At 33.3% G+C, this 144,179-nt stretch overlaps 8 protein-coding genes and 1 long non-coding RNA gene across 11 annotated transcripts; 3 read left to right on the top strand and 6 right to left on the bottom strand.

The window, feature by feature from the left end:
* Nucleotides 1–11,405: 11,405 nt before the first annotated feature.
* LOC11423887 (FT-interacting protein 1) lies at nt 11,406–14,866 on the top strand. The gene is made up of 2 exons (XM_003599005.4): nt 11,406–12,762; nt 13,072–14,866. The coding sequence occupies exons 1-2, from the start codon at nt 11,929–11,931 to the stop codon at nt 14,704–14,706; spliced, it is 2,469 nt and encodes an 822-aa protein (XP_003599053.1). The 5' UTR covers nt 11,406–11,928; the 3' UTR covers nt 14,707–14,866.
* Nucleotides 14,867–16,211: 1,345 nt separating this feature from the next.
* LOC11440749 (30S ribosomal protein 2, chloroplastic) lies at nt 16,212–25,939 on the top strand. The gene is made up of 4 exons (XM_003599004.4): nt 16,212–16,576; nt 24,139–24,240; nt 24,351–24,647; nt 25,656–25,939. The coding sequence occupies exons 1-4, from the start codon at nt 16,307–16,309 to the stop codon at nt 25,692–25,694; spliced, it is 708 nt and encodes a 235-aa protein (XP_003599052.1). The 5' UTR covers nt 16,212–16,306; the 3' UTR covers nt 25,695–25,939.
* On the bottom strand, nt 20,237–23,902 carry LOC112419855 (putative nuclease HARBI1). 3 transcript variants are annotated; one of them, XM_039832256.1, is made up of 5 exons: nt 23,475–23,901; nt 22,446–22,988; nt 21,649–22,362; nt 21,248–21,566; nt 20,237–21,142 (listed from the first exon to the last, which is right to left on the bottom strand). In XM_039832256.1, the coding sequence occupies exons 4-5, from the start codon at nt 21,560–21,562 to the stop codon at nt 20,546–20,548; spliced, it is 912 nt and encodes a 303-aa protein (XP_039688190.1). In that variant the 5' UTR covers nt 21,563–21,566; nt 21,649–22,362; nt 22,446–22,988; nt 23,475–23,901; the 3' UTR covers nt 20,237–20,545. The 3 variants fall into 3 exon arrangements, with proteins under 3 accessions (XP_039688190.1, XP_039688189.1, XP_039688188.1); XM_039832255.1 differs by having other exon boundaries at nt 21,248–22,362; nt 23,475–23,902; XM_039832254.1 differs by lacking the exons at nt 20,237–21,142; nt 21,248–21,566 and having other exon boundaries at nt 21,728–22,362; nt 23,475–23,895.
* A 19,353-nt stretch (nt 25,940–45,292) lies between the features above and the next one.
* On the bottom strand, nt 45,293–47,367 carry LOC11419588 (thioredoxin-like protein Clot). The gene is made up of 2 exons (XM_003598999.4): nt 47,144–47,367; nt 45,293–45,777 (listed from the first exon to the last, which is right to left on the bottom strand). The coding sequence occupies exons 1-2, from the start codon at nt 47,286–47,288 to the stop codon at nt 45,524–45,526; spliced, it is 399 nt and encodes a 132-aa protein (XP_003599047.1). The 5' UTR covers nt 47,289–47,367; the 3' UTR covers nt 45,293–45,523.
* Nucleotides 47,368–53,190: 5,823 nt separating this feature from the next.
* Nucleotides 53,191–53,496, bottom strand: LOC112420059 (cellular nucleic acid-binding protein-like). The gene has a single exon (XM_039831875.1). It carries the CDS (start codon nt 53,494–53,496, stop codon nt 53,191–53,193), a length of 306 nt encoding a protein of 101 aa, XP_039687809.1.
* Nucleotides 53,497–53,555: 59 nt separating this feature from the next.
* Nucleotides 53,556–99,659, bottom strand: LOC11438238 (receptor-like protein EIX2). Its single transcript, XM_024778668.1, has 4 exons — nt 99,355–99,659; nt 97,345–99,312; nt 54,735–54,837; nt 53,556–54,182 (listed from the first exon to the last, which is right to left on the bottom strand). The coding sequence occupies exons 1-4, from the start codon at nt 99,657–99,659 to the stop codon at nt 53,556–53,558; spliced, it is 3,003 nt and encodes a 1,000-aa protein (XP_024634436.1).
* Nucleotides 99,660–102,938: 3,279 nt separating this feature from the next.
* Nucleotides 102,939–106,641, bottom strand: LOC112419858 (uncharacterized). Its single transcript, XR_003009925.2, has 3 exons — nt 106,276–106,641; nt 103,955–104,081; nt 102,939–103,188 (listed from the first exon to the last, which is right to left on the bottom strand). It is a non-coding gene; the product is annotated as an uncharacterized lncRNA (long non-coding RNA).
* Nucleotides 106,642–116,814: 10,173 nt separating this feature from the next.
* LOC11446012 (spermidine hydroxycinnamoyl transferase) lies at nt 116,815–118,665 on the top strand. Its single transcript, XM_003598989.4, has one exon. The coding sequence runs from the start codon at nt 116,868–116,870 to the stop codon at nt 118,221–118,223; it is 1,356 nt and encodes a 451-aa protein (XP_003599037.1). The 5' UTR covers nt 116,815–116,867; the 3' UTR covers nt 118,224–118,665.
* Nucleotides 118,666–123,844: 5,179 nt separating this feature from the next.
* LOC11424687 (putative F-box/FBD/LRR-repeat protein At1g78760) lies at nt 123,845–125,735 on the bottom strand. The gene is made up of 4 exons (XM_024778667.1): nt 125,214–125,735; nt 124,637–124,774; nt 124,440–124,550; nt 123,845–123,958 (listed from the first exon to the last, which is right to left on the bottom strand). The coding sequence occupies exons 1-4, from the start codon at nt 125,733–125,735 to the stop codon at nt 123,845–123,847; spliced, it is 885 nt and encodes a 294-aa protein (XP_024634435.1).
* Between the last annotated feature and the right edge of the window lie 18,444 nt (nt 125,736–144,179).

Below are 144,179 nucleotides of genomic sequence, written 5' to 3'. Positions count from 1 at the left end.
GGTAATCAACTTCTATAATTAGTCAGAACATGCTTTGGCATGTAATGAGAAATGAGGTATATCTCACATCTCTCTATCTTGTTCTAATATGTTTTGTCATGCGATTTATCTAACTTGACTATCTCTACATGTTTGGTTAGAGGTTTGAATTTTCTTTTAATGCCTTAACTGCGGTTTTTAACACGATGTTTGTTTTCATAGTTATTTTTGTGCTACATGCATATTTACATTCTTTTGTAGCCATTTTTCATGAATAAAAGTAATTTAAGTGTTCATGAAACTAAGAATTCTGCTTCACTTTAAAAATCTAATTGTTACATGGTTCAATGGTTAAGTAATGTTTCAAATTATAGTATTGTACGGTTAAAAAAAATTAAAAGAAAATTTCCGGAATCAAGGGAATCTACAACAATGGCAAAGTAAATTATATCTTTGGAAGTATTATTCTAATAGCAATGTAATAATAGTTTTGCTACAATGGGTTTCGAAGTATACTAATTCTGGTGTACGTAATAACATGTGAAGATGCAATATAACCTAATCATCCCCATCTATACCAAAAAACTTCAAATTTTTATGCCCTTAGAGTTTCTTTGTCATTTCTACTAACAAATATTTGTCTTGTCTTTCCAAACCAACGTAAATCTTTATTAGTCAACTAAGTTTTCTATTTCTTGATAATACTAACCAGTGTTTATGTGAAATGAGACTCAAATTTGTTTCTCTACTAAAGATAACTTCTCTAGGAAGTTGACCGTTTTGACACACAAAGAGAAGAATGTTAAGGGAGTGACATGAGGGTCTGCTTAATTTATATTTTTGTCCCAGCTTTAAGCATCCAATTGATTTATAGTAATCCACAATAATAGTAAAAAAGAACCCTAGAGAGACAAATCTTGTCCATTGAGGATCCTATTTTGCTATAATTGTAGACTCATATATCATTTGAACTATTAAAGTGTGAACGAACATATAAGACATAGCACCAAGTCTCTCTTTGCGCCATCTTTTTTTCTCTGTCAAAATTATGAGATTGCTAGTCAATAGTGTTTTAATAAGAGAAATGAATATGTGTGTTAATAGATGTCAATAGATGATTTGATTTAGATCAATTCATGTGTGTTATTGTTATGTTATTTAAATGTTTAAGAGAAATTTGAGTTACACTATGAACTTTGTGAGATGATATTTGAGTGCTATAAAAATGAACAATTAGGTATAAAAATGATTAAACTTTAAGATTAGAAGGATAAAAAGGTAAATAAGTTCTTAAACCTTTCCCCTCCCATTATGAATCAAACAATGTTTAATTAAAGTTCGTTAAGTTTACTATCCTTATTTCTTATCCCGATTTTCCCCTTCATTAAAATCTCTCTCATTCCTTCATTACATCAAAACAAACCCTTAACAAAGGAAAGTAACCCGGTAGTAGAAATGCGAAAAGTATGTGAGTAAGAGAGAGAATGAGAGAGACGTGATGGTGAGACACTGAGAGAATATATGGAAGGAGACTTACATAGAACCGGTGAGCTATGCTCATTGTTGTCACAGGTTTGTAATGGACAAAGGGGAGACCTCTTGCTCTTTCCTCTTTTTTTATCTTTTGTTATCACTACTAGAAAAAATAAAATTAGCGAGGGAAATTAGTGACGGAAAAAATGAAATTCCTCACAAATTCCTTGGTCGTAAAATTTAGTGACGGAATTAGAGAGAGATTTCATGTTTTCCCTCACTAAATATCCCTCACTAATTTTTGTTTTTTTAGTAATGTATAATACAACGCATATTGGTAATTAAGACCATTGTCGGTCGAGAAAAACGCCATATTATGTAAAGTAGGAGAAACAAGGAGTGGGGTTAATTAACAAGAACAAGAATACATTTTTTTTACAAAATCTTTCGTATAATTTATCTTTCTTTAAAAAAAAATAAAGGGTCTAGGACACATTTTTTAACAAGAACGAGAACAAATAGAAAAGGAAAAGGATAGGCACTTTATTTTATACAAACTTTGTGGAAAGAAAAAATGCATGTGTGAGAGGGTCATTGCTTTGACACTTTTTGCAATTGTTTTAGTAGATTTATGGGGTATGTGTTCACATGGGGAAGGTTAATCCTTTCCCACCATGGGAAAGTTAGATTTAATGATTAGATTAAGTGAAGAACATATTCTTAACATGCTCTCTCAACACTAGATTTTTCTTCACACTATCTTCCAATAATTTAAAAATTATGAAAATTAATATTCAAAAATTAAAAAAACGAAAAAAAATATAAAAAAATTTAGATAATTTTTTTTTTAAATTCTGTAATTCATTTATTGAATGTTAGAATTATTTTTTTTGAAAAATAAAATTTGTTTCGATAAAAATAAAATTTTGGAAACTAAGATAAATTTTTATTTTTTTAAAAAGAATATATTTTTTAATTTCATAATAAAATAAGATATTCTGAAAAATAAAATAAAAATCCTAAAAAATATTTTGAAATTAAAGTTTTTTATTTTTCTAAGAAAATAAAATTCTGAAAAATAAGGTTTTTGAAATAAAATTCTGAACAATTTTTTTTGTTGGAAGATAGTGTGAAGAAAAATCTAGTGTTGAGAGAGCATGATAAGAATATGTTCTTCATTTAATCTAATCATTGAAGGATTAACCTTTCCCATGTGAAATGTCACCTTAAATCTAAGTGTCATTTAAGATGGGAAAGGTGAATCCTTTCCCATGATGGGAAAGGTGAATCCTTTCCCATCATGGGAAAGGTGTTGTTTTAACCATAGATATATTAATAAATATATTCAATGGTTGAGATGGGTTACCTATAACCTTTTGTTAACTTTTTAGTTTTGAACAATCTACAAAAATTGGGACCCCACATTATATAGGTTAATGTTGTTTTATTTAATGGGCCTATGTGACTAAACTAAAAATTATCAAATCCATATCAAAACATTTTATTGGAACCCCTCCAAACTCGCAAACAAAGCCTAAGGTTGTGTTTGGTAATGTCTATAAACTAGCTTATAGCTTATTAAAATAGCTTATAAACTTGTTTCTTCAAAATAGCATATAACCAAAACATTAAGGCTGTGTTTGGTAACAAGCTTCCCTGATGATCTTATGGCTTTTCTTGAGATGCTATTTAAGTAGTTTATAGCTTCTTACATTTTCGTCCAATTTTAACATTTAATATTATTTTACTATATTTATCATTTTTTTATAAAATAAAATAATTTCCCACTTAAAAAAAAAAAAAAAACACCCACGTTATTGAGTGTTTACTTTTTCAACCCACGTTTTCAGAGAATTCAACTTGTTTTGATGAATGAAAAGCGCTTCCAAAAAACTCAGTTTTGAGATCAAAACGCCGGTACAGCTAAAGCAGGAATTCCTAGCTTCTGAGTTTGTGAAACTCGGTTTTGATTTAAATGACATGTATAGTTACCAATATATCCATCTTTTCTTCTCCAATTTCCCTTAAAAAGAACATCTTTCTCACAAAGAAATAAAAAAGATGAAGAAAAATAAGTGAAGAAGAGGTGTTGCACGAAGGAGGAAGAAGAGCACAAAGTTGGTTTTCTTTTGAAACGAGTAGAACCCAGTAGAAGATGAGGATATGACGACTACTCTCCTATTAGAGATAAGCAACAAAATAATTAGGGTTAAGTGTATGTATCTTCTTATAGACCTGGGCCATGTAAATCAGTGGCAGATGCCGATAGTTCTTACAATTATTTGAAGTCTTTTGATTTTATATTTATCTTGCATTTGATGAAAGAAATTATGGGAACAACAGATTTGCTTTGTCAATCCTTGCAAAAACAATCTCAGGATGTTGTTAATGCTATGCTTTTGGTTCGTTCAACAAAAGCTCTTATTTAAGATTTGAGAGAAAATGGTTGGGATAAATTGTTTGCTAATGTGGTGTCTTTTTGTGAAAAACATGGTATTGAAATTCCTGACCTCAATGATTTTCATTCAACAACAAGATTTGGGCGTTCTCGTCTTGAAGAGAATCAGGTAACAATAGAGCATTATATTAGAGTTGAATTTTTTTTTACTACCATTGACAAACAATTACAAGAGTTGAATAGTAGATTTAGTGAGCGAGCAATGGATTTGTTGACTCTAAGTTGTTCTTTGTCTCCCGAGGATGGATATAAAGCTTTTGATGTTGACACTATATGTAATTTTGTTCAAAAATATTATCCCATGGATTTTAGTGATCATGCGAAGATTAAATTGCCATTTGATCTTCGACATTTCCTTTTTGATGTTCGCCAATCATCAACTTTCAAGAATTTATCAACTATTCAAGAATTGTGCTCATGTTTGGCTGCCACTGGACAAAACAAAGAATACTTCTTGATTGATAAGTTGTTGCGCCTTATTATGACTCTTCCAGTTTCTACAGCCACAACAGAAAGATCTTTTTCAGCAATGAAAATTATCAAGTCCAAGTTGAGAAACAAGATGAGCCCTGGGTATCTAGCAGATAGCATGTCAGTTTATATTGAAAGGGAAATTAGTGCATCTATTAGTTCCGAGTCAATTATTGATGATTTCAAGTCACTCGGAAAGCGTAAAATGTCACTTTAAATATTTAATTATCGATGTATTATGCACTTTAAATTTTGAATGATCGATTTTTGGTTTATTACTTAAATATGTTGTATGAAATATGATTTATATATTTTAGTCTATTTTTTATGGCGGCTATCCCAAACAATTTTGTCTGACTCCGCCACTGATGTAAATGTTATTTTTGTCTAAGAAGCTGCTGACATAAAAAGATGTTTTATTTCGTAAATATCTAAGACGATGGAAAAGGAAAAACGTATTTTATTTTGCCTATATAAGTATGTTTTTGGAGCAATAAAAAACACTTATAATATTAAATTATTTTTAAAAAACTCTTATAATCTGAAATTATTTTTAAATAAATTTGTGAACCAATAAAAATCCATTTTTGATTTTAGATAAGTTCAAATAATTATTTTAAGTAAGAATAAGATATTTAGTTTTAATTTGAAGGATAATTTAGTCATTACACACTCAAAATCAATTTTGATTCAAACTATTCAAACAACATCAACTCATAAGAATCACTTCTATTGAAGTGTATCCAAACATAATCAATTCACGTTCAACTCACTTTTAACCAAAATCAATTCTCTCAAACTCAATTCTATCAAATTCAATTATGACCACCGCTATACTAAACACACGCTCAGTAGAAAAGTAACAACGCTACATTTGTTTGCACTACTTTCTATTTTTTTTTTAAACGATGAACTCTCTCCTATTTTCGATAATTTTGTTTTGTTGAAAAACAATTGGCTCTTTCTATAGAACCATATACATATTTATCATTATTTTTTTCCGTTTTATATATGTATACCATTTTGAATAAATAATATGTTTTCAATAATTGCTCAGACAAAAAAATTGCTTTCAATGAAAATAAAATAAAAATTATTTATTCCATCTCTATATAAAAAACAGACATACAAGTGCGTTAGTGGAAGTCAAGTTAAATAAGTTCAATTTAAATGAATATCGTTTATTTATTTAAAAAAAAGTTAAATAAGTTAAATTAAAAAAATATCAACAAATTCATATATCACATTAATCATTTTAAAAAGAAAAAATACTTTGAAATAAATAAAAATATTTCAAGATAAATATATTATTGTAGTAGAGAATTTTGGTGGTGTAGATAGTAGTGTTTTTTCAAATAGGAGGTGTAATTCAATGTTTAGTTTAATATCTCATTAAAGTTTGTTTGTCTAAACCAAAATACCAAACAAAGTTACATGCAACTTGGTTAATGCCACTTGTAAGTCAAAATCAGCCTTTCCCACTTTCTATGGTGGGAAAGGATTCACCTTTCCCATGTTAAATGACACCTAGATTTATACTACAAACTATGTGAAACAAAAAATGGGTCAATGGTGGGTCTGTGGTTGTGAACTTGTGAAGAAAAAGTAAATGGAACTATGTTGCTCTTATAATTGAGGGTGAACTTAATTACCCATGTAGAAGTAAAGTAAATTGGTGGAAACTTTTCATCATCGAATAAGATGTTAAATACTTACTAGTAACAATTTCCTAGTATGAGCAAGTGAGATCCTTAGTCTCACATTTATGGCACAATAACTAATTTTTCATGTCACAAACCTTTAAAATTTGACAGACCCCTTAACACAAATTTCAAATCTTATCTCAATGATAGGCAAAATCATTAATCTTTATAGCTTCATAAGTTGTGACTTCCATTCTATAACAAAAATGTATGTCTAAGCATGAATGAGACTCTCTCTTCTAAGAATTGGAATTGGTACAGTGTTTTTTATTCTTTCTGTGAATTAGTTGAGAAAGAAAAAAGGGATTACAACCATGTTAGTTATGTCCTAGCCACCTAGTGGATTTATGTAGCAGGATAGATTTTTAGGAAAACTAAACAAAATTCAGCAAATCTGATAGACAATACATGATTCGTGTATTCACAACTACTTGCTCAAGAGAAATCTGAAATCACGTGGAACTTTTTGATATATGATTTGTATAATATTATACTTGTAGCAACTCTAGGTAAGGTCATAGGAACCTGAAAGTTAGTTAATAATTAACATAAAAATATGTCAGTTGATAGGCCAGAAGGATCTAGCTCAAAAACACCATCTTATCATGTATGGTTAGATTGTTTGATTTTTTTAATTGTATAAGTTTGAGAATATATGTGTCCTCAAGAAAGCCAAAGCGCAACGGTAGTTAACTGTAGATGGACCAACTACATTTAGCTACCGTTGTATCAACGGTAGTTAACTACCGCAGGAAAATCCGAACGGTAGTTAACTATATATCTTTGAAGGTAATTTCGTCATTTCAATGTGTTTTTAAACAAAATTGAATGTGAGAAAAACAATTTTCGAAAGAAAAAAGGATTGAGCATAAACCATGAGCCCACATAACCATACAACACTCTGCCACGAATTGCTCTCTTCCAACCTTGGTTATTAGAGTTATCAATATTGTGTTTAACTTATTATGGAAGCAATTACCAAGTAGTTAATGTCTAATTATAATTAGGGAAATGCTAATGAAAACTTTTGCATTAAAAAGAAGTAAGTATATTTTTTCTTTCTTTCCTTCTTCATTTTTCTTTTTGGCTAAGAGAGCTTCCCTTCTAAAGGAGCAAAATCTCTTTTATTTCCCTTTGCCATCTTACATTGCTATTCGAGAAGAGGACCAAGGCTCCTTTGTGTATAAGAAATGTCTAATATATGAGAACAGGTTTCCACATGATATTGCAGATAAAAGCATATGCTCTAATTCTTGAGCTAAACTCCTCAAACCAAATATCAATCCTTGATACTTGATCACAAACCCTCCAACTTCAATGATCTTGACTTGATATTCATTCGGCTAGTTTTACGAAGATATCTTCAACTCTAAGCTACTCCTTCAAATTCCTTCAGATTTGTATCTACAAGAAAATTCTAATTGTATCCCTCTGCCAATGATTCAAATCTTTTATTTTTTTTTTAGGGAACCACTGATTCAAATCTAAAATGAGTTCTGTAGAAAGTTTTTTCAAAGAGAATGAAAAAATGTTTTCAATGTATTTATAGTTGGAGAGTTTTAGAACAAATGAAAGCTCAAAAATGGTGAAAAATACACTGTGAATCAAATCACTCATTTAGTGAATAGATTCACAAGTTCAAAAATGAATTCTAGATTCATATGAAGAAGGAAAATGCTGGATCTCGCGAAAACTTATTTCACGAGTCTCGCGAATGACATGGCAATGCAATTCCGTGTGAGAGCATCTCTCTTGGTTTCTCTCTCAAGTTAGTCTCCCATTATTTGTTTCTTGTCTTCTTCCATAACCGCATAACAGCCCATGATAGCATGTTTTCATGGGCAATTTTCAAAACACAATTTTCGTAACAATTTAATCCATTTATCTAACATTGTTAAAGATATTCCGTTAAAAAAAAAACACTTTTCTAATTAAAATAGAAACTTTTTTATAAAAAGAAAAACATTTTTAATTAAATAGAAACTCAATTATTTAAATTTACATTATTATCCTCGTTGTTGTTATTTTTCACCCACCTTTTCTAAGTTGTATCCCAAATCTTTCTTTATTACCGTCTATGTATGTGATTAATCACCAAATTGATACTTGTCTATGTAAGTCATTCCGAAATTAATTAATCTTTGAATGTGTAAATATTTCAAACTAGTCTTCTTTGTATTTGTCAAATTTTCTCAAATTAGGTCTCCCATCATCTGACAAAAACATAAAACAAGGACCTATTTGAATTTTTTTTGACAAAGACAGAGACTAATTAAAAATTATAATAGAGCCAAGATTTAATTTGAGAGTTATTTAAAAAGACAATGACCAATTTAGTGGTTTACACGTTTGAAAATTTAAAAGGAAAGAGATTAAAATAACGGTATGTATAAGTGGCCCATGGTGCGACAAAGGTTTTTTTTGGTGTTTGTGGTGAGTACGGTACGGAATTACCATTTCCCAGCGAAAGAATCATGAGGGAAGATGTAAAAATGTGTCTTTGGGTTTCTATTCAAACGTTAGGCAATGTGTGAGAATGTGTTTTTCGTCTTATTTGGGTTGAGAAAGGCATGGTTTTTGACAAAGAATGATGGTTTGGAGATGGTTTTCACTTTAGTTGCTCATCTCGAATTGATGGAGAAAAAAAAATGAATATGACAATTGGCAGGTGGTTTAAGGCTATTTTAGGAATTTTCTTTTTTTCTTTCTTCGAGATTAATCTATAGTTGAGAAAAAGTTTAAAAATATTAAAACTCGTCTTTTGAGGGAAGATTGTGTGTTTCAAAACAAGAGAAGGAGAATGTACCACAAGGATCTCTTGAAAAAGGATGTTGTAATTTACTCAAAATTTTATTTCAAATAACTATCCTAAAAATAATATAAATAATTATGTTTACCATCATTTGAAAACAAAAGTTAAGCAATGGATATTAGGGGAGCAATGGATATGTTTACAAAGAGTTGTGCAAAGAGCTAGATAAAGAGTTATAAACAATAATTTTTTTGAAATATAAAGCATTTCTCATTTATAAACTAGAAGAGAAAAAAACTGGCATCTCGTATATCACACCGTATGAATGAAGTAACCACCAACTCCAAGGCAACAATGGATCATGAGTATTTGATCGTTTTAGCTACATGAAGGTTTAGTGCAGCAAAGATTCAATGAAGCAGCTGATTTGAGCAAATTAACGACACCAACTACAAGTTTGTGGTAATCAACCTGGCAAATTTGTAGCGTTACATGATAAGAAGTAGTTGATCATGACATTGTTCCATTTGGTAACATCGGACCACATTTTTATCATAATTACTAGTGTATTTACGGGCCGTTTCTACGAATCCGGAGGCTCGGGTGAAAAGAGACCCATAATAAAATAAAAATGTATTTCTTTTTTAAAAGAATAATGTTCTATTTAAATTTTTTAAAAGATAAATACAAGGTGCCGTATATATGTTGTACACCCAAATGTGAAAATCACTGCCGTATATACGAGGAACCTCAAACCACCATTCCAAAAAAACACCCACCTAACACCAAAAGCAAGAGAACCCAATTCTAATATGCCTAAAATAAGACAACAGAAAAGGAAAGTGGAAACCTGGAGAGTAGTGGGGTAGTACTTAGTAGTCCTATTGGGCTATAATTTTTTTTTGGAGGCCCAGTTCCATTGAGTGGTTTGCACACCCCAAGGTCCGACTCTGTGTATTTACCCGACGTTGTCTGGTTTAGACATATAATTAAGGATGATCAAAATTTGATTTCGCGTACTTGTGTAATTAAAGAGCATCTTGTTAAAAATTGTCGGAATCTAAACTTATCCCAAAATGACTTAAGTCACGTTGACTTTGTATCTAGATGACTTAACTTACGTTGATATATAGCGAACGTCGAAGATATGTTAGTCGGTTCATATGAGAGTGAACAATTGTGTATAGAAGAAGAGCAGTTTTCTTTTGTTTAGTTACAACATTATTCATTTTGGAATTTGTATTTCAAACTGAAGTAAAAATCAAATGCATATTTAAGAATCTATCAAGCCTATAATCAAAAGAAAAGTTTTAAATGTAAAGCCATTTCCAGAAAATTAATCAAGCTCTATCTAGTAACATCTTTTTACTTTATCAATTCATTAGCAAGGAAAATTTATAATTTCTTGTGACAAATATTCATCAACATGAAGTAACGAATAACTTACAAAATGAAATTTTCATCTTAAAGAAAAAACTAACTTGTGTTTATGTCACTGCATTATCCTTTGTTTTTAGCTTGTCCTCCCACGTTGATATTACCCTATTTTGTGGGTTGCATGAATGACTTGTTCCAAAAATAGCACCATCTTAATAACTTTTGCAGGAATTAAGTAAAAAACAAATTAAAAAATGTCATAAATCTAAAGATAGATTACCAATTATGACATACAATCTTAAAAGGAGGAAGAAAAATAAAGCACAAGGAAAGTATCTTTGGACGGCTTTGCTACTCAAATCAACAGCCTTTGGCACTTCTATTTTTCTCACTTTGACATTGCTGCATATACAAGAAAGAATTGATCCTTTCAACCATTCCCTTTATCCAAATAAACACCTTCATTAAGTAACTTTATGGAATTAATACTAAACTATCAAAAAGCTAATGATAATTCTCCTTTATTGTTTAACGTGTGTTTTTTTGGTTTTACATTGAAAAAAATTAATTTTTATAATTGATTTTAATTAAAAAAAAAGTTTAAAGGAAATTAAAATAATTAATGTTTGAATATATTTACGGAAAACGAGTTGAACAATAAGTTTAAGTCTGAACATTGCATTTGGATGCAAAGTTACAAATTATATAACTTCAAATTAAAATGATTTCTTTTTACAAATTATAATTAATTCTTTTTGCTCTATATAGAGATCTTGTGAGAAATTAACAAACTAACTACCTAATAACAAACTTTAACTAACTAACTAAATTCCATATTTTCAGTAATTCTATAATTAAAATAAATTTTAATTGGGAACCCCAAATGCCAAAAATACCCTAAAATTAATTCTAAGTCTTCATAATCCCTTTTTGGCTCTCCTAAAATGAATCTAAACCTAGACTTTGATTCACACATGGTGCATGTACAAAAGTGATTTTATGTGCGTAAAATTGAGTTTAAAATGTTTAAATGTTCTATGCTATAATAGTTTTTGTTTTCAAAATGCTCTAAAATTTATTTTTCAACTTACTACTTATAGGTGATTATTTTAAAACATAAATAATTGTATATTCAGCTTATAAAACCAAGCACACGCTTACTAGTTTCATATATTTTACATTTGATCAAACATAAGCTTTCTCTTCATACTTTTCTGCTTTAAGCTTATGCAACTTCTTGATCAAACTATTCCTTTCTTGAAACCAAAGAAGTTGCAAACACTTCTACTAATGTGTGAGAAAGTGAGACAACCTTAACTATGTGAACTTCCACATTTTGAATTCTTAACTATAATTTGGTTGATTAAGAATCGAATATTGGATTACTTGTGAATAGCTACTTATAGCTTTAGCTACCTATTGGATTAACACTAAGCAGAACAATTTCATTAGTGAAACTAGACTTTGAAAACAAACCACACAAAAAACCTTAACACCATTTAGAATCATAAACTTTTTTTTCCTTTTGGATATAACCAAACTACTGAAATCTCGATCCACCACGAGACGAGGCCTATTCTCGGCTGAAATATCGTCGGAAGGGTGAGAATACCTTGATCAAATCTTGTTAAAGGTGAAGAAATCTATCAAACTTACAAGCATTGATAGTTTTCAAGATTCAAATAGAAGAAACAAGTTTTCTATAAGAAGCCAAGATGATGTCAATAAAGAGAAGACCAAGAGGTAATAATCCAATGACAATGCACGCAATTAACCCTCAAGTTCAACAAGGCCATCCAAATAGTCATCATGAAGAGGACTATAATGTGAGAGACACAAGTCCACAACTCGGCGAACGGTGGCCAAATGGTGGAAATTATAATGGAAGAGGATGGATGAGTGGTGGTGAAAGATCAACAAGTACCTATGACCTTGTTGAGCAGATGTTTTATCTTTATGTCCGAGTCGTGAAAGCGAAGAATCTCACCTTGAACAGTCTCACTTCAACATGTGATCCTTATGTTGAAGTGAGGCTAGGAAACTATAAAGGAAGAACAAAACATCTTGATAAGAGATCGAATCCGGAATGGAACCAAGTCTATGCTTTCTCCAAAGATCAAATTCAATCTTCTATTTTAGAAGTGATTGTGAAAGATAAAGAAACGGTTGGTAGAGATGATTACATTGGAAGAGTAGCTTTTGACCTCAATGAAGTTCCAACTAGAGTTCCACCAGATAGTCCATTGGCTCCTCAATGGTATAGACTTGAAGACAGAAGAGGAGAAGGAAGGGTTAGAGGCGACATTATGCTCGCGGTTTGGAATGGAACACAAGCCGATGAAGCTTTCTCAGATGCTTGGCATTCTGATGCTGCAACTGTGTATGGAGAAGGTGTTTTCAATATCAGATCAAAGGTTTATGTTTCACCGAAACTATGGTATCTAAGGGTCAATGTGATCGAAGCACAAGACGTGATATCGAGCGACAGAAACCGGGTGCCAGAGGTTTTTATCAAAGCTCAGATGGGCAGCCAAGTACTGAGAACTAAGGTATTGTTAAAGTTATGAGTTTTAAATAAAAATAGGAGAGAAATAATAAGATCTGAAATGTTTTAACTAACATCTTGATAGAAACTTGATACTAAACATTAATCCCTATTAATAGGGATAAATAGACTCAGTTGTAACTAAATAGGGAAATTAGGAAGAAAAAAAAATCAAAACAATAATAAGTAAAATAAAAACTAATCTTAAGAGAGAATCTAACTCTAAGATTATAAACTGATTATAGAAAATAAACTAAGATATTCTAAAATAACATCATTGATATTATAAAGTATTTTTCTTATATTCTAACAGGTATGTCCAACTAGATCAACAACACAAATTTGGAATGAAGATTTAGTTTTTGTGGCAGCCGAACCATTTGAGGAGCAATTGACGATTACCGTGGAGGATCGTGTGCACGGTTCAAAAGATGAGGTACTTGGAAAGATAATGTTACCATTGACACTGTTTGAGAAGCGGCTAGACCATAGGCCGGTTCATTCTCGATGGTTCAATCTTGAGAAATACGGTTTTGGAATGATGGAAGGTGATAGAAGAAACGAGGTTAAATTTTCAAGCAGGATTCACATGAGAATTTGCCTCGAAGGTGGTTACCATGTCTTAGATGAATCAACTTTGTATGCAAGTGATCATAGACCAACAGCTAGACAGCTATGGAAGCAGCCTATAGGAATGCTTGAAGTAGGGATCTTAGGAGCACAAAAGCTTCTTCCAATGAAGATGAACAATAGCCGTGGAAGCACCGATGCGTACTGCGTAGCCAAGTATGGTCAGAAATGGATCAGAACTAGAACTATTCTTGACACTTTTAGTCCTAAATGGAATGAACAATACACATGGGAAGTTTATGATCCTTGCACTGTAATAACACTAGGAGTTTTTGATAATTGCCATTTAGGTGGTGGAGGAGAAAAAGCTCCTAGTGGTGGAAGCAATGCAGCTAGGGATTCAAGGATCGGAAAGGTTAGGATTAGGCTCTCAACACTTGAAGCTAATAGAATTTACACAAACTCTTATCCACTTCTTGTTTTGCATCAAAATGGTGTCAAGAAAATGGGTGAGCTTCAACTAGCAATAAGGTTCACTACTCTTTCAATAGCTAACATGGTTTATATTTATGGACAACCTTTGCTTCCAAAGATGCATTATTTAAGTCCCTTCACAGTTAATCAAGTTGAAAATTTAAGGTACCAAGCGATGAATATCGTAGCTATGAGGCTAGGTAGAGCCGAACCTCCTCTTAGGAAAGAGGCAGTTGAGTACATGTTAGATGTTGATTCACATATGTGGAGCATGAGAAGAAGCAAAGCCAACTTCTTTCGCATGATGTCGCTTTTTTCTAGCGCGATCACAATGGGGAAATGGTTCAACCAAGTTTGCAATTGGAAGAATCCGGTCACATCGGTACTAGTACACATTCTATTCCTAATATTGATTTTGTATCCAGAATTGATTCTTCCGACTATATTTCTCTACATGTTCTTAATTGGTTTATGGAACTATCGATTTCGTCCAAGAAATCCACCTCACATGGATACTAAACTCTCATGGGCCGAAGGAGCTAATCCAGACGAACTCGATGAAGAGTTTGATACATTTCCAAGTTCTAAACCTCATGATGTGGTGAGAATGAGGTATGATAGGCTTAGAAGTGTTGCGGGAAGGATTCAAACGGTTGTTGGAGACATAGCTACACAAGGAGAGAGGTTTCATTCTCTACTGAGCTGGAGAGATACAAGAGCAACTAGTCTCTTTATAGTGTTCAGCTTGTGTTCTGCAGTTATTCTCTATGCAACACCACCAAGAGTGGTGGCTTTGGTAACTGGTTTGTACTTTCTTCGGCATCCGAAGTTTCGGAGCAAGATGCCTTCTGTGCCAAGCAATTTCTTCAAGAGATTACCAGCTCAAACAGATAGCATGCTGTGATAATTGTTTATTTTCTTCATATTACTTTTACTGTTCAAAATCTATCTTCTGTTAATGTTTCATGGTAAAAAAAAATAGATGCTAAATTAGGACTGTGCTGTAATTTACTTGTTATATGTATCATCAACATCAATGAATAAATAGATGTCTAATTGTGTAACTTGTGTGTTATAAGTTCCACCAAAAGGTAAAGTAAAACAAAAACAAACAAGAAATATAGAGATGACACATAAAAGCACACAGATGTAAGACTCAAGAAGCCATATAAGCTCGTATGATCAAAGTAAGGTTTAGTAAAAAATAATCCTTCTATTAAAAGTTTAGTTTATAGTGTTTCTTCAATATTTTATAACGTCTTTTTAGATACAATTTCAAGTAGTATTTGAGTTTATATGACCGAACTCCATTACATTATATAGATATATTTAAGTTAATCAAAATCAAAGACAAAGTTAACCAAATTCTTTAGTTTTTTTAACCAAATTATTCAAAGCTCAATTTTACCTTGATTATTACAAAAAATAAATGGACGAAATAACATTAAACATTGAAAACTAAGACACGCAACTCGAGGAGTCGGGTTCGAACCTGGTCATGGCAGCCCAGGGACGGATTCAATGTGGGGGTATTGGGGTCAACCGATCACTTGCCTCCATTTGCTTATTGTATTTTTAACCCAAAACTATATATTTATGTAGTTTGATCCCACTTATATAGAATTATTGTCTTCACATAATTCATTCACGACCCTACAAAAAATTACAAAACAAAAAAGGATCATAATGAGTTTTCTAAGAGCATTAATTAATAAATGTAATTTTTTTTTTATATAAAGTTGTTGTAGTTATTATATTGATAAAAATAGCGTTTATTTTTATAATAATTTTTTTATGAAATATTTAACCAATTCTCTTAGAGCATATCGTTAGCAATACCATAAACTATTATTATATTCTAAACTATTCTTTGTTGAAAAATACCTATATGATTATACTTTTAATACTCTGCTAGAAATATAAAAATATTTTTAAAGAATCAACATTAGAGAAATTATAAACCTATACAATTTTTGCACGCGTACAAGTTTATAGAGTATAACATAAATTTTTATGATATAACTTTGACATAATTTAGTAAAATTTCTGGATCTGCCATTGTGCCAGTGAACAATTTCAACATTTTTTTTGTCGGTTGAACAACAAAGGATTTTTTGTCATTAAAAAAACTAATTAGTCAACAAAATTGAGGTATTTCCCTTAAAAAAAACAAAAATAATGTATTTGATCTACATTATAAATTATATACTTTTTTCATTTTAAAATATAAGCAAAAATTGATCTAACAAAAATTTATACATTTAATTCAAAATTTGTATGAAATACGTCAATTTATATTGACCAATTTTTTTACATTTTTAGACTGAGAAAGTACATTATTCCGGATCGGATTAATGGTCAACCCGACCCAACAAACACAGTTATATAATCTAGAAACTCATTTCCAACAGCACCAACAAGATAACGAGATAAACCTCAAAACAAAACAAAACCACCATTTCCAGTTACTTCTTCATTCAATCCTCAATTCTTCATAACAAACAATGGCTTCTCTACTCTCACAACTCAATTTCCTTTCTCTAACTCACAACAACACTCACACAAACTTTACCTTAAAACCCAAAACAACAACACCTTCTTCTCTTGTCGTTACGACACGTCGTTTTAGAAAACACTTTGTTGTTTCTTCTGAACAAGCCACGGTTGATTCTCCTGCTCTTAGAAAACTCTACGTTGGTAACATTCCTCGTACTGTTAGTAATGATGAACTTGAGAAAATTGTTCAAGAACATGGTGCTGTTGAAAAAGCTGAGGTACTCTTTTTTCTTTTTCTTTTATAATTTTTTTTTTTGTTGCAAATTTGTGATTTCTTAAACATTGTTTTTTTGTAACGTTTAGTGTGTGTTTTGATTTTTTGAAATTAATTTTGGTTGAAATGGGTTTGTTTATTCTGCTTAATTTATTTTTTCGTAAATTTTCTTAAATGTGTGTGTTACAAAATGTAATTTGTTTGACCAAGAGCGGTGGTTCAGTTCCAGCTTAACCGGAGGTTCTGGATTCGAATTAGTAATGAAATGTAGTGGTGTTAGATCTCTTGTAGGGGAGTTTGCCGCTCAATGAAGCACGGACACCGGACATTGACAGACCGACACAACTAATAATTTGAGAAAAACACATAATTCAGTTTAATTATGTGTCCGTGTCGGCCACGACAAATGTCCGACACCAAGACATGCCTAATCCAAGGAATGTTTGTGCTTCATCGCTCATTGTTGTTCTAGCCGGCATGAGAGATTAGTCTATGTGGGTTAGTGTATGTTTGAACTGAAGTTTGCAAAATTAGGTTTGATTAAATGATTCTAGCCTTCCGCTTATGAAGAAATGTATATTTTAGGGTCCTTTTGTTACATGTTAAAAAAAGTGATTTTGATTGTAAATAATGAGATTAATTTATAGAGATTTTTCAAAAAAAAAAACATAAGTTGTTGTGTCTTTTTGCCAAAACAAAAATCATTTTTAAATCAAATCATAAAAAATGATTTTGAAGAAAAGCCACTCAAAACAACTTTTCATTTCAAGCAGTTTTGAGATTATTTTAAAACTTATTTTTAATAATCTGTAACAAACAAACAGATGAATGAAAACTTTCAAAAGTGATTGTTATTTTTCTATAAAGTGAACTTTTACAAAATAAGTTGTAAAAAACAAGTTCATAGTAATGAAGTAAAATAGATTTAAGGTAAAATGGTAAATGAAACATCTCATACAGAAGAGTGGAGAATGAAAAAGTTCGAAGAAAACTTGGTTTGGCTAATAAGCAAGTATTTTTAACTATTTAGAATACTGAAATAAATAAGCAAGTTTTGTTTGATTATTGTTATGTTTAATTTTATCAAAGGAGTGCATTGTAGGTGTGGTGGTTTATTATTATTTCAGTAAATTTGAAAATCCCTCTCGACTTTTTTGCTGAAGGCAGAATTAAATGGGCGATGATTATAATGAGAGAAGTCTTTAGTGGGAAGTACCCAATTCTATGGGAAAATCAGATCCCAACTTCTATTAATATCAAAACCAAAAGAAGAAGAAAAATACACCAAAGAAAGGTCAGAACATGAAGGTGCCGCCACACTCTTTTCACCAAAGGGGTTTGGCTTTGGTATCTCAGATTCTGTCTTGATCTTCATTCTCCTCTTCCTTTTTCTCTTACCGTCTCTTAACTTGAAATCGGGTATTTTCCACGGTGAGAGATCTTTCAAATTTAAACTTGATATGAGCCCTAAACCCATATGATTTTCTTTTGTATTGATAAATAATAAAGTATATTTGAAAATGGCAGTGTTTCAGTTGTTTGTTTTAGAGGGATTTGGGATGTTTGGCACTGAAGTGTTTGAATGGATTTGCTTATTTCTGTTAGGGGGAGGGAGAGAGTATATTCGATTCTATATCCGATTTTGATGCTAGAATCTTTTATCATTTTTAATTTGTGGAAGTTGGTATGTTTAGCTATTAAATTAAACTTAGACTATTGGAATTTTGTTGTCAATGTGAACAAATTACTCTCCTTTTATGTTTTGTTCATCTTGTATAAATTTATTTGTACCCTTATCCATTCAAAGCAACATAGAAATGGGATGATGATTTTAGTAGGTCCTCAATGATCTGTGTAATATGATGCTACTTTCATGTTATTGTACTCGTATCCTTGGATTGGATATGATGTGTGTATTATGCTGCTACTTTCATGGAGAACCTTCCTTTGGTATAAAAGGTACAAGAAGATTTCATGTTTTAAGTTTATGGCCAGATTTCCTGTGTTAAGTTTATGGCCGTTTATCCCTTTTGGTCTGCAAGACAAGATTATAGTAGTCACAAGTGGTATTCGCACCACGGTCGTATCTCTGTGCAGTGAAACAGTGGCTGGTCGTCATGTTGACGCCATTTGCATCGCACATTAATGGTGCTGGTGCAGCGCTGGGTTTTAAGGCAGGAATAGAGTGGTGCGATTCACATAGATGCATATTGTAGAAATCAAAATGCAACATAGTTGCACACATCCTGTTTTCTCTCCCTGGCAAAGGTTACATTAATATTAAAATAGCAGAATTCAGATTTCTGGGGGGAGAGGGGGGTAAACCTGTTGTCATGGGACTGAAAGGTCACCGGTTCAGGTCCTGGAAACTGCCTCGTGTAAAAAACAGGGTAAGGCTGCTCACAATACACCAACTGGTGGGACCTCTTCTCAGACCCTGCATAGGCGGAAGCTTTGTGCACTGGGCACCCCTGTAGCAGAATTTTGATTTCGTAAGCATTAATGTAGTAGTGATGGTGAGTCAGGACCTACCTTAGTCTATCAAGAATCTTAAAGGAAAAAGAAATATTTAGTTCATGTTACAAAATAAATATTGAACTTTGAAACCTTTAGGCTTTGTTTGCGAGTTTTAAGGGGAAGGAAAGGAAAGGCTAAGGAGGGGAAGGGAAGGAAAGGGAAGGAAGGGAGAAAGGAGGAAAACCTTCCCCTTGTTTGGGAGTTAAGACACCAACAAGGAAAGGAGATGAAGGGCTTATGTTATAATTTGACAATTTTACCCTTTTTTCTCTTAAAATTAATACATTATGTTATACTTTGTAATTTATCTTCTAATTTATTCAAAAGAGCTTATCTCATAAAAAACAAATTATATATAGAATAAAAAAAAACTTATTACAATCACTTTATAAAAAACAACTTATTTATACAAAACAACTTATTACAGTCTCATTTTAAAAAATAGCTTATCTCATGAAAAACAAATTATTACGATCTTTTTTTTTTTTATAAAAAAAAAAAAACAACTTATTCAAAACAACTTATTACGATCTCTTTTTTCAAAAACAGCTTCTTTATGCAAAACAACTTATTACGACATCTTTTTCAAAAACCGCTTATTCAAAAACCGCTTATTCAAAACAACTTATTTATACAAAACAGCTTATTACGACATCATTTTCAAAAACAACTTATTATAAACAGCTTATTTCTGCAAAATAGCTTATTACGACCTCATTTTCAAAAACAGCTTATTTATGCAAAACATCTTATTACAACCTCTTTTTTTAAAAAAATAGCTTATTCAAAACAACTTATTTATGCAAAACAGATTATTACGGCATCTTTTCAAAAAACAGCTTATTCAAAACAGCTTATTTATGCAAAACAGCTTATTACAACCTCTTTTAAAAAAACAGCTTATTTATGCAAAACAGCTTATTACAACCTCTTTTAAAAAAAACAGCTTATTCAAAACAGCTTATTCAAAACAGCTTATTTATGCAAAACAACTTATTACAACCTCTTTTAAAAAAACAGCTTATTCAAAACAGATTATTACGACATCTTTTTCAAAAACCGCTTATTCAAAACAACTTATTTATTTTCAAATAAATTAGAGAAAGTTTTTGACAAATATCTTACTTGTAAATAAGACATTTAAAAATGAAAATGCAACATATCCTGTTATATCAATACATGACATAAAAATGACAAATGTGTCAAATATGCTAGTAACTAAATCCCAATACAAGATTACAAAATTCTATACTAATGTCATAATCTAGGACTTCAAGATCCTCATTAGAGACCAAAACAATATGTAGAGATGAAACAACCATCAGTAGCATGATGATAGGTGGGTTCTAATATGTGATAGACAAACACTATCAATAAAATAAACAAGCTGCAATCTTCAACCTACTCATACACCAATGCCAAGATATAACATTGACTTGATGAGAAAATGGGTAAATTACCTTGACGAGTAACCTTGACCAACCATCGATTCTAATAGAAAACTCTTCCGCAAGTGTTTTGGAAGTCCAAGTAAAGCTCTAACCTTCTCAGGAAACTCTAGAAGATAAGAATATGCCCGAATGATCATATGACTATCCACTTGCAATTCCTCAAGAAGTTTAAAAACTTCTTCTTCTGAAATTGGAAGTTTTAAATTAGCTTTCTCATAAGCTGCAATGCTGTCTTTAAAATACTTATCATGAGATGCAGTACTCTCTCTAAAAGCATCAGCAACGTTCAAAAGGGCAGCTTTTATCCCTTCAACTTCATCTTCATCTCGGGACTTTCTAGATCTTTTGGCTCTAGGTTCTGGGGGAATTTGGACCTCAGGAGAAGTGACATCCTGCTCATTGCCGCCCTCTTGCAAACTCTCTAGTGTCACCTGGTCACTAGTACCAATGGATTCTGACTCACGATTGAGGGGATGATTTTGGCGAATATCTTCATCATTCATAACCTTTCCTCCAGTGGCCCTTTCATCTCCACAAGCAATAACCAATTTGTCATAATTGGCAAAAGGTTTGTTCATCCATTGTGCAGCTTCAGGTTTTGCCTATCAAAAAAAATTCAAATAAGTGCACATGCTGACATAGGTTCAGGCCATATATATAAGCAAGCAAACCCAACAACTCAATTAATGTAAGTTATAAGTATGTACCTCGATTAATGTTTTCCAAACTTCAGGTAAAGCATCCCACATATGTGTGTCTGATTTCCAAGCAAAACCGCTCATGCCATTGAAAATGTCATGACATTTAGTAAAATTTCTTTTCACCAATTTCCATCTATCTTTCACCTTTTCCTTGTCAAAAGGTCTTTGAAACTTTTCGGACATCTCCTTTGTTATATTGGTGTATGCTATTGATGTAAAGGTCCCACCTTGTTTGTTTCCCGCACTTACTTGATGAACAAACGCATCAATAAGAGCATTGTTCATCTCTGTTGTCCATGTCTCTCTTTTAGAGGTAGACATGATTCTGTTATATTAGAAGAAAAGATATCATATTATAAAATCATCATATAAATTTATAGATAAATTTGAGATGAACTCATGTATACCTTTCTTTGGTGACTCTTGGAATAACAGTTGCAACAAATAGTATGTTTATTCAATATATCAGGAACATCAATATCCAAGTTACTCAAACAAGTTTCCAATATTTAGAAACAATAACAACACACATTCTTCCACTTAAAGCTACAAATTATAGAATATTTTGAACAAACAAGTTTCCAATATTTTTGGCAATAGCTATTTGGAAACATACACACTGAATAATAGCTAAGTAAATCATTATCATCTACTATGATATGATAGGTAATTGGTCCACATGGCACCAAGTATAGAATTTCTAAAATTTTGACCTAAATCTGAATTTTCTTCATCCTCATCTACTTCTATATGGCCATGACCAGTTTGAGATGCACTTTGATTGGCGATTTCTTCGTCTACCTCAGCAATCAAGTCTTCATCAGGATCTACCCCCATCAAGAAATTATGCAAAATGCAACATGCAAGGATAATATAATTTTGAGTATTGATTCCATAAGTTGCTTCAGCGCCACTTGAAATGATAGGAAATCTTTTCTTCACAATTCCAAAAGCCCTTTCAACAACATTACGCAACGATGAATGTCGAAGGTTGAATAACTCTTGAGCTGTTCTAGGGGGATTTCTGGCTGAGAATTCTTTCAAATGATAACGTGTTGATCTAAACGGTGTAATTAGCCCCTTTCTCAACATGAATCCAGCATCAAGAATATAAAACTTACCTAAAAGCAAATAATTATTACCAACATATATAAGAAAAAGAAGCGGAAAAAAAGGGAAAATGATAACAATAAGTTTTAACTACCTCTAGGTATTTTGAGACCATTTCTTCTCTGTAGTGCATGTTTTAATATCCTAGAATCAGAAGCAGTACCCTCCCATCCAGGCAAAACATAAGTGAACTTAAGATCAAAAGAACATGCGACCAACACATTTTGTGTAGGAAAACTTTTCCTACCACGATACCTTGAAGCTTCAGCCAATGGTACTTTTACACGAACATGTGTACAATCAATTGCTCCAACGCAGTCTTTAAAGTAGGGGTAAAATCGATGATTTCCAAGAATTTCTATCGGAATGCGTGATCCATCTGGTTGTTTGAGATAGGTACGCCCTATCTCAATTATTGATCGGAGCACCCGATGAAAATGACGACTAGTAGTTTCGCCAGAGCGTCGGAACCAGAATTGAATCTCTCTATTTCTAACATTGTGTGTTAGAAGGTAAAGAGTTTTAGCAACTTGTTCCTCTACGGTTACCCTTTGTGTTGGTAGAAGACCACCCTCTTGTTGTAATATAGAGCATAAGTCCAAAAACGCCTTAGGACTCATTCTTATTATCTTCCGACCTTCACTAGTAACAACTATATTCATTATCTTATTGCGTACTCTATCCTTCTCAAGAGTCAAACTACGATCAACTATCCTACTTTGAGAATGGATTTTAATCCTATAGTAACAAACTACAAGACATATGACATGAACAAGTGTCATTCGAAGTCTTGCTCTCCATCTAATCAATTCCATAATTGTTTGACGAGCCATTTCATGATCCATTTAAACTGAATCCAACAAAAAATAATACATTTTTGTGAAACAAGCAACATTTATTTATAATAATAGTGAAATCATAATAATAGTGATTATACAGTATCCATTGAGTAGATGTGATTCACTCTAAAAAATCAAATAGCAAAACAGAAATCAAATTGTGAATCAAACACAAAAACATAAATCAAATTGTGAATCAAACAACAAAACATAAATCAATTCATGAATGAATAGCAAAAGGAAAAGAAATTGGAAAAGAATGGAAGATAGTTTGAGATTGATACCAGAAGAAAGAGGATCGAGAGAGATGAAGGAAACTGTGTTGTTCAACTTCCTTCTCCGCCGCTCGCCGCCGTTCGCCGCCGTTCAGGTTGAGATCGCCATTCACGTCGCCGTCGGGAGAAGAGAGAGCGTGCACAGTTACAGTGAAATGAATCGTTAGAATGAGATGAAATTAGGTTAGGGCTAAAATTGGAATTTTGTATTATTGTAAGGGTAATATGGTCAATTCGTATCTTTAACCCTCCAAAACCCCCCAAATTGGGGGAACTCTAAAATTGGATAAATTAACCCCTTCAAAACCCCCCAAAACCTTTCCCTTATTTTTTTAAAACTCACAAACAAGGGTTTAGCACTCACAAGCCTTTCCTTTCCCTCCCTTCCCCTCCAAAACCCAACTCCCAAACAAAGCCTTAATGAATTTTACTCCTTTATAAGGGGAAACTGTTCAATGGAATGACTACAGATTCCGTTGATAACATGTACTGAACAATACAATGTAGGATTTATCATATAACCTAGGGATATTAGTTGACAGGGCCATTGCTTATATTCTTCTTAAGTAGTTAAACAACGCCAACTTTCTTTGTATGTTTTATCATTTTATATACCACAAATATTGAGAGCATCAAGCACACTATTAACTTTTTTTTTATGATTGATTCATAGGTTATGTATGATAAATACTCTAAAAGGAGCCGTCGTTTTGCATTTGTTACAATGAAAACCGTTGAGGATGCAAACGCAGCAGCTGAGAAACTCAATGGCACTGTAAGTTTCATTACAGAGTTTACAAAATACATTAAAAGAATGCTAATGTTCATTCAACAATTTAGGTTTTTTATAGAACTTACAAACTTCATGTTTTTATCTCATGACAGGAAATTGGAGGGCGTGAGATTAAAGTGAATATAACTGAAAAACCTTTAACAACGGAAGGTTTGCCAGTCCAGGCCGGGGAATCCACATTTGTTGACAGTCCTTACAAGGTATATGTGGGAAATCTGGCTAAGAATGTAACATCCGATAGCCTTAAAAAATTCTTCTCGGAAAAAGGAAATGCTCTTAGTGCCAAGGTTTCACGGGCTCCTGGGACCTCAAAATCCAGCGGTTTTGGCTTTGTTACTTTTTCATCAGATGAGGATGTAGAAGCTGCTATCTCATCTTTCAACAATGCTGTAAGTTTTTCACTGCCCTTCCTGTTTATTTTGCATGCAGAAACATCCTGATATACTAAGTAGATGGCGCCGTTAGAGTTACTTCTCCAAACCTTGCTTGATGATGATAATGATGTTGTTTGTATATATTTGTTAAAGCAGTCTTCTGTCAGCAATGTGTTGTTAATATAATAAGATAAAAAAAACAGTTTACAAAGGGCGTCTAACGTTGGCAAAATGTTAGTAGACCTCCTACTAGAAGGGTTTGTGGTAGACGCAGACTATCAAAACTACCGCATACCTTTTTTATTTTTCAACATATATATTGCTCTGTCCTGTTCTGTTTTGCGAATATTGTTTAATTTCCAGCAGTTACCATTTGTGTAACCAACTTGCGGAAGCTATTTCCAAGAGTGTGTATATTGTTATTCCATTCCATCAATTACATACCCATTCTGACCAGATCTATCACAAAATCATAATAGCATGCTCATTATAAATTTCTAAAATGATCCCTGAAATTGAAAATTGTTAATCTGGTCCGTCCCTCCGTTTGGATTTCTTATCAAATCAATCCTAAAAATACCAATGTAGTGATCAATCTGATTTACATTCTGCAATCCTATGCATCACTTTAGAATATCGATCCTTTTGGTGTCTAAGTTGATATGGTCCTACATTTTTGGAACTAAATTGTGTACTCACACTTGTCATCACAAGTTCCCTCATAAACATCACATTTGTGGACCTAATGAAATAGCGACTCTCATCCCTTTTTGTCTCCTTGTTGATTTTCATGTATAATTTTCCTCAATTTTTTGTAGATTTATGTATCTTTATATTTTTCATGAATCATGATACAAGTTTCACATCTCCAAATATATTAACATGACATACAATTTCTATCATGGTTTGGTGACTCTGTTCAATGGGATTTAATTTTATAGATTGAAAATAATCAGGGATTTAATGAGTGTTAGTTTGTTCTAAATACAATGCTGACTATGATTTGGTATTTGTTAACTGCAGTTGTTAGAAGGGCAGAAAATACGTGTGAATAAGGCGTAGAAAATTATCAATGTAGCAGATCATGTTTCTCAGCTGATAGAGTTCCAAGGAGATTCATGAGTAAAATAGTGTTTAGTGCAGCTCAATTCTCCTTGTTGTCCAGAATGATTTTGAGACCTTGTTACTTTCTTCACATTTATATTACATTTTTCTTTTGGTTCTAATTATATTGCATATTTTTTACATGCTACATTGTGTCTATTGTTGTTAACATATTTATGTATTTGATTCCATTTTTTTTTTTTTTTTGTGTATGTGAATTGAAAACCCTTATGAACATTCACTGATGCAGAGGCAAAAGTTGGAGTTCTTATGCTATAGTTTGCCATTGCCTTTCATCCATCAATTTTAACCATCCCATATTTAGATAAAAAAAAATAGAGTATCTTTTTTCCAAAAATTGGAAGAAAAAAGAATAGAGTATCAATGATATGGTTGATGTCTCTTTTAACTTTTCCAGATGTTTTGAATATAAATCCAACACTGGGAATATGCAGAAATGCTAGAAATATTTTAGAGGAGAGTTTTATAGCACATTGTGGTTCTTTTTGGCTTGAATGATTAATTTCTCTGCAGAAGATAACTGATTTATACAAATAAAATATACATAAAAAAATGTCACTATTATAGTTCTGTGTAGCATAACCGGTGATATTTTGAGCCAAATATATATGTCCACTGTTTGCTACTCTTTTTTCGCTCATATATGAGGGTTCCATGAGGATGTCCATTTTTACCACTATGAACTATCGGTTATATTGTCATACACACGAGAAATTTGTTTTGGTACCTAGAGCTTTGTGAAACTACTTTGAGTCTCCATGCATTATTTCTTTCTTGGTTGCTATTTGTGACTTGAATCATGTCACAAGTTTTAAACCTTACAATGTCATATCTATTTGATTTCTTTTCGATGTGAAACCACTTTGAGCCTCCATGCATTATTTCTTTCTTGGTTGCTATTTGTGACTTGAATCATGTCACAAGTTTTAAACCTTACAATGTCATATCTATTTGATTTCTTTTCGATGTGAAACCACTTTGAGCCTCCATGCATTATTTCTTTCTTGGTTGCTATTTGTTACTTGGATCATGTCACAAGTTTTAAACCTTACAATGTCATATCTATTTGATTTCTTTTGGAGTTTGATAGATTAGTGAAATACGTGTCATGGTTTGAAATTAAGTTTGAGGTTGCTCTTTAGAATTAGCAAAATCTTAAGTTTGGAGTGGAGTACTGGTAAACTTGATTGAATAAAAAAAGGAAAAAATGAAAATGAAAAAGAAAAATGTAGATAAAACATCAAAATGATGGTCTACAAAAAAAAAAAAAATCAAGAGCCAAAAAAAAAAAGTTTGATCTCTTCCAACAAAAAAGAAAGAAGAATAAGTAGTTCTACTAGTGTGTTTCTCTTAAATTCCTGTAAATTCTATCTTCCTGCAATTTTGTTGCTTGAGGAAAAGCAACGATTTAAGTTTGGGGTTGTGATGACAGAGCATCATATGATATTTTAGACTATGTTTTTATGTATTTACTTTGCATTTGAAGGCAAATAAGATGTAATTTAGAGGAGTTGTCAATGGTTTGAGGAACAATTTGTATTGTTTTCATTCGAGTCGTTGTAATTCATTTTTATCTTAAATCATGCAACTCCATAGGTGTTTTGAGTCTTTTAGCGAGGAATCGTGTAAATCGATAGATCAAGACATCAAGTGAAGGATCGAGGATATGAAGATTGAAGAACTATGGTTCTTCGAAAGGTATTTGAAGAAAATATAAAGTGAAGAACATTCATTTCAAGTTCCATGACATTGCAAGATGGAAGAATGTGAGAAAATGGGACGAAAACTGCAAAATTCACACAGGAAAGGGCTTCTGGAAGCACCTATCGCATGAGGCAACAATTGCTACTGCCTCACTGTGTGTGGTCGCATGCGCTTCGAGCACAGGGCTTCACAAGTCAAGTAACGGATCCCATTACTGTAGGGCTTCCCGCCTGCTCCAATAGAGCTCTTCCCGCCTTCCAGATAAAACCTAGTGAAAACTTGTTTTATAGGTTGGTTTGAATGGGGGGTTGCTCCTATCTTGACTCGATGCTTGGTCACTAGCAGACTTGTCCCTCCGCGGATTCGTAGACCCACTAAAGTCAAGGTAGGTCAAAGAAAGGACTATCTCCGGTGGATCTTCTAACTTCAGTCTGCATGGCATGCTGACAGAAGTTGTTGTTTGCTTGTATTTCAAGTAGGACCATGAGCTTCATGGCAGAGGATCTTCATCCTCCTCTTGTTATCTCTAGGGTATGTTTTTATATTGTTTTGTAATAATGTCGGTTGCCATGTGCAACTAAACTTTTTTTATTAGGGTTCCACGATGAACCCCTTCTTATTTGTTGGATTCAATTAATAAAGTTTTATTCAGTTTATGTTTCGATTCTTAGATTTAATATGTATATTTCTGGTCTCTAATGTTTTTTCAACTAAGAATCTAAATCGGCAATAGTATTGGCAACCATACTTCCGTCCTATCCTAACAATAGTAAATTGTTTATTTTCTTTATTAAATTCTTTTAATGGAACCTAAGTACGAATTTAAAGTTTTGACTCATCTTAAGGATACCCCGCAGTTGTAACCGGTTGAATTGCAGGAATATTAAAATAAACTTTAACTTATATATTATGAAGTCCTAACGCTACTTTCTTAAATTGAGGTCCTAACGCTACTTTCTTAAATCAAATAGACATGACATAAACTAATGATTTAGCGAGTTAATTCCAACAAATTAGGGATTTCGAGATTGTCGTTACGCATCTGAATCAAACCAACTTAATCTCGTTTGGGCAAGGCAATATTAACCATACAACCCTTTTAATATTTTTTTTTTTTTACTTTTATTCTCTTTCAAATAAGTTCCGTTAATTATAGAGTTGAATGAAAGTCGCTATAGAAACGAGAAACTTACTATTTTATTACTTACAATTTAGTGCACTTGTCAATATTTATCCTTTCGTCCATCAATACCCGTTTTTTATTTTATTTTATCCGAGTTTCTAACAATAAACCCTACTATCTCTAAAAAAAAAACAATAAACCCTACTAGACTAGACCTTTTTTTTTTCTTCTTTTTTCCGACAAGTAGACCTTTTCTTTTTAACAAGCATAAACCCTACTAGGCCGTCATTCGCCTCTCTAATTTGAATGCTATCGGTGGCTTGTTTTTTTTTTGGTTACATAAAATTTTAGGGTGAGGGGATGGTGCCCCAGTCCAAGGCAGGGAAGACCTTCGGGCTCAAAGAGCACTTACAAAGGTAATTACATTTACCTCCCTCCAAAGGCACTAGCGGGGCTCGAACCCGGGTTCTCTCGGATTCAAGACCTGTCTTTTTACCACTAGACCAAGCCTTTGGAGTTTATCGGTGGCTTGTTTGATGTCAATGAAGAAACAAAGAAAATGATGTAAGTTTAAATATAATTTTCCTTTTAGTCCGAACCTGTTATTATCAATATTTCTGTACACTTATCCCAATCTGCAGCAATGATTCTTCTTCCACACAAACCCAAAAGGAATAGAAGAAGAACAAACCCTAAAATGAGCAGTGAAAACAATGAAGACAGACTCAGCAATTTACCTGATTCCATTATCCATCACATTCTCTCCTTCTTGAAAACCAAAGAAGTTTTTCAAACTTGTGTACTCTCAACAAGATGGATCCATCTCACAAAACATCTTCCATTCCTTAAATTATGTTCCGAAAGCTTTACCTCTTCCGACAGTTTCACCAAATCAGTGTCTCAAATTTTGTCTTCGCGTGATGATTCAACTCCACTCCCCACTCTTCATTTTCATGACAATCACGGTTTTGTGGAATCCAAAGTATTTCAAAGTATTGTAGAATTCGCTGTTTCACATCGTGTCCAGCTATTAGGAATCACTATAACTTGTTAAGGTATTCAACAATTTCCATCTTTCTTATTTTCATCTCAAACTTTAACTTCTCTTCACCTTTCTCTTCACCTTACTCTTGGCCTTTATCGCAAAATTTTATTTCCGAATTCTCTCAATTGTCAAAATGAAACCCCTTGCTTCTATTATATACCAGGAACTGAGAGCCAAGTACATGAATGAGAATGAAGGTGCTAACTTTTATATGAACACAAATACATTTATACCTGATGGAGTAGTGGACTTTAATTTTTGCTTCAAAACTCACCATCAGCAAAGGTTAACATCATTCCATTTAACTATGAAGGTGAAATGACTTTATATTTTTGTTTTTAGTTTGGTTTCTTATTACCTCCTTTGTTTGTTTTTGGATTTGCTTCCATTTTTTCTTGATCTTGTACTGGTCTTGTAAAATGAAAATGACATCCTTGTTTCAGTTCATATAAGGCTCGTATTCTTAATTTGATACGAGTTCTTAACAATGGTGTTACTTTTTCAGTTGAAACCAGACCTAGAAACTCACAAGAATATCAGTTATAGATGCTGGGTTTTGCATTGAAGGCACGGTGATGGAGGATACAGAAGCCTTTAGAGGAATGTGATATGTAGAAGTCTTGACAAGATATTGGAATACCATGAACAATCTTTCAACTAGCTAGATAATATGTTTAAGATTTTATTTATTTTCCTGCATTCTGCTATATTCTAGTTCCTATTTTATTTCATGTATTCTACTATCTTTATTTTTTAATGGTTCTACTCTACTTTTTGGGGATTATATTTATGTATTTGAATATTTTTGGGTCATATGTTTGATACTTTATTTAATTTGGACATCATGGGTTCATGTGCATTAGAGTCTCTTTGTAATAAAATAATAGGTTAAATATGTTTTTGGTCCCTATAAATATGTCAACTTTTCGTTTTAGTCCCTCTAAAATTTTTCTTCAACTTTTAGTCCCTATAAAATTTTCAATCACTACTTTTGGTCCCTATTTTTAATTTAATTTTTGTATTTTTTAATGAAATTATGCATAAATGTGTCAAATATTCTAAAAACAATTTCTAAAAAAAATTAGATTTTTTTAACAAAACAAAAATTAAATATGAATTTTTAACGATAAACAATATAAAAATTCATATTAAATTCATGTTTTGTTAAAAAATTCTGAATTTTTTTTGGAGTGATTCTTATAATATTTTGAATTTTTCTGAAATTTTTTATTAAATAATATGAATTCTACATATGAGTTTACTTTAAAAGAGGGACCAAAAGTGAAGATTGAAAACTTTACAGGGACTAAAAGTTGAAGGAAAATTTTGGAGGAACTAAAACGAAAAGTTGGCATATTTATAAGGACCAAAAACATATTTAACCCTAAAATAATTACTTGATACTTTACTTTATGCCTTAAGCCGCAATTTGTTTCTTCTTTTTTTGGCTTAATGGAACTTTTGATTCTATACATCTTATAGCAGCCCCTAGTTTCAGAAACATGATTTCCTTTGCTGATCTAACTCTGGTCAAACTAGGAATACGAAAAGTGTTATTAGACTTTATAAAGTTTTAAGATTGCAATAAGTTGCTTGATCTTTGACATTTTATTTTAAAAGGTTAGGGGAATGAGATTCAAGATGGACCAGTTTTGTATGGATCAATTGGTTGTTTTATCAGTAAATCAATTTAAAACTCTATTCTTGTATTTAAGCTGCAAAATAGGTTTGTATCATAAGTCATTTAAGGTAGGGATAGAAGATTCACTTATAATTTACTGAATGAGTTTCACTTATAATCTGTCATCTATCAATATTGACTGATTTAAGTTTATGGTTGGATTGTTTATTAGTCTGCATGATAGTCAACATTTTTGTGCCACAATCGCTACACACCGGTGTGAAACAATATCATATCATATCATCTTACTTACTATAAAAGCTTATTAGGTCAAGCTTTTGCTAAACCCTAATAGCTCTTGGCTTTTCCCTCCTAAGCAATCCCTAAAAGTGTGTTATGCAAGCTAAAGACACATCATTTAATGCTATTTTCAAATTCAAATTTCCCTCAGAAATGGTTGTAAACCGCAGTTTCCAATCACTTTTTTTAACGGAACCATCGAATTCGATTCCGTGTCATGTCACAGTCGATTTAGCTTTCTTCTTCTTCCCACCCTCTTTTTAATTGAGCAACATCACCCTGTTTTTGAGACAATTCTACACGATTCTAATATCGGATAAAAAATTCTACCACAAATTCTTAACAATTTTTACAATTTCTAATAATACCTAACAAGTTTTAACAATTCCTAACAATTTCTAATAATACCTAACAATTTCTAACAATTCCTAACATTTTTTAACACAGTTCAATCAATTCTATTCTAAACAACAAATCAAAAATCAATCAAAAATCATCATCAAATCTAAAATCATTAGAACCTAAATATGTCAAAAAATTCCAAAAAATCTAACAATTCAATAAAAAAAAACCAATGCAATAGGATTCAAAACACTTACTTGATTTTGTGCTTGTAATTGGCTTGGAAGACTTAAGCTTGGTGAAAATCGCATCTAAGAATTTCAAAACGCAACAATGAAGTTTTGGAAATTACTATGTCTGTTTTGTTCTTATAACAGAGCATCGACAGTTAACTACCGAAGGAACCTCAGTAATTAACCGTCGCCGATTCTTTTCCTCGGCAAATAACTGTTGCCGATTCTTTTTTTCGGCAATTAAATGTTGTCAGGGCATTGCAGTCTTTTACTGGTGTTTTTCAGCTTTTTAAGAAGTGTGAACAACAATTTTCATAAGAGAAATGAGAATAAAGATTTTTTTTTTTGTGGGAGTAGTAGTACTGGACTATAAAAAAAAAAAAATTTGAGGCCCATATCTTGGAGAGACACATCTCCGTTGAGTTGCTTGCTCCCCCAAGGGGCAGGCCTATCATTCATAAATTTGTTTTTATAATTGAATTATTAAGTCTCATCGATAAATCAAATGAAAACATGAGATATGATCGAACTATTGATCCAACAGTGAGAAAAGAATTTTTTTTTGCAAAAATATTGTATTTTCTATTTTAGGGATCAACACTATTGTACTTGTGTGCCATACAATAAGGATTGTATTAGGGATTTGAATGTTGGATATTTTTAAACTGAATACATAATTTATTTATTTTTTTGCACCAATCGAAACCATTTTTTTTTTGAACAAAAGAGGTGCAATGGTGAATCAACTGCAGCACTCTAGAAATATATAGATAAAGAGAAACAAGAACAAAAGGAAAAGGGGGCAAAAACCAAAACCTTCTCAAACAAAGAAAAAGCAAACCAAGAAAAACTGAACACATAAGTAGATGTTAACTCCCTAAAAAAAGTAGATGTAAACATCTGTAGTGCATAGTTGAATTTTAAAAAGTCTACGGTAAATTTATTATATAAAAATAAAATGAATTTCATTTTCAAATGAAAACTAGTTACAAACCCGTGCTTCGCACGGGTTGAATAACGTATTTTTTAAAAAATTTAGTTCTGAAGGAGAAATCTTATAAATTATGAAAAATTGGTGTTCTTTATAAACGTGAAAATTAAAGCTGCGTAAACCAAAATTTTGTAACACAGAGCCTAAAGCACTACATAAAAAATAACATAACAACTATTGTAATCTCTTATTCCTTAAAGTTAACTTAAACGCAAAATTTTGCTCTAGATTTAACCTAACTTCTTTACTTAATTTTACTGTATTAACCCAATTTAATTTAATCAAAATGTTAACGTTAATTGTTAGGGAAATCAAAATAAACAAATTGCTTCTAATTTTTCTCCTTAATTTTACTAAACAAATTATATTAACCCTAGATTTAATTTATGCAAAATTTCATCTCTTATCTCTTATATTTATAAACGTTAACCCGTGACGCAATATTAACCCTAGATTTAACCTAATTTTTTCGTGTGACTTTACTATATTAACCCTAGATTTAATTTATGCAAAATGTCATCTCTTATTTTTAAATGTTAACCCGTGACGCAATATTAACCCTAAATTTAACCTAATTTTTTTGTGTGACTTTACTATATTAACCCTAGATTTAATTTATGCAAAATGTTATCTCTTATTTCTAAATGTTAATCCGTGACGTAATATTAACCCTAGATTTAACCTATTTTTTCGTGTGACTTTACTATATTAACCCTAGATTTAATTTATGCAAAAATGTTATCTCTAATTTTAACCTAATTTTTCCTTCCACACTTTTGCATTTAATGTTTATCTAAGGTAAAATAAAATGATGTTCCCAATTATATGCTGTTTTTTTGGAATCAATGAAAGCTTAATTTAAGTTGGATTTGAACAATAGTAGAACTAAACTATAATTTCCCTCTTAACCAAATCAGCTTGTGATTATTTGTTAGTCTTCTACGAAATTACTCTAACTAATTGAAATTTCTCTCCCAAAGCTATCATAATCTTTGTTTTCTTTGACAAAATCTTATTATGTTTTCTTTCTACAATTTTGAAGAAAAGACATCTACAATTTTACTTTTATTAAAATCAAAATTTTATAAAAATAATCATACGCATTATGCAACGCCAAAAAAATTATAAGCAGTAGCGTAACAAAAAACCATACACACATAAAGTATTACTCTAAACACTAATGTGTGTTTAGAGTAATGTGTGTTTTACCAAAAAAAAAAAAAAAACACTAATGTGTGTGTGTGTATTTGTGAGGTTGAAGAAAGAGAATAAAAATATTTGATATCATTAAATGACAAAATGAATAAAAATATTTGTGACGTTGTGATGATTAAACGATATTGAAATTAAATATATAAATGATAAAAACATAATAAAATTCCTTTGAAAAAAAGGTAATAAAATTAAATGGGACCTCCTTTAAAAAAAATTAAATGCAACAATTAAAAAAAAATTAAATGGAAGAAAAAAACATATTGAAATATAATATTAAAAAATAAAAGAAAAGGTTCCCAACGTGAATTGAAAGAAATACTTGTGAAATAAATTGTTGAGAAGTATTTTTTTGAAGTAGCATTCAACAACTTTTGGCCAAAGCTCATTCCATCAATTTTATGCATTAAAAAAAGTACATTTTTTAGTAAGTACTTAATTGATATTGTATTTGGCCTATCTTCTCCTTAAAAATGTAGAGAAGTTGAAAAAAATACCGGGTCAAATGGTATCTTATTCGCCCACAACGGCAATGTAGAAGCAACTGAATTTGGGAGAAAAAATTGAAAAATAGTTAAAAATAAAAAATTGTAAAATAGTTAAAAGTTTTTAAAAATATAAAAATTGGAAAATAGTTAAAAAAATTGGTGAGGTAGCACTCAACCAAGCAACACTAAAAAAATTATATGCATTAACGTAACAAAAAAACAAACAGATGGACATAAAATATTACTCTAAACGTTAATGTGTGTGTGTATATTCGCAAGATTGAAGAAAGGAAATAACAATATTTAGAATCATTAAATGACAGCATGAATAAAAATATTTGTGAGGTTGTGATGATTAAACGATATTGAAATTAAATATATAAGTGATAAAGATAATAAAATTTCTTTGAAAAAAAGATAAAATTAAATGGAACCTCCTTAAAAAATTAAATGGAACGGTTGAAAAAAATAAAGTTACATGGAAAAAAAATATTGAAATATAATATTAAAAAATAAAGAAAAGATTAACAGCGTGAGTTGAAAAGAGGTGTTTGTGAAATAAACTATCGAGAAGTAGTTTTTTAAAGTAACATTCAACAGCTTCTAGTCAAAGCTCATTCCATTCAATTTTATGTGTTTAAAAATGTTCTTTTTTTAGTAAGTACTTAATTGATATTGTGTTTGGTCTAACTTCTCCTTAAAAATGTAGAGAAGTTTGAAAAAAGTCGGATCAAACGATACCTTAATCTCCCACAACAGCAATGTAGAAGCAACTGAATTTGAGAGAAAAAAATTGAAAAATAGTTAAAAATATAAAATTGAAAAATAATTAAAAGTTATTAAAAATTTAAAAATTTAAAAATAATTAAAAAAAATTGGCTAGGATATTTGTGAGGTTGTGATGATTAAATGATATTGAAATTAAATATATGTGCGTTAAAAAGATAATACAATTTTTTTGAAAAAAGGATAAAATTAAATGGAACCTCTTTAATAAATGAAATGGAACGGTTGAAAAAATAAAGTTAAATGGAAGAAAAAAAACATATTGAAATATAATATTAAAAAATAAAGAAAAGGTTCCCAGCGTGAGTTGAAAAGAGGTGTTTGTGAAATAAATTGTCAAGAAGTAGTTTTTTAAAGTAACATTCAAGAGCTTCTGGTCAAAGCTCATTTCATTCAATTTTATGCGTTCAAAAAATGTTCTTTTTTTAGTAAGTACTTAATTGATATTGTGTTTGGCCTAACTTCTCCTTAAAAATATAGAGAAATTTGAAAAAAGTCGGGTCAAACGATACCTTAGTCTCCCACAACGGCAATGTAGAAGCAACTGAATTTGGGAGAAAAAAATTTAAAAATAGTTAAAAATATAAAAATTAGAAAATAAATAAAAAAATTGGTTAGGGGCAAAAATGGAAATTCATAAGCCAACATTCAAAAAAAAAAACTCAACAATTTTGTAATTTACCAAATTGCCCCTTATAGGGGCAAAATGGTAAATTCAAAGGACATTAACTTTTATATTAGTATATAGATAATTTAAGAATAAGACTTCACGTGTTTATATAGTTATGCAAGCATTTGGTTTTCAAACAAGAGAATATGTTTTTTATTCAAAAAATATTTTAGTAACACAATTTATAACGTTGATAATTTTTTTGATATCACATTTTCTTTAATTATCAAAAGTCAAAAATATGATATAAAAAGAGGTAACTATGACGTTACTATTTCCTAAACTAGGTAGGTTATCTAAAATCTAAAGTTATTCACACACTCTTTGTTCATAGATTTGTTGTAAACTTGGACCTATATTTGTTCATGTGATTCGTGGGGTTGGTGAATAACATTGTGACATGCTATTGCCGTCAAGTCACACATTCTTTGATCACAAGTTTTACTATAGGGATAGGGATACTTATCAATTGGTCTATGATCACGTTATAGAATTCATTAATGGTCAAACATATATGCGCCAAAACAAAATGTGAGGAAATGTCACCCCTACCACCCAATTTATTTATGAGAATTTCTTGGTAAGGTTCAGACAATTAACCCACTTGAGTTAATATGATAGTATTTGTTTGAGATTTGCGAGTGTGTTCATCTTCAATATTTTAGGTTTGATATTCTTCGGTGTTGATTTGAGTGGGCTGATTTAGCTTCTTCAAATAAAGGTTCATACAACTTCTTTTTCCACCCTACTCTCTTCTTACACTTTACTCATTTTCAAAAGGTTTTAATATGCAAACCGTCCCTGTAATTTCGCGTGTTTTTGCAAATCGTCCCTGTATCTTTTTTTGTTTCAAAATCATCCTTGTAAGTTGCCAATCGTTTGCAATTCATCCCTCCCGTTAACTCCCGTTACAAAAACGTTGTGGTGGCAGACGGAGACACACGTGGTGAGGTGTGAGTTGGCAAAAGCTTGCTTATGTGTCAAGAGAGATGATGAGTGGCTAGAAAAGAGGGACCAAAACCAAAAGCGCAAAATTGCAGAGGGATGAAATTAAAAAAAAAGTAAATTTAGTTCATTCCTCTCCCTCTATTTTTTCTTCTTCATCTCCAACCCCAATTTCTTCATCTCCAACCCCAGTTAAAAATGTGTATGTGTTGGATTTTTTATGATAAGAGTGCATCAACATATTCTTAGTTTTTCTCCCCAAAATCAAGAACACTTCACACTAGGTAAAGGCTCATGATACCACTTGAATTCATTGATTTCATGTGAAGAATAGAAAAGAAGGGTGAGCTGAGTGTGTTTGTTTTAAAAAAGAGAAGTAACATGGGGAATCACCAACAGAAACATGGTTGAACGAATTGCAAATATCTACTTCTTTTTCTTTCTTTTCTATTGAAACAAGAAAAAGAATCATGGAAGGAAAGGAGAAGAAGAAACATTGCACATCTAGGTGTATTTTTGGATCAAGCGTTTGAGATTTGATACTCTGAAATTATCCCTCTCAAACCTGTAGAACAATCACTCATTCTTCATTACAACAATGGGGGTCAATAATTTGTGGGACATTCTCGAATCTTGCAAGTAAATGGTTCCTTTTCACCCATCTCTAGTTAACTCACTTACTCACAATTTCTCCTTTCAAGTTTCTCTTCCAAAATTTGCTTTTTCTTGTTGAATCGAGTACCCTTTTGGATGAATTAAAACATGTATGTGTTGGATTATTGAGTTGTTGCATGAACAAAAGGGTGCTTTTGGATCTGTCTTGTTTGAGGATTTATGAATTTTTGTGTTTGGGTTTAACACTAAATGGGAAAAATGGGTTTATTTTTGTTCCTGTTGTGGTTTAACTTGTGAGTGATGTTTGGTACTTGCAGACTAAAATATGTTAATGCTTAAGATGGTAGAGTTTTAATTGGGGTTGGAGATGAAGAAGAAAAAATAGAGGGAGAGGAATGAACAAAATGTACGTTTTTTTAATTTCACCCCTCTGCAATTTTGTGTTTTTGGTTTTGGTCCCTCCTTTCTAACCACTCATCATCTCTCTTGACACATAAGCAAGCTTTTGCCAACTCACACTTCGCCGTGTGTGTCTCGGTCTGCCACCACAACGTTTTTGTAACGGGAGGGACGAATTGCAAACGGCTAGTAACTTACGAGGATGATTTTGAAACAAAAAAAGATACAAGGACGATTTGCAAAAACACGCGAAATTACAGGGACGTTTTACATATTTAAGCCTTTTCAAAATTACTTTCATTTGGATTATATAATTCCAACCATTTTTTTTAGGATTTTCGGATTATACAATCGGAAAACAACTAAAACCCATAATTCATATTAAAATCGAGCCCTTATTCGATTACAAACATAGCTCATTGTGGATAAATTTTACGAAACATATTAAGTATGGCCTTGATAGCAGTGGCGAAGCTAGAGAAACTTTTACAAGATGGGCCAAGTATACAAAATTTTGGGGTAGCTTTCATTTCAAAAGGATTCACTCGAGATGATAGCCAAGTTTACAAAAATCGCTTTATAAACTACTATCCATTCTGAATTTCGAATTATAAGGCCAACTATATATGAATTTCGAATTTCATTTGGGGAACACTCGTATAAACTACTATCCATTAGGTCACAAACATTTATTCTCAGAGATTTACTTTGTGACAGTAAATTTTCTTTAACAATATTTGAGGGTGTTGAGAGCATATTTATTAAAGCAAAATTGCGGTGTGGGAACACGTCACGAAGTAGACGCTATATTAGTGACGCAAACATTAATACTACTAAAAAAAATATTATTAGCTATTGACTAAAAAAGAATGAAAAAATATATTTAATATTGATATAAATTAAATGTAAAAGATAATTAATATATTTAGTATTTTTTTAATAAGAAGCTAAATAAATTGACACTAGAAAGAATCGAATCTAAGACCTTGAGGAAGAGCACACTTCCAAGTCTCAAGGCAATACCACTAGACCAATCCAAGTGGGGTTGAAATATATTTAGTATTAATATAGATTACATTTGATTCAATATCAATATAAACGAAAATATGTTTAGTATCAATATATATATGTCTGCTTATTTAAATTAATTGATTTTATAAATCAAAAACATAAAATATAATTAAAAAAAAAAATGTCGACAAAAAAATGATCCAATATTAAATTTATAGGTCTATATGTTATTTTATATTTTGTTAAGTTGCTATTTGTTTTTTTTTTTTTTTTTGCTAAATGTACTACTTGGTATACATTATACAACTCACTTTTTTTAGATTTCAATAAACCTAAGTCCATACATTAGGCCCAAATAGCTTAAGTTATTTCGGTAACCCTAAATAAATATGATGCCGCCGCAACACATCTTCGTTCTTCATCTTTCTCCATTCCATTGTTCTCTTCTTTCTCTTTGCATCCTTTCTTTTTGTCGATCTTTATCTCATCCATTATTTCTCTATTTGCATAATTTCTTCTATCGATGCTATCTCTGCTTCTTTTATTCGTCTCATATTCCTCTCTCTTGTTTCTTCTCCTTTTTTGAATGGGAAGGTTGTAGTTTCCGTTTCTCCCGAGTTGACGCCACACAACAACATTCCAAATCGTCTGCATTGATCTCTTTCCACTTTGCATCGCAACGACAAAATTGGACGCAGTGGAGCCATTTTGGCCGAACCAACGACTTTTAATAATAAAGGTTAAGAGACCCTTCCTGATTTAATTTTTCTAGCATATTTCTCAGTATTCATTTTTATAGATTTACTATTTGCCTAGCTTTTAGATCTTCTAACAAACAAAGTAATCAAATTTAATTTATGTGATTCTTGGGTGAAATTTATTTAGGGTTTTGAAGAGCGCAATGGACGACAACGATAATTTGCAATAATCGGATATTGGAGGTAGATAATTTTTTAATCCCTTAATATAAAATATCTATGTTTCTTTTGTACAATCCTATCAAATTTTGATATATAGTTTATCTTTCATCGTCATCAACAACCGCTAACTACGATCATCAAACAATATCCAATATGTAATTTCATAAAAGAAGTAATGAGAAAGGTCCAATAATTTTGCTCTTCTCCATCTATATAAGTCATACCACACATTATAATTTTAGGAAAAAAGGAAACATAACTGAAAATCAATTTGTAATGTAGGTTGTTAGAATTAGTGAATTCATTATACATAGCACCATATACAATTAAAACATTCAAGAATTAAATCACTAAGAGAATTTCAAGAATTAAAAGATGGCTATAGTTTTTACTTTATTTTAACCATCATAAAAAATAAAAATTGCCAAAGAATGATTTAAATCCTTTGCTCTTCCAACTCTTTTAATTTGTTAATATATATCTGTTACAAAGATAAGTTAAATATTAGTTAAAAAAAAAAGTATTCTAGTTGTACACAATATGACAAAGAAATTAACAATGAGATACATACTTACATCCATCGGTTTTTTTTATCTGACTCATAATAATTTATTTGTGGAGCTTGTTGAACAACTGAATTATATGTACCATCTTCTGGTACCACCAACTTGTTGGTAGTTATGATCTATTTCATCTGCTAACAAAGGGGGGCTACTTTCACCTGAGACAAGATAAGAAGTGGAAGGAGACACACTAAAAGAAGCTTGAATCGTGTTATTTGCAACCAACTTGTTGGATCCATAAACCACCGACATAAGTTCATTGGTGAAATCCATTGAAATATACTCACAAGCATAATGAAATCCTAAGATGATAAAATATTAGGGTGTGAGAAAAAGAGAGATAGATCAGAATTGACAATGTACATAAGCAACAAACACAAGTATTTATGGCCCAAAAATCAAAGTTAATATTGTGCATAAACATCAATATTTAATAGGGGTGTACTTTTACTAGTTAGTGTATCCCTATTAAATATGGATGTGTATGCATAACGTTAGCATTGATTTTTGGACTATATATACATGTGTTTGTTGCTTATGTACAACTTCAATTTTGATCTATCTCTCTTTCTCTAATACTCTGATATTTTATTATCTTAGGATTTCGCTATCTTGTGAGTATATTTCAATGGATTTCACCAATGAACTGATGTCGGTGGTTTATGGATCCAACAAGCTGGTTGCAAATAGGACGATTCCGACTTCTTTTAGAGTGTCTTCTTCCATTTCTTCTATTGTCCCAAGTGAAAGTAGCTCCCCTTGTTGGCAAATGAAGTAGATCATAATTATCAACAAGTTGGTGGATCCATAAGAGGGTACATCTAATTCAATTGTTCAACAAGCTCCACCAATGAATTATTATGAGTCGGATCCCATGAAACTAACTATCACAACATTCAAAAAAAACATATTGATGTAATTATGCATCTCATTGTTAATTTCTTTGTCATAGTGTATACATCTGAGTACTCTTTTTAACTACTATTTAACTTACCTTTGTGATAAATATATATTAACGAATTAAAAGAGTTAGAAGATCCAAAGTGTTTGAAGCATTCTTTGGCAATGGTTATTTTTTATGATGGTGAAAATAAAGTAACAACTATAACCAACTCTTAATTCTTGAAATTCTCGTAGTGCTTTAATTCTTGAATGTTTGAATTGTATATGGTGTTGTGTACAATCAATTCACTAATTCTATCAACCTACCTTACAAATTGATTTTCAGTAGTTAGGTTCTCGTTTGCCCTAAAATTATATTGTGTGGTATGACTAATACAGGTGGAGAAGACAAAGTGGAGAAAAGCAACAAACAAGGTGATTAGACCTTGCTTATGGAATTGATTGATATGTGAGGAAGATTTTCTTATGGCTTTATGGTTTTGCTATTTGGAGAAGGTATTCTATGATTACATCGATGGTTTTCTATTTTGGAGTTCTTCACATGTAATGAAGAATACAAGACTGCAATCCAATGTGTTCATGTGTTGAAATCTATGAAGCTTTTCTTACTTCTGTTTTGGGATGGTTTTCTCGTGTTGAGATTTGTTTTCTCTTGATTAGGATTTGTGTGATTCATATTTTACTATTGGAACTTTGGAATCATGGAGTGCATCTTCACATCTACTTAGCAATGTTTCTGTTATTCATGTTTTATATGCCTCATATTGAACTCTACATCTTTACTGCAATTGAACAACCATTTGATGTTCATGTAAAGCCAATCATATATGTGTACAATTTGAGTACAATTTCTCTTTCTCGAGAACTAATCCTTAATATGCACACTAAGCACATGGAACTGGAAATGTCTTTAAGTGCAGTGTTTTCACTGGTGTCATTTGATTTCTTGAACTGAAAATCAAGCTCATCGTCTTTAATCAAGCAACCTTGACCTATTTTCCCGAGCTTAGCATTTCTTATAATGAAAACCATTGAGGATACAAATTCAGAAGCTCAGAAACTCAATGACACTACAAGTTTCATTGCGAATGTTCATTCAACAAATTAGGTTTCTTAAAGGAGTACTATGTTTTTATGTGGGAAATCTGGCTTATATATTTTTATGACATGAACTCTTGAAATCTTGACACTAACAACGGTAGATTTGCACTCCAGGTAAGTTAAGGAAATTGGAATTTGTTGACACTCCCTAAAATTTGTATGTGAGTAATCTGGCTTACAATGTAACATCTGATAGCCTTAAAAAGTTCATCTCGAAAAAGGAAAAGTTCTTTGTGCCAAGGTTTTAGGGTTTCTTCAGATTTTTATATTAATTTTTAATTAAATAATTTAATATATAAATAATTTAAATGAATAATATAATAATTATAAAACAGCTTATTACGATCTCTTTCTAAAAAACAACTTATTCAAAACAGCTTATCTATGCAAAACAAATTATTCAAAACAACTTATCTATGCAAAACAACTTATTAGGATCTCTTATTAAAAAAAAACTTATTCAAAACAGCTTATTTATGCAAAACAGCTTATTAGGATCTCTTTTTCAAAATCAGCTTATACGGAACAACTTATTTATTAAAAACAACTTATTAGGATATTTTTTTTCAAAAACAGCCTATTCGAAACAACTTATTTATGCAAAACAACGTATTAGGATCTCTTTTTAAAAAAAACAGCTTATTTCTGGAAAACAACTTATTAGGATCTCTTTTCAAAAAACAGCTTATTCGGAATAGCTTATTTATGCAAAACAGCTTGTTATAATCTCTTTTTATAAAAAAAAATAGCTTATTTGAAACAACTTATTTATGAAAAACAACTTATTAGGATCTCTTTTCAAAAACAGCTTATTCGAAACAGCTTATTTATGCAAAACAGATTATTAGGATCTTTTTTTATATATATATAAAAACAGCTTATTTGAAACAACTTATTTATGAAAAACAACTTATTAGGATCACTTTTTCAAAAACAGCTTATTTGAAACAACTTATTTATGGAAAACAGCTTATTAGGATCTCTGTTTTCAAAAACAACTTATTTATGCACAGCAAATTATTAGGAACTCTTTTTTCAAAAACAGCTTATTTATGCAAAACAGCTTATTCGAAACAACTTATTTATGGAAAGTAACTTATTAGGATCTCTTTTTCAAAAACAACTTATTCAAAACAGCTTATTAGGATCTCTTTTTATATAAAAAAAAAAAAAAAACTTATTTGAAACAGCTTATTTATGAAAAACAACTTATTAGGATCTGTTTTTCAAAAACAGCTTATTGAAAACAACTTATTTATGGAAAAAAGCTTATTAGGATCTCTTTTCAAAAACAGCTTATTTATGCAAAACAGCATATTAGGATCTCTTTTAAAAAAAACAACTTATGGCTATTGGAGATCGAAAATTTGTTCCAGACCCTAACAACCATCCACTTCCCAACTTTAATGTTTGTAATTTGACTTTAAGTATTCATACTTAAAGTTAGTTTGCGATGCTTCTTGAATGGAATTAACTTTGTACCCGATTTGAATTCCCGATTACCCCTCACAAAAATACTATTGGAAAATCAAAATTTGCACACAAAGAAAAGGAAAATGTTAATCAGTACTTTAAATCACTACCCAAAGAAAACCACTACTTCCTACATGAAATCGGTCGGATACATGATCAATTAAGCGAAGTATAAAATCACATAAATGAAACTAAAATTGCAAAAGAAAAATCATGAATGGAATTGTGAGGTTACAAATGATGTGTCTTTTAAATGAAGCTTGCTCTACAGAAATGGGGAGAAAGCTTTGTTCAAAAATGTGGTGAAATGACTCTGAAATGAGAAGGCAAGAAGATGAAGGAATGGCAATGGAAGAGGAGAGAAAAGGTTTTAGCCTTACATAACAAGAGATAACTAAGACAAAGATTAAATATCATGAAAAATATCTAAGGACAAAACTAGTCATAATCATCATAAATTCCCATAAGCTGAAGAATTAGCATGCTTATCAAACTTCTAATCAAATATATAAAACATCAAAAGATGAATAACTTCCAAATATGAACTAACACACAGCTAAAAACCTTTTTTTTTTTAATAATCAGACACCAATTTTATCACCACTCTTTATTAAGTTTCTATCAAGTCATATATATATGTTTTCAAGGTGGAACTTAGATATTTCCCAATACACTTCATTACGTAGGTGTTTGGTTGCACGGTAGAATTTAATAAACTTAGGTTCCAATCCAAAGCTTAAAAGTGAATTTACATTGATAAACAAGTGTTTGGATGTTTTTTTGATAAATCAATTCTTGGGTCCAAACTCAATTTCAATTGAAGCTACAAATAGTAGCTTCTACGACAGTGTAAATTGATTTTGATAATTTAAGTTGCCCAGTTCCCCCAACTGCCCTTCCCTGCGTTTTTTTAATTATATCCTTATATTATTAGTATTTGTACTGGAAATGGGATTTTAAATGCATGCCACCTGATTATATTTTAAATGATGTGTCTTTCTTTTTAAGCAACAGCTAACCTGAATCCCAGAAAGTCAGAAGAAGAGAGTTTATGATAGTTTTATATCACAGAACTTCTTTAGAGTAATCATTGTTTTAAAGGATATCTACAAATTTATAGTCAAATTCTGGTGGCCAAAGGTTAAATACACAGCAAACTTCACATAATATAGGAATAAAAATCACATTTATGATGCTTAAAATTCAAAACACAGTAAGAACAAACCACTATCTTCTTTATTCAAGCCTTCGCTTGTGACCAGTATTCACCACAAAGTTTTAAAGTAGAAGCTGATAACAACTATCTTAGACACAATGACAATCATTTGTCAGCAACAAGGGCTTCAATTTTTTTTTCAATGTGAGCTTCATGATCCTCGAGGCGACCTTTAACTGCATCATTCTCCCAACGGATCAACGTTGGCACACCAGTGAGCTTGAACTTAGGATCCACCCTCCATGGATGGTGTGGGTTCCTCCATGTTGGTCTATCTCCAACATAAGCTTTCAAAAGTGCAATTTCATTAGGTGAAGCTTCCAGCTTCTTGTAGATCACTGGCTCAGCTCTCACACAGTCTAAGAAGAAAAAGAGTACGTATCATGAAAAACATAAGGCCAAAACTAGTCATATTCATCGCGGATTTTCATTAAGTGGAGAAGTCCATGCTTCACAAAATGTTAATCAAATGTATAGAACATCCACATGTGATTAACACAACTAAAACAGAAACATATAACATGTAGAAATTTCTTCTTCTCTAACACACACACACACACATACATCATTTTGTCTATCCAGCACAATTGGATTTGTTATGTCGATAATTGAGTTAGGATTAATATTAAAACTTCATATTTATAACATACTTTTCATTTCAGAGTTCAAAAAAGTTTTAGCCTTTGTTCGGTATTGTGGTGTGGTTAGCAAAATCACAGTAGAGACTCGCCGTGAAGGAGAACCTATGTATTTGAGCTATTGGTTTTCATGGTGAAAAAACGTATCGAAACGCAAGAATTGCATGTCCAGCGAGGTTCCTAACGCAGGCTTAGTCCATGTTTGTGTTAGTGATGAGTTTTGCAGAATCACCACATACCATGTGACTTTGGCAAAAGTTCTAGACCTTCACGACAGCAACGTGATTTTGTCAAATGTATCCTATTTCTAAACATTCACTTAGCTTTTTTTTTTTCCTTTCTATAGAGGATTAATCTAAACTTCTACTCTCTTTAACAAATCCTTTATCAAAAGCGATTCCAGAATCCAATTTTTCTTTTCTGAAATTTCTGCCAATTTTGTCTGTATAATGCTATGTAATCTATGAAGCACCAACACAGACACATACAACAACACTGGCCTCTGAGCACAGACACTCTTTGGATTAGATGACACGTGTCCGACACCGACACTTATAATTACACTGAATTATATGATTTTCTCAAATTATTAGCGGTGTCGGCGTGTCAATGTCCGTGTCGTGTCCAGTGTCCGTGTCCGTGCTACATAGACCCTGACACATCCTCAAAAATAATAATTTGAGAATAATAACATAATTGAATATAATCACATGTGCTGCCGTGTAAGTATCAGACTATGAAGCACAAGACACATACATGGACAGTGGACACGAAATAGAAACTGACACGTCGACACAGATAAAATATGAAGACAGTGATATAATTCAACGTAATCACGTGCATCAGACATCATCAGGACACATCTTCCATCAGAATTGTCTGTCCTAAAGAGGTTATCCGACACTGTGTCAGACACCAGACACCTTCAATCAAATGAAGGTACTATGTAATCAAATAAACCTGACTAATATTGTAAAAAAAAATCATCAGATACAATATCAACTTATTTATTTCAAAAACCAGTTTTTACCAAGAAATTCAAACCAAAACATCAAAAAATTCATCTGGGTCAGATAAAAAACAATACCAGGGCACCAGCTGAGAGAGGTAGAAGGGTCATTATCAGCCAAGAAGAGAATGAGGTTGGCTTTGTGTTGAGGAATCTCTGATCGGAACTTCTCAAAAACAGAATCAAAGTTTGAAACTGTTGAGGTAAACACCTTCAACGTCATTCTTCACTTCTTTCTGCAAATAAACGCTATCTCAATCTCGCAGATTCGGGTTTGTGAATATGATACGAACTTGGCTACAAACAAGGGTTATATAGGAAATAAATAATTGATTTATTTCTTTTTTTTTTAAACAATAGAACGAGAATTTTTATCCTTTATCAAAATATTTTCCATTTCTTATCGTTTATCAAAATATTTTCAATTTCTTTAAGTTTGCAAAAATATATGTTACTAATTGTGTTCTCACTCGATTTGTTGGATTAGTCTCTTCAATTATGCACGGTATAATCAAGTTCCGCATAAAAAAAATGAAAAATTAATTTTTAAAGTCCGTTTGGTTCAACGAAGGAGAGGGGAGGGGATGTGAGGGGTTTTAAAGTGAATAATTATGATGGAGACAAGATAAAATAGTTTAATAAACAATCAATTTGATTTTTATTTTTTTTTGTGGTGGTCGGCGTTTGAACATCAAACCTTCCATATATTATTCATTGTTCATATCAATTGAGATATACTCACGAGGACATCAATCGATTTGATATCTAAATTGTCATTGCTAATTCAACTTAAAACATAAATTATATAAATATATTAATAAATAGTCCACAATGTATGTAAAATTAATAACAAAATAACATTCTCACATTGGTCAAAATATTTTATTTCGAAAATTAATAATTGAATCTGATTTTCTTTTGAATCTCACTTTAGACAAACTATTTTATTTGGAAAATTAAGAAATGCATCCGAATATTTTGACCAATTTTATTTGAAAATATTTAAAAAGAAAGATGTTAGGATTAAATTAATGGATTTTTTTTACAATCCAGGCAATGAGGTTTGAATCTAAAACTGAATTAATGGATTTTTATGTACATTAAAGGTTAAGCTGATGTATTTTAAATAGTTTAAAAATTGCTTAATAAAATTTATATAATTTAGAGATTATATCGTAGAGAGTGATAATTTTGAGTTTAAATTAATGATTTATTATAAAATGTTTGATAAGGATAGTACATGTTTATAAAATTTTGAGTTTAAATTGCTTAGTAATATTATAAAATTAATGATTTATTATACTAAAGAATTTGGAACAAAATCTCTAAAATGATAGTGCATGTTTTTATAAGAGAAATTATATGAATATTCTTTTTATATCACTCACTATATCACTCATTGAGATGAAACTTATGTGGATCTTACAATTTTATGTGGGATTCATTTTCAAAGAGTGATACTCATGTGAGTTTTTTTCAATAAAAGAGTTGATGTTAGAAAGTATTAGAAAGATATAACAAAAAAAAAAAAAGTATTAGAAAGAGTGTTCACAACATTTTTCTTTTTATAAGAAAAATGTTAAACAATGTGTCATGCACATTGATTAAACAACTAAAACATTTAAATTTTTATTTTTTTGGTAGATAGACGAAATGGCAAAGCCATTATAAACTCACACACACAAGTGGAGGTACCGGGGTTCGAACCCCGGTCATGGCATCCGGCCTAACAATTTCGGCATTTTGCCAGTTGAGCTAGGACTTCTGGATATTTAAATTTTTATTATTCACAAACAAACATTTTTTATAAAAAAAATGTGTAATTATTACTTGAAAAAAAAAAATAACAACTTATATTTTTAAAATAAAATTATATTTATAAATTCTTTAACCCATATTTGTAAAGGAAGAACCAAGTATACTATGTACCTGGACTAAAATAACAAACTATGTACCTGGACTTAAATCCATCTATATACAAAATGAACAGTATCAATAATGTCCGTAACATTATTTATAATTATTCTTTTTGAGTTATTATAATATCTTTTATAACATCCAAAATAATTTACAAACTTTCCTCTCAAAATTAAAAATATCATTTGCAAACTTTATTCGCATATATTTTAAAATATTTTAGTTTATACAAAGCTAAGGGAGACAGAAACAAGAGAACAAAGAGAACGATTAAAGTTTATGAAACTAAGTTTCCACAAAATCTACTAGAAACATATTTGATAAGTGTCAAGTCTTAGAGTTTCTGTTATAAATGTATCATACTCAATCTGGTAATATTTATAAGCAAAAAATAACTTTTTATAAATGTATCTAATCTTGTTTATAGATCAAATATATTAATTATTCAATAAACCTAAAAAATTATGTTTTGCTTATAAATATAATCGAATGGAATTTATGACAATTATTTAACATGTGTTTTTTTTGTTGAGTTTGTGAAAGTGGAGGTCTCATATTTTCCTTATATCCAAGGATCAACTCTTGGTTTTGTCTTCCTTTCAGCAAAAAAAAAAAAAACTCTTGGTTTTGTCTTGACAAATTTCATATAATTTATTTTTGTTCTATACCTTATGTAATTTTTATTTATTTTAAAAGATCACACATTAGAAGTTGATTTAAACCTCTAAACATATTAGACCGATCCTTAATATAAACTAGTTGAAGAGTCAACTTAGTTAAGAAGTCTACACAACTATTTTTTTTTTTTTTATGGGTGTTGAGCAATGGAAGCAAACTAGTCAAGTTTGAAGGAATTTTGATGCCTTAAGGCTTAAATCAATTAAGTATCCTGGTGTTTTTTTTTTTTTTTTTGTTTCTTTTAAAGTAAAGTATCCCATTGTTTGAATATTACATTATACTACCTCCGTCCCTAAATATAGAAGTCTTTTGAAAAAATTACGGAGATTAAGAAAGTTAGTTGTAGTATTAAATTTGTATATAATTACTACTGTTTTTACAATTTTATCCTTAAGAGAGAGAGTTAATTTATATTTTCAACATAATATTGATTGTTGATTGAAGAAAAAAATTCAAAATAAATAAGGGTATGTTGGTAAAGAAATAATTAATGTACTTGGAAATATCAAATGGGTCTTATAAAAAAGGACAAAAAAAATTTCTCAAAAAATCTTATAATTAGAAACGGAGGTAGTATATCTTTTTCATGTCGCATGCACCACAATTTGAAAATACATTTACTGAATTTTCATTGCATATCGGTTCCAAAATAAATTCAATATTCAGTTGGGAAGTCAGTACATTTATATGACAAAATATTGAATTCTCACCAAGAATGCTAATCTTTTTAAAATTGGTTTTAAACTAGGTTAACACTAATAACAATGTGATTCTATGTTACCAAATGGAACAACACACTTATAGTTGGTATCGTTAATTTGCTCATATAAGCTGCTTCATTGAATCTATGTTGCTTCATGTAGCTAAAACGATTAAATACTTATGTGCTAACATCAACTATGTAATCATGATCCATTGGTGCTTGGTGGTTACTTCATTCATGCCGAATGATAAACGAGAAATGCAAAAAATCCATTGTTTATAGTATTTATAGTATTTAAAGCTAGTATATTTAGCAAATAGTTACTAAGATAATATATATTTAACTACCACAAACAAATGATTTTATTTGTTGAAATTTAGTATAAATAAAAATGTTAGTAAGATATTCATATGTTTTATAGATGTATTTTATTTTATTTTGACATTTTTTATATCTTAAACAACTACAAAAAGAGTTTTACTAATGGAAAAAATTATCAAGACACCAGTCAATATATATTTTATCTTATTTCTTTATATTTGAGACCCTCGTATAAAGATCGCGGCTGACTTTATGAATTTATGCATTTTATCACTTTGTTTTCAAATGATGGTAAACAATTATTTATTGTTTATACTGTTTTAGTATAGTTATTTGAAATAAAATCTTTAGTAAATTACAACATGCTTCCTTAAGAGATTTATATAGTACACTCTCCTCCCTTGTTTTGAAACACACAACCCTCACTCAAAAAATGAATGACTAATTTGAGATTGGAAATTAGGAGAAAGAATCAAAGACTAAAAATTCTCGATTAATTTTACTTTATAATGTGAAATGTAACGATCCAAAAATTTCAGACATTAACTTATATAATATTTAGCGAAAAATGGTGCATATTTTATTTATTTTTAAAAAAAATAATAATAATAACAATGACTTAAAACTCACTCGCTTGAAAGTAACAATAAATAATAAATAAAGAAGTTTTTCTTTGAACCTTTTTAAATAATAAATCAGTATTGTTTTACATCAAAATATATAGTAAGGCCCTTGGCCTTTAACTACCCAAAGACACATCCTAGCTGGTCATAACTTTGGACGCTTGCGAGACTCTCGCTAAGGCGCACCTAAAGTCCACATCACTCGAAGCCTCCAACTGTAAGTCATTATCATTATCTGATTTTCAAATACGGAAAAGGGTCAATTCCCAGACAACAACAAACATACAAGTTGTACATATATTGAACATGAATTTCAAGACAAGCAAATTGTACAAAAATTAATATAACTACACAAAATGTCAACACCCAAAACACATGTGGACTCGACAAATGCACAACACCCTAAAGACCGAACTATATGCGACTCCAAATGATCCGGATATCACCTCCCTTAAAGGACAACAAAAGTTCTTCGTAGATATTTGTGGGCTCCAACCAATTATGAACACTCCGCCGTGACTCCAACCAATTATGGACACCACATACCCCACGGGTCCCAACCAATTATGGGCACCAAAAGAAATCAACGGGCCTCAACCAATTATGAGCACTCACAAGGAAACAATAAGCCCCAACCAATTATGGGCACTCAAGACTTCGGGTCCCAACCAATTATGGGCACCACGCAACAATGAATGTATGCATGCGACACCTGCATATTAACTCCACAAAATAGACAACTCACAATGAATATCCGACTAAATTAATCACTGTCTTAACCACCTGCTAGAGACATTGATTACACCGACAGTAACGCTGACTAACAAAATATGCAAGACCTCAATCCAGGCATGAAACAACAATTTATACTCACAACCAAGCAATACAAAATCAATTTATACTAACAAAATAAGCATGATACAATACATAAACATGTTAAAAACATCATCCTTTTATAAAAACAAGTAAATACATATATAAAATAAAAAAATGGAGCGCCCTTTCCCTTACCTTAACAACAGCAGCTCTTAAGATTTCCACCAACAGTCTTTACTCTATCGAATCTACACTTGTGATAGGTCTAAATGCTAGTTTTAGAGTTGATCTTTGTTCTCATTTCTTTCTCCTGCAAGACTCACTATGTTTCTATCCCTCTCTCTCTAAATTTCTCTCTATTTTCTTCAGAGTGTAGAATCAGTAAAGTGGTGAATGAATGGAATAAAGAAGGTAACCGATTGTTATTAATTGTGAAATAACCCTCCCACTAACTCCCTTCCTAAAAGAGTGGCACTATGCTTAAGGAGTGTGAAGTGAAATTGACCAATGTAACTAGGAAAGGAGGTTACATTATTGTTTTCTCTGTAAATACACGTCCCCATTTCTTGTTCTATACTATTGGCTGATCATTATACTTAATTAAATTAATACTAACATGAGATAAAGATGAGAAATTCTACACGTGCACACATAAAAATAGTAGGAATAAATAGTTATAGGGTACACTATTTAATAATTAATATAATGAATTTTGGCTATATACTTTGAAAGAAAAAAAACAAAATAATATATTATCACTCAATAAATCACAAAGGTAAATTATTTTAAAGTAAGATAAAATAATTTAGAATAAAAATATGATAAAATACCGGGATCTTACATTCTACCCACCTAAAATAGTTTCGTCCTCGAAACTGGCACTAGAGAAAGTCTCGACAACGTTCATTTATTTCTTAACTAATAACTCTAATACCTCCAACTCTTATTGAAGTACTTCAAGCAACAGGATAATACAAATTGAAAGTTTCCTTTCCCACAATTGAATACAGGCCTCTAGGTGCATTCAGACGTTCTGCTCTTGCCACGTATACTGGATCCTCCTCTTCTTATGCCTTGCAGTCCCTAGCAAGATGTCCTGGCTCACGACAACGATAACATAGATCGCTCTTTGCGGAACATTTGTCAGCATAGTGTCCTGGATCTCCACACTTGAAACAATAAGCCTTTGGCTTAAAGAGGTCTCCTCTGTCTCCAGCACTAGGTTCCAATGAATTATTATAATCCCCTTTAGGTTCTCTAGAGTCCTCGTAGGGCTTCTTCCCATTTCCTCCTCGTCCACGATTTTGATTGCTGGAACGAGTTGGTCCCCCACAGTTATTGTTATTCCCTCGAGCAAGTCTCTTATTCTTCATCGCTTCTATTTCTCTACACTTTTCTACCAAAGGATGGAATTGTTGAATTCCCAATGGCATTACCATGTCTTGAATTTCATCCTTGAGCCCTTCTTGGAATCGGTGGCACATGTAGGCCTCATCCACAGTCTGACGAAGAACTTGAAGTACCTGGACAGTGTCTCAAACCTTGCTGCATATGCTCCTACCGTCATGTTGCCCTGTTGTAACTTTAGAAAATCATCACCCAATTTAGTTCTTGCACTCTGAGGAAAATATCTTTCCAAGAACTTGGTCTGAAAAACCTCCCAACTGATTTCCTCTTGCGCATTTTCTAACATATTTTTAGCATTTTTCCACCAATACTCTGCATCACCAAGCAACAAATGTGTGGCATATTTCACCTTTGATTCTTCAGGACAGTTAATCACTTTCAAAATCTTCTCCACTTCTTGTAGCCACAAATCAGCCTTCTCTGGGTCTAATTCTCCATGGAATTGAGGTGGATTGTGACGACGGAAATCTGCCAATCCCCTTGAATCTGCTTCCCTATCTTCTCTCTGCTGTTTCAATTGGTCTCGCTGAATTTTGGCGGCTGTTTGTGCAGCAGCAGCAGCAGCCATGTCAGTCATAGCCTGAGCCATCTGGGCGTTAACATCTCCAGAAGTTCCAATAGTCTCCGGAGTACGTCTTGGAGGCATTGTTTCCTGCAATGCTTAAACAAGTCATTACTATATCTTCATAAATACTCATAGAACCACTATCTTAACTCACAGAAACTTAGATTTCTATCACTCAAATTTAAATCTTTAAAAAACCTCTCACCCTCTGCAAGTGAAATGACTCTAAATTTATGATGATAACATGAACAATGCAATGTAGAATTTATCATAGTATCAAGTGCACGGGAAGAGTTATTACTTTGTATTTGTTACAACATTGATACGAAAAAGAAAAAAAAAACAAATTTTTTAGATTTGAAACTGAATCAAAGTATTAATCGGTGTGATTTCGACAGCAGGGTAAAGTCTTTTTTAAAGATCTACAGGAGAAACACTCGCAAACGTCTTTAAAGCCACTTGATAAAGAATAATAATTAAGATTCATTATCTTGTTATTGATATACTACTCCTGGTAGTCATGTTGTGAATGTCAATTTTGTATGTACTAGTTAGTGGTATGTGCTGCCATGGAAGAATAATGTTGAGCTTCAATTAACAAAAAAAAAAATTAATTAATTAAGTGAAAATGTTTTATACATTATCTTGAGATTTGGTAGAGGATCTAACAGGACTGTTGTATGTATCCTCAGTATTTGGCTTTGGTGTGTAAATGTCTGGTTCATTGTTGATTGGACTAGCACTAATAAACGCTTTTTGTATGATAATGAAATTTAATGGATTCTTTATATTTTTCACATCCATCACTTTATGAATGATAATGAAAACTTACAACAAATACCAATTTTCTCAGACTCCGAGCTCTTTGCTTCAAAGTTATCTCTAATACCAACTTCGGATACTATAACACGATATCATATGCTTACATAGATTTGAGAGAACGAAAATTTGCGATGCTAAGTTGCTACTGTTGGTCTATATGTAACACCCTGTTACCAAAAGTAATTAAATATAAAATATTTATCAGAGTAATTCACCAATCGGGCATGCTACACTACATTTTCAAATTTCTTAAATAGAAAATAAAACTATTTAATAAAACTTATTCATAAGCCAACATCAATTTGCAGCAATATATATTCAACACTAAAATCCATCATCAACATAATAATTCTCCAATAGAAATCTTGGCATAAAAGCCTCAACATTAAATCCAACAATCAACTAAAGGGCTAAATCCATATAATCCAAAAATGTGATACATAAGGAATGAAAACAAACAAAGAAAACCCATCCCGAATGTATCAGAGCCCTAGACACGACAACTGAGCCATCACCGACTACTCAAGATCACCTGCAAGTTACCCATAGGAAGGACAACATTTTCAAGCAGAAGGGGTGAGATTCACAATAATAAAATATAGATATTAAAATCATCAATTGAATCTAACACCCTAATTAAACATCGATACATCATCTTGTAAATATAAGTATATATATATTTCACAAAGCAACATCATCATCATCAAATCAATTCATCATAATATATGGACAAATATATATTCATCAACAACATCATCATCATCATATCAATTCATCATAATATATGGACAAATATATATTCATCAACAACATCATCATCATCAACAATATGGCAATTACAACCAACAACAAAGACTCATGCATGACATGACAACACCTCTAAGACCCCTCAATAAATGCAAATATGCATGTGGTACCAAACAGGACCGAAGCCCTCACCGCTTTTGAATGGTTAAAGCATTCATCAGGACCAAAGCCCTCACCGCTGTGAAGAACTAGTGCTCCAGGACATGAGTCCTCCCGCTGTTTATGCATATGCAATGGACCCACTTGTGTATATCTACATACAACTTGACCATGCATACATTCTCATATGACTCCGGAATAAAACGACATGTATGGTTTAGCAAATACAACATACATTACAGTCATCATCAATATCATCAATCAGTAATCCCCGAAAAATACACCATTTATAATAGCCATGCTTAACATCAAGATCAAACAGCAATCATCAAAACAGCACCAACAATCTATATAATTTATTTAAGTGTAAATATACATAAATCATCACTCAACATTTAATCATGCTCTTGGTAAATAATAGTCATATATAACCATTAGCACAGTCAAAAGAATCAACCAAACAATGCGTACAACTGAGTATACAAAACTCAATTTTGATTCAGTTCTGGGTACTTTCGCCAGGCGAACTACTAAACTCGCCAGGCGAAATTCAACAAAAGGCTACTCGCCATGGCGAGCGTAAGGCGAAAAGCTACTGGGCACTTTCGCCAAGGCGAACAAAAGGCGATGGAATGGCGAACTAAGGCAGTGTTCTCGGGAAACTTTCTGAACACTCTCGCCAGGGCGAACCAAAGGCGAGGGAATGGTGAAATTTCGCCAGGGCGAGTCGTGACAGTTCCAGAATCGTGAATTTGCAGTTTTTCATCAAAAATCCCAATTTTCCCCAATTCAAACCCCAAAACAGGTTACAGTAATGTTATGCAATCCTAGAATCGCCCAGAACACAAGCTAAGTCCAATTAACATGGTTCCTATACACTTCTAATTCTAGAAATCAAAATCAAAACCCATTTTCTCCCATTCTCACCAAAACCTGTTAAATTCAAAATCAGAAATTAACATTTACACTACTGAAGCAAACCTCACCCTTACCTGAATTCAATTGCACAACACAAAGCTACAGCAAAATTGATCCCCTCTTGCTCTTGTTCTCCCCTTGGCTTGGTTTTCTTTGCTTTCCTCTCAAAGGTTCAATTATACGTGCAGACATTTTTCTATCTTTCTAACTCTTAATTTAACCTCCTTGCTATTTTCTTAACTCCCTTTAACTATACCTTATTCCCACTAAATTCTAATTAACTCCCCAATTTTCAAAATAATAAAAATTCTCACATTATTTTAATAAATATCGTAATAAATGATATAATAAAATATAGCACACCAAACATCAACACCAATCAACATAATTCATATTAAAATCATACAAAAGACTCTAAAATGAATTAAAAATAAGGCTTAATATATCGTTTGGTCCCTTAACTTATTTTTGGTTTTCATTTTGGTCCCCTAACTATAAAGTGTCTCAATTTGGTCCCATAAATCCACAACAGTTTACTATTTTGGTCACCTCCGTTAGTTTTTTAATGTTTAATATTTTTGATATGATTTCAACCATTCGATTGCAGGTCCATTATATTTACAGTGTACCGCCATCACCTAATTTTTTCCTTCCTTCCTTCATCTTCTTTCCACCACTTCTTCATATTCGTACCAAATTCATCAACATTCATACAATAACTAATAAAAAATCCAGCAAAAGAAAATCAATATTTAACAACAAATAAATCTCATATTCAAATCAAGTCATCCCTCCAACATGATGAATTCATTGCTTCCACATATTCAACACAACAAATAAATAAAATCAATACCTTTCTCAACTTACAAGAATTCAATACAACAGATCTGTTAACTTAGAAGAAAACAAGAGATAGAAGCAAAAAAATAAAAAAAAACGGGGGGGAAGAAAAACGTGAAGAAAAGAAGAGACAGAAACTGTTGTGCCATGATATCACGTCGGAAACGATTGCCTCGCCGGAAACAACAAAGATGACGACGACATAGACGATGATCCAACAAAAATCCAACAAACCATAAATTGAACACAGTAGTAGCAATCGAAATTGAAATTAAAAACTGAACAGAAGAAGAAACCAAAATCAAAAATCAAAGACGAATCGCAACCCAATCACTTTGATTTTGCAAATGAGCTTCAGTTGCACAAATGGAAATTGAGAAGAAAGGAACGAAGAATGTAAAAAATAGGGATTTTTTCTTTATTTATTTGTTTGGATTTTCTGTTAAAAATTTCTTATTTTCTTATTTGTTGAATGATGTTTGTGTTTAAAAATAAATTAACGTATTAAAATGGTTCTGGAAAAAGAAAGGGGTGGGAATCTGTGTTTATTTGTGTGGAAAAGAATAGAAGAGAATGAGACCGGCTGATGAATGATGATGATGATGGAAACAAGAAAGGGGTGAAGAAATAAAATTGATGGAATGGGGATAAGTGTTGCAATTGGATTTCATGATTGAAATAAATAAATTAATTTGGATCTCTGTATTCTCCTTCATTATTCTTTTCTTTCTTTTTATTTTAATTCATGATAATGATGATGAAAGAAAGCAAAATAGGATTGATTTTCTGGGTTAGTGAATGATTGATGAAGATGATGAAGAAAAGTGAGAAAATATTAGGTGTTAGTGGTTTACAATAGAATACAATAGACTATATATGATCCAACAATCCTCTTTTAAAGAAAAAATCAAAGGGTTAAAATTAAAAAATTTACTAAGGTCCATGGTGGACCACCTCTAAGTACGGTTCGCTTTAGATATTTGATGTTAAAAACTAACGGAGAGGACCAAAATAGTAAACTGCAGAAGATTTATGGAACCAAATTGAGACATTTTATAGTTAGGGGACCAAAATGAAAACAAAAAATAAGTTAAGGGATCAAATGATGTATTAAGCCTAAAAATAATTAAAACAACGACTAGAGTGTTACACTATCACTATTCACTACTCATGTGTGTGTTCTGATATGTGTTAACTTAATAAGTTGTTATGGTATATGTGTTGTGTTCTAGTATGTGTTTGTTGTGCACTAGTTTGTATGTATTGTGCGGGGTAACTCGCATAAATTAAAATATTTAAAGGGGTAATTGACTATAAGTGACAAATTTCAGAAGTATTTTGCCAGTTAACTCCTATCATGTTTACTCAGTTTTCTGCCATGAGTTAAATTTTGATAGGGTAAGATAGTGTAAGCATTAATCCGTCAAGTAAACATTGTTTCATAGGGTAAGATAGTGTAAATATTAATCTGTCATGAGTTAAAGTACCTTAAAGTACCATAAGTTAAATGACGAGCATTATGTAATGAAGAAAATGTGTTAAGTTCCTATTATTAATAAATATCATGTTGTGAATTCCGGTAAAAAAATCACATCAATGAAAAATAAAGATGTGTGGAGTAAAGGAAGAGGTAATCAATGTGTAAAGTGTCTCCAAGCAACAACAACAAAAACAGACCTAGATCTAAGTGTAGAGCAACACCACAAGCATAATCAAAGCACAAAGATAAGCAATGAAAGAAAGGAACAAACACACCAAAAGATTGTTGACCCAGTTCGGTCCAATATGACCTAATCTGGGGGAGAGAGCAGCTCTCCAATCCACTATGATGAAAGTGTTACAAAGAGTTACAAGAAATTAGCTTAAAAGCTTACACAAGAACAAGACATAATTTCTACCCATTTGTGTCACCCACTCTCACAATATGAATCCTAAGAGAAAACACAAAAGGAAACTTTTGATCCTTCCAATGGTGAAATCTCACTACCCAAGATGTTTACAATGTTTCCCAACCCAAGAGATCCTCACTACAAAGACACTCAACCCTAAAGTTACCTCCTTTGTAATCCAAGTTTCTCTCTCTTCAAGCTCTTCTTCAAAATCTGCACAAGAACGCTTATATAGCAGTCTTCAGTTGTCAAAATCGTGTCACGTTTTCCAAATCGTGACACGATTGGTGCGTACAACCCAAGGTACGACCAACCTTATCCTAAAAACGTTCCCAGCAATTTTGAAAATCGTGTCACGTTTTCCCAAAATCGTGACACGATTGAGCACCCTGCAAACCATGCTCACTACCTGAAAAATCATGAAACGTTGATGAAATCGTGTCACGTGGGAGTATTTTCAAAAGTTTGGTAGAGAGTGAACAAATCATGTTGTGAGAATAGCATTTCTTGAAGTTTTATTAAGCTCCCGGAGGAGAGATGTGAACTAAGCCGGCCCATGGACCAAGTGGCAAAAGTTAGAGTTTTAGTTATAAATATATAATATTACAATTGGTTAACATGTTTTTCTTTAGTTAAGTTTGTGAAGGTGGAGGTCTCCTATTTTCCTGGTCCAACAACAACTATTGGCCTTGGCAAATTTTATATATATTTTTTGTTTGTTGTATGTCTTATGTAATTTTTATTTATTTTAAAAGATCACATAATAGAAAGTGTTTTAGATCTCTAAACATATTAGATTGATTCTAGATGTGAATTAGAAGAAGCATCAAACTTATCTACGAAGTAAGTACAACTATTTTTTTTACGGGAGTTGAGCAATGGAAGCAAACTAGTCGAGTTTAAAGGAATTTTGATGCCTTGAGGCTTGAATCAATTAAGTATCCTATTGTTGAATATTACATTACATTATATAGGTTTAAAAGATAATGTAGCTAGGTTTAAAAGAAATGATAGAGTAGAGAGAAAAATATGTTTTATTAAATGAGGATTTTTAATCTCACCATTCTCACTCACATTAAAAAGACATTCTCAATCACTAATGAGAATCTCAATCACTGTTGTTTATATATATGTTGGATCATTGTGAGTATTGTACAAAATATAATATCCTATGAGCTCAAATAAAAAATATCACTCGTGTGTGAAATGCTAATACGTTGTGGAGGGATGAAAATCAATTAAACATATTATTGAACTAAAATTAGAATTTGTCTATCTAATTAAGACAAAAAATATATAGTATTTTGTAGGAGTATGTTTTTCAAAGAGTTTTTTTTTCCTAGTAGTTAGAATTCACCTTTGAAGTGAATAAATGTGGTGTTTTAGATTCGCACCTCAAATTCTGCATATTGCAATGCATTGTCCATGTCACCTGAGCTATGTTCACGGAGACAGTTTCTTAAAGAATTTAATTGATATAGATTATGAGTATAAATCAATTGTCTTGCACTCCTTAAAAAAAAAAAATCAATTGTCTTACACTAAAATCTAATGAGAGATCTGTATAAACCCAATTGAGTTGGCCTAGTGGTATTGACTTGAAACCTGGTAGTGTGCTCATCCTCGAGGTCTCAGGTTTGATTCTCGTGCCAATTTCCCCTAATATAAACTTGTAACAAAAAGCATAGTGATAGAAGTACCAATCACGTATAGTTCAGTTTCCACTTGTATTTGTATTGAATTTTGTCCCATTCACCAACTAAACACTCATCATACCCCTGTTTATTTTGGTTCAGATTTTTTTCTTCTCATAAGTTATATGAACCGTGTTCATTTTCAAAGATGTTTTAATACTGGAATTAGCTTCATAATCACAAGTAAGCAACTTTTTTCTTCTACAAGTTTATATTAGGGGATGGACCGTTATAATATTCCTAAGGACCTGAAAGACCTTCAAAAGGGCTTCTTAGACCCCTCAAGAAGGCCTTAGCACCCTTAAAAAGAGCCCAAGGGCCCAAGGCGCGCATTACCCATAGCGCCGCCTCAATAATCTCTAGAATCTTCTAGAAACCGCCCTTAAATACATAAATACCCCTATTACTTGGAGACTAAGTAACCGAAACCCAAGCCCATAGAAGGCTATAAATACCACCCTTGAGAACACTCTCAAATATCCAATAGTCAGTCTAAAATCCTAATATACGATTCTTAAACCTAGAATCCCTTATTGTACTTTTTGCAAGTACAGGGGAAATTACAAAATTAATTAATGTCAGCAAAAATTTATTATAAAATTTATTAGGGTAACAACTACTTCTTATCATGTAACGCTACAAATATACCAGGTTAATTTCCACATACTTCATTGAATCCATGCTCTGCTTCATGAGCTAATAAGATCAAATACTTATGTGCCATCATCAACTATGTACTCATGATCCATTTGCCTGGTGGTTATTTCATTCATACCGAATGATAAAAGAGTTGTTAATTTTGTGTTCTTTTCTAATTTATAAACGAAAAATGCTTTATACAACGAAAAATTCATTGTTTGTTTGTACTGTTTATAACTCTTTGTATAGCTCTTTAATGAACATATTCATTGCTTCACTTTTTTTCTTCAAATGTTGGTAAACATAAATATTTATTGTTTATATTGTTTTTAGTATAGTTATTTGAAATAAAATTTAGAGTAAATTGCAACATGCTTACTTAAAAGATCCTTATAGAACACTCTCCTCCCCTCTTGTTTTGAAACACGCCATTCTTCCTCAAAAGATGAATGACTAATTTGAAATATATCACTAACAAGATATAAAAATTGTACTCCATCAAAATTTCATAATTACCCTTATTTAAACTCACGATTTTATTAATTTTATGTGTCTAACGGTAATTTTACAAAATATAAAACCAAATTTTTCCTCCTTCTTCTACTGTTTAATTCTCTTAAATATGGTAAAAAAAAAAAAAAAAGCACTGTATTACCGCATAAATATAAGAAAAAAAGTTTATTATACTCTTTTAATCCATAAGTATAGGAAAATAGTTTATTCTGATCTCTCTTTTAATTTCTTAATCTCACTAATATATATATATGTATTGTTGGTATTTTAAAATAGTAATTAATTTTCAAAAATTAAGCATGTAAACTTTCTCATATCGGTATATATTAAATTTGATTTTTGAGATATAAGCATATAAAATCTACGATGATTGTGATATAAATATTTAACGATATTTTGTACATAAAATAAAAAAATATTTAATCGAAGCACTTTAGTAATGTTTTTTTTTTAAGGAATCGAAGCACTTTAGTAATGTTGACACGTTAAAGATAGTCATGAGTTTCAAAATTTTATCATATCGACTATCAAATATCGGTATATACAAATTACTACATGTTGATGCTAATAATATGAACAATGCACTGGAAGGAGCTGTCACTTTGCATCTGTTACAAGCAGTGGCGTAGCCAAGATCTTTGATCAAGGGGTTCAGACATTTTAACTTTATTACAGATACCAAAGGTCTATGTAGTTATTTTTTCTTTTAATTTAATCATTTATTTAAACTACTAAATTTATAAACTTGTCATTTTTTCCCAATCAAATGACTAATTTCAATATTTATCAAAATGACTAAATAGGGTAAAAGCTTGTCTTTTTTGCTTATAATTTGAGACAAATAAAGTAAATTTTTATGCATATAATTTAGGATGGAAGGAGGATTAGGTTATGAAAAAAAAATGAAATACGATGTTTGCAAAATCCTAACACAAGAACATACTTGATTTAGTGCTAAAGCCTTCTCAAATGACTTGTAGGAATTGTGTTTAATCCCAAAATAACTCAATTTTACTTCAACATGAATTTAATTATTAATAAGAAAATAACATAAAAGAAATGTATCATTTCAATAAAAAAATATATTATAAAGAAATGTATCAAAAACATGTAGTTAAAAGCAAGTAAGTGCCTTAAAATAGGAAAAACTAAAAATGGAAGTATCAAAAGCTAATAATTAAACTGGGCCGTGCCATTCATATGGGCTGTAGGTGCAAAATCTTTTGACTATCAGCAATATAATAAAATTAGGAGGTTCAATATAACAAAGTTAGGAGGTTCAAATAGAAATAAATTACATGCAGCATGTGCAAATTTTGAAAATCCAGGGAATGCATCTGCATCCCCTCACTTGTATGTGGCTCCGCCACTGGTTACAAGTTTGTATCAAAATATCAAATTTTTTATGTTTTGAAACTGAGTTAATGTATCAGTTTGCGTAATTTCGAAATTAGTGCAAGACCTTTTTGTTTAAAATCCACAAGAGAAGCACTCACAAGTGTCTGTAAAGTCATATTGTCAACGTCAATTTTTCCTGTACCGATTAGTGATATGTGCTCGTCTTCCAGAAATGAAGTTTGCCATGCAAGAACAATTAAGTCATGCTTCAATTGAAAAAAAAAAAAAAACAATTTTTACATTATCTCTAGATGTGGTAGGGGCTCTAATAGAACTGTCGTATCTATTATCAGTAGTTGGCCCAGATGTCAAATGACTAGTTCGTTGAATGAACCAACAATGTCTTTATGATATCAATAATAGTTTTTTTTTTTTAAGAAGGATATCAATAATAGTTGTCTTTTGTCTTTTTTGGTGTTAAAATGATTGGTATGAGATTTCTAAGCTATACACTCTTTTTTCTAATGTTCACAAGCTTATGGGAAATTCTTAATTGATACAATAAATTTAAAACAACAAATTCATAAGTTTAAATATCAAATTTTAAAATTTATAGATTTTGCATATTTGTAGAGAAATATTTGTTCGTCTCAACGTTCATGAAGTTAAAACAATCAAATACTCATGTGTTATCATCATATATGTAATTGGTGCTTTGGAGTTTGTGGTTACTTTATTCATACCAAGTGATAAAAGAGTTGTCATTTTTTTTTCTTTCTAATTTACAAATGAGAAATTTTAATATATAGCAAAAAAATCCATTGTTTATAGTGTTTACAGCTCCATATAGCTCATTGAGAAATGGTAAACATAATTATTTATGGGTCTGCTAGTACCTTAAGGAAGTGGTTAAGGAATACTTTAATAAAAACTTTGTTTTGAAAATATAAGTTTTTAGTTTTGTCTAATAAAAAATTACACCATTTTTTATTGAAAACTTACTAATTTTAACACTTTAACCAATACCCCAAGGGCATTCGTTAGCATTCCACAATTTATTATTTATACTGCTTTTTGTATAGGTGCTTTAAATAAAATTTAGACTAAATTGTTGATCTATATGGCGAACAAGAAGGTGCTCTATAGGGGTGAATAACGTTTTTCTATTTGCAAAAGAGTTTGCGAAAACCTGAATTGAAAAAGTATGATTTATTGGATTCGTGCACAACAACAATAACGATTCTAAGACAATGATCACTAATTAAGATTGAAAGTAGAATTGAGAGGTTCAAATATTGAATCTTATTAAGAACATTAATTATCAATAATCGAGCATATAAATTTCAAAACTAGACAAACTCAAACCAAACCTAATTGCAATAAACAAACTAACATTAAGAAACACAAAATATATGAATTAATGATTTGAAACTTAATTGTGATAAAAATGAATTTGAAAAAAATCTTAATTCAATGAATCAATTAAGTGTAAACATTAATCACAATCAAATCAAATGGTCTGCAACACAAAATTCATATACAAATAGTAATGCAAAAATCTAAAAAGATAGGGAAGAGAAGAACACCAAATTTTATAGTAGTTTTCCCTTTCGTCCTCATTTTGGAGTACGTTTACTCTTGATAAAAAACGCCTCTATCAAGGACTTCCACTATTGTTGAAAATTGTTTACAAATTTTTATGATTGCAAAGAATTCCATCGATAATCCTAATCTTCAATCCTAAACAACCACAACACCACCAATCTTCAAGTAGTGCCATCCCTGTGGAATAGGAGGCTCGACTCTCTTTTTAAAATAGGCCCATAGTAAAATAAAACGTAATTTTTTTGTGTTGCTAAATTTCATTAAAAAAAATTAGAATCAGAAGAAGTTCTAAACATGAAAGGAATTAAAAAACATTAAGTGAAAGAGGTGAAATTTATCTAACGGTGTCGTTTGGATTTGTCTCTCCTCTGTTGTGGAAAAGGGTAAAACAAATGGTTTGTGCGAAGAAAAAAAATGATTGTTGTGATTCTTTCAATGAAATAACTTTCCAAATTGACTGATTAAGTGATTATACAAATTAGGGGTGGTTTGATAGGATCCGATTTATGTACAAAAAGGAGAACAAGAGTCTAGAAAAAAACTCAAACGTGTACTAAAGAAAGAAAAGGATATAACATATATATTTTTTATTTAAGTGGGGGGTGGATATTAGATTTAATTTTTCGTTAGAGGCCCGTAGCAATTGGAGGCCCGGCCTGGTTGAGCACCTTGCACACCCTCAAGGCCGGGCCTGTCTTCAAGTTACCCTTGAAATCGGTGATTCTTTAAGTTTTCAACACTTAAGCTCCCATGCGATCCTTGGAATTCCTTCACCTTGAATCCTTCTTTGCTATATCCAAAGCTTGGATCCCCTTGAACTTGAAAAGTTAGAAAGACCCCCACAAGTCACTTTGGAGGTGGAAAGAAATCCCTCTTTTCGTTTGGACCCTTCGTCCTCAACCAAGTTCCTTGAAAGAAACCAATATACAATACATATAGTACTCTAGCAATCTATGACTCAAAATCCACACAAAAAATAGAAAAAGTGTTTCATCTAGTGAACAAGTGGAATCCACACAAAAAATAGAAAAAGTGTTTCATCTAATGAACAAGTGGAGAGAGAGAGGTTTGAAGACTCTAGAATGTTATTGGCAATTGATTCAGTTAGTTGAAAGGTGTATGGGTATAACTATATATAGGCAGGAGTGATAAGAGCAATATTTTAAGCAAAAAATAATAATAAAACAATATGATTCAATTCAGAGAAAGTGTGATTCGATTCAAACATGTATAAATGGACAGATCTGTAGCTATGAAGGTTGATACGTATCAAAGAACAATGATACGATTCAACAAGGCAAAACACAAGACCAGAGAGGAAACTTGATACGATTCAACATTTTGTGAATCTATTCAGGCATGATACGAATCAAGAAGTAATGAATCGAATCAAATTTACATGACCAACAAGGGCCAAGACCAGAGAATAAGAATAATACTACTCAAGAAAATTTGAATTGAATCAAGGGCTTAGAAATTGAAGGTTTTGCCACACAAATAGTTTTGCCATAAAATAAAACTTGACACACAAGACACTTTGAGGAACCCTAAGAGTATGGATTGCTAGGTGCTTTAACATGTGATAAATATTATAAAAGAAACAATAAACATCACCAAATTATCTAGCATCGTAATCAAACATCATCAAAATAAGAACTATCCTTAAGAGATCCGTAAATTACAATATCCTCTTCTTTTGTTTTGAAACACACAGTCTTCCCTTAAAAGATGAATTTTTTTACCAGTTTAACTATTTTTAAACTTTCCGTTAACTGTTGATGGTGATTTGCAGACTCCTGTTCTATGTTGGAAGAAAGTTATAAGGTGTGGGAATTGATATCCATCTCAAGATTGGCTGCAAATACTATATGAACATGACATAATACAAGTAACACCACAACGTAAATATTGTCCTCAATAAAACAGAAAATGACGTGAAAATAGAACCTATTTGATATTATTTTTTTGGCATTCGCACCGGTTTCGGATCCACTAAAGGTGGACGACTAATTTGGCTCATGCGTAGAGGCATGCGGACTGGCCAAACGTTGTTTCCACTGGGAATTGAACCCGGTATTCCCCGATCCTTAGAAGGAGTTCCTTGCTACTGGAGCCCAAGCAACTTAGTTTGAACCTATTTGATATTAGATTAAAGTATATATAATCTATTGGTTGGTGTGTTGTTCTCTTTGACAATATTTATTAAACAAGGTAACATAATTGTTAAAGCTAAAACTAAAGCTTAGATAGCAAGAAACTTGAACAATGTAATTGATTGAAATCACAAAACTGAATTACATGTACTGCTTATGTGCATATTTATAGATTTTACAATACACGATTCTTTAACTAATTATAGTTGATGGTACAACTAACTCTAGTTGAAAATTGGTTATTAGGTAGTTAGTTTGACAAGTAACCTTCATAATCTCACTTCTAACTACAATTAACATCCCCTCAAGCTGAAATATATATATTTTTCATTCAAAGATTACTTTCTTTTTTTGGTGTGTAATGTAACAAACAATATTGGATTAATTTATGAGCAATGCTATATATCAAGAAAAAAAATTTCAAGAAAAATTCAAGAATGACATGGCAGAATAATCACCCTTAGATTTTATCAAGAAATTGTACTGAAATTAATGTTAGCCAATAAAATCTCTGTCGGGCCGGAAATCATGGGGTGGTGGGTGTCATGTATTTTTTTTTTTTTTTTTATGAAATGAATAAATGAGACTGAAATCTAAGGGTGATTATTGTGTCATGTCATTCTTGAATATTTCTTGATAAATCATTCTTGATATCTAGCATTTTCCTTAATTTATTGTTAATTTGTTTTTTTTTTTTGTTTTGGTTTTTTTTTTCCTCAACAATACTTATTAGTTTAACTTCATGAATGCTTTTTACTATTTCATATATTTCAAACAAAATCTATCATTATTATTCGAGAATGCTAGTTTTAGTGAGTTATATGATATATTTTGCATCAAATATATCCTTTTTTTTTTAAAGCATCAAACATATTAATTTATCGTGACTATAGTATATCGGTATTAATATATTTTTTTTACAACTGTAATTAAATTGGATTAGTCAAAAATACTTATCCATCTAAAATCGTATTTAATTGGATTGGATTTGACTTATATTTTTTCAATGATCAAATCAAACTCTGTATGATTTAAACTTTGATATTACATTTTTAAATTAGGTTTAATTCACTCTTATAAAACGTCTTGATAGATAAAAATTGTCGTCTATTCTCTATGTGACTTTTTTCCTTGAATAATGTGAATTTTTTTTTGTCTCAAAACCGATAAAAATTGCATTTTGAACACCCCAAATTGTAATCAACCAGACAATTGAAATGTTTTTACTTTTCACCATCCTTTTTTATTTTGCAATGAGCTGTGTATGCAACTCATTTTTATTTTGTTCCAAGCCATGCATTAATTTTATTCCATCTTTTTGCAACGCGCTTATTCAAATAGATCCATCGATACAAGATTTGTTAATTAACCTATCTCAAAAAATAATTTATTAGTAAAATTAATTCATAATTTGGGAAAAATTTATTTTGTTCCAAACCATGGTTTAATTCCATTAATCCCAACGGTAAAATCTTGCTACCCCATAGACAAATGAAACAACGTCGAAATTTTCCATACACTTTAGTCCAAAAAAGAAAAAAAACCTTGCTCATTAATTAAGATAAATATGTTCCCAAATATGAAAGAATTTTCAAACAGTCTCAAATATATTCTCTTTGCTTGCTAAGCAAATGGAGTAACGTAGAACCTTCCTAACCTTTTTATGACTGTGTGGTCTCAAATATTATGACCTATAAATATAGACCAAGATAATTACCTGATTTCAATCTACAACATTACAACTAAATCATTTCAACAACTTGCACAATTACACAAACAAAAACCTCACTTCAATTTCAAGTCACATCTCAATTAATCATGGCTTTGATTTCAGCTTTCTTCAATTGCTTCGGTCTCTCTTCAAACTTATCATCTCAAGTTTCTGATTATGTTGAAAATTCATCTCAAATGAAATCTTCAACTTCAGAGAAACCAAAGATCAAGGAAAAATCAATAGGAGCTCCAATTGTAGTTACTTATTTCCCGATTAACAATAATTATTCCTCACTCATGTAGTCACTACTCACTAGATTGAATGCCTCAAAGTTTTATCATGGTGATTGTAATCGGATTTGAGTAGCATTTGTACTCTCATTAATAAATTTTGATTTTTTTTTCCTTCTAGTTACATCCCATAAAAATCCAGTTACAAATTTAACCATAGTACTGAAATAACCCTATTTATATAAAAAAAATTTCAAAACCCTTTTTTTTAAAGGAATTATTTTCAAAATCATTTTTAATCTCACTCTAAATCTCACCTGTCTTTCATAGACATCAATGGATATGTGATCAAATTTGATAAAAGATTGACAAGTTGTTCCATTAATAATTAATTCATAGCATATCTTCATTCAGAGATATGTTAATATTTTCTTGTTTATAGTAATCTAAGGGAGACAGAAAAAAGAATGCAAAACGAAAGACTAAAGTTTATGGAATTAAGTTCACGCAAAATCTACGAGAAGAAGTTTTTAGAAGAATGCTCCTCTCCCAACAAGATTTGCTCATTTCCAACTAAACTTTCAAAAATAACCCTACGTAAGTTAACTCACACAAGTGTTAAACTCAATGTAACTTAATTCACACAGCGCGACTTAAATTACACTGAAAATTCACACTGAATTCCAGCGGTTCCTTTCTCACTTTCACTAATAGAATTGGCTTGTTAAACATTAGGTGACACGCACTAAGAGCAGGTGGAAGTGCACATTAAAGGATGATATCATGCATTAAAGGATAGAGTTGGCTTGTTAAACTTTAGGTGACAAGCTCTAAGAGCAGGTGTAAGTGCACATTAAAGGATTGCATCATCCATTTAAACAAGTGGCATCATTAAAAGATGGAATCATGACATCATGGCATCATGCATTAAAGGATAGGGTTGGCTTGTTAAACTTTAGGTGACACGCACCAAGAGCAGGTGGAAGTGCACATTAAAGGATAGCATCATGCATATAAATAAGTGGCATCATTAAAGGATGGAATCATGGCATCATGCATTAAAGGATAATGTGCAACGATTACGTTGACGATTACATGTCAACAAATTTATTATTTTATTATTTACAAAAATTAAATGTTGTTTTTTTTAAGGAAAAATAAATCTTGATTTATTAATAGACCGTTTTATTTGTCAAATCCCTAATTTTCTCAAGATCACTAACTTCACTCTCATTTATGTTCCAGAACTAATCAAGGATTTCAATGACGAGAAGAAATTAAATAGAACAAAAAGCATAGTGATATTACCAATCACGTATACCCCTGTTTATTTTGCTTTAGATTTTTTTTTCTTATATCAGAACATTGTTCATTTTCAAAGATGTTTTAATACTGGAATTAGCTTCATAATCATAATTCATAAGTAAGCAAATTTTTTCCTATACAAGTTTATATTAGGGGAAATTACAAAATTAATTAATGTCAGCAAAAATTAATAGCAAGATTTATATATTTTTCATTTATAAATGTGTTTTCTTGAAATCAAATTGGAGTTATGTCAAGGGACCATATTTTCCTTTGGTGGTTATGAGGTCTTATAGAATATTACAGATTAATTAACCTTGAAAATAGGTTTACATAAGTACGGTTATACGACAAAATATTTAATTTTCATTGCATTATACATGTTTCAACTGATTCACACTAAAAAAAGATGTTCATAGCTCAGTGGTTAAGTCATGTAACCAAAAAAAAACTGATTCACACTAAGAATGCTTATCTTTAATTTCACAATAAGATTAAATACTTATGTGCTATCATCAACTATGTACTCATGATGGGTGGTTACTTCATTCATACCGAATGATCAAAAAGTTGTTAATTTTGCGTTACTTTCTAATTTATAAACAAGAAATGCTTTATACAGCGAAAAATTCATTGTTTGTTTGCACTATTCATAACTCTTCATATAGCTCTTCCATTGCTTCACTTTTGTTTCCAAATGTGGGTAAACATAAATATTTGTTTATATTGTTTTTAGTATAGTTATTTGAAATAAAAATTAGAGTAAATTACAGCATGCTTAGATCCTTATAGTACGCTCTCCTCCCCTCTTGTTTTGAAACACACAATCATCCATCAAGATAAATGACTAATTTGAAATTAGAAATTTGGATGGTGGAATTTAGTTTTAAAAAATGTAACTAGAGTCTTTACATTGTCTATATATATATATATATAAAGAAAATAGGATATTTTGTCTTCTAATTATTACCCGTAAGTAAATATATATGACTATGAGAATGTTATTTGACTATATTATATTTGTAATATTTTAAAAAAAAATATTATATTCGTTATATTATTGGTATAATTAAAATAACTAAGAAAATAAATAAATATAGTTTCTTACAGTATAAAAGTGTAAAATGTCTATTTTATATACTTATGATTGTATTCTTAAAAAAAAAAAAAATACTTATTATGATTGTAATCGAAATCATTTAAATCAAAATTTCATAAAAACTACCGTTTGTAATTTATATGCATTGGCGCAATAAGTAAATTAGGCATTCGAGCATTCGTCAAAATCAAAATAATTAATTAAAATTTCATAAAAACTATTGTTGTAATTTATAACAATTAGCGTTATAAGAAAATTAGACCGACGAGTGCGGAGTGCCCGTCTTAACATTAGTTTAAATAGTTTTTAAATACCAAGATCAATATTTGATAAAGAATAAAATTAACATTCATAATCTTGTTATTTACGTACCTAATTCTGGTATCCACTTGGTCAATGTCAATTTTGCTTGTTTGTTATGCGCTCTTATTCGAGAAAATGAAGCTTGTCAAACAAGAACAATGTTAGATCATGCTTCAATTGAAGAAGGAAAAAAAAGAAAAAACATCCATCAAGTACAAATGTTTTATGCATCATATTGCAACTTTTTATATGTAAATACATTCATTCAAAATTTGTCACTGAACACGTGGATGAGATAAAGACTAGCTTTAACTCAGCCAAAATGAGGACTCGTGTCCAAAAGAGTTTCTTCAAAGTTATCTTGACAGATACGAAATAGTTGGTTTAATTGCATTAAAATAACAAGGAATATTAATGCTTTTGTAAATCTTTGATAAAGAGGGTAGTATTGTAGTAGCTGTTATAATCATGAATGGTCATAATCTGCCTGACTTTTTTGTAAAGTGGAGAAAACCAATTTTTTTCCTATGATCTTTTCTTTATAGAAGGAACAATGTATATTTGAATGAATAATATTTATTTACATCGGTTTGTATATATAGAAGCTAATAAGCAACTAACTCCTAAATATAAGCTAAGTGAGAGCCTATGATATGCTATTCAAAACACTGTTGCACAGTTTCTTCCTATATATAAGGTGGTGAATGATAACTATGAATCCTTATTTACTTGTTGATTAAGTACTCCTATATCATTTTTAGGATAGATCTGGATTTTCTTTTTACATGTTTTCTACTGTGTGACTTTCTTGTATTGGTTTTCTTGTATTGGTTCAGGCCTCTTCTATTTTTATTTTGTAGTGCTTTGATAAAAAAAGAGATAAAGGTGAAGCACCGAAACAAATGAGAGTGTCTAGAATAACCAACACATTAAGAAATGGTTGCTGCAACTCATTTGTGTGTTTCTCATGAATTTTATTTCGCACCAAATAGCATTTTTCATAAATTATTAGTGAAATTAATTTGGAAAAATTTATTTTGTTCGAAAGCAACGAAACATCGTCGGAATTTTGCAAACACTTGAGTCCAAAAAAAAAATCATGCTTATTAATTAAGACAAATACTATGTTCCCAAATATGGAAGAATTTTCAAACACATGCTGTGGTATCAAATATATTCTCCTTGCTTGCTAAGCAAATGGTCCAACGTAGAACCTTCCTAACCTTTTTATGATTATAATATGACGACACTATAAACATTACAACTAAATCATTTCAGCAACTGGCACAATTACACAAACAAAAACCTCATTTCAATTTCAAGTCACATCTCAATTAATCATGGCTTTGATTTTACCGTTCTTCAATTGCTTTGGTCTCTCTTCAAACTCATCATCTCAAGTTTCTGATTATGCTCAAAATTCATCTCAAATGAAATCTTCAACTTCAGAGAAACCAAAGAGCAAGGAAAAATCAATGGGAGCTCCAATTGTAGTTCCTTATTTCCCTGTCAACAATAATTATTCCTCACTCTTGTAGTCACTAGCAATTTTTGAATTGTTTTCTAATACGATTGAATGTCTGAAAGTTGTATCTTGTGTTTGTAATCGGATTTAAGTACCATTGTACTCTATTAATGAATAAATTTTGATTTTTTCTAGTATCACTCCTTGAAAATTCAGTTACACTTAAATATAATGAAAAATTAATCATAATACAAAAGTTACCCTCATTCATATGCATTTTTTCATAACTTTTTTTTTTTAAATGAATTTGTTTGAAAACTTTTTTTAATCTCACTCTAAAATATGTGAGCAAATTTGATAAAAGATTGAATCACAAGAGTGGGGTGATTATAGACCAAAGGGTTGGTTTTGAAAGTTTGATTTCAAGGTATTTGATAGGGTTGTTCAAAACCGAACCAATCCAAACTGAAAGCGCAAAAAAATGCATTTGGTTTGAATGTATTTAGATTATTTTTTTACTCAACCACATGGTTTAGTTCGGTTTGCAGTTTTGATTTTATCAACCGAATCAAACCAAACCAAACCGCAATATAAGTAAACACTAATTAAATATACATCATCTAGACCAATACTCATAGAAATTTAATGAAAACTTTAATAAAATGACATTTTTTTTCTCTTAGTTAAGTTTCTTCTTTGTTTTTTCTATAAAAAATGTATTTATGTGCTACTTGAACTCTTAGAGAATGATAAATTTTTGGGTTAATAGGTCTTTACCCCCCTGTAATATAGGTCATTTCTGGTTTTCCCCCTGTAAAATATTTTTTTTGATTTACCCCCTTGTAAAATATTTTTGTTTTGATTTACCCCCCTAATAGGCCAAACAAAAATGAAAATTTCTTAAATAAAAAAAATAAAATTGGTATTTGATAAACTCTGAAAATTTGGGGTTCATCTTCCGATTCATCGTCATAAATCACAATAATAAATATAAAAGAATTTCTTACAACACTTGGTCGTTCATTGATGTAGGTCATAGATCTCATCATAGGCTCAAATGTATCCCTTGTAAGCTGAAACTAAACCTTTGTAAAAGCAAACAACACAATCTACGACACCTTCAGTTAACATGAAGCCATTCTTTTGCTATAGAGACAAATAAAAAGGGTTATAGTCATTTTGCTTCTTAAATGTATAACAATTAGCCACAAAGTCTTTGATGTATTGAAATTTCATAATAGTCTCCAATTGTGCACTTTGTTAATCAAAATAGACTCTGATTTTAAAATGTTTCATAGTATTGTCATATCAGTCCTTCAATATAAGTACTTATTTTCATCAGGCACGGATGCAAGTACATGGTTTTGGGGTCAGCTGACCCCACTCTTTGTCAATTGTGTTAACCAATAATACCATATTTTTATATGTTTGACCACACTATAATATTCTTCTTTAAGAAAACCTCACTTTAATTTTTTAGGTTGCTCACACATAACTCAATTTATACAAGAGCTTAATACAAGACCCACTATAATATTTTATCATGTGATTGATAGACAACTTCAAGAGCTTAATAATCGATTCATCGAGGTGAGTAGTGAATTGCTTATTTGTGTAGCAAGCTTAAATCCAAGAGATTCATTTTTTGCCTTTGACAAGGAGAAGTTGGTTAATTTGGCTCGATTTTATCCATAAGAATTTTCTTCTTTGGAGCTTACGGGAATAGACAATCAACTTGAAAATTATATCAAGGATGTTCGTTCTTGTGAACAGTTTTCTAATTTAGATGGGATTAGTGATCTTTCAAGAAAGATGGTGGAAACTAGAAGACATATTGCTTATCCAATGGTGTATTTACTTTTGAAGTTAGCATTACTTTTACCTGTGGCTACTGCAACTGTTGAAAGGAGTTTCTCTGCTATGAAATTTGTGAAGAATCAAATGCGCAACCGTATGGGAGATCAGTTTTTGAATGGTTGCTTGGTAACATACATTGAGAGTGATATATTTGATAGTGTTGAAAATGAAAAAATCTTGCAACGCTTTCAAAATATGACGTCACGAAGACGGAAATTGTAATTCTTCGCGTCTTTAGTTTTTTGATATAGTCATATACTTTTTGTAATTTTCACTATTTTGCTTAATGGTAATGACTTCATCATTTTAATGGTTATGGTTTTATATATTTTTGTTTAAATATTTATGATAAACGATCTTGACCTCGCTTTTTGAAATTTTTGGATCCGTTCCTTATTTTCATATTCATCCTTATGAGTAACTCTACAATTCGAATCTTTTCATATAGGGCAAATTATTTAGAGCATTGGGATTTTCCCTTACCTCCAATAAAACTACCTACACGAAAAGGGGATCTAGCAAAACGACGGGTTACTGAAAACGAAACCTTAGCCATAATAGAGCATTGCTACCTTTACAAACGGTTTTTTTAACAGCACATGTTTTAAGATAAACTTGCTATTTTTTATTTCTTAATTTATGCAAGTATATGTTTGGATCCTCTACATTTTTTGCATATATGATATAAAAACCTTTTTAAATATTGTATGGCCTAAACTTAATTAGAGCAATAATTTATCCATGAATATTAATCCGTGCTTGTTCATCTTACATGAAGAAATAACTTATGGAACATAGACCTTCCCAGACAAGAATAGTCAAGTCATACTATTAATTAGACCAGGACTAGTTTCTAAATCAAATAAGCTCTGAAAAAGACAGAAGAAATAACGTTGTAATTTCGAATACTTAATCAGCAAGTGTCCAAAGCAGCCACAAAAATATATGCATACGTAGAAGAATTTTCAAAGTTCTATGTGGTCCCAAAAATGTTCTGAATATATATGACAGATGGACTAGTATCTTCCTAACATTTTTTGTTATTATTCTATGATATGATATATAGGACGACATTATAAAATAGGGCAAATTCTATGGTACACAAAATCATTAAATTTATATTGAAACGAGTTGTTTTTTCGAAGAAAAAGAATTGTTTTCTATCATTAACAATTACAATAATTAGATCTTAGTTATCAAAAATATTGACGAAATAAAATTTTATATTTTTTGAATTTTTATTACATATAACAAAGAATATTTATTATTTTTTATGAGAAATTTTAACAATTTAATATGATTCTTATAAACAATGAAATGATGTTTATTTTTATAAAATGATGTCTTATAAAATATAAATATTGATAAATAACTCTTTATTTCATAAAATAACCGTTAAATTATAAATATTTGAAGCAGAAGTACCAATACACCTCAATTTGTAAGGTGTACCGTAGAAGACCATGTTATCGATAACCTGAATTCAAACCAATATTACAACTAAATCATTTAAGCTTTGCACACTGCGATTTCAAGTCACACCTAAATCCTCATTTCATTGCAGTGCAAACCAAATCACTTTTTGATGGCTTTGATTTCATCATTTTTCAATTGCTTTGGTCCTTCTTCGAACTCATCTTCTCAAGTTTATGATTATGATGAAAAATCATCTCAATCGAAATCTTCATCTTCAGAAAAATTAAAGAGAAAGGAAAAATCTAATGGAGCTTCAATTGTAGTTTCTTATTTCCCTGTTAACTATTATCCCTTCTGAAGCACGGATACTTCAAAATTGATGACGCACCCGTATCTGATATGTTTCTGCATCGATATTTGCCTGATACGCCCCAATACGTATCGGAAAAGTATTCAATAATTAAATTTTATTCAAAAATTATAATTGCTCGATAGTTTCAAATACGTCCGAGATACATGAGGGATACTACAGTGAACTAATACATGCAAGATACATAGTTTTTCTATTTTATTGTTCTCATTTTTTCTTATAATAAAAAATGAAACATGATTTTTCTAGTTTCGTTTTTTTCTTTAAAAAGAAATAGTAAGAAAAATGAAAAGACATTATAATATATACATTAGGTAATGATGTTCTCTTTGCGATATAATATCACATAATTTTGTTATCTTTTTAGGATATATGTAATTGATTAAGTAATGATGTCATCTCTTTCGAATGTATGTAATAGAATAATTGTTGTCATTTTCTTTATTATCTATATTACTTGCCATGATTGTAGAACTCTTTTGTGCCTAGACATTTTGGTACACATTGTGCTTTAACGTCTAGTGTGGTAATAATATATATTCCATTTTTTTTAGGGAAAAAAATTCATCAATATTACTTATATTTATATATTTTGCATTTAGTTATTTAATTTAAAATTTAAATTTTTATTAAAGTATCTCAGCCGTATTTATCTTGAATTTTGAAATTTTCACGTATCATCGTATCGGTATCGTATCGTATCCGTGTCGTATCATGTATCCGAGCTTCATAGATTATCCCTCACGATTGTAGTCGCGCTCTATTAATTTGCTTCTTATCAAGAGTGCAATCGACATTTATTTATTTATTTATTAATTTTGGTGCTTAATTTTCTTTCAATTGATTTTTCTGGCAAGGATTAATATTGTATAGTTAGCTTTTCTTCTTCCTGAGATTTTTCTTCTTCCTTCCGGAGATACTGTTTCTTCTTCCCCCCTCAACAACTATGTTCTTCTCCGACGACCCCAACCTTCACCGGGCGCAAAGTCAGCCGTATCCACCTTCCACCACTGATTCGAGGTGCCACCACCACTTTCCTACACCCATACTGTCGGCAACCCTCTTCTCCGGCGACCCCAACCTTCACCGGCGCAAAGTCTCCCCACAATCAGAATTTCTGGTTTTTCATGCTTCTTGTTCTGGTTCCTCTGCATCTCTCTCACCCTTGACTCTCTTCTTCCTCGTTCCAATCTGTTTCTTCTTCTTTGTTTATGATTCTTTCTATCTATCTTTTTTTTTTTTTTTTTTTTTTTGGATTTTTAACACATTTTTCTTCAGCGTTCTCTACCCATCAAATTGAAGGATTTTAAACATGTGTTGTTTAAAATGAAGCTTTTGATCAAAGCCGTCTGTTTTGATCCATATATTGATATTTATTCTTACCATTCTCATATAAACATATCATTCTCACTTGATATGCCCCCTATATATATATATATATATATATATATATATATATATATATATATATATATATATATATATATATATATATATATATAGGGTTTTGCTAGAAACCACCTAAGAAGGTGTCTTTTAGCAACCCACACCTTGTGATTTCCATTTTTTAGTTATAACTTTGTTAAAAGACACATTCATAAAAATTAGTTGGTGTCTTTTAGCAAATGCTCATAGAATAACTTGCTAAAAGACACCTTCATAAAAAGTGTCTTCTATGAAATATTTAACCAATTCTCTTAGGACATTTGTTAGCAACATCCTAAAATTACTAATCATATTAATTGAAAATGGACGTGTGATTGAAGTTGTTGGTTGAAAAATTAATTAATTAATTAATGTGATATATATAGTTTTGTAATAAACGAGAAATGGAAAAATATTTAAAAAAATATCAATATTTGAGAGCAATTATAAGCATAACTTATATAATTTTTTTTTTACAAAATAACTTATATAAATTTTTGTTATTTGACATTGATCCCATTTATTTTTTGAAGGAGACATTGGTCCCACTTATTAAAATTCCTAAATCCATGCACATAATAAAAAAATAAAAAAAATCATATAAAATATAGCATGGTATGGCCTAAACTTAATTTGAGCAATAATTTCTTTATGAATATTAATTCATGATTGTTTATCTTACAAGACATGTTAATCAAGTCATACTATTTAGACCACGACTAGTTCCTCCCCATGCTAGGTTACTTACATGAAATAAGCTCTGAAAAAGACAGAAGAAATAACATTGTAATTTCGAATGCATATTCAACAAGTGTCCAAAGCAGCCACAAAATATATGCATACATTGAAGAATTTTCAAAGTTCTATGTGGTCCCAAAAATTTTCTCAATATATATGATGACAGATGAACTAACATAGTACCTTCCTAACCTTTTTTGATATCATATGAATATGATGACATTATAAATAGATCATCATATCAATAAGCTGAATTCAAGCCAATATTACAACTAATTAAATCATTTAAGCTTTGCACACTGCAATTTTAAGTCACACCTAAATCTTCATTTCATTGCCCCTTTAGCTACATAGTGCAAATTAAATCACTTTTTGATGGCTTTGATTTCATCATTCTTCAATTGTTTTGGTCCTTCTTCAAACTCATCTTCTCAAGTTTCTGATAATGCTGAAAATTCATGTCAAGAGAAATCAAAGAGGAAGGAAAAATCAAAGGGAGCTCCAATTATAGTTTCTTATTTCCCTGTTAACTATTATCCCTCACGCTTGTAGTCATGCAATGTTAATTTACATCTGCTACTTAATTATCAAGAGTGTAATCAACATTAATTAATTAATTTATTTGTTTGGTGCTTATTTTTTATAATTTGATTATTCTTGTAAGGTATAATTTAAAATTCATATAATGTGCTGCCGGTGCGTTCTTCTTCCAAGACTTCTACTTAAACAATAATTCCAAAATTTGGATGATAATGGTAGACAAGTTTAACTTTGATGATTTATTTTTTTTAACAAGATTAAATAAGATACAAATTATAGAAATGCTTTAGTTTTAATTTTAACCAAATTCAAAAAAGTAGACGATTTTGACCAATTATACAATCCGTTCGCAACCGAGTTTGCTTCAATGATTGGTTGCTTGCGGCACAAGAATCTGGTTCAGCTTAAAATTTTAGTTATACGAATATCAACAATGGTTGTAAAATTGTAGAAATATATTAGCTAGAAAGAAATCCCAAGACTAAAATTCTATTCATAATATCTATATCACTCAGCAGCAGTGACCCACACGGCCACACCCAACATAAATCACTTGAACTAATGTGTTTTGAAGAGAATTTTGTTAAACTTATCTTACGAAACAAGAGCATTCAATAAGCTCTTACAATTGTGAAGTTTGGTAAAAAATGGAAGGTTGGTAGTGGGGAGAACGTCCGGGTATTTCATGACAATTGGTTAGTAAACAAGAGCGTGTCACAACCATTGATGCACATTGTACCGAATCAGCAATTTACCGTCCATGATTTGCTGCCGAATGGATAAAAAAGTGGAAATTAGATGTGCTTCAGCAGTTCAGCTGTACCCCTTTTCCTCTTTGTGGGGCCGGACGAGCGTATTTGGAGGCTGGAAAGACATGGAAACAGTCAGCTCACAGGTTTTGTCTTAGTGAAATTATAAATAATGCAGATCGGCAACTTGAGGGCGATTGGCAGCTGATGTAGAAGATGCAGGTGCCTCCCAAGGTAAAGAAATTATTTTTTCCGATTAGAACGAAATTGTCTTCCAACTCGTGTATGATTATGGGATAAAAGTGTTCAAGTAGGCGCCAATTGCCCGCAGACCATGTTGTATGGCTGATCTGGAGAGGGCGGAACATGTGTTGATGTTCTGCAATAAAAGCAGGCAGACCTGGTGCAATCTAAATTCGTGGCCGCAAATTACACGAGTTCAGATGCAGAGCGGGAAAATTGGCCAGAAAAGTTTTGGCGTGCTGGGCGGTTTGTCAAAAGAGGAAAAATGTGTGCTTTCAATCACCATTTGGAGTTGGTGGAGGAGTTGCAACTTTACCATTTAGGAGAATAAGAATAAGAGGTCGAAAGAAATTATTTACAGAGGGAATTATTTGCTAAGCGAATGCAGGCTGCCTCAAAACAGCACCATACCCATGACAGTCCACCGTGGCATCGTCCTCCTCATAACTTCATAAAAAGCAGCAATGATGCTTCGTTTTCGGAGTCAAATAAAAGAGACGGGAATGGCATTGGTTTGAGATATGGACTTGGCATGTTTATCTAAGCCAAAACTTCGTGGTTCCAACCAATGTTGGAAGTGAATAATGGCGAAACTTTGCGTTTATTATCAGCATATGAGTGGATGTGGAATACGGAGTTTATGCAAATCGTTTTCACATTGGATGCAAAAGGTGTGGTGTATTCCTTTAATTCATCAATGCAAGATAACACGGAACTAGAATCCATCATAGCTAGCTGTAGGGCTATTTAATCTTCTTTTGTAACGACTACTATGTCGAGTTTTCTGAGAGAGATGTTAATATGGTTGCTCATATCCTTGCAAAGGTGGTCGGTCATATACAATGTCAGCTCTCTTATTCATGACATTCCGTCTTGTATTGACTCTTTGATTTATGATGAAATGAACTAGTTTTCTATTGACAAAAAGCCAGATAGCATATAAAAGATTACATTTTCATACCAAAACTACCAAACATGAAAGCTTACCAAAACACAATCAAACTTTATTACAAGAAAGTTTTAACAAAATGTAATTCATTTTATTTCGTACACACCCAGAATAGGCATTCATCCTACCCATAACCAAACGGCACACTGATAACCAAACTACATTATTCTAAAACAGCAAAAGATGTACTCATCTTGTCCGGTACCAATAGGAGATCCTGCAAAAACAAAAATTACTTTTAGTTCTTGGAAACAACATCAAAGCATTGCCATTTCCAGGGAATAAATTGCATATGGGGGCAGCAAATAAATGGTCATGATATAAGATAAATCAAGCACCTAATCATTAATCAGGACAAGTGAAATACATAGATTAACTTAACTGTGCAAACAAAGGTGATGTTATGAGATTGATATGGTGTATTATAGCTGATATATCCAAAATCGATGAGCAAAGCAATACAAATAGTAGAAATGCATTAGCTATACATATATGATGTATATCAACAGTGGTAGTAGCAAAACATGTATATGCAAGATCAAAAATATTTGTGACTCAGTTAAACCGTAAAAGAACATCGCCTCCAAAATGCCTCAGCTATGTGAGATTGGTCGCATAATCCAATACACGAGGCAACCCCCGGATCGAATTGTCGATTATATCTCTACCTAAACATAAGTTCACTCAGTCCGGGTATAGGACTTTTGATATTCTCACCCCACACGTCAAATGAAAAATAAACAAGTATTCAAATATGTAAGCAATAAAACAAAGCATAAACATAAACTATGGAAAACTAGTCGTGACCCGCTTAAGAAACTCCCCAGTGAAGTCGCCATTTCTGTTATCATGGTTTTTGGGTGCCAAGCCATTAATTGGACTTGAACCTTTTGACCGTTGATATCTCTCTTTTTTCTTGGGAAGGGTAAAAGGAGAAAAACCCTTGAGTTTCCGAATTCGGGGGTCGTTTTCGCTACGGGAAGGTGTTAGGCACCCGGAGCGATTATGGTATTCCATAAGAACCGCTTTCCTAAGTTTATTTCTATGCTTTAGTTTTATTGCTTATTTGTAAAAAAAGAAGGTGTGATTAATTAAGAACGGGGGTGAGAAGGAGTAGAATTTGATTTTTATTTCGGCTTGGAGGAGTTTTGACTCATTGCCTACGTACCCTTTTAAGGGATCAAAACCGATCGTAGTTCATTCTCAAAAATCGTTTTTGTTTTTGTTGGTTGATTTTAAGTTTGAAAAAGAGATTTTGAAGAATAGAGATGAGAGGCCTCAAGGGCATGAGATTTGGAAAAAAAAAGTGAGGTGGAGTTAGTTATTTTGCAAAATGAAGTCTAAGTATGATTAAAATTCATTAAGATTTTTACTTAAGAAAATAAAAGGAAAATGAGGAGTTTTGACTCCTACTTTTTTGGAAAAAGGTTTTCAAGTGAGATTATTCACATTTTTGGAAAAAATGATTTTTTGTCTAAGCATTATAAAACCTAAGCATACATCTAAACATACATTCCCTAATCATGCATCTAGAATATCCATGTGGGGTGTGTGCATGTGTCGGTGCTTGTGTCGGTGTACATCACTTATAGTGTCCATAGTCCTTTACATTGAGTCCTAGATACATTCTATGGTCTTGCAAGAATGTAAACTAAACTAAACTAACTAAATTTATTACAAACCAAATGGCATAGAAATGAATACAAAAAGAAAACCTAAACTAGGAGCAATGAGGGTACAAAGATTAGGTGCTTATGGAATGAGTGAAATATGAAGCATAAGAGTTAGTAACACAAGTACAAAATGATAATAAAAAAATGCAAGCAATATAGAATTGAATAGCACAAGAGAAAGAAAATAATGCAACGAAACAAAGTAGTAAAAATAATGCAAGCAATGTTGAATTGAATAGCACAAGAGAAAGAAAATAATGCAATGAAACAAAGTAGTAAAAATACACCTAGAATTTAGGTATAACACTCATACATGCATATGACCTATAATTCCCTCATTATAGCCATTTTTTGAAAGGTTTGAATTTAAGCTAGCATGTGAGGATCATAAGAGTACAAACAAGCAAAGCATTATATCATATTCCTAGAGATATTTTCACACATTATTTCACATGCAAAAATATCATAATATGTAAAAAATGCATCAAGAACATATATGGAATTTAATGAGCAAGAATTAAAAGAACAAAGTTAAAGAAAATAAATGCAAAAATAAGCAAATAAATTCTAACACTTAGAGGAAAAATTAAAATGATAGGGAAATATTTTTAGAAATTTTTTAGAAGCATAGAACACCAAGAAATTGTAAAAAACAGTATTTAAAACACAATTAAAAGGCAATTAAAAAGAGGCTCAGCAGGATTTAATCTGGACCGCTGGATGAATCCAGAGGTCCAGATCTAACTCCCAAGATCACATCACAGCCACTGGATCAAAGATCCAAGGGTCCAAAAAAAAGCACAAAAGATAGTGTAAAATTGCAGGAAGCACAATGACCGTTAGATCAACGATCTAACGGTTCAAACAGAAGATATACCATATTTCACACAGAAGATCACACAGGATTCAAAATCAAACACACAGCAGCCATCAGATCTTGGAACGATCCAGATCTGATGGTTCACAATACGAGGGAACACCACAGAAACATGCACGCGCGCGCGTGGGAACGAAGGGAGTATATAAAGGAATTTTCACACAAAAAAACACATAAACCTCTTCTCTTCTCTCTCTAAAACTCAAAATCACAAAATGCTCTCCCTTCTCTCTAGAAACTCGCCGCCGGCGAGTGCTAAGTGGTGGTGGTGGCCGGAGTTGCTCCGGCGCGGTGGCCGGCCGTAGCGCCGCCGCGTCGGAGCGTTTTTTCTTTTTCGAAATTTTTACATCAAAAGTTCCGTCACCACCTCCTCTATACAAATCCGGCGTTAGTTTTAGCGAGAACGGAGCGATTCGGACTAGATCTACGCTTTTACCTTGAAAATCTTTTTCACACTTTTCGCAAAAAAAACTACGGATCTAGATATCCTTTTCTCTGTAGAGTCCGAATCCGGCCTCAAAATTCTCAAAATCCGAACACAAAAGCCTAGATCTACAAATCTTTATCCGTAACAAACTTTTTCACATGCAATTTCAAGCAAGAAATGCGCGGAAATGGCTTAGAAAGGAAGGAGAAACGCGTTACCTCTGTCGTAGAACGGAGAAAAATCTTCGGAAAACTTCGAATCTCCCTTTTTCCCCCTCCGTGCGCGCACGTTTCAACTCCGTTTGTGGTTGTTTTTGCTCAAAAATCCGGTACGTTTTGGTGTTGATGTGATGATTCGCGGTGGTTTTGAGTGAATCCGGTTCGGATTTGTTGATTTTGGTGATGAGGTGTTCTTGGTGTTCTTCCTCTTTTTTCTGAGTTTTTTCTGTTTTGATTCTGTTATGGATGAGAGAGAGAAAAAGATTCTGTTTGAGAGTGATTGTGATTGATTCTGATTTTTCTGACTGATTCCTTTGATGGATCTGACACATTTACTATTTATAGCCTGCCATGTGTATTGGAGACCCAATGGAAAATTGACACCTGGACTGTTTTGGACTTAAGGACTAATCTGCAAAAAAGTTAATATGAGGACTAATCTGCAATTTAAAAAAGACTAAAAAAATGCAATTAAAAAAAGTATTGGACAAAAATGCAATTTTAGAATCTGTTTGAGTACAAAAAATGCAATTTTAGAAATCGTTCAGGGACTAAAATGCAATTAAAATAAAATTGGACTAAAATTGGTAAATTGGACAAAAATGACAGGAAAAGACCAAAATGCCCATAGGGACTAAAATGACACAACCTGACTTAGATGCAGTTTTGAAATGATTTTAAAAAGAGATTCAACAATGATTTGTACAGACAAGTTGAAAAGACTCAGAGACAAACACAGGGACTAAAGTGGGTTCCACTGCAGGAAATGACCAAAACACCCTTTTGTACGACTTTTTGCAAATTTTGAAATAAACTGTAGAAAAAGCAATGTAATGATTCAGAGACACTTTTGAATGACTTACAAGACAAGTAAAGACATTTCGAAAGGTTTTATGCAAGAAAAACATAGGTAAAATTGTGATTGAAAATACTGCGAGGCAGAGACAATTTGAACTGTGCAGTTGAAATTTGATATTTGACAAAGTTTGAAATGAAATTGGGCCCAGTATTTTTAGGTCCAAAAACAGGGTATAACAGCTGCCCCTATTTAAGTTTCTTTGTCTGGAGAGTCAAGAGACGGAGTCTTTGGCTTGACAGGACGAAGATACTTAAATATTAGCATTTGCACTGTGTTTGGACGTAAAAATACGCCTACCCATTTTCAAATAATATGCATGCCATGCATCATTTGGATTATGAATGCAAGACCTCATGGGGATTGGAATTAACAAAATATGTCGTATCCATTGCGGGATTGGTAGACATTGACAAAGATAGTGAATAGCAGAGTAACGGGAAACTAGAAACAAGTTGGACAGGTACAAGCTGTTCTTGGATCGAACTTGCCACTTGACCGGGAATGAAACAAACAGACAACTGCGAGTTGTTCTTATGGATTCGAACTGGTCACTTCACAGGGGATAGAGGTTACTGGACAAACATGAGTTGTTCTTATGGATTCGAACTGGTAACTCATTTAGGGATATTGGAAAGTGCGAGTTGTTCTTATGGATTCGAACTGGTCACTCGACTTGGAAAAGAAAAAAAATGACAGGTACGAGTTGTTCTTATGGATTCGAACTGGTGACTCGACTGGAAAAAGAAAGAAAAAAAATGACAGGTACGAGTTGTTCTTATGGATTCGAACTGGTGACTCGACCGATAACATTGAAAGGTAAACAGATGCAAGCTGTTCTTGGATTGAACTGGCCACTTGATCTCACGGAAACAAAGGTACAAGCTGTTCTTTGAATCGAACTTGCCGCTTGACCATACAGAAACAAATTGATGGGCACAAGCTGTTCTTTGGATCGAACTTGCCACTTGACCAGAAAGAAAGAAATTGATGGGTACAAGCTGTTCTTTGGATCGAACTTGACCAGAAAGAAAGAAATTGATGGGTACAAGCTGTTCTTTGGATCGAACTTGCCACTTGACCAGAAAGAAAGAAATTGACTGGGGATTGGGTTTGTTTGACAAAATATAGATTGAAACTGACTTGATGTTGATTCAATTTTGAAAGGTAGAAATTGGCCAAACTGCACCGGCTCACAGGATAACAGAGGTAGAAGTAAGTTGACTGGGACAAGCTGTTCTTGGACTGAACTAGCCACTTATCCGAACATGTATGGGAATCACTGGAGATTGAAATAAGAATTTGAAACTGACTTGACGTCATCTTAGTTTGAAAGGTGGAAACTGGCCAAACTGCACTGGCTCACAAGGTAACAGGGGTGTTGATTATTGACTTGAAATTGGCATTGCTATTTGAATTGAAATTGACATTGATACTTGAATTGAAATTGACGTTGACATTGAATTTGAAATTGACATTGACATTGAATTGAAATTGACATTGATATTGAATTGAAATTGATATTGACATTGAATTGAGATTGACATTGATATTGAATTTGACATTTGTATTGGAAATTGAATGTGACATTGACATTTGAACTGAAATTTGACACTGACATTGATATTGGAAATGCAACATGTATGGATGGTATAACAATTTTTATCAGATGTATAGACATGTAATATGCATGATCATGCATGTATGAATGATTGAAATGCATGATGGTTGACAGCTTGTAGACACGACTTCACGGGGAAGACAAGACATTAGAGTATTGGGCACGTAGTGGCTCGTGCTACATCATAGAAATCCTCTTTGGAGATAACGCCGTTGGGAGACGTACCGGAACCATGGCTGAGGGTAGATAGCTAATCAACTTGCTGGGGATAGAATCTTGGAAGACCCGACTGGGGATAACGCCGTTATTGCTGGGCATTTCAGTGCTGGGTATATTGTAGATATCGCATCTGTGGTCAATGCTTTTTGCATGTTATATTCTCATTTTTTCATATCCCATTTTTGCCTGGATCGCCCTTTCGGGTTTTCAATCCACCGGGGAAATAAATTCTTTTCATTGCCCCATTTTTGCCTGAATTGCCCTTTCGGGTTGTCAATCCAGCGGGGTGCTCATTTTTGCCTAAGTCGCCCTTTCGGGTTTTCAACTTAGCGAGCTCATTTATTTTCATGCATTTTCATTCTGTTTTTTTCATTCTTGCCATTGACCACAGACTATCCTGGGGAAGAGCCTGCTTGTAACACATATTGAAATAGACATCAACATACTCTCGCTCATGCATGTTTCATTTGAATGTACCCTGTTGCTCAGGTTTGCTTTTCAAAATAGACAAAGAGTTTTCAATTTTCAAAATGTTTGTTTCAAGCATTGTCATTATCAAAATAGAAAGAAAATGTTTTGTATATAGCTTTGAAAGTAGAAGGAAAATAGAGTTTCCAAACAAAAGCAAAGGCTCAAATTGATGTATAAGAGTGGTGGTCAGCCAAAGGCATGACTCCACGGATTCACAAAGCTTGGAAAATGGTAATTTTATTGGTTGGTGGTACATTGAACACAGTAACCACTACATTTCCTGGAAACTTTGAATTCGCAAGTACAGAAGCTTCTGATGGAGATAGTCACTAACAGCTGTGGATGCCCCAAGGGGATTGTGATTTGCCAGATATAGTTACTTGCCTTTTGTTTCAATCTCATTTTTGCATGAACCGCCCTTTCGGGTTTTCGGCTCATCGAGACGCTCATTCTTGCCTGAGTTGCGTACAATCTCAGCGAGCTTTTTCATATTTGTTTTTTTGTCCCTTATTTTTGCCTGGATCGCCCTTTCGGGTTTTCGATCCACCGGGAAGCGTATTTTTGCCTAGGCCGCCCTTTCGGGTTTTCGACCTACCACGCTGTTCTTTTCATATATCTAGGCGAAGTATTTCTTGACTATATCAGCATTCACAGGATTTGGAAGTTCAACACCATCCATGTGTGTAAGAATCAAAGCACCACTGGAGAAGGCCTTCTTGACAACATAAGGACCTTCATAGTTAGGCGTCCACTTCCCCCTTGGGTCGGGTTGCTGGCTTATCCTTCTTTTCAATACAAGTTCACCTTCCTTGAATTCTCGAGGATGGACTTTCTTGTCAAAAGCAGTTTTCATTCTTGCTTGATATGACTGTCCACGAGCCATGGCATCCATACGTTTTTCCTCAACCAAATTCAACTGATCATACCGGCTTTGGCACCATTCAGCCTCAGATAACTTTGCTTCCATGATCACACGGAGAGGTGGGATCTCCACTTCCAAAGGAAGAACTGCTTCCATACCATATACAAGAGAGAAAGGGGTTGCCCCGGTTGAACTGCGCACTGTAGTACGGTAGCCATGCAAAGCATAGGGTAACATCTCATGCCAATCCTTGTAGGTGGTCACCCTCTTCTGGACAATCTTCTTGATATTCTTATTGGCTGCCTCAACAGCGCCATTCATCTGAGGTCTATAAGGAGAAGAGTTATGATGCTCAATCTTGAATTCTTCACAAAGAGCTTGCACCACATTGTTGTTCAGGTTAGTACCATTGTCAGTAATAATCTTGCTGGGAACACCATATCGACAGATGATGTTGTTCCTGATGAACTTGGCTACCACTTGCTTGGTCACATTGGTATAAGATGCTGCTTCAACCCACTTGGTGAAGTAGTCAATCGCCACTAAGATGAAACGATGACCATTTGAAGCCTTCAGTTCAATTCTTCCAATCATGTCTATGCCCCACATTGAAAACGGCCATGGGGATGTCATAACATTGAGAGCGTGCGGAGGCACATGGATCTTGTCAGCATAAATTTGACATTTGTGGCATTTTCTGGCGTGCTGGTAGCAATCATGCTCCATGGTCATCCAGTAGTAACCTGCCCGTAACAACTTTCTTGACATAGTATGCCCTGTAGCATGGGTTCCGAAGGTACCGTCATGCACATCATGCATTAACTGATCTGCTTCATGTTCATCAACACATCTTAACAATACCATGTCATGGTTTCTTTTGTACAGAATATCTCCATCTAACAGGAATCTACTGGCCAATCTTCTCAGGGTCTTCTTGTCTTGTTTGGAAGCACCTGGTGGATACTCACGGCTTAGCAAGAACTGTTTGATGTCGTAATACCAGGGTTTATTGTCAACCACATTTTCACCAGTCTGATCGATCACATCCCCAATAGCAAACACATGTGAAGGTCTTTCAAGGCGTTGCACTTTGATTATTGGCACATCATTCCAATGGTTTACTCGAAACATGGAGGATAGAGTAGCAAGAGCATCAGCCATTTGGTTCTCATCACGAGGGATATGGTGTAGCTCAACTTTTGTAAAATATGTCAGCAAACGTCTCGCATAATCACGATAAGGAATCAACTTAGCATGGTGGGTCTCCCACTCTCCCTTTATCTGATTGATAACGAGCGCAGAATCTCCATAGATGTCGAGGTGTTTGATTCTCATGTCAATTGCTTCCTCGATCCCAAAGATACATGCTTCATACTCAGCCATATTGTTTGTACATTCGAACAGAATCCGGGCGGTAAAAGGGATGTGATGCCCTTGCGGGGATACAATGACTGCTCCAATTCCTTTACCATAAGCATTGACAGCACCATCAAAGACTAAACCCCATTTGCTATTGGGATCTGGACCTTCACCAATCAACGGTTCTTCGCAGTCTTTTGATTTCAAATACATGATCTCTTCATCGGGGAAATCGAACTCAATTGGTTGGTAATCATCAAGAGGTTGGTAAGCAAGATGATCGGCAAGAATGCTACCTTTGATTGCCTTTTGAGTTTTGAACACAATATCATATTCAGATAAGAGCATTTGCCAGCGTGCAATCTTTCCAGTAACAGCAGCTTTCTCAAAGATATACTTTATCGGATCCATCCTGGATATCAACCAAGTTGTATGATTCACCAAATAATGACGCAGGCGTTTGGCAGCCCAAGCTAGAGCACAACAAGTCTTCTCAAGCATTGTATACCGAGTTTCACAGTCGGTGAACTTCTTGCTCAGATAGTAGATAGCATGTTCTTTCTTTCCAGTCTCATCTTGTTGACCAAGCACGCATCCCATGGATTCATCAAACACTGACAAATACATAATCAAAGGCCTTCCTTCCACGGGTGGGACGAGGATAGGTGGTTCTAGCAGGTAATTCTTGATGCTATCAAAAGCTTCTTGGCATTCATCATTCCATACAATAGGCTGATTCTTTCTGAGTAGCTTGAAGATCGGCCCGCAGGTTGCGGTCATGTGAGATATGAATCGGGAGATGTAATTCAAACGTCCGAGGAAACCTCTGACTTGCTTCTCGGTCTGCGGAGCTGGCATTTCTCGGATGGCCCGGACTTTATCAGGATCGACTTCAATGCCTTTTTGGCTGACAATGAAGCCTAATAACTTCCCGGATCTGACGCCGAATGTACATTTGTTGGGATTCAATCGAAGCTTGTATTTTCTTAACCTTTCAAACATCTTTGTCAAATATTCAACATGTTGTTCCTCATCTGTTGACTTTACAATCATATCGTCCACATATACTTCGACTTCTTTGTGAATCATGTCATGAAACAGAGTAGTCATTCCCCTTTGGTAGGTAGCACCAGCATTAATTAGGCCGAATGGCATCACTTTATAGCAGAAAGTCCCCCATGGGGTGATAAAAGATGTCTTTTCCCTATCTTCAGGAGACATTTTGATTTGATTGTAACCGGAGAAACCGTCCATGAAGGAAAACACCTTAGACTGAGCAGTATTATCAACAAGCACATCAATATGAGGTAATGGAAAGTTGTCTTTTGGACTGGCTTTGTTCAAGTCTCTGAAGTCAACACACATCCGGACTTTACCATCCTTCTTTGGCACAGGTACAATATTGGCAACCCATTCAGGATACTCAACTGTCATGAGGAAACCTGCATCAATCTGTTTTTGAACCTCGCTCTTAATCTTGAGAGCCATATCTGGATGAGTCCTTCTCAATTTCTGTCTGACGGGAGGACATTCAGGCTTCGTGGGAATCCGATGTTCCACAATTTTAGGGTCTAGACCTGGCATATCTTCATACGACCATGCGAAAATGTCCGGATATTCCCGGAGGAGCTGGATGATCTTCTTTTTAACCCCTTCCTCTAGAGCAGCACCGATCTTGATTTCTCGCTTGTTTTCCTCGGTACCTATGTTGATAAGCTCAATCTCTTCTTGGTGAGGCTGAATGGCTTTCTTTTCTTGCTCAAGTAACCGAGTGATCTCATATGGTATGTCACTTTCTTCATCTTCAGCTTCATATACCGGGAATTCAAAGTTTGGAAGAGGCATAGGATTACTATGTTCAATGGGTTTATTATGGTTCAACCTGCATATAATGATTGGATGATTTTAGAAAGAGTTTTTTTTTTTTTCATGCAGGTTTTTGAAATTAATAAGAAAATACAGATGTTTTGGTTTTTTCTGGTATTACCATTATTTCCAAGAAAAAAACACTGAAAAAAAATAAAAGTCGTGAAAGAAACGACAATTGTTATTAATAACGGCGATGCCGAAACAAACACGCCCTTCCAGAAATATCACTTTCGCTTCGGGCAGAGCGAGAGGATGGTTATTTTAAAAAACAAAACACTTAAGCAACAAGACAAATTATTCGGAAACATGCATGATTGAATGAATATTGATGGCATCCCAATTTCTCGCAATGCCTCCTGGTATAACAAACATAGGCCTAGGACCAAATCCAATCGCCTCTTCGGTAATTGCATTGACAAACTCAGCACTGTAGAAGGTTCCTGTGGAGACTCCTGAAGTTGGGGAATATCCGAGACCCTCTTTGTGCTTATTCTCGCGGAGTTGTATTAACTTGCCCCAGCCAGCAGCCTGTCCTTCTTGGATGTCATTGACAGTCAGATAATTGTCATTCATCAGACTCTGGATGTCATTTCGAACAACGTAGCAACCCCAAGGATTATGGCGGCATTTTGGGCAATTGGCATGATCATGGTATTATTGGCCTTAGCCAATTCTTCCCTCAGAGAAGCTAACTCGGTACGGAGCTGAGCATTTTCTTCTTCCATGGCTACCGAATTCTTCTTTCTGTAGAGTCTAATCAGATGGATTTTGTCAGGTTCGTAGACTTTTCGAGCACGAGCCACCTTTCAAACTGTGGCAGAAGAACCAGGAGGCAATGAGTGCTTGGGAGCTTTTTGTGACCGATGAATGATGCATATGATGCATGATATGTACAAATGCAGATGCAAAAATGACTCTTTTTGTCATCGAAGGGTTTTTCAGACAAATTGGAAACTTTGTAAAAAAATTTTGCTTAGTCCTTCGATGAATGCATGAGAAAAATTTTATGCATGAATGCATGTATGCATGATTGTTTTTTTTTTTTTTTTTCAATTACAAAGAAAACATGGAGGGTTGAGATTAAAGTCGAGGAGCAATGGGCGGACACGGTGCCCGGTAAACTAAAGTTTAGGATAATAGTAACCAAGGTTCTAATAAAAGTTCCCAAACTGCAACCTCTCTTACGTATATCATGGTAGCACAGGACAACGTCCGTTCCATGATTATTCGCAAGAAGGTCTAGTTTGAGTGTAGTATCGCGTGACGACTAAAACTCGAGACAACACTCGGTTTAGCCACCGCACTACGTCCTAAAAAAAAGGCCAAGGATGGGCTTGGTAACTACGGTCCATAGCGTCGTCGAACAATTGGAAGTAAAGTGCCTAAGCATGACAACACACGCCGACAACATCGCCTCCAAAATGCCTCAGCTATGTGAGATTGGTCGCATAATCCAATACACGAGGCAACCCCCGGATCGAATTGTCGATTATATCTCTACCTAAACATAAGTTCACTCAGTCCGGGTATAGGACTTTTGATATTCTCACCCCACACGTCAAATGAAAAATAAACAAGTATTCAAATATGTAAGCAATAAAACAAAGCATAAACATAAACTATGGAAAACTAGTCGTGACCCGCTTAAGAAACTCCCCAGTGAAGTCGCCATTTCTGTTATCATGGTTTTTGGGTGCCAAGCCATTAATTGGACTTGAACCTTTTGACCGTTGATATCTCTCTTTTTTCTTGGGAAGGGTAAAAGGAGAAAAACCCTTGAGTTTCCGAATTCGGGGGTCGTTTTCGCTACGGGAAGGTGTTAGGCACCCGGAGCGATTATGGTATTCCATAAGAACCGCTTTCCTAAGTTTATTTCTATGCTTTAGTTTTATTGCTTATTTGTAAAAAAAGAAGGTGTGATTAATTAAGAACGGGGGTGAGAAGGAGTAGAATTTGATTTTTATTTCGGCTTGGAGGAGTTTTGACTCATTGCCTACGTACCCTTTTAAGGGATCAAAACCGATCGTAGTTCATTCTCAAAAATCGTTTTTGTTTTTGTTGGTTGATTTTAAGTTTGAAAAAGAGATTTTGAAGAATAGAGATGAGAGGCCTCAAGGGCATGAGATTTGGAAAAAAAAAGTGAGGTGGAGTTAGTTATTTTGCAAAATGAAGTCTAAGTATGATTAAAATTCATTAAGATTTTTACTTAAGAAAATAAAAGGAAAATGAGGAGTTTTGACTCCTACTTTTTTGGAAAAAGGTTTTCAAGTGAGATTATTCACATTTTTGGAAAAAATGATTTTTTGTCTAAGCATTATAAAACCTAAGCATACATCTAAACATACATTCCCTAATCATGCATCTAGAATATCCATGTGGGGTGTGTGCATGTGTCGGTGCTTGTGTCGGTGTACATCACTTATAGTGTCCATAGTCCTTTACATTGAGTCCTAGATACATTCTATGGTCTTGCAAGAATGTAAACTAAACTAAACTAACTAAATTTATTACAAACCAAATGGCATAGAAATGAATACAAAAAGAAAACCTAAACTAGGAGCAATGAGGGTACAAAGATTAGGTGCTTATGGAATGAGTGAAATATGAAGCATAAGAGTTAGTAACACAAGTACAAAATGATAATAAAAAAATGCAAGCAATATAGAATTGAATAGCACAAGAGAAAGAAAATAATGCAACGAAACAAAGTAGTAAAAATAATGCAAGCAATGTTGAATTGAATAGCACAAGAGAAAGAAAATAATGCAATGAAACAAAGTAGTAAAAATACACCTAGAATTTAGGTATAACACTCATACATGCATATGACCTATAATTCCCTCATTATAGCCATTTTTTGAAAGGTTTGAATTTAAGCTAGCATGTGAGGATCATAAGAGTACAAACAAGCAAAGCATTATATCATATTCCTAGAGATATTTTCACACATTATTTCACATGCAAAAATATCATAATATGTAAAAAATGCATCAAGAACATATATGGAATTTAATGAGCAAGAATTAAAAGAACAAAGTTAAAGAAAATAAATGCAAAAATAAGCAAATAAATTCTAACACTTAGAGGAAAAATTAAAATGATAGGGAAATATTTTTAGAAATTTTTTAGAAGCATAGAACACCAAGAAATTGTAAAAAAAAGTATTTAAAACACAATTAAAAGGCAATTAAAAAGAGGCTCAGCAGGATTTAATCTGGACCGCTGGATGAATCCAGAGGTCCAGATCTAACTCCCAAGATCACATCACAGCCACTGGATCAAAGATCCAAGGGTCCAAAAAAAAGCACAAAAGATAGTGTAAAATTGCAGGAAGCACAATGACCGTTAGATCAACGATCTAACGGTTCAAACAGAAGATATACCATATTTCACACAGAAGATCACACAGGATTCAAAATCAAACACACAGCAGCCATCAGATCTTGGAACGATCCAGATCTGATGGTTCACAATACGAGGGAACACCACAGAAACATGCACGCGCGCGCGTGGGAACGAAGGGAGTATATAAAGGAATTTTCACACAAAAAAACACATAAACCTCTTCTCTTCTCTCTCTAAAACTCAAAATCACAAAATGCTCTCCCTTCTCTCTAGAAACTCGCCGCCGGCGAGTGCTAAGTGGTGGTGGTGGCCGGAGTTGCTCCGGCGCGGTGGCCGGCCGTAGCGCCGCCGCGTCGGAGCGTTTTTTCTTTTTCGAAATTTTTACATCAAAAGTTCCGTCACCACCTCCTCTATACAAATTCGGCGTTAGTTTTAGCGAGAACGGAGCGATTCGGACTAGATCTACGCTTTTGCCTTGAAAATCTTTTTCACACTTTTCGCAAAAAAAACTACGGATCTAGATATCCTTTTCTCTGTAGAGTCCGAATCCGGCCTCAAAATTCTCAAAATCCGAACACAAAAGCCTAGATCTACAAATCTTTATCCGTAACAAACTTTTTCACATGCAATTTCAAGCAAGAAATGCGCGGAAATGGCTTAGAAAGGAAGGAGAAACGCGTTACCTCTGTCGTAGAACGGAGAAAAATCTTCGGAAAACTTCGAATCTCCCTTTTTCCCCCTCCGTGCGCGCACGTTTCAACTCCGTTTGTGGTTGTTTTTGCTCAAAAATCCGGTACGTTTTGGTGTTGATGTGATGATTCGCGGTGGTTTTGAGTGAATCCGGTTCGGATTTGTTGATTTTGGTGATGAGGTGTTCTTGGTGTTCTTCCTCTTTTTTCTGAGTTTTTTCTGTTTTGATTCTGTTATGGATGAGAGAGAGAAAAAGATTCTGTTTGAGAGTGATTGTGATTGATTCTGATTTTTCTGACTGATTCCTTTGATGGATCTGACACATTTACTATTTATAGCCTGCCATGTGTATTGGAGACCCAATGGAAAATTGACACCTGGACTGTTTTGGACTTAAGGACTAATCTGCAAAAAAGTTAATATGAGGACTAATCTGCAATTTAAAAAAGACTAAAAAAATGCAATTAAAAAAAGTATTGGACAAAAATGCAATTTTAGAATCTGTTTGAGTACAAAAAATGCAATTTTAGAAATCGTTCAGGGACTAAAATGCAATTAAAATAAAATTGGACTAAAATTGGTAAATTGGACAAAAATGACAGGAAAAGACCAAAATGCCCATAGGGACTAAAATGACACAACCTGATTCAGATGCAGTTTTGAAATGATTTTAAAAAGAGATTCAACAATGATTTGTACAGACAAGTTGAAAAGACTCAGAGACAAACACAGGGACTAAAGTGGGTTCCACTGCAGGAAATGACCAAAATACCCTTTTGTACGACTTTTTGCAAATTTTGAAATAAACTGTAGAAAAAGCAATGTAATGATTCAGAGACACTTTTGAATGACTTACAAGACAAGTAAAGACATTTCGAAAGGTTTTATGCAAGAAAAACATAGGTAAAATTGTGATTGAAAATACTGCGAGGCAGAGACAATTTGAACTGTGCAGTTGAAATTTGATATTTGACAAAGTTTGAAATGAAATTGGGCCCAGTATTTTTAGGTCCAAAAACAGGGTATAACAGTGCGTATATACCAATGACCCGTTGATGAAGTTGAGTTCATGGGGTCATCAGCTAATGAAGTAAGAAAATTTACACATGGTGGAATCCCTCCTGATAAGTTATTTAGCGACAGATCCAAGACATGAAGTTTTCTCAAATAACAAAGATTTGAAGGTATACTTCCATTGAAGTTATTGACTCGAATGCTTAAGATTACTAATTGATGTAAGTTGTCTCCAATCCATGAAGGTAATGGACCATGAAACTTATTTTCTCCAATTTCCAACAAAGTCAACTTTTTTGAGCAATTTTTCAAGGAGGAAGGAAGTTGTCCACTCAAACTATTACTTCTTAAAATTAAAGCTTCGATATTTGGAACGTTACCCATTGAGAATGGAATCTTTCCCGACAACTTGTTATTACTAAGGTCAAGATAGTATAATGAGGTTAAATTATTCCAACAATCGGGCAACTCACCCTTTAATTCATTGTTTGATACATCCAAAAGTCCCAAATAGTTAGGTCTAATTTTGCTGCATAGTAAGGAAACTATATCTGAAAATTTATTATTGGAGAGATGCAATGCTACTGCTTGCAATAAAAGTGAGGGAATGGAACCTTCAAGTTTGTTTGAACTCAAATCTATTTCAGGATTGTAGGTATAATCGAGTTTCAAATTGGAAATGTTGCCGGTGATATTGTTTTTTGAAATGTCGAGCTCCAATAAGTCCTTTTGGGTGAGGATCCAATTAGGAAATGTAGCATTGATATTGCATAATGATAGAAACAATAATTGTAATTGAAAAGGAGGAACCCAATTAGTACTAACCTTCACAAACAATAAGTTATCAGACAACTGTAGTTCTTTCAATTTTGAGAGGTTTGTGAAATGAGATTCAGAGACGACACCATCAAAAGAGTTTCTGCTTAGGATCAAATTCTCCAACTTCGTAAGTGATCCGATGCTCGTGGGTATTTCTCCAATTAGTTTATTGTCATAAAGATACAACACTCTCAAGGATGAGAGGTTAGTGAAATGGGATTCAGAGAGGGTGCCTTCAAAAGAGTTTCTGCGCAGGCTCAAAACCTCTAACTCTGTAAGCGACCCGATGCTCGTGGGTATTTCTCCAATTAATTTATTTCCATCAAGTATCAATTCCCTCAAAGATGATAGGACTGAAAGGTCAGGTAACATGCCCGAAATTTGATTATACGATAAGGATAGCTCCTGTAGCGAGGATACATTTCCGATGCAATGAGAGTAGTTATTATGGATGATAGAACCTGAAATTTCTCCGCTCAAGTGGTTATCAAAAGCTTCAAATCTCTCCAAGGTGCATATATTCCCAATGGATTTTGGGATATTGCCTTCTAGATTGTTACCAGAGAGATAGAAATTCACAAGTGAATGCATTTTGTTGCCAAAATCATGATGAATGGTACCTTTTAACAAGTTATCATGAAGTTGAAGCTCTTGAAGATTAGAGTTGTAGTTAAGCACCCAGTGGAATATCGTCGATGATGTTAACTGATTCCAACCAAGATGAAGGACAGTAAGAGAAGTGGAAAAGTTCAAATTGGATTCATAGAAAGGATACATGTTGGCATCAGAAAGGCTACATTCAGTAAGATACAACTCTTCAAGGCTTTTAAGCTTCCCTAGGAATTGCAGGGTGTGATGAGAAGAATCATTGAGATTTTGAACAAAACTCAAGCTAAGTCTTTTCAAAGAAGAGAGACTTGATAGCCACTCAGAGTTTCGTTGAATTTGGTTGGTCATTCTAAGATCAGAATTGTAACCAAGCATCAGAGATTGCAATAACGAAAGATTTCCGAGTTGGAAAGGGATTGTACCAACAAGATCATTAAGACTGAGATTAAGGTGTTGCAATTGTGAGAGATTCCCAAGTTGAGTAGGAATCTTTCCCTCATAACCACCGTTTGAGAGATCAAGGTATCGTAAGTTGCTGAACGATCCAATAAATTTTGGAATTTGACCACTAGTATTCAAATAACTGAGGTCAAGATATGTTAGATGTTACAACTCAGTTATTGAAGGATTGATTTCACCACTCAAATAATGTGAATGGTGTAGATCAAGCTTTTCAACATAACCGGTTTGATTGTTGCATTGAATTCCTTTCCATTTGCAGCAATCTGCAGTTGGACCGTCCTTCCATGCGGACAACATGCCATAATCATCTCGAACGCCTTGTTTGAACGTGAGGAGTGCGTGTCTCTCCCTCTCTTTGCACTTTGTATCGCCATTAATTATTTTTGAGTTGAACCCAGCAATGAAGGACAACACCAACAATGCATGGAATGTAATAATAGTATAGTTTCCCATCATTATTTCAACAACAAAATAAAGATGAGATTCTCTAATGGATGTTTATATTCTTATACAAACACACACACATATATATAGAAAATTGTGTTTAAGGAAGGTGTATTTTCCTGCTTCCTTCTTATCTTAAACCTGTAAGAGTTATACAAACACACACACATATATATATTCACTAACAAAGATAATCTTTTGTCTTATATGAAGGAAAAAAACTAGAGAAATTTTGTCATTTATACAATCTCAATTTTTAGTTGATGGAACAAAACAACAACCTCTTTTACAAATTGCTCACATACGTGTGGAGTGGGGAAAAATGGGTTTGGAATTTCTACACTTAATTTTGTTTTGAACTTTTCATAGTTACACAATAAAAATATCTAAGCTATGTTTGGATTGGTGGAAAGTGGTGGAATGAAATGAATACCGATTAACCTATTGTTATTATTAAATATAAGTAGAATAAATTGAGTAAAGACTGGATTAATCAAACACAACCGAAAACCCACGTAAAAAATCATAGAAAAGGTAGTTAAAAGATGAAGAAATGAAACATGTGCAAAATAAAATAATTTTGAATAACTTTTGAAATAATAATAATCGTAACTTCCTAACCTTTTTAGTATTATATCCTATGATATTTATTTAAGGAAGGATTTATATACTATGATATGATGACACCATAAATAATTTGAGCCATAATTTATTTATGAATATTAATTCATAAATAAATTCATAAATAATTTGAGCCATAATGAAGGATTGTTCATCTTACATGTCTAACTTTTTATGGATCAGAGAGTTGATAGTCAAGTCATTCTATTTCGACGACGACTAGTTTCTCCCCAAGCAAGGACCTACATGAAATAAGCTCTGAAAAAGACAGAAGAAATAACATTGTAATTTCGAATGCATAATCAACAAGTTTCCAAAGCAGCCACAAAATATATGCATACATTGAAGAATTTTCAAAGTTCAATGTGGTCCCAAAAATGTTCTCCTTGCTCGCTAATAGGGATGGCAATTGGACCCAGGCCCGATGGGTACCCGAATAAAAAACCCGCAACGGGTAGGGTAAAACCCGCTTTCGTGGGTATAGGCATGGGTCCAGGTAATTACCCGTAAACTTAAAAGGGTACGGACACGGGTATGGGCACTATACTACCCAGCCCCGCAACCTGCATATATGTTTTTATTTTAATTTTCGAGGGATATTTTGAATTTTTTTTTATTTGGCTACTACGATTCATACTATTTTATGAGTTGATTCGAAATTTTTTGGATCATAGTTTTATTTCAATTGTGGTGGTTTTTTATTGTCTTTTCATAGTTAAAATGCGGGTAATAGGTGCGGGTATGGGCACTTAGGTGCCCATTGGGTATGGGGAAGGGCATTAAAGTTGTTTTTCACGAGGGTACAGACATTTTTTACAAACGCGGGTATGGGGATGGATACTAGAGTACCCTGCCTATTGGATATCCATTGTCATCCCTACTCGCTAAGCAAATGGACTAACATAGTACCTTCCTAAATTTTTTGTTATGATTCTATTAAGTTTTTGATCCCTATCAATATCTGCAATTTTATTTTTAGTCCCTATAAAAATCAATCAAACTTTTTAGTCCCTACAAAATTTTTCGTTAGTGTTTTTAGTTCCTGTTAAATTAAAATTTGTTTAATTATGCTTAAAATTTTAAATTTTTTAATGATTTTTTACATACTTGTTTAAAACATTATAAAAGGTTCCGCCGCAATAAAATAGTTCAAAATTTTATTTTTAGGTCAAATTTTCGTTAGTTTTATCTTGAATTTTTGGCGTTTTAAAAAAAATTATATTTAATTCATTTGATAAAAAAATTTAATTTTTTATAAAAGAGATTATTATATTAACATTTATGCTAAAAATCATTTAAAAATATAAAAGTTTAAGTATAATTAAACAAATTTCAATTTTACAGGGACCAACACATACTTTTAGTCCGTGTAAAATTAAAATTTGCTTAATTATGCTCAAAATTTTAAATTTGTAACATATTTTTCACATACTTACTTAAAATATTATACAAAGTTCCTCCGCAAAATAGTAACTTAAAATTTTATTATTAGGTCCAAATTTTCATTAATATAATCTTGAAAATTTGGCTTTTAGAAAAATTCATATTTAATTCATTACATATGTTAAGAAACTAAAAAAAATTATAAAAGAGTGTCTTACAATGTTATGAACATGTATGTAAAAAATCTTTCAAAAATTTAAAAGTTTAAGCATAATAATTAAACAAATTTTAATGGCTAAACTTCACTTTTCGCCCTCTAAGTTTCAAAATGTTGCAATTTTGGCCCCCTATTAAAAAAAATGGCAAAAGTGACCCCTTATGTTTAGGGAAATATGCTTTTTTGACCTCCTAACATAATAGAAATATGCTTTTTGACCCCTTATCTTTACAAAAAGTTGCGATTATGGCCTCTTTTTTGGGACACGTGGCGTCTTCTCAGCAATTTTGGGATGAAGGGGGCCAAAATTGCCATTTTTTTTAATAGGGGGTCAAAATCGCAACATTTTGAAACATAGGGGGCGAAAAGTGCACTTTAGCCAATTTTAATTTACCATGACTAAAAACACTAGCAGAAAATTTTGTAGGGACTAAAAAGTGTGATTTATTTTTATAGGGAGTAAAAACAAAACTGCAGATATTTATAGGGACCAAAAACTTAATTAACCCTATTATAAATAGACCAAGATATCATCAATAACCTGAATTCAAACCAATCATTTATTTCTCGTGAGCTTAGCAAGCTCACTTAGTATAGACAATGCATAACATATGCATTGCACCTTTTGCTACATAATGCAAACTAAATCATTTTTTATGGCCACAACAACATTTCTGTTCTTAGACAACGAAAGAAAAGTGTTGGCTAATCCAAAAAAAACGTTGTCGTTTTCTACCAGAACGGTTTCTTGTCTGTGGTAAATCGAGGCGTTGTCTTTTCCTTTCGCAACGGATTTTAAGCAAGACCGCAACGACAATAATAAAAGCGTAAGCCTAGGTATCCTTTAAAGAACGGTTTATAAATTTCACAACAACAACGATTTTATGCCGTTGCCAAGAAAAACCGTTGTCCTATCTATTATTGCAAAACGGTTTATAAATTGCTATCCAAACACGTATCTGCCGTTGGTATAACTGAAACCGTTTTGATAGAGCAGTTTTAAAATGAGTCATAATAAGCTACTGCTACCGTTTTTAACCGTTGTGATAAAACAATTTGAAAAAAAATAAAATTAGAAACTGTGTTAATTGTTATTATTAACCTTCAAATATTTGTCAAAATAAGTACTCAAGTCTTAAAGGTACATAGTGAGACATAAGGCAAACTCCCTAAAAAAAAAAAAAAAAGACATAAGGCCAATCATTATTGACCACAATCAAAATAACATCTGTAAAAAAATCGTAACCATCAAACATCTAACTCATCGTCTTGTGCTTCCAAATCTTGAAATTATTAATCGATACCATCATTATTTATCTACAAAAAAAAAGGTATGATCAACTAGTAATAAGTACAAACAAACATTCTTTGCTCAGAACAAATATCAGATATGGCAAATGACATAAAAAAAACAAAACTCACATAGCCCATAGTAAAGCGAAGGACGAGAAAGGTTATAATACAATATAACTACACTAATCCAAAACACCAGGTCTCAACATCAGAAAATGAAAACTGAGACAAGCATATAATCCGATCTTTGGATATTTGTTCCATGTTCAATGCCTTCCATAATTTTTTAATCATACTATTTGAATAATGCTAAAGCCAAACATAGATGTGAATGGAATTTTCTGCAGGACAGTAATGGACATATCATGCATTTCTATAATCCTTCAGTTCAAGACCATTGGTTCATGCATTTCATATTTTGTTCAATGGAAACAAACGAACGTAAAAATTTGGCTCCCCTCCCCTCCAAAAATTTGAATCAAATGCAAAAAATTGAAATACTCTCTCCCCTCCATGGTTGTCAAATTCCAGATCTCACCTAAGATCGTTTGGGTATCGAAAAATCGTAACTGACAGTATCTTCACAAAGATCGTAAGATCCCACCAAAATCAAAATATAGTATTAACTATTAAAATAATTTTTCAGAAAAATAACTACTAAAATATAGATGAATTAATATATTAAATATAATAATTATTAAGGCTAAAAACAATCAAGTAATTTAAAATAGAGAGTACACATAACAAATTAGCGAAGTATATAGTAATTGACATGCCATTTGAAACAAACCTGATGAAGAAAAAACTATCTTAAGTGCACTTCCACTCGCTAGACATCTTCCTCCATACCATGCACTTCTAAATAATGCTTGCTCAATATCATATGAACTTTGCATTGTGCCTAATTACTCCAACTCCTGTAACATATGACAAACTATCACAATCATTTTGGATGATGGTGTCATGAAAAACTCTAACAAAAACATAAGCTTAAGGGCAAAACTAGAGCTAGGTAAGCTTAAGGGCAAAACTAGAGCTAGGTAAATGACCTATTATAATAGAGACAAAAAAAAATCTAAATGACTCTTGTTAGTGGAATATAAAACAAAATAGAATCACTCTTGAACATAATAACACCAGCAAATAGATACCAAACAAAATGCCTAGTTGTATTTATATATCGTTAAATAAGAACTAAGAACAAGATAAATAAAAGCACACATTGAGACCTTCTCTCGAAGTACCACACCAACATGGAGAACATGTAGACTTATCACTTACATGCAAAAAATGATATTCAATTTATGATACCTCCAACATGAATCCACTCACTGATTAGTAATAGACAACATTGTTAGTGAAACTTTAGATTCATGGTTGTCACTTTATAATGCACTTTCAGGATGCAGAGTTCGTAAAAAAAAGTCACTATCATGTTTTTAATTATGGACATTAGCAAATAATATGCTTTATATAAGTACCTAGAAAAAAGATTCATGAAGTAGCACAAGAACAGAAACCTGTATCATAACAGAAACATAACCAAACTGTCATATAACCTCAGAATTCTGCAATTCAACTTTAAGACCTTGTTAGAGACAATCTTATAGAAGAAATAAAAAGGCTAAACACACTTTTGACCCCTTAACTTTATAAAAGTATCGATTTTGACCCCTATTGAAAAAACAACAATCTAGCCCCCTAACTTTACCCCCTTTTACAAGTGGCCAATTTTGAGCGGTTAACACCTTACTTTTGGGGGCTAGATTGTTGTTTTTTTAATAGGGGGCCAAAATCGCTATTTTTCCAAAGTTAGGGGACCAAAAATATTATTAAGCCAAATAAAAACAAACAACATAGAGAAATTCAACTTTGTTCAATTATTGTCGGTGGTAGTGTGTCATGTACAGAATTTAAGCTTCATAGATTTTGAATAACAAACTGAAACGTCACAATTCACAATCACAACCAATAGCCTGGAAAAAAAAACAGAGAAATCCAAATTTGACATTAAATAACAGAACCTAACCTTTTCATTCCAAAGAATGACATTGCTTTAATTTAGACATATCACGAAAAAATTCAAGTAGGTAGGATATATCAAATAGATAAAGCGTATTATTCTAGATATTGATATTCCTTAATCCTTTTAAATAAAATAAAAATCAATTGAGAATAGCAATCACAATCAGAATATAGAAAAATTACAATCTGAATCACAATCCGTAGGAGAAAATTAATAAATCAAAATACAAAAAATCACAAACAGAAACCCCAACTTAACATGTGCTTACCAAATCAACAGAGAATAGAAAACTGAATCAACAAAAGATGTTGGTGTGTAAACAAACTTAATCGTCAAAGGGCTCAAGTTGGGTCATTCTTCATAGAAGAAATAGAATCGAAAGAGGAACCAAATGAGAATAAGGGAATGGGTTTGAGAAAGAGCCGAGAAGATGTAGGTCGTAAGTGTGCCAGTGTGGCGGCTAGTTCGATGCAGTGGGTGAGATCTTACGCAAGAAAATGCTTTGGATTTTATTTTCATATCCAAAATATGTGCTTTTAATGAATTGTACCCAATGGAACCTCGCCTTTGAAGATCTTTGAAGTACCAACACCTTTGATCAAGTGTGTCCGGTATCCGACACCCACACAAGTGATTATGTTCAAATAATTCACTTTATAAAATTATTACCGGTGTCAACGAGTTAATGTCGGTGACATAACTCATAATTGAAGATGAGCAATGATACACTTTAAATTTAAGTTGGATGCTACATACTAAAATTGAATTGCAGCAACATGTATATGTAAAAACTATAACAACATTTCATTCAATTTCAATGTATGATCCAGATATTGTTTGAAAAACATAACTTAACTAACCGCATTAAAACCATAAACAAATAAAAATTATCATCAAACATCACCAATTTCAATTTCTAAAATCTAGAACTCAAAAAGCTATATAAATTCCAACTCAATAAAAAACGTGAAGACAAATCAAAATATTCCTACTCAGCTATAAAATCAGCATTAAGAAAGAGCAGCTACACATGGATTGCACGAACAGTGTGAAGTTGATTCGATTCAAAGGATTCAATTTATTACCTCAATAACATTCCTGTAGAGAAAGGATTCACAATCGATGATTGAGTGTGTTCGCCGGGAAAGTTGAATCAGATCGAATTGCAAGAGAAGGATTTGATGAATCGATTTGCCGGAATTGGGGGATTCAGGGATCGAAATCAGAGATCAAAATCCGAGAAGAGAGGAAAGAGAGACTCTGATCTACACCAAGAGAGTGTTGTGTGGGTATGAGTTCTGTAACTCCATTGCCCTTTTTTCTTTGTTACTTTGGTTCTGAAGTTTCAGTAGGGTTCGATCAGATTTTGGGGGTTGAAGGTGCAAAGGGTTTGATAGGAATGGTTCTGAGTTGTTGTGAAAGAGATAGAAGGTTTCTATTTTATTAATTAACAAAAATAATATTGTTTGATTGATTGAGAATTAACCAAAAAAAACTAGCGGGCTCAACAAAACAAAATTTCACACACCTCTAAAAAAAACGATAGTTTTTTATTAAAAAATAATTAAAAGATTTAGAACGATTATTAATTGTTATTGAAAATTTTCAGAACAATACCGTTTTGGTTTTCTATATGAGGACGCTTTTGAATTGTTATATAAAAATATTAAAAAATCGCATACCCTTACAAAACAGAATTAGAAAACCCTTGCGTAAGGTACTCTACCAAAACAGTTATTTTACATTCCATAAATTAGGCGTTCTCGTAGAGCCAAAATGTTGTAGTGGGCTTTGATATCACCATACTTCAATTGTTTTGGTCCTTCTTCAAACTCATCTTCACAAGTTTATGAGAATGCTGAAAATTCTTCTCAATCGAAACCTTCATCTTCAGGAGAATCAAAGTTAAAGGAAAAATCAAAAGGAGTTCCAATTGTAGTTTCTTATTTCCTCGTTAACTATTATCCCCTCACGCTTGTAGTCAGGCGGTATTAATCTGCTTCTTATCAAGAGCGCAATCGACATTAAATTAATTATTTATTTATTTACTTCCGTGCTTAATTTTCTTTAATTTAATTTTTCTTTGTAAGGATTAATATTGTAAAGTTATATTATTCGATATATAATTAAAATTCCTTTTAGATTGATTAAATTATTATCCTTGAACATAGCTCGGTTGCAGGACAATGTAATATAATATATATGGGTTGGGGTTCGAACCCCAAATAGCTCACTTATACACTAGTTAACAATTTTTTTTTTTTTGTATTAAAATACCACTTCCTCCGTCACAAATTGTATGTCGCTTTAGCGAAAAAAAATTGTCAAAAATTATATGTTGTTTTACAATACTAATGCAACATTAATATTACTTTTTCTATTATAACCTTAACTATTTATTACTCTCTCTTCTTTTAATTCTTTCATTTATTTTTCCCATATTATTTATTAAGGATAATTTTGTAAAACAACTGATAATATCTCTTTTCCACACAATATCAATTGCATGTCTTAATATGTGTGAAATCCTCAAAACATCATACAATATAGGACGAATGGAGCATTTTTCTCCGTCTTAATTAGGAACCTCCGGATCTATTAACTTATCTTATCTTAATTGAGATATCCAATTAATCCTCCATTTAATTTAAGTAATTAATAATAAGCTCCCATGGCATTCTTCCAAACTTCTACTTAAACAACAAACGAAATTATGGAAATAATATATGTAATTACAAACGAAATTATGGAAATAATATATGTAAATTACATATATTATTTCCATAATTTCGTTTGTTGTTTAAGTAGAAGTTTGGAAGATCAAAGTTGTAACCAAGCATGAGAGATTTTGCTACAATGAAAGATTTTCGAGTTGGAAAGGGATTTTTCCAACAAGATCATTAAGTCTGAGATTAAGGTGTTGCAATTGTGAGAGATTCCCAAGTTGAGTAGGAATCTTTCCCTCTTAAGAGTTATACAAACACACACATATAGAAAATTGTGTTTAAGGAAGGTGTATTTTCCTGCTTCCTTCTTATCTTAAACCTGTAATTTTATCGTCCATCCATTTAATGTTCAAATTATATTCATTAACAAAGATAATCTTTTGTCTTATATGAAGGAAAAAAACTAGAGAAATTTTGTTATTTATACAATCTCAATTTTTAGTTGATGGAACAAAACAACAACCTCTTTTACAAATTGCTCAAATACGTGCGGAGTGGGGAAAAATGGGTTTGGAATTTCTACACTTAATTTTGTTTTGAACTTTTCATAGTTACACCATAAAAATATCTAGGTTATGTTTGGGTTGGCGGCAAGTGGTGGAATAGAATGGAATGGAATTAAATGGAATGGAATAAATACTCAATTAGAGAAATACTTACTTAGTCATAAACACAAATAAAAAGTGATTAGGCATGCACATAAATTGGAAAAAATAAAAGAGAAATGAATTTCTCATAATTGAATGATGTGATTAAATTTTTTCTCATTTATTTTTCTCTATTTATGTGAGTGTGCCTAAACATTTTTCATTTATATTTGTGTCTATGCAAGACTTGCTCTACCGAATTAACACTTAGTTATTATTATTAAAAATAAGTAGAATAAAATGAGTAAAGACGGATTATCCAAACACAACAGAAAACCCACGTAAAAAATCTTAGAAAATGTAGTTAAAAGATGAAGAAATGAAACAAGTGCAAAATAACTTTTGAAATAATAATAACGATAACTTCCTAACCTTTTTACTATTATATCCTATGATTTTTTTTTTAAGCAAGGAATTATATACTATGATATGGTGACACTATAAATAGACCAAGTTAAATTACCTAAATCATTTCAGCTTTGCACACTTGCACAGAAAAAATCATGGTATGTGCATCCACTTCTTATCAAGACTTGCACAATCGACATTTATTTATTTTTATTGGTATTTTTTATTTTTTTTGAGACATTTATTATGGTACATGATTTTTCTTATAAATCTTGGTTGAGCTGGGTCTCCAAGATTTTGAATCATCATGATGTTGCTGTTGGAAATTTAGCTCTTAATATAAATAGATTTTATAAAACATGTTCAACAATTATAAATCAATAGCGGAAGCAAACAAAACATTGAACATGATTATGATCGGATCTACGACATGTTTGATTTATCAAGGATATTAAGAATTAGGCTATTAGGAATACCTGGATAAAGCTTTCAAGGCAGCCCTCTCGTCAACAACGATAACCAAAGAGAGGAGATGATCTAAAACACACAATAGAGTTAGCGGCGGCTGATTTGGTTCTTCCTCAACCGGTACCTTTATGCCTCAAGTTCTCTTCAGATGGGGAGAAGAGAGAGTTTGCCGTGTACAGTGTATTGGGGACCATAGCCTCTTTTATATTGGATGACCATTAGGGTTTCCCATTATTCCGTTAATGGGTCATCCGGACATCCACTCATTAAGTCCATATCAACTGATTAAATATTTAATTAATTATCCAATTAGAAATCTTATATCCTTATTACTTAATTTGATCACTAATCAACTAAGGTCCACAATTGATAAATAGCTAATATAATTATTGTTACGATATTTGTCCACATAATGATATTGGAATATAATAAATAATAAAATATTCCAACAGTTGCTTCTGGCCTTGAGAAGTTAATTTTGCTTGTTTCACCTCTTCCAGACAAGCTAGTTTAATTTGGTTGCAATTTTTAGATGTTAATTCTGCATCCTTTATCTGTGTCGGTTTCTTGGGCCGTTCTTAATTGGTAGTCATGCATTCCTCCATCTCACTCTTTTGTTTTCCTGACGTTTGACGCATCAGAAAATGCCGACATACAAGAATATTGCTTATGATATCAAGTTGTTTCATAGTTTTCTTGCCTCTCGTCTTCATTGGCGTTTACGTAGTATTTTGTTCATAATCTGGAAGTCGTCATTCAAGCAATGAATTAAGGTAAATACTGATGGCTCTTTGATTGGTACATATGCATCCTCTAGTGGTACTTTTTGTAACCATAGAGGCCCCTTTTGGGTTGTTTTGCTGGTAATTTGGATTCCTTTTAAAATTTTTCATTCTGACAGAAAATTGAGGGGTTTGAACATTTCTAGAGAAGATTTAAAACATCCGCATCGGATATTAACTGAAACATTAGAGCATCTCCATTACTAAAAACACAACTTTTGTTCTTAACTTTTGAATGGTTACAACAAATAATCTCGAGTAGTGATACATAGACCACCTTAGATGGCATGTACCACTTGTACATTCACACACAATTGTGATATATGTCCATGTGGTCCCCATATGCACAAAAAACTCACATTTATTATCTTTCATACACTCTCACATGGGGTGATACAAAATGTGTATAGAGAAATGAATGTCCATGAAATATTATCCAATAATCTCACATATCTATACTTTTCATAATATTCAAATTAATATTAATTTATAGAAATGATATTTGTATAATCATTTTAAAACAACTTCCGAGACAAGCCTTTTTTCTTTTATTTTCTTTTGTGACAGAAACAATAGAGAGAAAGTATAAGTATATAAAAGTATAAGAGAGTTGTCTCTAAAATTTTAAAATGATATCATTTCTCTAATTTATATACCCAAAAGGGACTGGACCTAGAAGTTGGGAAAATGATGTTTTTCTCTAGGTTAAACGCACTTTTCACACACCCCCCCCCCCCCCCCCCCCCCCCCCAAATTTTTAAAATGTAGCGATTTTGACCCCCCTAATAAAAAAAAAAAAAAAACCAAAGTCCCCCCTCATGTTTGCCCCTTTTACAATAGTAGTCATTTTGTCCAATTTTAACCCAATCAATGCATATAATGTGGCACGTCATTGACATGAGTTGGCCGCCACGTATGTAACTTTTTAATTAATATTTTTAAAAATTAGATAATTAATGACAAAATGAAAAAATTAAATTAAGAAGAACAGAGACAACATAAACCCAAAAAGCTCAAACCCTCGTCACCTTCATATCATCAAAGTCAAACCCTTCAAAACTTAGAAAAACAAGAACATAGAAAACTCCATCACCTTCATCCAATGCACCCTATTCTATAGACTCACTCTCTTTCTACTATTTTTTCTCACATAGTATCCAACATGTATTCCACATCAACCAACTTCAATTGACCATAAAACAAGAATAGTGTCAAACTATGGTTGTCATTATACAACAGCTATGAATTCTTTTAATTTTTAATTATATTTTTTTTATCAATAAAAAATAAGGCTTGTACTAAATTTTGTTGACCATTTTATAATTTTCAAAAAAATAAAATAAAGAAGGACCAAACCATTTAGCCCGTGGCCCGTATAAGGCCGGGTTCAATGTAGTTTTTTAGAGTAAATAATTAAATTGGGTTTGAACCGATTTTAAACAATAAACAAGTCCGATAGTTTGTTTTGACACTTCTATAAATAGGTTTGGAATCTCAAGCATGTGTACCAATAATCCCTAGTTTATAAGAGGTTTTGACACTTCTCTTAATAGTATTTGTTTTACGAAAGTAATATTTTTATTAAAAATTTCAATTTTTTAACTTTCTTAGATGCAAAATTATTCATTAAATTATTGTAATCTGTTTCATTTAACAACTATTTTTCAATCGACGGTAAAACAAATTCATTTCATCTTTGTTTTCATGTTGTTGATCTTAAATAAAATATTATTAACATTGATTTGAAAAACTTTTTTCGACGGACACAACAATTATATGAATAGTTAATATTATTCTATAAGCAATATACACATTTTAAAACGAATAAAATATTTTTATATAATTAAGTATATCAATTGGTGTATCATTTTTCACTTATATCATTTCTCTTGAAAATTTTAGCTCCATAAATAAATATGAGAATTTGTGTATAATAGGTAAAAAGAAAAATATATATTTTGAGGTCTTAGACAAAAGCCTAGCTTGTCTATAACTTGGGTAGGCCAAATCGAGGGATGTCATATTAGGGTTTGAGAAGAAAGTGTTTGTTGGTGTGAATTGGAGCCACCAAACAAAGACATAATAGATAACATTGTTTGTCAAAAAAAAAAAAGACAGAATAGATAACATGTAAATAGAAAATCATTTTTTTGGTTACAAATAGAAAATCATTTAAGGCAACATCTAATGATATGATTCGATGCAGTACTGAAAATTTATTATCACATCCTGTCACATTATTTAAGACAACATTTATTTTTCTTCCAAGTAAATATAGTAAATAAAAAAAAACCTCTGATTTCCTTGACATATAAATCTCCAAAATTTCTTTCCGTAAATAATTTCCCTTTCTAAAAGAATGACTAAAAATCAATTTCCAATTCAACAATTACGTTTAAAAAGTGAAAGGAACTATCCCTTTTAAAGAAACACTAATTAAGAAGTAAAACAAAAACCCCAAAAAATTAAAATAGATAATTCAATTCAAAATTTTAAAAATTGAAAGATAAGAAAATTAATCTAAAAGAGAATAAAATAAAAATTACTTTATATTTTTTCTTTTATTTCATCTACGAATTGTTAGGTCATTGAGGGGAGTTCGTGGGACCGTCCACATCGAGGCTAAAACAACCCCACAAGCAAGAGAGACACCACACAACACCCCCCTCAAGTGTGAGTCCATCAATGCATCGATCTCCCCCTTCAAGCGGAAGCTCTTACTTGCTTGTATCACCGTTGTTGGTTTCTCCGCAAACTGATCGACACTGCTTGTATCGCCGTTGCTAGTTTCTCCACAAACGGACCGATTCAAGCGGAAGCTCTTACTTGCTTGTATCGCCGTTGCTGGTTTCTCCGCAAACGGACCGACACTGCTTGTATCGCCGTTGTTGCTCTCTGCGCAAACGGATCGGCTGCCTTTGTCGAACCGGGCTCTGATACCACAGTTGGATCACTAGGAGCTCAGGGGAGCGTCCACATCGAGGCTAGAACAACTGCACTCACTTGTGAGAGAGACACCACACTCTTACCCAAAACCTTAAGGCATTACGTTTATGGGTTCTCTTACTTATAAGATATTCATCCTTTACTCTTTTATCCGATGTGGGACATATAACTCACACTTGCACACAACATGAATTTCAAACAAAAAATGTTATTTAAGGTAAGTGAACCTAATTAACTCTTACAGACAACTTTTATTTTTGGATAAATAGTCTTTTTGATCCCTTAACTATTTATTTGGTATCGGTTTGGTCCCTTAACTATATTTTGATTTATTTTGGTCCTTTAAATTTATCTTTGTTACCACATTTAGTTATTTCTATTAGTTTTAATAGAAGAAACGTTAGGAGACCAAATCAATATTAATTAAATAGTTAAGGGATAAAAAAGCAATTTAGCCTTATTTTTTAAGAAAACTGTGCAACTTAATGCTGGTAAGTGGAGTCGTTCATATCTTGGTAGCTTTGAATCTTTGATGCAACTAATGGGAGAGCAATTGGAAATCCGTGATACAATATTCTTTGTATTGAAATGATATTTGCACCCATAACTTTTCGACACTTTATTAATACATCAGTTTATTTTATATTTTTTTTCCTTCGTATTATCACCAACATATCTCGTATATCACATCTACTTTCTTCTTTTTTGTTTTCTTAAGCTATTATTTAAATGTATGGACTTTCAATATTTTTTGAGTAAAGGGTTTCAGTATCTACTTTAAGATCAAATGTGGGATATCTTACTCATATTTAATACACCAACAAGAACTTGCCTTTTTATATAAGTAATACTAGGTGGAGTTTAGCATGGGAAAGACTAATTTTTTCCACCATGGGAAAGTTTTTTCTGACCATTAGATTTAGTAAAGAACACGTCTTTATCATGGACTGTCAGTATTATATCTAACCACTCATCTTCCTCCTTGCTCCACCACCAAATCACCGGATCTGTTCATGTTCTGTTTAGCTATCAAAACAAGCTCCACAAGCTCCTTTTGATTCAAACTGCATACCACGCTACTTATTCTCCCTTTCACCATCATCACTACCGCTGTCTCTCCCTCATGCATCAGAGCATGGTTCTGATTTTATTCAATGTGAAGTGTGCACCATTAGATCGGTGGTGGTGCATATTGTGCACAATACAACACCTATGTCACTCTTGCATGATAGAAACTGAAACTAAAGACATAAATTTCTTTGAAACTTAAAAGTACAGTTCCAAAAGGATAGGTCATAAACATGGTCTTTTAAGTTTTCACTGTGGCCAATCTAGTGCCAAAAATTACAATTCTTATGCTCAATTATGAAGCCAAATATGCCACGACATTTTTCCAGTCAAAACTATGTCAGGGATCAATAATAAAACTTCAATTTCTTCACATCATATCAAGGTGAAATGGTGGTGGGGAAAGGAGGAAGATGGGTGGTTAGATATAATACTGACAGTCCATGATAAAGACGTGTTCTTCACTAGATCTAATGGTTAGAAAAAAGCTTTCCCATGATGGGAAAAACTAGCCTTTTTCCCATGCTAAACTCCACCCTTGCCATTGTCATATTCAACGAAAATCTTTCGACCACCGCAAAATTATATAATTAATTCCAAGGCAGTACTTCAAGGGAGAGTTAGCTGCCGCTCGCCCCTAACAGTAGTTAACTGCCGCACCGATGGTTAATTGCCGCATCAACAAAAAAATTAAGTGGTGTATCATCTTTTCTTCAAATAAGTGGTATATATAAGAGTTTTGTTAACGAGTACTCTAAGAGTAATGGTTAATAAATCTTCAAATAGAAATTTTGTTTTAAAAATATAATATGTTACTTTTGATCAAGCAATGATTACACCACTTTTCATAAAAACTTATTTGTTTTAGATACTTAATCAATGTCTTTAGAGCATTGGTTAACATTCTTTTTGTATATAATTAATTGGATGAAGTTTTTCTCTTTTAGCCAAATAATCTATTTTTTATTCCTACCAACACATATTTATCATATATGCTTGTTTTTTTTCTAGTAGGAGACATTTGAAGACTTCACTAGGATTAAAGAACTAGGACTAAAGAGTTTCTTAGATAATTTTATGATGTGAAATAGCAATATCTTAAGTGAAAAGAACAATTTCAGTCATATTTTATGACTCATTGTAGAATGTGCTTTGACTTTGAACCTCTCAGTTGCTGTCATGGACACATGTGACCTGCATGGTTTATATAAATTGAGTGGTGCTTTCACAGGAGTCGGTGCAAGTCTTCATATTTGAGACGTGCAAGATACTACTAGCATTAGTATAATAAAATAAAAAACTAAGAGTGTGCAGAGATAATTAAGTCGAATGCATTTACATAGACAATTTAATAATAGAATATAGAACGAAGGGAGTATACACATAGTTTTTTGCACGATCTCGTCCCGAACTGCTGTGAAATCAATCACATCACATGCTCGTCAGAAAAGGGATGGTGGGGGAGTGAAATTGGAAAATGTTATTTCTCTAACAAGAATTGCATCTAAAATTTTTTCGTAAGTTTTAATTGCATAATTTATTTGTTTACTTTTTATTTTTTAGTTACACTTCTTTAAATTTTAATTGCATAGCAATAATACGCCTTGGTGATATTTTTGTTATGATATTTTTCATTGGCTTAAGTATTTTCCTTTTTTTTTACTCTATTTGTTCTTATATATAAATCCCTTTGCTTTTTTCCGTTTTTTAAGAAAATTTGTTAGTGCAATTAATGTATTTAGTTTGTGCAATTAAATTATCATTTGTTTGTATGGGTATTAAATTTGAATTTTCATATTTTAAAATAAGTTAACAATAGTATTAATTAAAGGTATATTTAAGAAAGAAAAAAAATGTAACTAATAATTTTTAAATCGGCTAATATTTAATAACATCTTTTTAATCAAACAACCTCTTATGTAAAATCAAGGTGAGGCTGCGTACAATACACTAAAAATAATGGAACTTTTTCCCGAACCTTGCGTATGCGAGAACTTTAGTGCATCAGATTATCCTTTTTTATTTTTAATCAAACAAATACTTATATATAAAGACGGAGTACAACGTATACATCTATAATTTTTCAACACTTATATAAGTACCTCGTTTTATTATTTTATTTATTTTTCAACACTTATATAATACCTCGTTTTATTATTTTATTTTCTTTTCATATTATCACAAACATATCACCAACAAAACTTGGCTTATTATATAAATAAGGGAGTTTCTACGGTACACCCGTCAATTAAGGTGTACCAGTACACCTATTTCATAAATCTATAAGTTAACGATAATTTTTATGTGATAAAGAGATATTTATCGAATTTTATATTTTAGAAAATAATATCCCATAAGAAAAAACATCATTTCATTTTTTATAAGAATTATACTAAATATTTTAACATTATATTGAAAAAAACTAATCAATATTCACTATTATGAGTAATAAAAATTAAAAAAATTTGAATTTTGCTTTGCCGACACTTTTGAAAAATAAAATATAATTATTATAATTATAAATGATAGAAAATATTTTTTTTAAAGAAAATAAATCATTAAACTATTCATTTAAATACATGGGTGTACCGGGACACTCAAAATTATCGAGTGTACCATAGAAATTGCCTATAAATAAATGTTATTGCCATTGTCATATTCAAAGTAAAACTTTGCACCATATCTTAAAAAAATGGTAACCATTATTGCTTCTCACACCGTGATTCCAGAAGATGCAACTCCACAAGGTTGTTTATGGCTTTCTGATATAGACCAAGTGGTAAAGCTCCGCCACACACAAACCATTTATATTTACAAATCAAAACAAAACACAGATAAAGCCATAGAAACCCTAAAGAATTCACTCAGCAAAATCCTAGTTTACTACTATCCTGTAGCTGGTCGTTATTGTTACAAAGAAGGTGGTAGAATAGAGTTGAATCTCAATGCAAAAGGTGCTATTTTGCTTGAAGCTGAAACCACAAAAACAATTCATGATTATGGTGATTTTTCACCTTCTGATTCAACCATGGAGCTTGTTCCAATAATAGATTACAATCAACCAGTGGAAGATATTCCATTGTTTGTGGTTCAACTCACAAGATTTCAAAACAAAGATGAAGGTCTTGCAATTGGTATTGCTTATTCTCACCCTTTATCAGATGGACTTGGAGCCATTAGACTCATCAACTCATGGGCCAAAATAGCAAGAGGAGAAACCCTTGAGGTAAATGAGTTACCCTTTTTAGATAGAACAATACTCAAATTCTCACACACGCCATTGGTACGGTTTGAACACAAGGAGTTGAAGCCACTACCACTCATTCTAGGAAGAAAAGACACAAGTGAAGAAAAAAAGAAGAAAACTTCAGCAACATTGTTGCGACTTTCGCCGGAACAAGTTGATAAGTTGAAGAAAAAAGCAAATGAAAATGACATTCTTGCAATCAAGAATAAAGGGTCAAGGCCATTTAGTAGATACGAAGCAATTAGTGCACATATATGGAAATGTGCTTCTAGGGCACGTGAGCTTGAAGAGAATCAAGAAAGTGTAGTTAGATTCAATGCTGATATTAGAACAAGATTGGTTCCACCTCTTCCAAAGAACTATTTTGGGAATGCTTTGACACAAACAGCAGCAATAGGGTATGTTGGAGAAATCACATCAAAGCCTTTAGGTTATGTTGCACAAATGATAAGGGAAGCAACTGAGTTAGTAAGTGATGAGTTTATAAGGTCACAAATTGATGTTATTAGGGGTTTTGAACATTTGGATGATGCAAGGAAATTGTTTATGGGTGGTGTAGGAGAAAATATTCCATATTTTGGAAATCCAAATTTTAATTTTACTAGTTGGATGAGTATGCCTATTTACGAAGCTGATTTTGGATGGGGGAAGCCTGTTTATTTTGGATTAGCTTTTGTGTCTCCACATGATAGGGCAGTGATTCTTCATAGTCCTGATGGAGATGGATCTGTTCTTGTGTGTTTGCATTTTCAGATTGCACTTTTAGAGCTTTTTAAGAAGTTCTTCTATGGGGATATATGAGGTGTCTTTGTTATGTACTACCATTTATCAAATCATTTTGTGCAAGTTTGGTGTAAAGATAATAAAATCACGATGACTCGCTGTGATTATGTGAAACACCCAGAGATGATGTTACTTTTTTTTTGAAGGAAAAGTTGTTCAGAGAATTAAAGAAGAGAGAGTTAGTGAAGAGAGAAAGAGAAGAGAAGTATCATATTTCTCCTGTTTGAATAGCAAAGAATTTGTGAGGAGAGAATAAAAACAGATGGACCCTACCACATTTTTACTTCTTCTCAATCATGCGAAGAAAATGAGAGAAAGTGAAGTGGAGAGAGCAATTTACGGTCATGTCCACCCCAATTTCACATTGGGGGTACTGTAATTCACATGTACGTACTTATGCTAGACATTTTACAAGTTACAACGCATACTAATTTTATTTAAAAAAAAAAAAAAAACATGGGCTGAGTTAGCTGCTAAGCAACAACGTTTGAAAAATATATAATAAGCTAAATCCAATTGATTTAACTAAGTTTTTTTATTTGGAAATAAATTAATTAAGTTTGTTAAATCGAATTAAAATATATTAGTAATTTAATCAATTAAAAAAATTTAATTTGATCAAACTAATAAATTAATTTAATTTGTACAAAAACAAATGAGGAGGGATATTTTGACTCCAAGAGTAAGTTTGGTTACTTACTCTAAATCTTTGCCTTTAATTCTATTATCAATTGATGGCTTGGATAATAATAATAATAAGTGATATACTACCTCCGTCCTTAATTATAGGGTCCTTTTGAAAAAATAACGGGAATTAAGATAGTGAATATTTGTATTAAATATGTTTGTAATTAGTATTGTTTTTACAGTTTTATCCTTTAAGAGAGAGATGTTTTATGTTTTCAACATGCTATTTATTGTTGATTGAAGAAAAAGATGTATAATTAATAGGGGCATGTATGTAAAGAAATAATTAATGTAGTTGGAAATAGCAAAGGGGTCTTATAAAAAGGGACAAAAAAAATTCTCAAAAGGGTCTTATAATTAGGGACGGAGGTAGTAGTAGACTTTAATTTTTTTCTCTATTGGAGTTAACACTCATCACTTCAAAATGGTAAAACAATTAATGAGTTTTAATTGGTTGTTTTTTTTTATTCTTCTCTCTTTATTTTTTTTCATACACATAAGAAATTTTTTTGGTAAAGGCTTATCAAAAAACAGGACAAGGGGTACCGTGAACAGAAAAGATAACTATTTTTTTTTTTTTAAAACAAGGCATGGTAGAAAAGCAATCATTGTAATTTTTCCATTATCAATTTAAATTAAACTTTGAAATAATTAAGTATTCAATTCTTACACATGTTTTGGTTTGTGATTTTTATTTTTTTATCTTCGTCGTATTCTTGTGACTAAATGTTTTTTTTTATTTTTTTATTTTTATGTAAAGATGTAAGGCTGTGTTTGGTAACACAAAAAAGCTAGCTTATAGCTTGTTGGATTAGCTTATAAGCTCGTTAGAAGAAAACGTGACGTGTTTGGTAACAAGCTTTTTTCATGAGCTTATAGCGTTTTTTGAAAAGCTATATCAAATAGCTTTTTAGCTTATAGCTGGTAGCTTTTTATATTTTCTTCCAACTTTAACCCTATTAATTTAATTAATTATTTTTTTAATTAAACAAGTACCCATGTTCATCTTTATAACCGCCCCATTTTTTCCCTTAAATAAAATGTCATTTTTTTTAAGGAGCACTTTATATATATATATATATATATTTTATGGAAATGCTTTATATTTTGTTATAACTAACCTGCCGTACACCACACAAAAAATAACTAGCCTATTTTTTTTTAAAGGAAAAAATAACTAGTCTATTGTACGTTGTAAAATTTTATATATTCTACCTCACATTTTGTTTCCACATTTCTCTTATTTTTGGAACTCATAAAGCAGAGATCAAAATTGTTAGTGAATTTTTTTTTAGGATTAAAGGTCGAAGAATTTTTTTATGGAGACTAAGGCCAAAAATTTGAATATTTATAGGGACCAAAAAAATATTTAACTATAATTAAAAATATTAAAAAATAAATACATTATAAAAAAAAATGTGTGTGTCTATATGTATATTAAAAAAAAAAAACATGTCCTTTTATGTCATTTTATACTTATCAGCCACTTCAACAGCTAATTTTACCAAACACATTATTTTTAATAAGCAAGCTTTTCAGCTATAAGCTATCAGCTATCAGCTAGCTTTTCAGCTATCAGCTAGCTTATCAGCTATCAGCTAACTTATAGCTTCTTTTTACCAAACAGAGCCTAAGTGTGAGTATTAGATGGAGCAATGTTATATATCAAGAAAGATTTTATCAAGAAAATTTTAAGAATGATATGGCAAAATAATCACCCTTAAATTTTATCAAGAAATAGTCTTGAAATTAATGTTAGCCAATAAAATCTCAGCCTGGCCAGAAATCATGGGGGTAGTGGGTGTTATGTATTTTTTTTTTTATGAAAGATTAATAAATGAGACTGAAATCTAAAGGTGATTATTGTGCCATGTCATTCTTGAATCTTTCTTATAAAATCATTATTGATATCTAGCATTTTCAGTATATGATGCACAATCCTCAACTTTTCTGGTTCAGGATCTTTACAAAAAAGTTTCTCTAACGCGTATAAAAAAGAAAAGGGAGGAGAATAGAAAAAACAATCAAGTTTGATCCAAAAAAAAAAAAATCAAGTAAAAGTAATTAATTGTTTTACTATTTTGAGGGGATGAGTGTTAACTCTAATACATAAGAAAATTAAAGTCTACCATATCACTTATTATTATTCAATCCAAGCCATCAATTGATAATAAAATTAAAAGCTAAGATTTGGAGTAAGTAACCAAACTTAATCTTGGAGTCAATCCCCACTCAAAACAAATTAATAAATCATAAATTATATGTTGTTTTTATTTAAGGATATTTTTGTCTTTTCAAAAAACAATAATATTTCTTTCTCTTCTATTTCTCTCTTCTTTCTCTTATACCAAACAAGCTATCAAATCTACTCTATTTCTTATCTATTTCTCTCTTCTCATACTCTCTCACCCATTTCTCTCTTTTCACTTTCTTCTCACAACCAAACACATCCAAATATTTTGCAGGTGACTTGCACGAATGTATTTTCTAATTCAAGTTTTTTTCTATTATTATTATAATACTTTTTTTTGAAGGATTATTATTAGGGAAACAAGTACCAAAGGGAGTGAATCGATCCTAGTGAGACCAATCTCCTCGACCTCTTGGTAAGGTTGACGCTGATAGGGCTGTCCATTTATAGAACTATCAAAGGGAGAATGAGAGTGTGCTATGAGTGTCCTAAGATTCATAGATGGGAGAACCTTTAGGAACACTAGCCAGACCCTACACTAATAATCCTTATGAAGGTGGCAGAATCCTATAGGATTAATAACCCAATACCATAGCGCGCGTATAACCTTAGTGTGACCATCTTGCCTTTGAAAATTTAGGAATGCTAGTATAAAGTCTATGTTTCAATTACCTTTGAATTAGCAAGATCCTGCACGTAAGGATCACCGTGCGACCAGCGGGTACAACTTGACAACCGACTAGGTAGGAACGTCACAAGGACCTCATCAGTTGCATAGTCTATTTAAGATAATTAAACGTGACATGAATGTTATTTAATATCCAACAAAATAAATAGGGGGGGATTCAAAGAGTCCTAACCACTGCTTACTTTTATGCAACCAAAATAGGTAATTTGCTATGTTGCTAACAGAAGAAAAAAAAAATTGCAATCTCTAACTCTTATCTCTTGTATTTTATATCATCAACTTAAAATAAGTAACATGAATTGTTTGTACGAAACGATAATCCCTGTGGATACTATATTCTACTTATCACTTCATTACTTGGTAAACGATTGGTATACTTGCCTAATCTGACCATCAACTACCATGTCTCTCACCTCCCTTTGGTGCTCTCTCTCACCATTGAGATTCCTCTAGCGACAAATTTTTCTCCACCGTCGCCTCCTATCTATCCGCTCACTGTCACCTCCCCATGATAAATCTCCTCTACTCCAGTCTCCCACCATCGTCGTTCTGTTTAGAACTTCAACCACTGTCGTTGAAGACACGTCTTTTATTCAAAGCTTCTCTTGTTTTGTGGGTGGTCTATCCTGCAATAGTGTCCCACGAAACACAAATTTTTCATGTTACTGATCGTGGAAACGGTGAATGAATAATGGAGAAATGTTATAAATAATAATCCCTCTATTAACTCCTTCTCCAAAAAGTGGAACTAGAATGTGGAATAGAAGAAAGTGGGACTCTATGTCAACTAGGAATGGAAGTTGCTATTTTAATACAGTGAGAATAAATTAGAGTTACTTAGTGGTAACTATAGTAGAAAGTTAGTTAGGAAGTTAGTTCCTCCAAATCACACATATGTACTATTTCATATCTTTTATACAATTTACTTCCAAATACACGCACTACTTATTCAGAACTCAAGAACGTGTCCCCTTTTTATTTTCTTTTAGTAACATTTAATTTCCTATTATTAGATAACAAAATTACTAAATGGAAATCAGCCATATGCATGTACATCGTACATCAAGAATTAGTACGTGGTACAAACAAGTCAATATCTCTTCCTAAATAATAGGCATCATAGTCATTGCATATCATAGTCATTGCCTTAAAAATCTATAACAGAACTTATACATATATATTCTCTTGGTTACCTAGGTGCCATCTTCTCATTGTCTAATAAAATTAATCATCTTAACCCTAGCATTTCTTTATTTCCAAAATACGTTAAACTAAAATAGGGCATTCGTTAAATTTTAATTTTAACTAGACTAAATATCGAAAAAAAATTATAAATAGATGCTATCACTTAAATACTCTAAGATATAAATTATTTTATGTCAAAATAAGATATGTTACTTTACCATCGAGGTAAGATAAAATATCCGGGTCTTACATCATCAAATGGTTGTACAAATATCATTACTCTAAACGTTTGAAGCACCGTTAAGATGTTTATTCCTTGCATGGCTTGTGAATCCTTCATTGGGCAACATCTTCACATCATTGAAATGTAATATCATTGAGAAAAACAAAATATTTCTCTGTTGAAATCACCACCAGCTAAAGCTGCACAGAAGAAAGGAATAAAACAAGTATTAAGCAAGTCAAGTGAGCAGAGAACTCAATGAATTTATCAAGCGAGCAAAAGAATCTGAATCATCTGGTGCAACAACTAATGCTTTTAAAGATAAACTCAATGAATTTATCAAGTGAACAAAAGAATTTGAATCGTCAAACAAATCTTTTTGTCAGTTCCAACTAGATCCAAGCAAACAAGAGAAAGGAAAGAATGGTCTATTATGCCAAATAAACTTGCCAGATTGAAAGATTTGTTTCAATCTTTGGGGCAAAAGCATTGGAAGAAAACTAAACACTTTTTGTCCTTTTTATTTTCTTCAAAAGTGCTAAAAAGTTGAAGGCCTAATCATAGGCTCCTAACAAGGTTTTAAACTGTTGTCGTAGTTGTCTCGCAATCCTTTCTATTGCGTAGAATTGCGGTCAAATGCGACCTCAATAATGGTCATGTTGCAATCACAGAAACATCACAAACCTTGATTTTGTAGCCCAGATCACAGTCACAGCCCTTAATCTAACACATTGGTTCTTAATATCCCAATCGTAAGCATCTCGCAAATCACAAGTCATCTAATTACAAAATTTTGCCGGGCAGTAAATTTTAAGCACCTTTTCCTGACTACTAAACTACCTGGTAACCTATGACAGCAAAACTAAATCTTCAAAAAGATCATTTAGATCTAAGTCCTTCATAGCGCTATCAAAACATTATATGGATTCAAAAGAAAGACATGAATTTCTTTTAGAAAACAACTACTAATTTATTCTTCGTGTGTGCGTCCTTCCCTGTGGTTATGCATTAAATCTGAATTTCGCATACAAGTACCCAGAAAATGGATAAGAGTTGATCTATAATAAATAACAGGCATAATAGAGAAACTACTACTTACATAGTCTATATGTTAGCATTAACTAAAAGTTGACATGTTGCAGAGGCTTTCGGGAATTCGGACAATATGCTTTTTTCACATTCACTCAAGATTGTCATGCATTGTAAAAAATTTGCATTCTTCAAAATATATTTTGCTATCATTCGTTTACGTCGGATTACAAAGAACTGAAGAGTGCAAGTTCTAAGGTGTGATAAAAGGCATTGTGGAACAAATTCTGGTTCCACCCAATTTTCTTGATCATCTTCATTTCTCTTTGCAGCATATGACCCCTGTTTATTGTACACAAAATAAAACAAAACATAAAGCTTTTTTGTTAAGAAAAGATAACAGAGTATGATTCTTAAACTCAACAAACCGTGTAAAGTTTGAGATTTTGAAGCTTAGGGCAGTGGTGGAGAACTTGTACTACCAAACGCCACCTATTGCAGAGCTCCAAGTTGGTCAAATTTTGAAAGATAGGAATATCATCATATGGGGGCTGAGGCTGACCAACCTGACAGTAACAAATTAGGGTAAAATTTCCGAAAGAAAAAGAAAATAAATCAGCATTGTATTCATAATAATAAAACGGACCTGGTAGACGCTGCGGTACAACTTGAATGTATCTAAGCGCAGAGAGTTAGAAGTAGAAAGTGCTTTCAGCAGAAAACGGTAACACACACGTTGAGTGATATCTGCTCTAATCAATTTGGGTAAGCATGAGCTTAAGGTTTTAAAATGTTGAATGGCAACAGAGTCATCACCACGACGCAAGTATATACGAAATAATTTTAGATCCTCAAGAACTGGACATCCAAATAGAAGCAAGATAAAATCTCGTTTTGTAGCGAATTTAATTGCTCTCAACCAAAGGGTTTTGAGTGATGGAAATCCAAATCCAATGGAAAAAAAAAAAAGCCCTTGACAGAGAAGCGATGGAGGTCAAGACTAACAAGGGTTCTGCAGGTGAAGATTGTAATAGGCAATTTTGGTAAGTAGCTATTATCATAATCATCTACGTCGAGATGGAGATCATCATCATCATAACTCAAACGGAGATTGAGACGAAGATACTTTAGTCTGCGTTGAACAACAAGGTTAATCCATTTGACAACATTGGGATAACTGCGCTTATACTCAAGATGAGGGTTACAGAATTGAACGTCGAGGCAGAAACGGTTGATGAAATGAGAACCGCCGATAGCAGTGTCTCGAGAGACTAAAACAGAGTAAACAGAATCGTTAAATCTTGAATTAGATTCAATGTTATCGATTTTGATGTTGTTGAAATCGATATTGGGAAGAGAGAGCCAAAGATTATTCCATCTCTTTGAAAGAATGCTTGTAGCAACTGCTTCTTTGGTGGATACAAGAGAGAGGATGTAGTGAAGAACATTATCAGGTAACCTGCTCATCTTATCCGCCACTGTCAATGATGCTTTTGAACTTCTCCGTCTCCGTTTCTGTCGCTGCATTTCTTCTCCTTTGGGGTGTAGCGTAAACGAGACGAGGCTTTTGAGCCTCTCAATATAATAAAGGCTTAATTGCACTTTTGAACCCCTATTTTTTCAAAAGTTGCGGTTATAGACCCCTAACTAATTTAAATACAAAACAGTCTCCTCTGTTTTGATTCTTTGGCAGTATTGGACCCCCAGTCCATTGTTGACTCGGTCAACGTTGACGTGGCACCCTAAGTGAGGTGCCACATGTCAAATTTTTATTTATTTTTTGTCTTGTGGGTCCAAAATTGCCAAAGAATCAAAACATAAGGGGATGTTTTGTATTTAAATTAGTTAGGCTTAATTGCACTTTCCCCCCTATATTTTGTCAATTGTGCGATTTTGCACCCTATCCTTTTTCCCCTTTCTTATTTTATGGTCCCCTGCGTGTGTTTACTGATGATCTGTCTGTTTTTGATGACGTGTCCGCATTTAATTCACGCCATGTGTGTAAATCAAATTAAAACAAAAGAACATTTTTTTTTTTTTTGGATTTAAAGAGAAAGGAGTCACGCGACTCCCTTTCTTTACCTTCACAAAATCCTACCGCCACCGCCACCGCACCCCCCCCCCCCCCCCCCCCCCCCCCCCCCCTTTCTATCGACTACCGCTTCTATCTTCTTCCCCACTTCTATCGACTGCCTCTTCCATTTTCTTCCTCTTTTCTGCTTTCGTTTTGCTCGCTTTCTCCTACCCTTTTATCGATCTCTCATCTTTTCTCCCATCCTTCCTTGATTTTGAACCGTGTCTATCAATCGATTTTGAACCGTTGTAGATTCATGGATTTTCGAAAACCTAGTTCTTCGTTTATTCTTGATTTTGTAACTTCTTCAAATGGTACGATGAAGCTTGTTCTGAAAGAGAGAAGAAACTTATAAATGCTTTGTTGAGGAAAAATGATTCACTGGAAAAAATGAACAGAAAAATTGTTAAAGGAGTTGTATGTTTAGGATTGATTGTAATGTTCCTTGTGGTTGTGATTTTAATGTTGAAGGTCTGATGTAATGTTTAAGATGTAATGTAATGTTGAAGTTCTTTTTGATTTGTGACAATGTTGAAGTTGTAATGTAATGTTGAAGTTCTTTTTGATCAAGATAATGTTAAAATTTAATGATTGTGGATACATTGTTTCCTATGTTTTAGTAATGTTTGATTAGTTTGTTAAAGAATGGGAGTCACGTGACTCCTTTCTCTTTAAATCCAAAAATTTTATTTTTTGTTTTTTTTTTTAAATTTGATTTACACATATGGCATGAATTAAATGCGGACACGTCATAAAAAACAGACAGATCATCGGTAAAACACGCAGGGGGCCATAAAATCAGAAAGGGGGAAAATGATAGGGTGCAAAATCGCACGTTTAAAAACATTGGGTGCAAAATCGCACAATTGACAAAATATAGGGGAGAAAAGTGCAATTAAGCCAATTAGTTAGGGGTCCATAACCGCAACTTTTGGAAAGATAGGGGTCCAAAAGTGCAATTAAGCCTATAATAAATTCAATTTTAAAGTGCACTTTTCACCCCTTATGTTTTAGAAAGTTGCGACTTTAGCCCTCTATGAAATAAATTGACAAAAGTGGCCCCATTTTTAGGGAAAAGCGACTTTGCTTAATTTTACATGCGATGATTTGGGTGACTTAGAGACTTCGTAATGATATTTATAGCGATAAAGTTAATGAGGTCGATGATATTGTTGAAGCAATTAAGGTCTTCATTTAAAAAAATCCATTAATGAGGTCGATAAAATCCATTTAAAAAATAATTGTATTTTTAAGACAAAGTTTCTATTAATGAATTTCATAGCCAATGCCTTTTAAGGCACGTGTTAACAAAACTCATTTCATCTTTCATAATTTCTACAATATCACCCCTGAAAATTATTCCATTTATGCTTGTCCAGATAGTTTGTGCGTCAAGCCTTAACCCCGTGAAAAATACAGTAACAATTTGTAAAAATATTAATTAATTCTGTAAAATCAATAAATATTGAAGACTTATTTAATTTCAAACTTGAACAATGCGCATGAGAACTAGCAAAATGTTTCCTTGTAGTCAAGGTGTTAGGGTTAAAGGAACTTGGAGTCTATCATCAATCTCACTTCAATGATTAGTTGATTGCTCGGTTTTACTTGAAATGTTACTATTTGTCAAGGTGTTGAGGTTAAAGGAACTTATCAGATGGATTAAGGTAGGTGGCTATGCAGTAACATTGCATAGGTGAGTCATGCCAGAGACAAACTCTTGACGCATGTGGTCGATAGTGAAAGGTTTGTTAGTCCGCAGGTTTCTTTCAGCGCATCAGCCACTTGTTCGTGTGTTTTATGCGAAAATATATCCACACCATATAGCACTGCTGGTTCAAAGCTTCTCTTGTAAGTGCTCTATCATGCAATAGTCTCCAATCAAACACATTTTTATGGAGCTTCGCTTTTCCAAATAAGATTCAAGGCAAGTGAAAGATTAGAATCCAAGTTTACTTGCCGCTGACCTGAAATGTACTAGTTCAGAATTCAAATTTGCAGAATTGCTTCCACCTCATGTACTAATTCGATTTCCTGTTGATAAAATTTGTTGGCCTGCTGCCACTGCCACCTCCGGATCCTATTTACAAAGAATCCATGTTCTGCAACTGTAGAATTCTTCTGCCTCAGTAGAGAAAATATGGTTGGGAATGATTACTGCAGAGTTTTACTACCTAGACAGTGCCACCAAGAGGCACAAGAATGAGAATGCTATTTCTTGTTGGAAAATTGGGAACTGGTAGAATTAATATCCAACAACAATGGGCATACGAGATTCGGCTTACTCGCAACAACCGGAATGGACAATAGAAGATAGCAGAAGTAGGGGCTATTCCATTTCTGGTAAACTTTTAAAAACTAAAAGATTCGAGAATCCAGGAACATGTTTTGACGGGTATTTTCAAACTATCTATCTATAACTAGATTTTGATCATGGCAGCTGGAGCATTTCAGACACAGAAAAATGAAGAGGGAAGTAGAAGTTGACATGTTGGAGAGGCTTTCGGACATTCAGACAATTTTCTTTTTTCACTTTCACTTGAGATTGTCATGGTTTGTAAAGAGTTTGCATTCTTCAAAATATATTTCCCTAACATAAGTTGACTTTGTGGACCTGCATTGTTCCGAATAGTGTAAGTTCTAAGGTGTGATAAAAGGCATTGTGGAACAAATTCTGGGTCCACCCAATTTTCTTGATTATCTTCAATTCCCATTGCCGCATATGACTCCTATATATTGTACACAGAATAAAACAAAACATAAGCATTTGTTAAGAAATGATAAACCAAATATGATTTTTAAACTTAACAAACCTCGTAAATTTTGAGATTTTGAAGCTTAGGGCAGTGGTGAAGAACTTGTAATTTCAAATGTCAACTGTTGTGGAGCTCCAAGTATGTCAAATTATGAAAGATAGGAATATTTTCATATGGGGAATGAGGCTGACTGACCTATATTACATGGAAAGACACTAACAAATTAGGGGGAAATTTCCAAAAGAAAAAAGAAAATAAATCACATTGTTACATTAGTGTATTGTATTCAATTCAGGACTACGAACGAAACACTGACACTAACACCCACCCTGACATGTTGATACCAATAAAAGCATGAGAAAAGTTAAATTATTGAAAGAATGCTTGTTGCAACAACTTCTTTGGTGGTGAAAAGTGAGAGAATGTGGCAAAGAACATCGTCCGGTAAACCGCTGATCTTATCGGCGGTCGCCGCTGCTTTTGAACTTCTCCTTTGCGGCATTTCTCCTTCTTCTTCAAACAGTTACGGCGGGTAAGCCGTGAATGAGGTTTTGGCTCTTAGTTTGTGTGTATATATGTATTTATATATAAAAATACATTTAAACTTAGACCGGTCAAGACGTTAGGTAATTAGATCATCGCATAGACTAATTGATCACTGGTACGATTGTGTAACGACCTGGATACTAATAAAAAAATCTATAACTTTTGTAATAAAGGGTTAAATATGTTTTTGGTTTTTATAAAATTGAAAACTTCTAAATTAATACTTACTTAATTTTAATAAAATTTGGTTCACATCGTCGTCGTTCATGAGCTTCATCCTGCAGAATTAAAAATTTAAGTACGATAGGAATCGAGTGCAATGGAAGAATTTTTCTCTGCTCAGAGTGATCACAACCTTCAAGCCGCCACCAAAAAACCGCCTGATCCACAACAGCCTCCAACCCCAAAGATCTCTTTCCGTGACAAAGGCCCCTCCCAAGAAACCCTAATCCGAGAAAAAGAGGACATGATCGAAAAAAAGCTTGTCTGTATCGAACATGAGAATGGAAACCGTCTTCTACCCAAGGTTCATCTCGAACAATCAGTCTTTCAACAACTTTGTACACCATGGAAGGATGCAATTGTCGTCAAGCTGCTAGGGAAAAACCTCAGCTACCACACAATGAGGGAGCGATTACAAAAAACTTGGAGAACCCAGGGAGGTTTTGAAATCATGGACAACAATAACGGATTCTATATGGTGAAATTCGATGAAGCTGCATACAAAGAAAAGATCATCACCGGAGGCCCTTAGTTAATATTCGACCATTGTCTTGCAGTCACACACTGAATGCCAGAATTTGCATCTCCAAATGCTAAGGTGGACAAAACAATCGTTTCAGTGAGATTTCCAGGGCTGAACCTAGTTTACTATGACGAGAGCTTTCTCTTAGCTATGGCTTCTGCTCTTGGCCGCCCCATTAAGATTGATACAAACACTGAAAATTGAACAAGGTAAATTCGCAAGAGTTTGTGTTGAGATTTGTTATACCCTGATTTTGGACCTAAAAATACTCGTTCAAATTTCTTTTTTAACACTGATATTTGTCAATTCTCTGTTATTTTACTCTGAATCTTTACTCTCTTTTTAAACGTATTTTACTGCCTCTGTCTTTTCTGACATTACAAGTCATTTAAGAACCCTCTGAAACGTCGCATTACTTTTCTTGCATTTTATTTCAAAAAATCATACAAAAGGGTATTTTGGTCATTTCCTGCAGTGGAACCCATTTTAGTCCCTGTGTTTGCCTCTGAGTCTTTTCAATTTGTCTGTACAAATCATTGTTGAGTCTTTGTTTAAAAATCATTTCAAAAATTGCATCTGAGTCAGTTTGAGTCAGTTTAGTCCCTAGGGGCATTTTGGTCTTTTCCTGTCAAAATTTCGGCAGAGAGGTATTTTAAAATACCTCATTTTTGTAGCTGGTTCATTTTAGTCCTTTTGTTGATTTTATTTTTGGTTTCACTTTACGTTTTGTCCAATTTTAGTCCAATTTTATTTTTATTGCATTTTAGTCCCTGAAACAGTTTCTAAAATTGCATTTTAGTCCAATACTTTTTAAAATTGCATTTTTAAGTCCTTTTTCATAATTGCAGATTAGTCCTTTTATTTTTTCTTTTTTGCAGCAATGTCCATAAGTCCAATTACAGGTGTCCCTCTTTCATTGGGTCTCAAGCACACTTGGCAGCCTATAAAAGGTGCAATTACTGTACAAGTCAGAGGGAGATCCATTAATCACATGCCACATCACAAACACTTTCCAACTTTCTCTTTCTGCTCTCAAAGATCAAAACTCAACAATTTCCAGAAATCACGAAGAACACCAAGAACACTCAAACCCTAACCGTTTCAAAATTCCACCAGAATCATCACAAATCAACACAAATCATCACAAATCAACACAAATCAACACAAAACATCACAAATCAGTGCAAATCAACAGAGAATCAACAAGATCTTTCGCAATTCTCAGAGATTCATCACTGAATCTTCATCATCGAATCAGTTTCCTTCGCAATTCAAGGTGCGAATTCGCCATTGGCAAACTCCAGCACCGATCACGAAGGAATCAGTGAGAAGAAGAAGAAAAGAAGCAGAATCTGGACCGGTGAAGAAGAAGAAGGAACGGCACCGATTTATTTCCGGTTTAAAGCAAGAAATCAACAAGCAGAACCGGATTCAAGCTTTTCCTGAAGATTCCGTTTCGAAATCTCCGATTCAAAATTCCAGGTAAAACCTAAGCACCTTTTTTTTCCCGTAAAAAAACGTCAACAAGGACGAATCTAACGTAGATCCGTGAAGCTCTGAAAGTTTCCATTCGAAAAGAACTAAGAAAACAAGAAAAAGATTTCGTAAACCGCAAACACAAAATTCCAGATCTACGTTGATTCGAACCTTGTATGCAAAATCCAATGCCATATTCATGCTTAGAACGAAAAAGGATGTCTTAATCTGCAAAAAAATTTGAAAACGGAGGAGTTTCTCATCTCCGGTGCGGCGGCGCCGCCCTGTTGGGCCGGCAAACCACCACACCGGAGCGGTGAAGCTCACCGGAGAAGACGACCGGAAGAGAGGAGAGGTGTGAGAGCTTCTCTCACTAGGTTTAGGTTAGAGAGAGAGAGAGAGGAGAAAGAAGAATGAACTGGACCGGTCCCCCAACCCTTTTATAACCAACTGAACCGGACCGGTCCAATTCTGGTTCGTTTTCCCTCAATCTAGACCGTTGGATCTAGGGTTCCATCTCCTGGATCAATCCAACGGTCCCTGTACTTTCCTGTGATCTGGTGTTGGACTTTGGGTTTGGGCCTAAGGTTCTTGTACGTTTTTGCTATTTTCCTGCTATCTGCACCCTGCTTTTTTGCTAATTGAACCTCTTCATGCTCAATCTTTTCTCTAAAAATTCCTAAAAAAAATTGTTATATGTTTCTTAATACATTTTAATACTTTTGTGATATTTTTCAATGGTTTAAAAAATGATAAAAATGTGTGTGTTATTTTTCTTGATTAATTTTGTGTTTGATCTAAGTTTATGTATTTTTGTGGTATATTTTCTCATAAAATGTTGGCATGTGATGTGGATGATTGGTGTGTAATTTCATGGTGAATATGTTGCTGATCATATGTATGTCTTGCTGATTGTGGATGTAGATTTTCATTTCTTTCTTGTTTTGCAAGTAATGTGTGTTTTTACCAAGAAATAAAGTGCAAAATGTCTTTAAAAATGTGTCATGATTCTTGGCTTGCATGTGTCCTATTTGTTCCCACATTATAGCTCAAAATCAAACCCCTTTAACATTGCTATAATGAGGGGATTATAGGTCATGTGCATGTCTAACTGTCATAACCAATTTTAGGTATATTTTGCCATTTTATTTCATTTCATTACTTTTTTCCTCTTGCTATTCTATTCAATTTTGTTTACCTTTCTACTATTTTTATGCCTTATGATACTAACCATTTCATCTCACATTTCATTCATCCCATAGTTTAGACATCATTTTTCTATTCATTTCTATATCAAATGGGTTTGTAATAATTTTAGATAGATTAGTTCCTTTTTTTAATTCCTTGCAAGACCATAGCATGTATTTAGGACTCAATGTAAAGGACTATGGACACTATAAGTGATGTACACCGACACAAGCACCGACACGCACACACGTTGCATGTTTACCGTTTAGATGTATGCTTAGGAAACGCGATTTTTAGACAAATGCCAATTTTCAAAAAAATAATAAACCAATTCCATCACTCAAATTTTTCCAAACAAACCTTGGAGTCAAAACTCCATTGAATTTCTTCCTTTATTTTCTTAAACAAATCCAAATGAATCCTAATTCCTACTTAGACTTTTTTAATAACAATTGAACCAACCATTCACCATTTTTCTCTCTTATGCCTTTAAGGCCTCTTTCTCTTCTTCAAAACCATTTTCCAACAAAAAACTAAAATCAACCAAACACACAAAAAAACATTTTTTGAGAGAGAACTACATGGAGTTTGATCCCTTAAATGGGTATGTAGGCATGAGGTCAAAACCTCTCCAAGTCCACTAAAATAAAACCTCAAACACTTTCTCCCCCCATTCTTAACATAAATAAATTTCCCTTTTCATAAATAGCATTAAAAATAAAGCGTAGACATAAACTAAGAAAACGGCTCCTATAGAGTACTATAGTCACCGCGGGTGCCTAACACCTTCCCGTAGTGAAAACGACCCCCGAACTTAGAATCTAAGGGTTTTTTTTTCTCAATTTTGCCCTCCCCAAGAAAAAATAGAGAATATCAAAGATTGAAAGGTTCAAGCCTAATTAATGACTTGACACCCGAAAATCGCGATAACAAGATTGATATGACTATGCAGGTCATAGGAAAGATTTGGGTAAACGGATATTGGTACAAAGTCCAGTACGAGGGTCTGCACCTAATTTGCACCAGTTGTGGTTGTTACGGGCACCTTGGACGGAACTGCACCACCACACCTCCGACTAAGCCAGCCGCAGTCAACCACCATGAGGAGCATATCCAAACGCAATAACCAAGCCCTACCATCACGCATTCAATTCCGGTGACCCAAAACGGTAAGACAGTTACTATTTTTCCTCAAAATCATCAGCAAATAATGACACAATAATTAGCATTGATGGTGAAAATAATGAACTGTATGGTGATTGGCTGCTCGTCACTAGAAAAAAGAAAATTCCAAATAGCCCCATCTCATTTACCACAAAAACTGTTAAGCAAAAAGCCTCCAATCGCTTTAATGCCCTGAATACTTTGACTTCAAAAAACAAAGTTGGTCCACCTAATTAAGTTACAAATTCTTAGCTATTATCTAATTATTTACATAGTCGAATAAGCATGTGTTGTGATCTGTAACACTAGGGTTGAGGTCAAACGTTGAATGTTTAACTTTATGAAGTTTAAGCATTCAAGAGGAAGGCGATTCTAGCAGGAAAGCAGGAGTTTTTTTTTCTGTTTTTTAGGGAAGGTGTAACGCTCCTATTTCTATTAAAGCAATTAAACATGCGAATAATACATTTATTCAAGAAATAGAGATTACGTCTCATTCAAAATTCAAAAAAAACGATAGACATGTATGTAAACCTCAACAGTTACAGCGGAATACAAATCAGAGTGATCAAATATATACATGCCATGAGCAAATAAATCATGTCTCAAAGATAAATCTCAAAACCCAAACATACGGGTAATCATCAACAAAATCATAATCCAACGGAAAATATAACAATCTAATCTAGACCGACACGACAAGCCTAGATCAGAGCCGACACGACCCGATATCGGAGGAAGCTCCCGATATCCCACGCAAAGACTCACCGAGACTACTCCTGCACAACGTCTACTCACCCATACAGGCAAGTAGGCGGTTAAAACCACTGGGGGTAAGCATTACATTATCATAATCCAGATAATAATCAAATCAAATAATATCATGTACTTGAATAATAATAGTCATTCATAAATATTTACATCACCACTTGATAGTTCGTATCCACATATATCAATCACATGAATAATTTATCTAATCACAAATATTCATTCACAACATCAATCATAGACAATCATTATCAACATTCATTCATCTCAATTCATCACCAATCACATAATTCACATAGGACTCATGCTATGATATGCACTTATGGACACATAAATGCATGCGGTACCAAATCTCAACAAGGTCGTCACCTTTCGATGCCACTTGCACACCGAATGTAAGGGCTCACATCTGCCTTACAATAATCTCGAAGTAAAAGAGTCATCCCTTTTACAGCAACAACGACTATGATGCATGGACATGTATAAGGACTCGATAATGCGACAACAATTCACAATCTCAACTCAATATATAGGACAACACCCAATTATATTGATTATCTCCACAACATTGCATTATCAAGACCTCTCCAAGTCCACTAAAATAAAACCTCAAACACTTTCTCCCCCCATTCTTAACATAAATAAATTTCCCTTTTCATAAATAGCATTAAAAATAAAGCGTAGACATAAACTAAGAAAACGGCTCCTATAGAGTACTATAGTCAACGCGGGTGCCTAACACCTTCCCGTAGTGAAAACGACCCCCGAACTTAGAATCTAAGGGTTTTTTTTCTCAATTTTGCCCTCCCCAAGAAAAAATAGAGAATATCAAAGATTGAAAGGTTCAAGCCTAATTAATGACTTGACACCCGAAAATCGCGATAACAGAAATGGCGACTTCACTGGGGACACTTTTAGCGGGTCACGCCTAGTTTTCCTTAGTTTATATTTATGCTTTGTTTTATTGCTTACATATGTGAATACTTGTTTATTTTCATTTGACGTGTGGGGTGAGAATATCAAAAGTCCTATACCCGGGCTGAGTGAACTTATGAATAGGTAGAGATATAATCGACAATTCGATCCGAGGGTTGCCTCGTGTATTGGGTTATGCGATCAATCTCACATAGCTGAGGCATTTTGGAAGTAATATTGTCGGCGTGTGTTGTCATGCTTAGGCACTTTGCTTTCAATTGTTCGACGATGCTATGGACCGTAGTTACCAAACCCATCCCTGGCCTTTTTAGGACGTAGTGCGGTGGCTAAACCGAGTGTTGTCTCGAGTTTTAGTCGTCATGCGATACTACACTCAAACTAGACCTTCTTGCGAATAAACATGGAACGGACGTTGTCCCGTGCTACCATGATATACGAAAGAGAGGTTGCAGTTTGGGAACTTGATTAGAACCTTGGTTACTATTATCCTAAGCCCTAGTTTACCGGGCACCGTGTCCGCCCGTGGCTCCTCGACTTTAATCTCAACCCTCCATGTTTTCTCTGTAATTAAAAAAAACAATCATGCATACATGCATTCATGCATAAATTTTTCTCATGCATTCATCGAAGGATTGGACAAATTAAAAAACTTTGTAAACATTACAGGTATGAAGAAGACTAAGTCCTACAAGTTCAAGGAGGTTGATTTGGTTAGTTTGAGAGATTTGGCACTCAAGGTTAAGAATCAAACAGGTTTCCGACTCCGATATGGTGGTTTGCTTACTATTCTCCGAACTAATGTTGAAGAGAAGCTCGTGCACACTCTAGTGCAATTTTATGACCCGAGTTTCCGTTGCTTCACTTTCCCGGATTTCCAGTTGGTCCCTACTCTTGAGGCTTATTCCCACTTATTGGATTCACCTATAGTCGAGAAGACACCTTTCACCGGTCCCGGGGCTTCTCTTACTCCTCTGGTTATTGCTAAGGATCTCTATCTCAAGACTTCCGATGTCTCCAAGCATCTTACTACGAAGTCTCACATCCGAGGGTTCACTTCAAAGTATCTACTTGAGCAAGCCAATCTCAAAACTACTTGTCAGGACACACTCGAGGCTATTCTTGCATTGCTTATCTATGGGCTCATTCTCTTCCCGAATCTCGACAACTTTGTGGACATGAATGCTATTGAGATCTTCCATTTCAGGAATCCGGTTCCTACCTTGCTAGCTGACACATATCATGCTATCCATGACCGGACTCTCAAAGGTCGTGGGTATATCCTTTGCTGCGTGCCTCTCCTATATAGGTGGTTTATTTCTCACCTTCCGAGCTCCTTCCATGACAACTCGGAGGATTGGTCCTGCTCACAGCGGATGATGGCTCTCTCTCCTAACGAGGTGGTCTAGATCACTCCCGCCGCTCAGGTTAAGGAAATTATTACTGGTTGTGGAGATTTTCTCAATGTACCTCTTCTTGGTACCCGTGGGGGAATCAACTACAATCCGGAGCTTGCTATGAGACAGTTTGGGTTCCCAATGAAGACAAAGCCCATCAATCTTGGTACATCTCCGGAGTTCTTCTACTATTCGAACGCCCCCACCGGACAAAGGGAGGCTTTCACAAGGGCTTGGTCTAAGGTCCGAAGGAAGAGTGTGAAGCATTTGGGTGTGAGATCTGGTATTGCTCATGAGGCCTATACTCAGTGGGTAATAAACCGAGCTGAAGAGATTGGTATGCCATACCCTGCTATGAGACATGTGGCTGCATCTGCTCCATCTATACCTTTACCTCTACCTCCCACAACTCAGGAGATGTATCAGGAGCATCTGGCCATGGAAAGTCGTGAGAAACAAATGTGGAAAGCCCGATACAATGAAGCTGAGAATCTAATCATAACTTTGGACGGTAAGGATGAGCAGAAGACTCATGAGAACCTGATGTTGAAGAAGGAATTGGTTAAAGTCCGAAAGGAACTTGAAGAAAGGGATGAGTTACTTATGCGGGACTCCAAGAGAGCTAGAGGACGACACAACTTCTATGCTAGATACTGCAGTTCGGATTCGGAGTCTGAGTCTGAGGATCATCCCACCACTTCCTGTGCATGAGAGTTTTATTTGTTTATATTGCAAAGTCTTCCCTTGGCTTAGTATTTCAAAGGGATTCGTCGTGTAAACACTTCGTTTTGCTTTGCTTGTTTAGATATTGTTTACAGAGCTCCTAATTTGTCTAAAAATCCTTCGATGTCAAAAAAAAAACTTTTTTGCATTTGCATGTGTACATATCATGCATCATGTGCATCATTCATCAAGTCACAAAAGGTTTCCAAGCGCTCACTGCCTCCTGGTTCTTCTGCCACAGATTGAAAGGTGGCTCGTGCTCGAAAAGTCTACGAACCAGACAGAATACACCGGACTAGACTCTACAGAAAGAAGAATTCGGTAGCCATGGAAGAAGAAAATGCTCAGCTCCGTACCGAGTTAGCCACTCTAAGGGAAGAATTGGCTAAGGCTAATGATGTCATGACAGCTCTGCTAGCCGCTCAGGAACAATCAGCCACAGCTATCCCTATAGGCACAGCCATGCATGTGACTACAAGCATGCTCCCAACTGCCTCTACTGACGCTCGCTTCGCTATGCCGGCTGGGTTTCCGTATGGGCTTCCACCGTTCTTCACTCTCAGTACTGCAGCGGGCACTTCTGGTATTGCTAACAATGTTCTGATTCCTGCAACAAATGCTGTCTCCATCAATACTACTTTGCCACAAACAACGGCAGCTGTCACTGAGCCTCTTGTGCATGCCATACCTCAAGGTGTTAACATCAACACACAGCACGGAAACATCCCCGTGATCAAAACCATGGAAGAGATGATGGAGGAACTTGCTAAAGAACTCCATCATGAAATCAAAGCCAATCGAGGGAATGCGGACTCTTTCAAAACTCAAGATCTCTGCTTGGTGTCAAAGGTGGATGTCCCTAAGAAGTTCAAAATCCCGGATTTCGACCGATACAATGGGCTGACTTGTCCCCAGAACCACATCATCAAGTATGTCCGAAAGATGGGTAATTACAAAGACAATGATTCACTTATGATCCACTGCTTCCAAGATAGCTTGATGGAAGATGCTGCAGAGTGGTATACTAGTTTGAGCAAAAATGACATCCATACCTTTGATGAATTGGCCACTGCTTTCAAAAGCCACTATGGGTTTAACACCAGATTGAAGCCGAACAGGGAATTCCTCAGATCTCTCTCCCAGAAGGAGGAAAGCTTCCGTGAATACGCACAGAGATGGAGGGGGGCAGCTGCCCGCATTACTCCCGCTCTTGATGAAGAAGAAATGACCCAGACATTCTTAAAGACCTTGAAAAAGGATTATGTTGAGAGAATGATCATTGCTGCCCCGAATAACTTTTCGGAGATGGTCACCATGGGAACTCGTCTGGAAGAAGCCGTCAGGGAAGGAATCATTGTGTTCGAGAAAGCTGAATCCTCTGTGAATGCGTCAAAGAGGTATGGTAATGGACACCACAAGAAGAAAGAAACGGAAGTATGGATGGTGTCTGCCGGAGCCGGTCAATCCATGGCTATTGTTGCTCCTATCAATGCTGCCCAAATGCCTCCGTCGTACTCATATGCGCCGTATTCTCAGCATCCTTTCTTTCCGCCATTCTATCATCAGTACCCTTTGCCACCGGGTCAACCTCAAGTACCCGTTAATGCAATTGCTCAACAGATGAAACAACAGTTGCCAGTTCAACAACAACAAAATCAGCAAGCTAGACCTACTTTCCCTCCGATACCGATGTTGTATGCTGAGTTGCTTCCGACTTTACTCCATAGAGGGCATTGTACAACCAGACAGGGCAAGCCCCCACCTGATCCGTTGCCTCCAAGGTTCAGGTCCGATCTCAAATGTGATTTCCATCAAGGCGCCCTGGGTCATGATGTAGAGGGGTGCTATGCTTTGAAGTATATCGTGAAGAAGCTCATTGATCAAGGAAAGCTGACTTTTGAGAATAATGTCCCGCATGTCCTCGACAATCCTCTTCCAAATCATGCCGCTGTAAATATGATCGAAGTGTGTGAGGAAGCTCCTAGACTTGATGTCCGTAACGTCGCAACTCCTCTGGTGCCTCTACACATCAAGCTGTGCAAAGCTTCTCTGTTCAGCCATGATCATGCCAAGTGCCTAGGATGCCTTCGTAATCCTTTGGGTTGCTTTACTGTTCAAAATGACATCCAAAGCTTGATGAATGATAATTTTTTGATTGTCGGTGATGTCTGCGTGATTGTGCCAGTTTTTCACGATCCGCCTGTCAAGAGTATGCCTTTAAAGGAGAATGCTGAGCCTCTGGTGATAAGGTTGCCCGGACCGGTACCGTATACTTCAGATAGGGCTATCCCGTACAAATATAATGCTACCATAATTGAAAACGGAGTAGAAGTGCCTCTGGTGTCCTTGGCTGTGATGAACAATACCGCCGAAGGAACTTCAGCAGCCCTAAGAAGCGGAAGAGTCCGTCCACCGTTGTTTCAAAAGAAGGCAGCTACACCTACCGTGCCACCCATTGACAAGCCAACCCCGACTGATGTTTCTCCAGTTAACAGAGACGCGAGCCAACCAGGCCGGTCTATAGAGGATTCTAATCTGGACGAGATTTTGAGGTTGATCAAAAGAAGTGATTATAAGATTGTAGATCAGCTGCTGCAAACTCCGTCGAAGATATCCATTTTATCTCTACTCCTGAGTTCCGCTGTGTTATCGCGATTTTCGGGTGTCAAGTCATAAATTAGGCTTGAACCTTTCAATCTTTGATATTCTCTATTTTTTCTTGGGAAGGGCAAAATTGAGAAAAAACCCTTAGATTCTAAGTTCGGGGGTCGCTTTCGCTACGGGAAGGTGTTAGGCACCCGGAACGATTATGGTATTCCATAAGAGCCGTTCTCGTTTGATGTCGTAGTACCAGGGTTTATAGTCAACCACATTTTCGCCAGCCTGATCGATCACATCCCCAATAGCAAACACATGTGAAGGTCTTTCAAGGCGTTGCACTTTGATTATTGGCACATCATTCCAATGGTTTACTCGAAACATGGAAGATAGAGTAGCAAGAGCATCAGCCATTTGGTTCTCATCACGAGGAATATGGTGCAGCTCAACCTTTGTAAAATATGTCAGCAAACGTCTCGCATAATCCCGATAAGGAATCAACTTAGCATGGTGGGTCTCCCATTCACCCTTTATCTGATTGATGACGAGCGCAGAATCCCCATAGATGTCGAGGTGTTTGATTCTCATGTCAATAGCTTCCTCGATCCCGAAGATACATGCTTCATACTCAGCCATATTGTTTGTACATTCGAACAGAATTCGGGCGGTAAAAGGAATGTGATGCCCCTGTGGGGATACAATGACTGCCCCAATTCCTTTGCCATAAGAATTGACAGCACCATCAAAGACTAAACCCCACTTGCTATTGGGATCTGGACCTTCATCAATCAACGGTTCTTCGCAGTCTTTGGATTTCAAATACATGATCTCTTCATCAGGGAAATCGAACTCAATTGGTTGATAATCATCAAGAGGTTGGTAAGCAAGATGATCGGCAAGAATTCTACCTTTGATTGCCTTTTGAGTTTTGAACACAATATCATATTCAGACAAAAGCATCTGCCAGCGTGCAATCTTCCCAGTAACAGCAGCTTTCTCAAAGATATACTTTATCGGATCCATTATGGATATCAACCAAGTTGTATGATTCATCAAATAATGACGCAGGCGTTTAGCGGCCCAAGCCAAAGCACAACAAGTCTTCTCAAGCATTGTATACCGAGTTTCACAATCGGTGAACTTCTTGCTTAGATAGTAGATAGCATGTTCTTTCTTTCCAATCTCATCTTGTTGACCAAGCACGCATCCCATGGATTCATCAAATACTGCCAAATACATAATCAAAGGCCTTCCTTCCACGGGTGGGACAAGGATAGGTGGTTCCAGCAGGTAATTCTTGATGCTATCAAAAGCTTCTTGACATTCATCATTCCATACAATAGGTTGATTCTTTCTGAGTAGCTTGAAGATCGGCCCGCAGGTTGCGGTCATGTGAGATATGAATCGGGAGATGTAATTCAAACGTCCGAGGAAACCTCTGACTTGCTTCTCGGTCTGTGGAGCTGGCATTTCTCGGATGGCCCGGACTTTATCAGGATCGACTTCAATGCCCTTTTGGCTGACAATGAAGCCTAATAACTTCCCGGATCTGACGCCGAATGTACATTTGTTGGGATTCAATCGAAGCTTGTATTTTCTCAACCTTTCAAACATCTTTGTCAAATATTCAACATGTTGCTCCTCATCTGTTGACTTCACAATCATATCATCCACATATACTTCGACTTCTTTGTGAATCATGTCATGAAACAGAGTAGTCATTCCTCTTTGGTAGGTAGCACCAGCATTTATTAGGCCGAACGGCATCACTTTGTAGTAGAAGGTACCCCATGGAGTGATAAAAGACGTCTTTTCTCTATCTTCAGGAGACATTTTGATCTGATTGTAACCGGAGAAACCATCCATGAAGGAGAACACCTTAGACTGAGCAGTATTATCAACGAGCACATCAATATGAGGTAATGGAAAGTTGTCTTTTGGACTAGCTTTGTTCAGGTCTCTGAAGTCAACACACATTCGGACTTTACCATCCTTCTTTGGCACAGGTACAATATTGGCAACCCATTCAGGGTACTCAACTGTCATGAGGAAACCCGCATCAATCTGTTTTTGAACCTCGCCCTTAATCTTGAGAGCCATATCTGGATGAGTCCTTCTCAATTTCTGCCTGACGGGAGGACATTCAAGCTTGGTGGGGATCCGATGCTCCACAATCATAGGATCTAGACCTGGCATATCTTCATACGACCATGCAAAAATATCCGGATATTTCCGGAGGAGTTGGATGATCTTCTTTTTAACCCCTTCCTCTAGAGCAGCACCGATCTTGATTTCTCGCTTGTTCTCCTCGGTACCTATGTTGATAAGCTCAATCTCTTCCTGGTGAGGCTGGATGGCTTTCTTTTCTTGCTCAAGTAACCGAGTGATCTTATATGGTATGTCATCACCTCCCTCATCTTCGGCTTCATACACTGGGAATTCAAAATTCGGAGGGAATGCAGGGTTACTGTGCCCAACGGGTTTATTATAGTTCAATCTGCGTAAAATGGTTGGATGATTTTAGAAAGAGGGTTTTTATGCAGATTTTTGAAATTAATAAGAAAAATACAGATGTTTTGGTTTTTTCTGGCATTACCATTATTTCCAAGGAAAAAAGGCACTAAAACAGAGCAGTCGTGAAAGAAACGACAATTTTTTATTAATCAACGGCAATGCCGAAACAAACATGCCCTTACAGAAAATATCACTCTCGCTTTGGGCAGAGTGAGATGATTGTTATTTTGAAAAAACAAGATACTTAAGCAACAAGGTATATTACTCAGAAACATGCATGATTGAGGGAATGTCAATGGCATCCCAATCTCTTGCAATGCCTCCTGGTATAACAAATACAGGCCTCGGGCCAAATCCAGTTGCTTCTTCTGTGATTGCGTTGACAAACCCAGCACTATAGAATGCCCCGGTGGAAACTCCTGAAGTTGGGGAGAAGCCAAGACCTTCCTTATGCTTGTTCTCACGAAGCTGTATTAACCTGCCCCAGCCGGCAGCTTGACCCTCTTGGACGGCTCTCTGTGCATCCTTCAAAGAAGCCATGGCAGTTCCATCTCTCTTGGGCTCCGTACCTTCGACAGTTAATCCTTGAAAAGCGGTCCCCTCTGCAGACCCTGCTTCTATGCAAGAGAAAGATGATAGCTGGCTAACCAGGTATGCTTCCTCTCCATGAATGGTAACAAGCTTTCCACTTTTTGCAAATTTCAACTTCTGATGCAAGGTAGAGGTCACCGCTCCCGCGTCATGTATCCATGGTCTCCCCAAGAGACAGCTGTAAGAGGCATTAATGTCCATGACCTGAAAGGTGATTAGAAAGGTTTCGGGGCCAATAGTTATTGGCAAGTCTATCTCCCCGAGAACGCTCTTGCGGGTTCCATCAAAGGCTTTGACCAAAAAAGTGCTCCTCCTCAAAGGAGTTCCTCGGTAACTCAGCTGATCCAGCGTTGACTTGGGCATCACGTTCAAAGATGAGCCAGTGTCTACTAACACATTTGATAGCATATCGGACTTGCAATTCACGGAGATATGCAAGGCCAGATTATGATGCTTTCCTGCTTCGGGCAATTCATCTTCACTGAACCACAGATTGCTGCA

Source organism: Medicago truncatula, chromosome 3, assembly GCF_003473485.1.
Source record: "Medicago truncatula cultivar Jemalong A17 chromosome 3, MtrunA17r5.0-ANR, whole genome shotgun sequence".
Taxonomy (NCBI): domain Eukaryota; kingdom Viridiplantae; phylum Streptophyta; class Magnoliopsida; order Fabales; family Fabaceae; genus Medicago; species Medicago truncatula.
The sequence above is the reverse complement of the archived record's forward strand: the minus strand, read 5'-3'. Positions and strand labels throughout refer to the sequence as shown.

What these genes read in the sequence shown, in the direction of transcription:
- LOC112420059 (XM_039831875.1), bottom strand. Translation starts at nt 53,496, where the DNA reads ATGAAGAATAAGAGACTTGCTCGAGGGAATAACAATAACTGTGGGGGA.
- LOC11446012 (XM_003598989.4), top strand. Translation starts at nt 116,868, where the DNA reads ATGGTAACCATTATTGCTTCTCACACCGTGATTCCAGAAGATGCAACT.
- LOC112419855 (XM_039832254.1), bottom strand. Translation starts at nt 22,971, where the DNA reads ATGAGTCCTAAGGCGTTTTTGGACTTATGCTCTATATTACAACAAGAG. An exon ending in TGGTCTCAAAATACCTAGAG is followed by an intron (nt 22,363 to 22,445) that starts GTAGTTAAAACT and finishes ATTTGCTTTTAG; the next exon opens with GTAAGTTTTATATTCTTGAT.
- LOC11424687 (XM_024778667.1), bottom strand. Translation starts at nt 125,735, where the DNA reads ATGCAGCGACAGAAACGGAGACGGAGAAGTTCAAAAGCATCATTGACA. An exon ending in AAAATCTCAAACTTTACACG is followed by an intron (nt 124,551 to 124,636) that starts GTTTGTTGAGTT and finishes TACAATAAACAG; the next exon opens with GGGTCATATGCTGCAAAGAG. An exon ending in CTTGCACTCTTCAGTTCTTT is followed by an intron (nt 123,959 to 124,439) that starts GTAATCCGACGT and finishes TTTTGTAATTAG; the next exon opens with ATGACTTGTGATTTGCGAGA.
- LOC11440749 (XM_003599004.4), top strand. Translation starts at nt 16,307, where the DNA reads ATGGCTTCTCTACTCTCACAACTCAATTTCCTTTCTCTAACTCACAAC. An exon ending in GTGCTGTTGAAAAAGCTGAG is followed by an intron (nt 16,577 to 24,138) that starts GTACTCTTTTTT and finishes ATTGATTCATAG; the next exon opens with GTTATGTATGATAAATACTC. An exon ending in CTGAGAAACTCAATGGCACT is followed by an intron (nt 24,241 to 24,350) that starts GTAAGTTTCATT and finishes ATCTCATGACAG; the next exon opens with GAAATTGGAGGGCGTGAGAT.
- LOC11419588 (XM_003598999.4), bottom strand. Translation starts at nt 47,288, where the DNA reads ATGACGTTGAAGGTGTTTACCTCAACAGTTTCAAACTTTGATTCTGTT. An exon ending in CTCTCTCAGCTGGTGCCCTG is followed by an intron (nt 45,778 to 47,143) that starts GTATTGTTTTTT and finishes TTTTCTTCTTAG; the next exon opens with ACTGTGTGAGAGCTGAGCCA.
- LOC11423887 (XM_003599005.4), top strand. Translation starts at nt 11,929, where the DNA reads ATGATGTCAATAAAGAGAAGACCAAGAGGTAATAATCCAATGACAATG. An exon ending in GCCAAGTACTGAGAACTAAG is followed by an intron (nt 12,763 to 13,071) that starts GTATTGTTAAAG and finishes ATATTCTAACAG; the next exon opens with GTATGTCCAACTAGATCAAC.
- LOC11438238 (XM_024778668.1), bottom strand. Translation starts at nt 99,659, where the DNA reads ATGGGAAACTATACTATTATTACATTCCATGCATTGTTGGTGTTGTCC. An exon ending in ACTTCATCAACGGGTCATTG is followed by an intron (nt 54,838 to 97,344) that starts GTATATACGCAC and finishes AGCGTTTATTAG; the next exon opens with TGCTAGTCCAATCAACAATG. An exon ending in CTACCAAATCTCAAGATAAT is followed by an intron (nt 54,183 to 54,734) that starts GTATAAAACATT and finishes TAAGCATTGCAG; the next exon opens with GAAACAATGCCTCCAAGACG.